The 133,915-nt window shown below is 35.6% G+C and overlaps 7 protein-coding genes across 11 annotated transcripts; 4 read left to right on the top strand and 3 right to left on the bottom strand.

Moving 5' to 3' along the window:
- Window positions 1–3,331: 3,331 nt before the first annotated feature.
- On the top strand, window positions 3,332–6,858 carry LOC119070970 (kinesin-like protein costa). Its single transcript, XM_037175544.1, has 2 exons — window positions 3,332–3,450; window positions 3,508–6,858. The coding sequence occupies exon 2, from the start codon at window positions 3,526–3,528 to the stop codon at window positions 6,697–6,699; it is 3,174 nt and encodes a 1,057-aa protein (XP_037031439.1). The 5' UTR covers window positions 3,332–3,450; window positions 3,508–3,525; the 3' UTR covers window positions 6,700–6,858.
- A 6,186-nt stretch (window positions 6,859–13,044) lies between these two features.
- Window positions 13,045–26,304, top strand: LOC119070983 (putative serine protease K12H4.7). The gene is made up of 10 exons (XM_037175567.1): window positions 13,045–13,393; window positions 13,483–13,603; window positions 13,666–13,848; window positions 13,909–14,190; window positions 14,254–14,308; window positions 14,369–14,634; window positions 14,689–14,814; window positions 14,895–15,071; window positions 19,865–19,872; window positions 26,290–26,304. The coding sequence occupies exons 1-8, from the start codon at window positions 13,129–13,131 to the stop codon at window positions 15,049–15,051; spliced, it is 1,455 nt and encodes a 484-aa protein (XP_037031462.1). The 5' UTR covers window positions 13,045–13,128; the 3' UTR covers window positions 15,052–15,071; window positions 19,865–19,872; window positions 26,290–26,304.
- An 8,308-nt stretch (window positions 26,305–34,612) lies between these two features.
- LOC119070964 (Ig-like and fibronectin type-III domain-containing protein 2) lies at window positions 34,613–105,845 on the top strand. 5 transcript variants are annotated; one of them, XM_037175529.1, is made up of 24 exons: window positions 68,532–68,559; window positions 78,057–78,137; window positions 79,407–79,581; window positions 87,283–87,422; window positions 87,566–87,861; window positions 89,201–89,672; window positions 93,832–93,886; window positions 94,691–94,885; window positions 94,962–95,301; window positions 96,873–97,020; window positions 97,250–97,411; window positions 100,927–101,117; window positions 101,190–101,331; window positions 101,398–101,536; window positions 103,075–103,267; window positions 103,384–103,453; window positions 103,539–103,587; window positions 103,653–103,780; window positions 103,861–104,039; window positions 104,177–104,468; window positions 104,526–104,939; window positions 105,012–105,250; window positions 105,315–105,491; window positions 105,659–105,845. In XM_037175529.1, the coding sequence occupies exons 1-23, from the start codon at window positions 68,547–68,549 to the stop codon at window positions 105,489–105,491; spliced, it is 4,290 nt and encodes a 1,429-aa protein (XP_037031424.1). In that variant the 5' UTR covers window positions 68,532–68,546; the 3' UTR covers window positions 105,659–105,845. The 5 variants fall into 5 exon arrangements, with proteins under 5 accessions (XP_037031427.1, XP_037031428.1, XP_037031424.1 ...); XM_037175528.1 differs by having other exon boundaries at window positions 105,616–105,845; XM_037175532.1 differs by lacking the exon at window positions 68,532–68,559 and adding an exon at window positions 34,613–35,004 and having other exon boundaries at window positions 105,315–105,845.
- Window positions 105,846–110,629: 4,784 nt separating this feature from the next.
- Window positions 110,630–111,903, top strand: LOC119070963. Its single transcript, XM_037175527.1, has 2 exons — window positions 110,630–110,863; window positions 110,929–111,903. Exon 2 carries the CDS (start codon window positions 110,989–110,991, stop codon window positions 111,796–111,798), a length of 810 nt encoding a protein of 269 aa, XP_037031422.1. The 5' UTR covers window positions 110,630–110,863; window positions 110,929–110,988; the 3' UTR covers window positions 111,799–111,903.
- A 1,526-nt stretch (window positions 111,904–113,429) lies between these two features.
- LOC119070962 (proteasome inhibitor PI31 subunit-like) lies at window positions 113,430–115,089 on the bottom strand. Its single transcript, XM_037175526.1, has 5 exons — window positions 114,726–115,089; window positions 114,491–114,646; window positions 114,293–114,430; window positions 114,087–114,235; window positions 113,430–114,025 (listed from the first exon to the last, which is right to left on the bottom strand). Exons 1-5 carry the CDS (start codon window positions 114,852–114,854, stop codon window positions 113,623–113,625), a joined length of 975 nt encoding a protein of 324 aa, XP_037031421.1. The 5' UTR covers window positions 114,855–115,089; the 3' UTR covers window positions 113,430–113,622.
- An 11,557-nt stretch (window positions 115,090–126,646) lies between these two features.
- LOC119070960 (probable ATP-dependent RNA helicase DDX46) lies at window positions 126,647–130,554 on the bottom strand. The gene is made up of 10 exons (XM_037175525.1): window positions 130,363–130,554; window positions 130,075–130,305; window positions 128,998–130,008; window positions 128,777–128,931; window positions 128,531–128,706; window positions 128,252–128,476; window positions 127,922–128,187; window positions 127,654–127,865; window positions 127,227–127,591; window positions 126,647–127,161 (listed from the first exon to the last, which is right to left on the bottom strand). Exons 1-10 carry the CDS (start codon window positions 130,368–130,370, stop codon window positions 126,748–126,750), a joined length of 3,063 nt encoding a protein of 1,020 aa, XP_037031420.1. The 5' UTR covers window positions 130,371–130,554; the 3' UTR covers window positions 126,647–126,747.
- A 1,388-nt stretch (window positions 130,555–131,942) lies between these two features.
- On the bottom strand, window positions 131,943–133,272 carry LOC119070709. The gene has a single exon (XM_037175162.1). The coding sequence runs from the start codon at window positions 133,270–133,272 to the stop codon at window positions 131,992–131,994; it is 1,281 nt and encodes a 426-aa protein (XP_037031057.1). The 3' UTR covers window positions 131,943–131,991.
- Between the last annotated feature and the right edge of the window lie 643 nt (window positions 133,273–133,915).

The following is a 133,915-nucleotide window of genomic DNA, read 5'->3' as shown; positions in this document are numbered from 1 at the left end:
TTCATTCAATATAACAGCTGTCAGAGTCTGTGGGACTAGAAATATCAGATCCTACATAAAACAAAAATGTGATATTAACTAATTTTTGATAGCTGTATTTAAATGTCTTATGTAGACTTTCACTGAATAAATAAAAACAAGCTCGGCACACCTCTGTTAAATATTTTGGAACTGCTTTCCTTAGCGCTGTAACTTTATAAAATAAAATAAAAGTTTCGTCATATTCTCGATCTAGCTTCGCTTCAAGCTTAATCCATTTCCACGTTTCCTGACCGGGTTTTTGTAACGAGCCTTCATTCACAAAAATCTGAACACTTTTAGTTGAAATTTTAGGATATTTTTGACATATTTTTGCAAATAAAATGGTCTAATAGTTCAACTCAAGATTTTACAGACTTTCAAGGGGGTGGTAAATGGTCACACCAACATTGGTCAACACCTCGGATCGTGAGGAATAACCGAAAATGACACATTCTGGCGTGACTATGAAAGATCACCTCTAAAACTGACGAATGACCAGAAATTGTGCCATAGAAAGTACTAGAATTACTTCCTAGAAACTTACCGAGCCCTTTAGAACGAGCTATCGCATGTTAATTTTAGGATTTTAGGAAATAGGAAATTTTTCTTCTCAACTTCCTGCACCTAACTTCATTTCATCATATCTCCGGAACGAGTGGTCCAAATGGCAACAGATTTCATCCTATTTCCTTGTAATACTATGAAATATGATAAAATTTGACATAGGTAATGCTGCTTGCTCAAATTTCCTTCAAACTATCCATTTTCCTCAGAAATTGTCTGGAAAATTTAACCATTTTATTTGCGCTCCATAAACCTCTACAAAAAATTTTAAATTTGAAAAATCCTCAAAATGTATATAAATATGGTCCAATTTCAACAAATTTCGTACATTTTCATTTACACATTCTACATGAACTTTTCAGGTCGTTCGCTATGTCCCTAGTTCCTTTTGAGAAATGGTGTGGTTGTCAGCCTGGACAGCCGTTATTGTATAGAAATCGCGCCTAGCCCACACGACGAGAATTGTCTAACATTTATAATTCGTGGATAAATATTCAAGAGGTCTTAGTCGTTCAGTCACTGACTGTACTTCAGTGTAATACGGAAACCCTTCTGAACGTTCGAGAGCAATAAATTCTTCAAAGCTATTTATGTTTTAGATAACCCATGAATGATCGAAAGCATCGAAAAATAGCATAGTTCCAGAATAAGAAGACAACGAGAATCAGGGGCGGTTATGTTCTAGCAAAGCAACATTCTTATTTCTTGTACTTAAACATTAAAGTAAATTATCCGAAAAATCTACGGTTTCTATGAACCCATACATCTAAATACTTCGTCAAGAGTAGGTTCCAATTCAGTTGTTACAGGTTACAGGTTACAGCCAGGTAACCAAAATTGGGTATTCGGTCAAAATAACCCCACCAAAATAACGAATTGTAGTAATAACTAATGTCAAAAAAATTATTGGAAAAATGACGACATGACCAGTATATCGACAGAATTCGAGGATATCGACTATATTTGAGTCTATCGATAGTATTCGAGTCTATCGACTATATTCGAGGATATCGACTATATTCGAGGATATCGACTATATTCGAGGATATCGACTATATTTGAGTCTATCGATAGTATTCGAGTCTATCGACTATATTCGAGGATATCGACTATATTCGAGGATATGACTATATTCTAGTGTATCGACAGAATTCGAGGATAACGACTATATTCGAGAATATCGACTATATTCGAGGATATCGACTATATTCGAGAATATCGACTATATTCGAGGATATCGACTATATTCGAGGATATGACTATATTCTAGTGTATCGACAGAATTCGAGGATAACGACTATATTCGAGAATATCGACTATATTCGAGGATATCGACTATATTCGAGGATATCGACTATATTCGAGGATATCGACTATATTCGAGGATATCGACTATATTCGAGGATATCGACTATATTCGAGGATATCGACTATATTCGAGGATATCGACTATATTCGAGGATATCGACTATATTCGAGGATATCGACTATATTCGAGGATATCGACTATATTAGAGGATATCGACTGTATTCGAGGATATCGACTATATTCGAGGATATCGACTATATTCGAGGATATCGACTATATTAGAGGATATCGACTATATTCGAGGATATCGACTATATTCGAGGATATCGACTATATTTGAGGATATCGACTATATTCGAGGATATCGACTATATTCGAGGATATCGACTATATTCGAGGATATCGACTATATTCGAAGATATCGACTATATTCGAGGATATCGACTATATTCGAGAATATCGACTATATTCGAGGATATCGACTATATTCGAGGATATCGACTATATTCGAGGATATCGACTATATTCGAGGATATCGACTATATTCGAGGAAACGAGTTCGAGTAATTGGAAGATATAAAAATTGTGGCTAGAACTTGCCCAGAATTCAATAAATACAACATCGCAAATGCAAATACAATTATTATTTTTAGGGAAGTTAGCGCCGCAGGCCGTGGAGAATAAAAAAAAAAAAAAGCAGGGTCGAGGGGCGGCAGCCCCCGCATAGGGGGTCAAGGGGGAATATCCCCCTTGCGGGGTTTGGGGCAGAGCCCCATTAACGTCTGCAAAGTATGAAAAAGCTCGCCGCTTTTAAATTATAAGAAAACGAGTTCGAGACTGACCCTAAATATTATGGGTAATTATCAGTGTTTTGTCCTCTCTTTTTTCACCGGGGTTATTTTGGTAGTAGTTATTTTGTCTCGTCGATATTTTATTGGGGTTATTTTAACCTAGAGCCCCAAAATTGCGAGAAAAGACTATCAGAACTATAGAGCTAGTATATACCTTCTTGAAACGATTGTCCTGATTATGTGACGACTCTTCAACGCTTCAAAGCCTTTTACGAAACGACGATTTTCAGAGCAGTGAGTCCTGAATAAATGGCGACTATACATCGTCGCTTCAGGAGCCTCGTCAGGAGATAGCTGAAACTTATGTCGTCGAATATTCAGGGCAATCTAGAAACGTTTGAAGATAGAATCGTCATTCAAGTAAGTAATTGCTTGTATTTTCATTGTTCGGGAGAAAATGTACCCCGTCGAATCCCTTAAAAAACGAACCATTTTGATCACAATTGATTCGTTGCTTCGCTTAAAATCCCGCTACGTTTGAAATCGCTACAGCGCCATCATTATGTCAGTAACATTTTTGTTTGTAGCCGTCGCTGCCGTGTCTATTGTTCAACTGTCAAAAAATGCAACACATCGCGCGCACGCCGCAAATTATTGACATAAGAAAAATGGGAAGAAACGAAAACAAAATTTTTGGTCTGAAGAAAAAATTTGGTTAAAAACGAGTAGTCTGCTGCGACATAAAATCAATTCGATCGGCAAGAGGTAATTTAGACATAAAGCAACTGTCATTACATCATCTCTGTAATGAAAAACTTGTAGTCCATTCAACAGATCGAAATGGAGATACCAGTACAAGTTGCGTATCGCTTCGGACCTAGCTGTTGCCCAAACAAACAAAACTTTGAGCTAACGATACCAGGGCTCCAACTACCCAGAGACTGTACACAGGATTACGTTTATTATCACACGGTGTATCCGCTGCTTGCCATTTATCTGGAAGGTTTTGATGTTTCGTTTGTTACGTACGGTCAAAAAGGTACGGGCAAATCATACACAATGATTGGCCCAGGCTTGGATTGTGTATTCAGTGAACGTGACCAGGGAATTATCCAACGTTGTGTGCGAGATATTTTCGTGAAAATGGGACAGCAGCGTGAACGGGATTTTGTCATACGCATCGAATGGTGTGAGATTGTTGGTGATGAAATTCACAATTTGCTCGACGTCGGAACGGTGCAATGTTCTAACATTGGCGATGTCTTTGCATGGCTCAAAATTGGAATGGACAGACGAACGGCCGAAAACCATTTCGGGCACAGTTTGTTCACGATAACACTGGAACAGAAATGGATCAGTGCCGAAGGACTCATTCAGCATCGTCTGTCGACGGCAAGCTTTTGTGATTTGTGTGCCACGGAACGAATGCTGGTAATGGACAGCATGGAGCAACATATTAGTGTGCCCAGAGACTTAGGCTTGCAGGCATTGGAGCGAATTGTACACGATCTGAATGACCCCAATTGCCTCACGGTCGATTACAATCAAACCATTTTGACGAGTTTCCTGAAAGATTCCTTCGGAGGACGGGCTCAGACGTTGCTTATTCTGTGCGTATCCCCTTGCGAGGAGCATTTCACGGAAACACAACACAATCTACAGTTTGCGTATAAAGTGCAGTGCATCCGGAATTTCGTAGTACTAGGTACCTTTGCTGATAACAACACTGTGGCACATGTGCCGGTGGTACCGAATGAAATTGCCGAGCAACCAGACAACTTTGGCTTACAGTTTGCAGCGTCACAATGGCTGAAGTTAGTCTCCAACGCCGAGGGATTATTCACAAAGCTGGTAACATCGGAATCGTTGAACGAACAGGATCGTGAACGAATTGCTGAGTGGATATTCCTGAAGCAGGAGTGTGAAGAGTGTTTAAGTTCGGGTGAAATTAACATGGAAAATCAACGTCACTTGGGACCAATTCAAGAAGAAGTCGACGAACAAGAAGAAACAAGCGATCAAGAAACATCGTGTGCAGCCAACACAGACCTCGACAGCGACTCGGAATCTCAACATCCGGACTTGAATGAAAAGATTGTTGGACTCATGGAGGAATTCCAGTACAAAACCGATGAACTTGTCCGGAACAACCACAACGAATTTATTCGATCCCATCCGAAGGCCATGTTGGACAGTAGCGACAGTTTCCGAAAAATGCAAGAATCACATGTCGCCAACGATAATAATCGGTCACCATCACCAATTTATGAGCGACGACAGTCGGCGCCACGGTGTGAACGACGAAAATCATATCAACCGGATGGGCTCAGTGTGAGTAGCATGGAACTGGCTATGTTGAATCGGGTAGCGAGTGAAGTGGCTAGCCGGAAAGAAAATGTCGGCGATGAATTCTTATCACCGACAACCGATGCAGAACCAACTACAAAACACAGTCAATTGCATGCAATTCAAAGCAAACTTCGTACGGTCAATGCTGATCTGGAAGCATATCAACGACAGATTAAGGAGCTGAAAAATACAATTGCGTTGAGGAAAACTCTGATTGCCGATTACAGCAAAACGACTGAGGCAAGAGCAACAGTCCGGCAACGTTTGAAGAAGGAGCGCGCCAAGCGACAGGCTGAATACAATAAATGCAACAAGAATATTCAAGAAGCCGATATTGACACCAATATTGACGGCTTGGAGCTGAAAAAGAAGCAGCTGAAATTGCGGATGAAAAATCTGAACGAAACAATCGGTCTGACCGATGAGAATATTGAGCAGCACAAGAAATCGCTGAAAATGTCACAAAAGCAACTGGATGAACTGAATGATTCGGTGAAAAGGAACAAGAAGTTGAAGGATTCGCTGGAAAATAAACTGAAAATGGAAAAGTCGAAAGTCAACAAAGAGCGACATGTACCCTCAACGGAGAAGCACAATGTGAAGAATGTTGATTCCCGAATCACGCACATGAATCATGTGATCAAAAAGAAATCGAATGATTTGCAGCTGTTCGACGATCGTAAGGATGGTGAAGCGTTACGCCAGGAAATTCGAAATCTACGAGGAATTCGGGATCACGTACTGAAGGAGAAGAAGTCGCTGGTGCAGAAATTGAAGAAAGATAAAACATTGACGCTAGTTGAGGAGCGCAAATTGCTCGAATACGAAGAATCCGTTGAAGCAATTGACCATATCGTTGAGTACAAGAACGAGCTCATTTGCGGACGAAAAAGTGCCGAAACTGACGACAGTTTGCACCTAGAACGAGGTCAACAAATGTTGGTGGACAAATGGAACACTCTGCCGGCTGAAGAGATGCGAACGCTGCTGTACAAATACTTCCAAAAAGCCGTCGATCTTCGAGACTCTACCAGTAAGTTGGAGCAACAATTGATGGCGCTTGAAAGGGAGCGTGATGCCTGGGAATGTCGTGAACGTGCATTGAATAACGCCATTCGACAAGCTCGGTTAGAGGGTGAGAGTCATGCCGTTTTACTTCAGCAGCAACAGGAAGCAAAGGTGGCGTTAATGTTACGTCATATGGCTGATGAGACTAGTACAAACTCCAGCCTAGCTGACCGTTATGGTGGTCATCATCAGTCCAACCACCATGGAATACCTGATGATTCAGCAAACGGTTGTCTCGGTCTCGACATATACAAGCCATCAATGCATCACAAGCAAATGATCAAATCGAAAGCACCGAACATGGACATGGAATTGTATCCCATTTCCGATGGGCATCATCGTTACAAGTATCGACCGTTGGATAAGATGAACGAGAAAAATCGAGAGGGCAAGAAGCACTTCTTCACCAAGATCTTTGCGCATTACGGCAGCGGTTTTGGAGTGGATCGACGTAAGGTTCAAGATTTGTCGATGTCGATACCGGAACAGAATTTGAAGCAATTGCAAGCGAGCCAAGAGCCCATGACCAAGGTAACGAGAGAGAAGAACAAAATCATTATCCAACAGGATGGTAAGCATAGTGGACACCGTCATTAAGACGATTTTATTGTTGTTCAGTGATTCTCAGTGCGTATTTGTGTGATATTTTTGAATGTTGGACTAATTTCGATAGAATGACCTTGTCATTGTTATAAGTTTCATGGAATATGTGGTTACGGTTTCAGAGTTTCGACTTAGACGATCTATTATGAGACACGACCACGTTTACCGATTTGTGATAGTATGACAGATCAATTGGTGTAGACATTTATGAGTCGAATGGAACTCATTTAATTTTTCGTTTCACATAAAAACAATTCGACTGAAACTCACAGCTCGTCATAATACGTGCGATTCCGAACTGATTCGATATTACTGATATCAATGCATCAGTTACACTCGTGTAACAAGATTCGCAAAATTTGTGAGAGGAAAATCCTTAGAATGTTTCACAACTCCGTTACTACAGGGCTATCCGTTACTTAATAATCTCAATCCCATGTCCAATTGCATTTAAATCTCACTGCAAAAACAGCTGAACAATTCCAGCTTTCCTCTGTGAATAGAGTAGTTCAGCTGTGCAAATTGTTATTTCTTCTCGGTATCAAAATCCAGCAAAATGGTAAGGAAAATCTTAAAGAGGATTTCCTTCTTGAAATTGCTTTATCATTTCTTTGAATCCCGAGGTGGGTAAAAAAATCTAAAGAGTGATTTACCCCTCGTCTTCTATTCATCGAAAAGAAAAACAATAGCGCAGTGTGTTCACCGAGGACTGGCATTGAATTGTAGAGTTGTTCGAATTTCAACCGCTACATTATGATCGTTTCTATCAGATTTGTCCACAATAACAACATCTGATTGAATTAGTTCATTGCTTTTCGGCTGTAATATTATCAACGAGCGACATCTCTAGTTCTCCCATTGTACTAAGTGTAAAATGTCTTGTACTGATAGCCCTGAGTAAGCCCGAGTCTTGATGCTAGGAAACTATAGCATCTGCAACCAAGCGGTTCAGTGCTATGGAGAAACTTCAACAAACTCAGGAAATTAATTCTTCGAAGTAAAAGAAGAGGAAAAGTAGCGCCTAGTGTTTCATATTAGAATTTTTACCTTAAATTTGATATATTGTTCCCCATCATCGGTTTCATTTTGGCGTCGCTCTTAAAGGTTTTTTTTTGATAAATTTTACACTCTGTCTCAGGTGCGTGACACACTTCTGAGATTTCATAGATTTCTTGCAATAAATCCAATGTATTTGTTCCATTTATTCTAAGAAATCCCACAAGTGCGTCACCACCGGATCTGTGTACTTTTTTACTACCTACCAGCAAAAATCACTACAAAATGATCGGAACTACGATGTACCTTCACAATTTTAAATTCAATTCAATTCATGTCTAATAAAGGCACGTACTTACCGTACTTACTCGAAAATGTGTGTGGCTGAAAAAATTATCTTTCTCGACGATATTTCATCAATGGAACTTTGAATCTAAATTCTTCAAAATGGAGTGTTTTTCTGAATGAAACCGTTTACCTGACCACATAACAGTATAACGACCGTTATTGATATGAGTAAAGTTAAAAATAACTAAGAACTTAGATAATGAATGAACCCACAAAATTTATAACGAAATCGATCTCATCACAAACACATGACATGAATTGAACAGGAAACTTGAACAAAATTTGAACAAAATTTGAACAAAAAATCATGTGAACTGAAAATTTTTATTTTTGTGAGATTAAATAACTATACTTAAGATAAAAGACAAAACAAAAAGATCTGAATAAATAAAATCTTTCAATTCTCAATCATATAAAGTCACTGATGCAATAGCGTTTTTAATAAATATTACATAGAAACGTGTGTGTGATTAGACGAGATATTAATTTATAAATGCGGCCAAATTATTTTTTAAATGACAATTTTCGATAAGAAGATTTCTTTTGTATAGAAATTATTATATGTCTCTGTATACAGTGTATAAGTTACAAATAAAAATTCAAATAATAAAAAAAAACTCAAAACAAAAACATGACTCGTTTCTGTATCGCGTCTGATTCATAATGACAAACAGATCTGCAATCACAAAACGATGGACTGAAATATGATTTGCGATTCATTATCCCAATACTTTGGAATCGTCATTGGTTTTGTGAGGGATTCTTTTGAAAAACAGTCTACCGAAATTGGACCGATTTTTTTCTGTGGAATCATTTTTATGTGCCTAGACAGGAATTGAAGCTTAGGATCCATAGCCAGTTTCAAAAAAAAATACGGCTGCTGGGTCGTCAGTGAGAGGTGACCGAAAACTGAAAAGTGCAGTTTGCTTACCTGTTTTCCTCCCAAAGGTGACGAGGGTTGTTGATCTACAGTGACAAACATCGCTTCGAAAAAATGAAGATGTTAACACTTTGCCGGTTACTGTGACTTGTCGACTTTAGGCACCCTGGAAATCAGTAAAGGGGTCGAGGAATACCTCCAAATAAATTTTTAAAAATCAAAAATTAAATTTTAGATTTTTTAAATTTTATTTGGAGGTAGCCCTCGACTCCGTTACTACTTTCCATAGTGTCTAAAGTTCCAGCGTGCGCATTATTCTGCAATGTGACTAAAACGAGTGAACTTTGGAGGCGGCTGAAACTCTGGGATTCTTTGATGTGCCTTTTGGTATCTAGCTCGGTGCTTGATTGATTGCCGAAGTGGCCGGGTGGGGATAAATTGACGTTTTTGGTAGTTTAGTTTGAATTTTTGTATTGTGTGTTAAACCATAGCACTACTTCTAGCATTAACGTCGAAAATATTTGGAAGATGATGGTATCAGAATAGGCTTTGCATACATACGAGTGTTAATGCTAGAAACAGTGCTATGGTTAAACACTCAGTGTTTTGATTAGAAATTTATGGTTTTTGATTAGAAAATAGAAAAATCTTTATTTTAATTGATAAGCTATATGTATTATATAATAGACCTAAAACTAGCCATCTCAGTCTCCAATACTTCTTTTTGATCAAAATATTTTCAAACGATTGACACAAAATCTTTCACTTCATTAGTTTTCACATTTAACAATCAACGCACTTCAAGCATGAGTGTACTCTAAATAGAGTACTCTGAAACTGGACATTGTGTCACAAAACTGTAAATTACCGTAAAAAAGCAATTTCATACCAAATAGTACTATATTTGGCAACTATCGATCGACTATTATAACTTTTGCTTGACGTGCGTTGATCAGATTCAAATGGAGATATTTGGCAACCCTTTCACAGAGTTATAAGAACTTCATTGCTGTTATACACTCACCTCAATATACTTAGCAATATCCATGCAAATTTTTAGTATGATTCCGTTTATACTCGAATTTACTGCTTACACGCGCTCATTGACGTGAGAAGTGGAACCTGTCATATTTAAGAAAAACAACCAAAGCCATATGAATTTCTTGCTAACTATTTTGAGGTGAGTGTATTATATGTAAAGTGCTCATTTTTGTCTATCACTTTCGATAACGGCTGACACATCCGCCGTCTGCAAAATGATAATAGTCGAAACATATTTAACCTCTAAGGTTCATTCATTCCAAGGCATGGAAATTTTCCGAAAATGTCATCTCTAAATGTCATTCACCGGCAACCGAAAGATGTCTCTTCGTCAAGTGAGAAATGCATAAAGACCAAGGTATCACCTCATTAGTTTTTCCGTTTTTCATCGCATTCTCTTTATTTACGGAACTACTTTGCACTGGATTCACGTTTCTTTCCCTGTTGAATTCAATTACGGATTCACGTTTCATTAAAGGAGCGTTTGTTTGCACATGCAAAGCGATAATTATTTCTCCAACTTAATGTTCGTATTGTATACGTATACACTTGGCAAATAATCTGAATGAAAAAGAAATCGATATAAAATGTTTGTATTAAAGCACGAAATTCAACTGTGGAGTGTTGCTGCTTATGATACGAACGCCAATTAAACGTAAAGGAAAATGTAGAATGAGTAGTATACACACATATACCATGCTGTCTAGTTAGAATATGGTAATAAAGTTCATTAAAACATTTTCTTAATTTATTCGGTTGAGTGTTTTCTTCGCGAAACTAGGAAAAATTGAGTTAATGCGAATAAATTAAAATATGTTTCCTTATATTCTCTATCCGTTCAACTGTTCAGGTAATAAAATGTTAGCGATGTTTCACACAGAGTGCTTCACAAAACCAGCCAACGAATGACAATCCGTTTTTGCAATCATTTGTCTATCTAAAACACAGCGATTTACCTGCCTCCTGCCTTTGACACGGTTACCTCGCACCAAATCTTGTAGAGAGCAGCTTTATTAGAGCTGGAGGAGATATGTTGTGCTTTTTCTTTCAAACTAAGCCCAACCGTATATAAACAACTGTGGGTAATATAAATCTACATAAAAGTGGGTCTCGGATATAGGATGAATTTACGACTTTCCATTTTGTAGCACAAATCGATTTATCCTTCGGTGATGAAATTACCTTCCAAATTTCATATCATATTCACCACAACTCATTAATTCTACTGTATGTGCTGTGCTATACTGAATAGAATATTGCGCTTTTCTCAAATTTAACCAAAACTAGGGTCTCCTAGTTTATATCGTCGGCAACATAACTAAAGGGCGTATCTCCGATATCTCAGAAACTACTGAACCGATTTTGATAAACATTTTTTGTTGAAAAACAGTGAAAAGTTATGAATTTTGAGCCCTAGGTAAAGTCAACCGACCATATGGTTCAGAAGATATTTTAGAAAAACTGTAAAAACCAGCTTTTTTTAAACAAAATTTGTGAGACATTTGAGCCGATTTTGAATTTTTTTAGTTTTCTCTGAAAGGTAGTCAAAAGTAGTGCATTTTAAGCTCGACATGAATCCAATCGGCCATACGGTTCGGAAGTTGTTGTGGAAAAACTGAAAAGCCTTTAGAGAATACGACGAAAAATGCTGATTTCACTGAATTTTTTTTCAAGCTCAAATTCATAACATGTTACTACCTTTCAGGGAAAAAAAAGTTTTTCAAAATCGGTTCAGTAGTTCCTGAGACATCGGAGATATGCCCTTTAGTCATGTTGCCGACGATGTGATTCATTGAAGGTTTCTATTAGCTTCGGTCGAGGTTTCGGTTGTTCATATTCATTGGAATTGAAAACGGTTTGGCGTCAGATCAAGGTGTCTTTTAACATGTACATTGTGTATTACTAGATTTAAATAATTGTACCTTCAAAAGCCATAACATACATCAGTTCCTTGGTTAATCAACCTTCACTCAGGGGCGGCGACTTCTAAGGCCATGCGAGGCTCGAGCCGCACTATTGGCATTTCGGGCTCTACTATTTAAAACTAAAATTTGTTCAGTGAGTCCCATATAAAAAATATTGGTCAGCGCTCCTGCTTTCACTATCTGCCCCATGCGAAAGTCTATTGTAATTTTCCCCCTTCGAAAATGATCCATTACATGAGGAATATTTTCGCTTCATATTTCCTGAATACCTGATACTAAACTTTCACATGGGGGCGGGCAGTAAACCATTTATTGTGGATGCTGCTATATACTTCATCACTTCGGTACCAACTTTGTGATACTTGCAAACTTACTAGTCTTTTTCAGAAACTTGCTTCGCACACTTTGTTTTCGGCAAGTGTAGAGTTTGCAAATCCGAGCCGACGGCGAGTTGTGAGTTTGCTTATATCACAAAAATTGTTACCGCATGTAATGAATTAATTTCGCAGCATCCAATGTTATACTTAGTATTCATAGTTGGTAAACATATAACAAGCATAGTTGCTGAATCTACTACTTCTTTCAATTTTAGTATTTACTGAGGTAAAAACCTTTAACTTCATTAGTTTCAACTAGTATTTCCCTATGTAAAACCACAAAACACTGAGCTCACCACTTGTCATTGCTTTCGGTAACAGCTGTAGATTGTCATTTTCGTATCCGTGTTTCTTTCTTCCATTTTTATATTATTTGTGATACACTGTTCCGTATAATGAACTCAAACCACTGATGCAATTATAACGCACCTTGAGATAATTATTTGGCTCGTAAAATCGGGAACTTATCATCAAAATAATTATTAGCTCGATTATGCCAATAATAACACATGACATTACACCTGATTGAATCATAAAGCGAGATATAATTAATTTCAATCATCCAACTGATGAGTAATTTGTACCAAAACACTTCAAGCATGTGAGACTAGCACGAGACTATGGTGCCGAAAACATAATCATTTTTGTGGACGAATAGATTCGAATGGGAGCACACAATTGGCGTTATCTTAATTGGATGTGTTACGCTGTAGAGATTACAACTTTCAATAATCGTGAACTGAGCATATAAATACGGTGGATGAATTGAACAAAATCAATTAACGAGTCACCATCCGCTGTGAATTGATATATAATAGAATTTTAAAGTTTTGATAATTTGGTAAATCTTGTTAAAATGGTCAAGTTTGCTGTGTTAGGCCTGATACTGGCTTTTGCGTTGTTGGCAGAGGGATCGTTTTTCCCGATTCGACACTTATTCCGAGGTGATCCTTTCCCAGAGCCAAAGTCCTACGAACCCGTTCCGAGTAATGTTCAGCTGAACAATATTACGCAACGACTCGATAATTTCGATCCGTCGAATGAGGCCACATGGGAACAACGATTCTATTCGAACAATGAGTTCTATCAACCGGGAGGACCTATTTTCGTATTTTTAGCTGGTGAGTGGATGATGAAATGAACCATTTCCTCTTCCTTTATGGAAACGTGGGAGAGGGTTGGAATTTAAAATCATTGAATTGTCTTACAGGCGAATGGGAGATTACCCCCTACCGTTTAACCAACAGTTTAATGGCTGATATTGCCAGTGAATTGAATGGCAACATCTTCTATTTGGAACACCGTTACTATGGTCAAAGTCGTCCGACACCGTAAATGCTTTAATTTTCCCATTTCGTTTTCCGTTTCAATTAATCGAACGTTATTGTAACAGTGACACAAGCAATCAGAATCTGGGTTTCTTAAATGTTGAACAAGCACTGGCTGATGTTGCTCATTTTGTTGCTCACGTAACTTCCGAAGAAGTGTCACCTGGGGGAGCTAACTCTTCTGTTATCGTTGTTGGTGGTCACTATTCGGCTTCACTCGCCGTGTGGTTCAGACAAAAGTATCCACAGTAAGTCGTGCGGCAGGTCCATGCGTTGGAACATTCATTTTCTAAATAAATTTCATTCAGCTTGAGCACTGGAGCCTGGGCCAGTAGTGCACCGCTTCTTGCACGCGTCAACCATTTTGAATACAAAGAACTTTCCGGTGCTGCGTTTCGATCTGCGGGACAGGACTGCTACGACACAATTGAACAAGGCTTTGCTCAAATCGAACGATTTTTTGCTGATGGGAGACACGCAGATGTTGATGAATTGTTTAACACATGCGATCCAATTACAAGTCCGGCCGATGTAGCACTGTTCTTCAGTGAAATTTCTGAAATTTTCTCGATAATTCCACAATTCGATCAGTGAGTTTAGTTGGAACGTTTCGGTATTTCTGTTGTACTAATGATCCGATTTTCTTTCGACAGCATCTATTCGATTCGTGGAGTGTGTGATTTGATTACATCTACAGACGAACCAGAGGTACATTCTGCAGATTATCTTTTTATTATTTTCAATTGTCTGATTGTTTGAACAATTTAGATTAATCGTCTGGCCTATTTTATCAACAATGCTATCGAAGGCTTGCCAATTGATTGTTTGCCTAACGGTTACGATGGTTTGATTGAAATGGATAGAGAGACCGGCTGGGATCATCCAGTAAACTCTTATGGCATTCGTCCCTATTCATATCAGCTATGTTCTCAGTTGGGATGGTTCCATTCGTCGGAATCCAGATGGCAACCATATGGAAATAGTTTCGGTAGTGAATGGATGTACACCACCTGCCACGATGTTTTCGGCGCAGAGTGAGTGATTTTACAAAAGTCAAAGATGAAAAAACTAACAAAATTTCCCATCAGTTTTAACCAAACAACCATGGACGGAAACGTAAACCGATTTAACACAGTGTATGGTGGTTTAAATCCGGAAGTTAGCAACACAATTTTCGTTCATGGTGAACTCGATCCATGGAGAACAATCGGAAGGTAACTAGAGTAACATTTTGTCTCTTAAAAGTTGCTGGGTTCACTGAGAAAAAAAAACTCATTTCTTTCAACCACTCAAGATTGACCGAATTGAATCCATCTTCACCGGCCATTGTGATTCGTGGATCATCGCAAGGAAATGATTTAGGACCAATTACCGATGAAGATAGCGCTCAATTGTTAGCGGCAAAACGTGAAATAACTGAGATTATCACCGGATGGGTGCAAGGAGCATAAATTGTAAATCAGTAATCAAACTAAAGCTCTAGCAAGCGTCGTCTCATATAGTGAAATAAATGTTAAAACAAATGAAGTAAAAGATTTTGTATCGATCCATCTGAAAATATTTCGGTAAAATCAGGTAACAGATTCGATAACTATTCGGCCATCTGTGAAAGATTTTACGATTTGAATAGAATTTTCTCATTGTTGAAATACTCTTCCAACGTCCGATTTCATCAATCACTGGATTCAAACAAATTGATTGGTAAGTTTAAAAGACAATTTGCGAACACTTCGAAAAATTTGTATGAAACACGAAAACAGGTGATTTTGGAAATGCTGGTAGTAAATGGAACTGTTGGATAGTCCTCAGTTCAAATTTCAATACTTGGTCTACTCTGAGCCGATAATATGTTGGTGGTTGGTTTCAAAATTATGAAAAAAATCCTCTGAGGTCAAAAAGGTCCAACGATTCCATTAGTACCAATAATTGTTCGAACTCTTCGCAAATTAACTCTTCAAATTCACACAGCCCAGGTTGCTTTTTATATTTTTAGCGTCGGTCGGGTACTCCTAATGTTTTCCGATGCTCTTCATTCGTCTAGCAGATAGCTTTGGACCTAATTCAACTGAAAGAACAGTCCAGCTCTTGCATTAAATGCCTACATTGATATTTACTTTGCAAGTTCATTGATTCATGAGTCCATGACAATCTATAAAGATAGACAGTAATGACTGTCCTCGGTCCCCCTTCAGTTTCAGTCGTTGACGAATATCATCACCAAAATTAGACTGACCAACCATACACCCCCACAAGCAAATTCGATTCACAATAATCCTTTAACTATTCACCCCCGTGCGCGAATAGAATCTGCAAGCATTTTAATAAGATTAGTCATACTCCATGAACAAGAGCAAAAATAAATTTATTAATAACAAGAAAAATGGAATACTCAACTAATTTAAGTTTTTCTTTTCTTTTCTTTCTTTGTTACCAGTGCAATCGAAGCAAAGTGCTTTTTTCTATGTACCAGTGTATCTTCCTGCTGTATATATACTTTAAGACAAGCTTTTAATTGTACTCTTGCACCATAATGCAAAATATTTGTTCAAATTATACATTTATATTGGCTGGAAGACATGGCAGAATTTAATACCCACCAGTTGTCTGTATGTATATGTATATGTATGCTCTATATTTCTGCAGAGGCGTACATATGTATAATTACACAAAATATATAACAGTTTAAAGTTCAGTATTAAATTTCAAAGAGCGTAATTTCATCAGTCGCTTTCGAGGTCTTCCTTTTTTTTAATAATAAAACGCGAAAAATTTATTTGAACAAGAAAAAATCTCCACTTTAAGAAAGCTTAACGACATGTCAAGAATGAGAACAATAAATAAAATAATTTCATTCTCGTCTTACTTTCGTTATATATATAAACGACATGGAAAATAAGGGTAATGTAAGCCCAGAGTCGTTAAATGTTATCCGCGTATATGTGTAGCTCTACTAGAGACTGCATAACTATACACTGTACTATATGCGAAGACTTTTCTTTTTTCAAAAGTGGATTATTTTCCATCTCAGACTTGCAGCTATGCGATGTACATAAATTTTAAATAAAATATACCTTTAGCAGTTTGTAAAGGATACATTTATTGCGTGTTTAATTTATTTTATCAAATTAAATACAATTAAATAGAAAGCATTTCACATTTTGAAATTATAAAATTGCTTTTAATCATTAATAGAGCACTAGCGTAAGTACACACTACACTTTGTGCTGCTAGTAAACGGAGCCATGATTTATTTTTGTACGAATATTCCACTTATAATAGTATATTTTGTCACGAGTGTTGCACAATTCCCCTTTCATCCCGAGTCTCAAACGACGGTTTTTGCACTTGAACTGAAATGAGACGAAACCACAACTCCACTTTCATTCCGAGTCTCAAACGACGGTTTTTGCGCTTGAACTGAAATGAGACGAAACCACAACAACAGAAACATAAATCACAATTACGACCACGAATGTGGTAGCTTTCAACAGAAAATACATTTGGTTGTAGAAGTTTGACCGGCTCTGAGAAACGTGAGCAGTTTATGAAAATTTCAAGAAGAAAGAAAGATTTCAATAGAAAGATATTGTCAAAAGTATGAGGCACACAAATGTAGGCTACAATTTTAGAACCGCGCCTCTTAATCGCGTCTGCAAAATTTGAAGTAACGAAATCCTTTAATAAAGTTGACACAGCTGGGCACCAAAAGTGACATCACAGCACTTCGGAGAACGAAAAGTGAAAGAAAACGTGAGAGAAAAATTTGTTCTTTTGACTCTCTATCTGGTGAGAGAATGTGAATTTTTTGGGCGGCCTGAATGAAAATCCATTTTCGGCCGCTCTCTCTGAGAAATCCAAAAAAAGAATCAATTTTTCGATCGTAGTTTGCGTGTCGAAATCTGTCGAATTTCAGTCTTCAAGCGTTAAATAGTACATTGAATGACAAGGAGCGAAAGTAAAAAAATTCAACCGTGTGCGAGAGTTGGAGCCCGCGCCGAAGGCAAGGGCTCTAATCGCACAGGTTGAATTTTTTTACTTTTGGCCCGAGTCGTTCATACTATTTTTTTTGATACCAACATTGAAAATTGATACGTATCGCAAACATCGCAACAAAATGTTGAAATAAAAAGGCATTTAGCCAGAAAATGCGGGGTCCAGGGGGCGGCAGCCCCCTGGTATATGAAAAATTTAATAATTTAGCCATCACAACAATAACACACACAAAAATTAAGATATAACTAACAAATCATTCAGTAACAAAAAGTATCAACTTTGTATGCTAATTTCAATAAGAACACTGGCGCACAGTGTTTTACAATTTTGATCAATAGTACATTGAATGACAAGGGGCGAAAGTAAAAAAATTCAACCGTGTGCGAGAGTTGATGCCCGCGCCGAAGGCAAGGGACTCAATCGCACAGGTATATCAAAAATTTAATTATTTAGCCATCACAACAACAACACACACAAAAATTAACAAATTACTAACAAATCATTCAGCAACAAAAAGTATCAACTTCGTATGTTAATTTCAATAAGAGCACTGGCGCACGCTTTATTTCAATTTTGATCGCAGTACACTTATTGACAAGAGTCGACTATTACATTATGTAGTCGACTTTCGCATTATGTATATTGACTTTCGCTTTATGTATTCTTTCTTTCTCCCCGCTAAAACACATAACTTGCATTTTTTTACTTTCGCCCCGGATTTCGAGGGCGAAAGTATCAACTTTCGATGTTGGTATCAAAAAAAGTATTCTGCATAATATGAGCGGATTTTGTTGACAACTCGACTCATTTCTCTCATTTTCTGTGACGTCAGTCACTTTCGCTGTTCGTTCAGTTGCGTTTGCTCTTCGTTAAGTACTTTCTCCCCGTGGGATGCATTTTTTTACTTCATTTTTCAATGTTGGTATCAAAAAATAGTACATTGAATGACAAGGGGCGAAAGTAAAAAAATTCAACCGTGTGCGAGAGTTGGAGCCCGCGCCGAAGGCAAGGGCTCTAATCGCACAGGTTGAATTTTTTTACTTTTGGCCCGAGTCGTTCATACTATTTTTTTTGATACCAACATTGAAAATTGATACGTATCGCAAACATCGCAACAAAATGTTGAAATAAAAAGGCATTTAGCCAGAAAATGCGGGGGTCCAGGGGGCGGCAGCCCCCTGGTATATGAAAAATTTAATAATTTAGCCATCACAACAATAACACACACACAAAAATTAAGATATAACTAACAAATCATTCAGTAACAAAAAGTATCAACTTTGTATGCTAATTTCAATAAGAACACTGGCGCACAGTGTTTTACAATTTTGATCAAAGTATTCTGCATAATATGAGCGGATTTTGTTAACAACTCGACTCATTTCTCTCATTTTCTGTGACGTCAGTCACTTTCGCTGTTCGTTCAGTTGCGTTCGCTCTTCGTTAAGTACTTTCTCCCCGTGGGATGCATTTTTTTACTTTCGCCCCTCATATGCGGGGCGAAAGTATCATTTTTCAATGTTGGTATCAAAAAATAGTCATTTGTGTACCTGTTTTGGACGATTGATTTAAGGCAATTTCGCGGATTGTAGGCCGAACGAAGTGAGGTCTACAAGCGAAAGTGCCTTAAATCAACCGTCCCAAACAGGTGCACATGTGAGTTTTCATGCAGAGGGCCGGAAACCCGAGAAAATTCGAAAAACTGCCCTCATTTTCGGCCCCGAAGCATGAAAATATTCTTAACTCCAGTCAATGACGAAAAGTAAAAATGTTGAACCACGTTTGAACCTCTGCACCGAAAACCGTTCATTTTATCAATGAAGCATTTTTTCGGTGCCCTCCGCATATAAAATGTTGTACGTGAGTCGGACGAAAAATGAAAAGTCACGTTTTCGCATGGTTGTTGACCTCGACTACGCTGCGGATCAAAAAACTTTCGTGTGGATTTTGTTGATCCGAGGTCAATAATTACACGAAAACTAGACTTTTAATTTGTATCCGGAGTCATGTAATGGATTTTACGTGCTGAGAGCGTCGAAAGTAATGCGTAAAACATGGAAAGTACGGGTTTCAACGCATGCAGCATGGTACTTAATTAGCTATTATGCAATAGATGTTTTTTTCGGTTTTCGACCTCTAGTGACATCTTGTGCATAGAAAAACACTCGTTTACACAAATAACTATTGTTGCTTTGATAAAGAATTTTATGGTTGAGAGCTGGCTGTGTTCTATGCTACTAGTGCTTTTGATTATATCTCGGGGATATACACAAACGTATGTACCAATGCAAAACAGATTATTATTTGACAGACAATGAAACGTTGTGACATTCAATTCGGTTAGGAAAAGTAGCGTTTCTTCGGTGCATTCATATGAAGTCCTGGATCTTCTTTTAAATACTGGTAGATACTCTACACCGGCTCTTCACAAAAAAAATGTACCAGCCACAGTTTGAAACTTTTTACCTCTTTAGAAATTACAAAGCGTATTGTTTGATCCAAAATCTATTACTTCGATAAAGAAACAAACTTTTCAGAACTAGCGATGACTAGCGCTTTCTAAAAATTATTTTAAGAAAAACACCAATGAAAAGTGTCCATCAAAAGTATACAAACCGCTATTATCGAGTCGCGATGCATTTTCAGCTCAATCAGCTTTTGTGAATGGAATGCAATTCACGTTTTTCCAACCTCGAACATTGTTCAATTTCAATGACAATCACCTTTCGCTTATAATGCTAATTTTGCATTATCACCAGTGACATACATTTCCGTGCGATGACCATAACATATTGTTACTATCAGTTGCATACTTACAAGTATTAAGTAATGTCCATTTAAAGAAAATTGACCTAATTCTGCCAACTTTTCACATTTCATGTGACATATGTATGAAAATCTGGGTAAACTAACAATGACTGGTCCACAAAAAGAAAAGAAAACGAGTTCCCAAGTCAGTTCTTTCAATTATTTCTTATTTACTTCAGAATTTCTTTGTGTCAAAAATCGAATGGACATGGAATGAATAAATTTGAGTATGAGAAATTGTTCGTGCAGCTATCAAAAGTCTTTCTTTCCCGTCGAAGTGTCGATTGTAACGAGAAAATGAGAGCTGAAAATGTGTACTGTTACTTGAACCATCGATTTGGTAAGAAAAATAAATTTTAACATCAAAGGTGTTCGCAGTCTTTATAAATAAATAATTTTTGGTTGAACAAAAGTTTGAGTTTAAAACTTTTAAATGTGCCTGTCTGTTATAATAAGCGAATTTTCTTATTTTTGGGCGAACGGAAATCCGACACTTGAAGAGGGAAATCAGAATTAGAAAGCCGTCAAGCTGGGTATCCAATCCATATACGGTATGGAAAAACGACGAACGAAAGGAAAATGTTTATCGTTCCTTTTTGCCATAAAATTGAAATTTGTTTGGTGCTTTTACCGAAATTTTGTATTTTATGTGTGTTTAAGGGGTAAAACCGAAATTTACGTCATGTGGTGCTACATAACACATGAAGCACATAAACATATAATTGATGCCACGTTTGGAACACGCTACTTGAGTGTACGCTTCGAATTTGTTCGTTTCGACATCGCTTTTCATGGTTCTTTGATACACTTCTTTCCTCGCTTTTTTGTCGAAATTATCTATCAATTCGTTGCGTACGAAAGGAAATTAAACAGGTAAACAGAATCAATGTAGATAAAAGATCGGATGGGAAGAATTTAATGCTTTGTACAAACAGAGGGTTTTTTCAGATGCCACGGAGGAAAGATTTACGGCATCCTATTTTAAAGATTCTACATACCTACAGCTTTCAATTTTTAATTTGAATGTGAAATATATGATTGCCCTGTGCTCCACTGTTTCAGTATGGTTCGATTTTTTTGCGAAGTGACCATCTGTTTCCAGGTACAAATAGTTCCAAATACACTATGAAACACCGTTTGCACCCATACATCCTTGCAACAGTTTTTTTTTCTTTGTACCAGCTGGTCTAAGAATTGGTTGTTTCGTCAGAAGCAACGTGAATCATCCTTGTACAAAAAAACATTACAAATGGGTGTTTCGACAATTGAGTTACAATCAATTTTTTTTTTTTTTTTTTTTTTTATCGATGGAGAACCTAATTATAAGACACTTTGTCTCGTATCATATGTCAAAAAAAGTTAAAACTTTTTTTATAAATCATTTTGAAAATCACTAAAAACACGAAAATTCGAATAGAAATACAGTATGTCATCAAAAATTTTTGTATTTCGATTTTAATTTTCGTGTTTTCAGTGACTTTCAAAATGATTTATAAAAAAAGTTGTAACTTTTTTTTGGCATATGATACGAGACAAAGTGTCTTATAATTAGGTTCTCCATCGATAAAAAATAAAAAAACAAGAGGAGATTGACGCGGCAGGCGCGTTAGCAATAGACTCGCATGTTCCTAAACTACATTTTTCGCAATATTTCCACTCATTTCGTAGTTGAGTGTAATTGCTATTACAATTGCCGCAATCGCAGTACTCCTTATTACATAAATTCAATTACGAAATTTATGGTAAAATTGTGAAATCACATAATAGTCAACTGTCAAATGTCGAACAATGTAGGGTTAGCGGATCATACATTTTAATCAGTCAAGTCGTGACGCTCGTCTAGTTAACATCTCCGCTAAAACATTCTCTCTCAACTATCAACTATTGATAGTTGACTATCAATTTGAGGGAGAATGTTTTAGCGGAGATGTTAACTGGACGAGCGTCATGAATTGACTGATTAAAATGTATGATCCGCTAGCTACTAGATTGTTCACATTTGATGGTCAACTATTGAAAGTTAACTATCACACCAATTTCGCAATATTTCGCATGATTTCGCAATATTTCCACACATTGCGTAATTGAATTTACAGCGATTTACGCAGCCCTCGTCTGGTGAACATCTTCGTTGAAGCATACTGCTGGCCACTTTCAGATACTAATATTTGAGTTCTCATCGAAAAGGCTCACCCTCTATCACATATCAGACATACGTGAGAATGGTAGTTGGGCAGAGTGAATTCGATTGGGACTAAAAATCTTAATGGAGTGATGTGTGTCGTTGCGCGAGACGCTGTGACCTATAAATTTTTGAGGTCTGATCGAAAAGGCTCACCCTTCATCAATATACCAGACTCAAGTGATAATTGTAGATGGGCAGAGGCAAAAAGATCGGGATCAAAAGTTTGGATAGTTTGAGCGTGTCGCTTCAACCGTCCTTTCATATTTTTCTAAAGTTACGACACACGGACAGACAGACGGACGGACGGACGGTCGGACGGACGGACGGACGGACGGACGGACGGACAGACGGACGGACGGACGGACGGACGGACGGACATGGCTCAATCGTCTTATAATATCAGACTGATAATAATTGCCCACTACGATATAGGCCGTTTTCGATTATTTCACTTACTTACACGATGGTGGGCAAAACATAAAGACTCTCACGATTTACTTCGTATCGTGCGAGTCTAATAAATTGTTTGTAACTCAATTGGGTGCAAATAGTGTATTTTAGACTATTTGTAATCGGGGAGGGATACGACTATTTGCACCCGGCTGCAAATAGTTTACTACGATTTTTTTAGAGCCAAGAGTTAGATTACTCTTTCACTAGATTGATACAATTGCAAAGTACAGGAAATAAATAATTTGTAAATTTGGTTACGAAGTGACTATTAGCACTCGAGTGCCAATAGTGTCAATTAGACTAATCTCACTAGAGTACAAATCGTGTCAATTATAGTTTCAATTAGATTATTTACACACGAGTGCCAATAGTGTCAGTTAGACTAACGGTACTCGACTGCCAATAGTGTCAAAAAGACTATTTGAACACGAGTGCCAATAGTGACAAGTAGACTATTCTCACTCGAGTACCAATAGTGTCAATTAGTCTATAGGCACACAAGTGCCAAAAGTGTCAAATAGCCTAGTGGCACTCGAGTGCCAAAAGCATCTCACATTTTGCTTTTCAGACCTTTCTATGCGATTGATTTTTTAGAGATTCGTTTGACAACGATTTTTCCGAAATCGGGCTGACTAACCCAGATACGATTTGTATATAATATAGATTGGTTGTCGTATTTTTCAAAATATTTCATACTCAATAATTTCATAATAATTGCTCAATTATAATCTTATCTGAGTGGATCTTATATCAATTTTAGTTATATCAGCGAAATATAACAGTGATGTTGGCTTCGAGTTTCAGTAGTTTTATTTTTACTAAGAAAAAAACTTCTTCAGTTGAATTGGCGTTATTCAAACGTTTTGCAGATAGACTCCTCACATAGATGAGAAAGCGGCACAAACAGGCAATTGACTCACGCTAACGAGGCATTTTATAGCCAAATAATACACCGTGATCAAAAGGAGTAACAGATTCGGTAAAACACTAGTTATGTCATGGTGAAGGAACAGGTTAAGAATCCTCTGAGTAGAAAATGCTCCACTGAGCTATTCAATTTTTGACGCCAGGCGTCGTCATGAGTGTCTTAACGTGTTCTTTCAGAGATGTACGATGTACGGTTAAGATTAATAAGCCGTTTGTCGCACATGGAATTCGAAGCAGACGGTAAGGGCAAATTGTTTGTCTGTGCCTGATGAATCTTCAAAAAAATGAGCCATCAGAACAGTCGGAGCGTTTGCTGCGACTGAGCCCCGTACAAACCCGTATATCTATTGCGTACGTGACCCTAGTGCGTCTGTCACCCTACTTTGACCGTAAGCCTATTGCGCCGGTTAATGTAGTTAAAGTAAAATTATTATGTACTGTGTGCATCTTACAAATTGCGCATAGCGCAATTACGAAGCCCCGTACGACGTTCCTTTCAAATGAAACAAAAATTTCAAATCGCCCTAAAATTTTATTTTTTTGAAGGGCTTAGTATCGGCCTCAGTCCGAGGACCCAAATTTAAAATTTTTTTCAACCACATTCTATTCGGCCTTTGATTACCTTCCAAATGAAACAAAAATTACGAAAAACGGATGAAATTTGCTCGAGTTATATGTAAAATACACATAGGGCCCTAGTAGTGGCCTTAGTCCAAGGACCCAAATTTAATTTTTTTTCAACAACATTCTATTCGGCCTTTGATTACCTCCCAAATGAAACAAAAATTACGAAAAACGGATGAAATTTGCTCGAGTTATATGTAAAATACACATAGGGCCCTAGTAGTAGCCTTAGGCCAAGGACCCAAATTTAATTTTTTTTCAACAACATACTATTCGGCATTCGATTACCTTCCAAATCAAACAAAAATTACCAAAAACGGATGAAATTTACTCGAGTTATATGTGAAATACACATAGGGCCCTAGTAGTGGCCTTAGTCCAAGGACCCAAATTTAATTTTTTTTCAACAACATTCTATTCGGCCTTTGATTACCTTCCAAGTGAAACAAAAATTACGAAAAACGGATGAAATTTACTCGAGTTATATGTGAAATACACATAGGGCCCTAGTAGCATTTCACTTCTAAGGCCCTAACTCACGGTCCACTCACCCGATTTTAAAAAACTTTTTTTTACTGGATTGGTATTGACAATACCTATCATTTGCCGTGTCATTTACATTTCCATCGTTTATTTTGCCATAAATATCACCAAAAGACCTTAAATCACTTAGGTGGCCCTAACTCACGAAGGACCGACCCGAATATGCCCATCTTCGAACTTATCCTCACTATTTCGACTATCTTTCAGGGAAAATTTTTTTTTTTTGAAATCGGATTTGATTTACTCAAGATATCGACGTGACAGACGGACAGACGGACTGACGGACAGACGGACAGACGGACAGACAAAATTTTTATTGCAGATTCGTCATCTATGAACATAGGCAAACACTTTGCCCTTACCGCCTGCTTCGAATTCCATCAATTACACACGGCACCGTAATCCTATAAGCCCCTTCGTACTTCGTACGGGGCTAAAAATGTGCCTGTCCGTCCGTTACATAAACAACTGGAGTCAATCAGATCCGATTTCAATCATTTTTTTTCTTTGTGAGGCTAAGTTCGAAGAGTCGGCCCTTCCTGTTATATCTTCGGGAAAGTAAACGTTATAAAAAACGTAAATGAAAGATATTGCCGACACCAATCCTGGAAAAAACGTTTCAAAAATCGGCTAAGTGGATAATACTCTAGCAACCTAACTACATTTATTTAGGGTGTAAAAGTGCAACGTAGCCATTGAATTTTACATGTGAAATTAGAAATTAGGCAACAGTGCATGATTCTACAAACGAAAGAATATGGTGGTATTTTGACAGCGTCAAAACGCAGTTTGTTTGCTAGAGAGGGTATTGGTTAGGGCCGAGTAAATCAAGTAAATTTCACAAAATTTGAAAGGTAATTGAAAGTCGAATGTTGATGAGAGATTTTAAATTTGCGTTCTTGGTCTGAGGCCGTCACTTTAGCGCACTAAGTGTTGTTATTATAAGTGGATTTTTTGGAGAAGACTTTGTACAGGCTTCGTATTTGCGCCAGGCACTAGGGTTTCGGACGGCGTTTGGCTACGGACGCACTAGGGTAACGTACGCAATAGATATATGGACTGCTATCGTCGCAGCGTCTGCTACGGACTCTTTTCGTTTTTTTATATGATATCAATTACAGTAACAGTTGCTTTGGCCACCAAAGTTTGCCCAGAGATTTTAAAATAAACACTATGAAGGCGTTTCTGACGCTGTATGCAGTGCTTATGTCACTCGGGTACCTTTCTGGAAATAATGTAAATCCATTTGCTATTTGAACACTCGACTTAATGGTTCTTGAGTATTTTCTTCTTTTTCTTTAAGATCACCATGTCAGTCATAATTCAAAGATGTACCGGCTACTGCAATCCACAATATTGTAAGATTAAGACAGTATGCCGGCCCTTGAATCGAACATCAAAATTTGTTTCCATGGACGTTTATTATCATCCGGGAGTCAAATTGGAAGCTCCAATTAAGGTAAAGTTCTGATCGAAATATTTCTGCATCGAATCTGAATCTTAATACTTGACTCATACACGTAACAGTACGAAATAGTTACACAAAAGAAATTCTCGACTGTTTGGCGTCCACACCTGATAATGCTGAAAGGCGAACTTTGTAAAGAACTGTTACTAAGGAGCCATCCCATGTTTAAATTATTAGGTGATAATTTCTCTGCGAATTTTTGGGATTCATGTCCATTGACCGTATGTGCATGTCATTTCGATATACGACATAAAACTTTGATACAGTATCGAACCTGATATAATTTAGGGACACCGGTACACAAAGCCAAGAATAACGAACCTCAGTGATTATGCAACACCTCATCTTCCATTTGTACCAGCTGGAGAATGGAGAATGGATGTAAGTTTCTCGCAGAAAATAAATGGCTCAGAAGTGGTGATACTATCTTGGTCGGACTATTATGAAATTAAATCAATACAAGCGGAACAATTTTAATAGCACTTAGGGCTTCCAAAAGTATATGAATTACAATACTGAAGAGTCGAGTTTTTTTCCCTAGTACTTCCGTCTCTTACTTTAAAATTAAATCCTCATTTACCTGTACGTAAATAACACATTATGCGACATGTAGTAGACTGTTCTCGTTTATGTGGTCTCCGAATATGTGTCAAAATGTGCTTCAACTTACCAGACCATCGGCTCATACAATCATATTACTTTCTAATACAGTTTTACCAATCGCGTGAGTGTCTGACTATGAATGCCGCATAAGAGGTATAGATCATCTTCAAGTACGTCAACAAAAAATCTCATTTAATCTCATACAAATAAAGGAATGAACGAAACTAAAGTGAGGTGACGCTCGAAAGTACAGTATCTTGAAGATGATCTCTAGGCTGAATAATGAAAAACGCAGCTAAATATTGTCGATCCCATCAACTCGAAATTGCTCGTGTCTTTTCGGCCTTAAACGGAAACAGGACATCCAATTTTTGCTTGGTGCATATAACATCAATTATATCCGATGTGAGTCTGGATCAATCTGATGTTAATCGACTTTTAATTTTCAAATAATTGCTCAATTTTCATGTAATTGCTACATTTTCATAAAAATTGCTCAATTATAATCCAATTGCTTTCAGAGTCATTTACGTTCAGCATGAAATCGATTACAATAAATTCACTTCCCCTTCCTCTCCAGTCATATACAATTCCGATCACTTCCGCTCCCTCTCTTATATGTTTTACCAGTTGCTATATTACCACAACTTCCCCACAATAAAATCTCTAACTTTCATCCTCATTAAAATCTCTAAAGTCTTATTCCCTTGACTGAAAGTCAGGGTCTTACACCAGAAAATACCGTAAAATGTGGGTAACAAAAAGGTTCACTATGATTGAAAATGTATGAAATGCTATGAAAAACTTTAAATGTGGGTAACAAAAAATCGTTGAGGGCACGATAACTTGAGTAATTCTCAACCAATTTGGATGATTCTTTTTTTTAAATGTGTGGAATTAAAATCCCGAGGCTAAGTTCGAAGATGGGCTATGTAGGACTAAGGATCTGGAAGCTATACGAGAAAAACGGGATTTTATACTGTTGATCATAGTCTCAATTAAAAAAGATTACTTTGATGAAATTTGATTTGGTTTGGTAGTGTGGGTAAATCATATAAGTTTGTTTTCGACGTGCATGAAACTGGTAGGAAGAATCATTTCATCATTCGATGCCCATCTTCTAACGTGTAAACATCTCTTGCTAACAACTTGATAGTTGACTATCAAATTTGATAGTTGACTAACAACTTGATAGTTGACGATCGAATTTGATAGTTGACTATCAAATTTGATAGTTGATTATCAAATTTGATAGTTGACTAACAACTTGATAGTTGACTATCAAATTTGATAGTTGATTATCAAATTTGATAGTTGACTAACAACTTGATAGTTGACTATCAAATTTGATAGTTGACTAACAACTTGATAGTTGACTATCGATAGTTGACTATCAAATTTCATAGTTGACTATCAAATTTGATAGTTAACTATCAAGTTGTTTGTCATCTATCAAGTAGGTTGTTTTTTGCTCCCTTTACAACCACATCTTACGCCAGCAAAATGCCTGTTATCAAATTAGCACACTTTGATTAAAAAGTGTAAGAAATTTTAATAAAAAAGTTAAATTTTTGCATGCAATATAAGATGAATTATCTCAACTAATTTCTGAAGATTTTTTTTTAAATTCATGGAATTAAATGAATCAAAGAGAATATTGTAAAAATTTTACGAGTGTGAAGTTTGCGGCCAGAGCGAAGCGAGGGCCGTAATTCACACGAGTCGTGACAATTTAATTCACGATTGAAGGTTTTGTGAATGGGACATCGAGGGATTATTTTTTCTCGGTCTACCAATAAATTTCTCCTTTTACAAATATTTTTAATCCCTTTACCATTATAGAGTGGTACCAATTTACCGAAAATATTGGTAAACTGAGTTATTTTTAACGATGAACCAAAAACTAATTAAGTTCATTTATTACCATGTCACCATGTGAAGGTATATTAAGTACCGCGGAACTTCCTTTTTTTACGCAAAAGTGTAAGAGAAGAACATCTATCATACGAGTGAGAAGTTTACGGCCAGAGCGAAGCGAGGGTCGTAATCTACATGAGTCATATTTTATTTATGATTTGAGGTTGATTGAAAATCTTGAAAATTTGTAATTTACTGTCATTTGTCATTTACTGTCATTTGCGTGGAGTCATTAATATAGTAAATATATTATGCATTAAATGTGACAAGTTTTCATGAGTACGTCAAAAATCCATTTAGAAAAGTGTCAGTCAAGGGACCTGACCCGCCCAAAAGGTGGGACCTAGTGTACGGGTCAACACCCGGGAATATTAACAGGATTGAAGTTAGCCCAACTCCAAAACTTGGTCTAATTGCAATTTATTCTTACGAGTGATACCGGAACAAGGAGTCACGGATATTGGTGAGTTATAGCTCATTCGATTCGTTTAACTTGTTTTTCACCTAAAATCACCCGGTCATATGTATAGTCAAATTTTGCATCTCTTCCCCACCTACAGACTTAGCTAAAGATGTTTTTTATCGATCCTGTTTTATCGAGTTATTACAAAAAAAAACATTTTGACCCCTTTGTGGCAGCCTCTTCGGAAACAAAGTCAATTTCAGTAAATCTGCGTTTTACTCACAACGGTTCGACGAATGAAAAAACTATAACTCAATAATATCCTTGGCCCCTTGTCCTAAACTTGCTCGAAGATTTCGCGATATCACTCTTAAGGGAAAGCTTTCTTTCAGTTATTTGAGTCCCACCCAGGGTGAAAGTGAATAACGAAAGTGGGATACAATCGCATCGGCAATTGCTATGCAAAATCAAATGTTATTTCACATTAAAAATACATAAGAAAACTGTGCCACAAAAATTGCGAATCTACAAAATTTTTCTTGCAAGCCTTGTGGAATTGTATACCAACCGAAATACACAAAGTTGCACGAATTGATCATTCGCATCAAAAAGTTTTTTATTTTTAAATGATCAAAGACACTATGTTCATTCAAAATTTAAGTTTAAAAAAAATCTACGCGTTCAAATTAGTTTTATAAAAATAAAATTAAAATTAATTCATTTTTGCACTGACTGCGAAATCGCACCTTGTCAGCACCTTGTCAGTTTGCTGTCTACTGAAATGTATGGAATTTATGAAATTTTTATTTTTTTTGGTTGGTACCATTTGCTATGCAGTAAGTGAATATTAGCGCGAATACTTTGAATATGTAGTTTCAATTTGATTTATAAAAAAATTAAAACAATATTTACCCATGCCGTAGAAGTACTTTTGTCTTATAAAATCATAATTTATCGAAATAAAATAAAAAGTCCTGAATGCGAATGATTAATTAAATTACAGCAGCAAAAAAAAATCGTTATTGGTTTAGAAAAGCTGGGTTAAATAGCGTATGTTTGCATATATTTGCGTGTAGCCTATTTTCGATATTACGGCAGAATTAGAATACAGTATGTACAGATTCATACCCAATAAGCTTGTAGCAGATACATAGGTTTTTCCGATTGCATAACTTTTTTCTTTCATTTTTTTTTTGTTTTAATTCCGGTCACGTTTTATATGCCGGTTTCCATTTTATTATTGAAATGAAAACCTTTTTTTTGAACTATGAAACAATGTGCTTTAAAAATATAAAATACATAAATCGAAAAACGAAAAATATATTTCGTATGGAAATTGAATATATTCGAAAGTGATCAAAATGTATGAAGACTTTGTTCAATCAGACTTTTGAGCGAAATAAAATTGAAATGTTGAAATGTTGTGGATGCGAATGAAAAATGATGAAAAGTCGGTGATATGTTTGCACGTATTGTTGTTGGTTTTTCTTTTGTAAGTGCTTGTACCGCAATTTGTTTGTTTTCACATCAACCGGGCGTAACGGATTTTACAAACAAATGGAAAAATAATTCTTCGAGCATTTTTACGCCAACAAAAATTTAGAAAATGCAGCTATTTGGTTCGGAATACCCAATATAATGTGATTATAGAGAAGTCGGAACTATTGAAACGGAGAAACCTTTATTTGCGCTCCACGAAAAAGTGAAATCCAATTTCGTTTTCATGCTTCGGGGCCGAAAATGAGGGCAATTTTTTGAATTTTCTCGGGTTTCCGGCCCTCTGCATGAAAACTTACATGTGCACCTGTTTGGGACGGTTGATTTAAGGCACTTTCGCTTGTAAGCCTCACTTCGTTCGGCCTACAATCCGCGAAATTGCCTAAAATCAATCGTCCAAACCAGGTACACAAATAACCATTTCGAAGTTATTACTTTTCCATTAATCGGAAATCTTCAGAACTCGTAATTATCATTAACATTATCATTATCATTGGAAAAAAGGTTTTCAGTCTGGGTTTGGGTTTGCGAAAACAAAATGATAGATGGTCGATGGTCGGGATGGCTCTGATTGAATGTATTGATTAGTGAAACGTTGAAACGTATTGTTTCAGATGTTTGTTCAGCTTACATGAACAAAACTGCGTATGTGTGCTTACAAGGTCTTAGTGAACAAGTATATATGCACTTTCGTTTGTGTGTGTGGACCAGCTGAAACCAGTTCATGTATAAGTTTAACTGACGTCCACTGTACTATAAAATATTTGTCGTGTAATTTCTTGCATTGCTCTCTTGCAACTTGTTTAAGTAATCATAGATGACACGTAGTTGACACTGGAAATTTTGAAAATACTGGCACCAACCGGAACATCGTCTATGAAAATTATAGAGAGAAAGTTTCCATGAAAATCAAATTATTTGCTCTTTTTTTACAATAAGCCAGTACCAGACTGGCTACCAAAAGGTCCTTCGGGGAAACCGGAAAAAGGGCCTGGATCATTCAAAAAATGCCCCTTTTCTTATAAAAATGCAAACTTTCAGGAGTAGTCTCAATTCCACGCCTAAATTCCAGGTTTGGCAGGTGCGGCACTGGTGAGATCGTCCATAAGGGACGTCCGTGATTTTGAGAATTGCTGTTCGCTAAATGGGTTTAATGCTAAAATGCTTCAAATAATAGATCGTAAAATTGCATGAAGTCATAACTCTTCCTTTTGGTTATTCGCAGCATCCAAGGCAACCCAAGCCAGTTTTTAAAACCCATATGCTTTAACCCCTTTACCATATTCTGTCGACTAATTTTGTTACATATCAAATTCCATATTGTTAACTTGCATAGATCACACCACGACCACATACAGGCATGCATAACACTCATGGAAAAATGGTTCTGAAACATTCTATTTTATTTTAATGGAAATTGCGTTGGCTACAGTTTGTTGCTTTTATTTTAATTTCCCATCTACCGCAAAATACCCATCAAAGTCAACTATTCCCGATAAAATTTTAGCCAATAAGTGCGACACTAATAAACACTCCAAAAATTAATTTCATCCACTTTAACATTCCATGCAAAATTCCAGTAAAATTTGTTATTATTATAATAAGCTGTGTGATTAGAGGTGTGCACCGCCGATTTTACGCCGGCGCGCCGCCGATTTTTGGCCAAATTTTCGGCGCGCCGCCGCCGAAAAATATTGGCTCACGCCGCCGCCGCCGCCGGTTTCATTTTCGTCGCGCCGAAATTTTATACTTTTATTGCTTTCAGCCATTTTAATGGGCGGCAATATAAACTTAAACTGAAATATATATACAACAGTGTGTGCGTGATTACAAGGTTTTAGCAAATGTTTCTATCTCTTAATTTTTTAAGTCAGGTTGCTATATGCTGCTCAGCAAATACACTTATTACTAATTACTTATACATTTATGTTTATCAAAATCTCTTATTTGCGCAAACCATAGAGTTACACTCGAGAGTTGGCGTGATCAATGAAAGTAAATAGATAGGTATGGCCAAACGTTCAAATTTGTTCTAGCCGGAGCACATACGGATTTGCATGGTGCCACCTCAAACAAACTCATTTCTAGTGCAAATTTCCACTAGAAATGAGTTCGTTTGAGGTGGTGCTATGCAAATCCGTATGTGCTCCGACTTGTATGGACTGGCCATACCTACTTATCTACTTTCATTGGGCGTGATGGCGTTTTGTCGTTTTATCATCTATCTATGTGGCCACTATATGGACAACCCTATCTTTGTAGTTACTTATCAACCCTGAGTCATATGTTGTTCTGTCAAAACGGAAATTATGATGACTCATATCAAAACAAACCATTGCACTTTTTTGCTTCTGAAGATTCATAAAATCTGATTGTTCAATTGCTCGAATATGCAATTGGATACGCCTGTACCGACAATTTGATACGATTTCGCAACCAATTTAGTAGTATTCTTTAATGAAATTTGTGATATTTTTACTCTGAAACCGTTGACTTTAATTTGATAAATTTTCACTATTTCGTTTAGTTAAATTTGTTCCTAAAATTTATTAATTCAATTACTGTAACGAAATTCACACATTTAAACCGACTCTAAGAACAAACAAACATAACACAAATTCAATGACATATTGTTGAAAAGTCAACTTGAAAACAATTATTTTTTGTAAGTTGAAATCGTCATATAAAATATTCCAAACCTAGTTGGCGCTACAGAGGAAAATTTTGGTTCCACCGCTCTCGTGATCAACTCGAAAGTGTCTTAACCTGTTCTTTCAAAACCTTGTTAATCGAAAGGACAATCGTGAGTTTGCGAAAATGACATATAAATTATAAGTTGTAAATTTTAAGTAACCTTCTAGAACATCTAGTATGAAGATGAAGATGTGACTGAAAATTTCCAACTTATAAGTTGACTTATATGTCATTTAGGCAAACTCACTAATCATTCTTGGATTCATTGAATCAGATGTTTTTAAAATGAAGGTCAGGGATTGTACATTCGAAAGATAAAAATGAGATTGTACTTGGATTCGTGGTTGATACTTCAGTTCTTTAGTTTGCAAGATAGTAAGAATTCAGTGTTCGTAAAAAGGATTGCGCACGCTTTTTCAAATGTCTGCATTATTTTAGAAAGTTTAGATTTTTTTTTAAATTTATCGGCGCGCCGATCGGCGCACCGCCGCCGACATTAAATTTCTTTCAGCGCGCCGCCGCCGATCCATCACCAGTCGGCGCACCGCCGCCGACTATTTTGAAATCGGCGCACACCTCTATGTGTGATCGCTATGTATTTATAGGATTTTGTATTTATATAGGTATACATATCGTGCACGTGAATTCACGAAAGAGCTCGTCGTTTGCCAACATTAGCATCGTCTTTTTTGTTTTGTTTTGATACAACCATTCATAACAAAACGTAACAATATACCGACAAAAAGCATAAGAGCCGACAATTCGTACCGCTTTTCCTATCCGAAGCTTTCGCTCGTTCAGAGAGGAACCAAAAGATTTGTCTCTCTCTCACTGAACAAGAAACAGAAATTTTCAAAATATAAAATTGCTTTGTAGAAGACGTAAAGCTTCAGTTCGTGTTGAACTACCGATCTATGAGAGTTGTTGCGTATAGTAATCGTGTGCTATTCAAATCGAATAAATTTTGGTTTATAGAAGTAAAGTAATCTGATAGCCAGTTAAACGGCAATTTGTTGTGGGTTTTTGCTTTAAGTTTTCTCGACCAAAATTAATTAAGTTTAATTATTCGTTTGGCTATTGTTCCAACGATTTTTTTTTTGTTACGGTGGTGTTTTCACTTTAATTTTATTTTTTATAATCTGGAATACAACTAGGTAGATCATTTTATATTATCGAGAATTGACGGTAGCCGAATGGTGTGCTAAATTTGTTAGACGAAAGAAGTGACTGTATAGTATTCATTTCCGATTGGATTATCCTTTCTTCGATATCAACGGGCAGTAATATACGTACGTATTATAATAGTTGACATGATTTATTTCGAATAGAAGTTAATTTGCATGCACTGTCGTAAGACATAAATTAAAATTAAATTTTTTTTATTATTTTTTTGCCACTTAAATGGACGTTTAGATCTGATAAAGAAAATATTTTTATTTAAAATTGTGAGTGTGACCAATAAAAATTCGAGTCTCTTTTACGAGTATCATAATGAAATGGTAAATTAGGAAACTTTTGTCTTAAAATTGTTTACAGTTTCAAGATGTTTTTATTAAATAATCTCAACTCAATGCTAACAAACAATTATTTTGTTTTAACAAACATACCAAGTCAGGAATGATGGAGTAGCAATGTAGAATGAGAGTCGATAGAAGTGATGACTTTGCTAAGTGGTTAGGATACCAAGTGTGGTTACTGTTTAAAATGAAACAAGTTAAAGAAAACACCGTACATGGTTGTTTTAGATAAGGAACATTCCATGATTTCATCAATCTCTTATGGAATTCGTAATGATTTTGACACTATTAGTGTCGGTTACTGCTGTCCATGACTTGAGTGTACATGATACTATTTGAGAGCATTTATCAATGTGTCTACTTCGACTGAATGAAACCGACAACGGCATGATTTTTGATGTATCAAATTACGTGAAAATGACTTTGGTATCAGACTTGGTTTGTTTGTCGGCGATAGTACAACGTAGAAAACGCATTATCAAATCTGTTGTTGGAATATTACAGAGTTTGTCGTCTGGAAAAAATTTCCCTAATTATCTCCATTAAAAGGAAACTTTTCACAAACAGTTTCACCTACGTAAATGGAGTAAAAGCGAAAAAAAAAATTGTTTTCAAAAACTTCGAGTGGTCGCTTCAATTATGTGTCCTCCTCGTAATTTTATATATCTCATGTACGTTTGTAAGTGGTTCTGATGACTACTACAAAGTACAACGGAAATACAATATTTGAAGAATGTGAGACGTAAAACGTGCAGAGAATTTTTGTCACATTTTACATTTTAAAATTAATGCCGTGACAAGGTATTCGCAACCACTTAAGAGTTTCACGAATTATGTCCCACGGTTAGTAGAAACAAGAAATATCAATTTAGGTTTCTTTCCACATTTTGTGAGCGGAAAAAAATCCACAAAAAATGGTTTCCTCTTTAAACGTTTCCATTTCTTAACATTTTTCCGGTAAAACTGGAAACAAAATCGATGTGGAAGTGGCTATAGTCTCCCGATATCATATTGTTTCAAACGAGCTAGCGTTCTAATTTCTTTCTTTCTATTCTTACAATGCTAATGAATATGAGATCAAAATTCCGATAAGAAAAACTTATTTTTGTGTTAATTATCTCATTTTTCATTTAGGTAATAAACAGTAACTAATGATGCTTCAGCACTCGTTAAAAACAAACTATTTTTTTGTCGAACAAATTTGTTCGTTTGATTTCACATATATATACACTCACGTCAACCAACAAATCTGGATAATTTGTGGACAGATTGAGTGTTGAATTTGAAAATATTTTCGTTCCACCGAATTCAGCAAAAATTCATTTCAATAAAAATCGAAAATGGCAAATTGTTCGGTTTTTAATCATGAATCAAACGCTGATTTGCAATTTGTACGAATAGTTTAGGTTAATACACGCAACGCGTGCATTTCAATGAAATGAACTCTTTTCATCTGTTTGAGATGGTGTGGGAAACGTCCGGAATTTTTAAAGCTTCAACCGCTGCAAAAAATCTGATGAGCCGTTCGTCTATCACAACAAAAACATTAAAAGAATGTCGAGAATCATAATTTCACATCATTCGTTCACTTGATGAATTTCTCGTCGCAACCGAATAAACTATTGAGAAAATAATCTTTCATAAACGGCAATTAAAATCATTAAATCTGTTACTTCTATTGTTTACAATATCACATAGTCTTTAACCACAATCTTTTACTTCATTAGTTAAACCGTACATTTTGCTATATAACCGAACACTGAACTGATCTCATCGTTTATTTTTGTCATCGATGTCGGTAACAGATGACTAACTGTTTCATAAGAATTCAAGAATACATACTTACCGTAGTCGTCCGAGCGTCAGATCAATAACTATATGTGGATTGATAACTAAAAAAATCATTCTTATTGAAGTTTTACAACTTACTGGGAATCCTAACACTCAGTGCCGGACTGGCCCTGTGGGCGTTCGGGCGATTCCCGAAGGGCCTTTTGATTTTTGTATGTATGTGCCAGTCCGGCACTGCTAACACTCAAGAATTATGAGAACGCTTTCGGAAAAAATTATTGGAGAAAACATTTGTCGTCTGTGCCCTATTCTACCGTCGTTTCGCGATTTCAGTAAAGACGTCGTTGCAGTTTAATGTCAACTCAAAAATAATTAAAATTTTATTCGACGGATTTTAGTCAAATGAAGGGTCAGCGTATAGTGCATGATCTCAGTACTGTAAAACAGTAATTAGTATTTCAATCGGTGCGTAACAAATCGATAAGAGTTTGGATAACCGTTTGTTTCGTTTCCTTTTTCCAAACTATGATGCAGAGCTAATTGAAATACTAATTACTGTTCCGGAGTTCTGAGATCATGCGCTATACGATCACATTATATTTTATAAAAATCCGTCGACTAAAAATGTAATTATTTTCCTGTTGACACCGAATTATTGCGACGACATTTTGCTTGAAATAGTGAGGCGACGGTAGAATAGAAAAAGAGCAGAGTTGTAGAAAACTCATGCCGTAATACCGCTCTAGATTTACATCACTAGTTACTAACCATATTATGAAACACTTTGTGTATGGAGATTATGAAGCAAGCCGCACTTATTTATTAGGAGTTATTGTAAGTCATCGGAAATTTTGTGATATGGAAATTCTTGTGGAAAAATTTCTGGGTTAATGCAATTAACTGTACCATTCTAACATACTCAGATATCCACAAATTTTTGGCTGTTATTTGCTGTTGAAGTTAGCGTTGAAGTTGATGTTTAGAATTTTGTTGTTGTTTCCCGCAACGCCGTGCATAAAAATATAGACATTTTAATGTCGACATTTTTCGGTCGGAATATTTACAATTTCCAATAAACGAATTCACTCAACATCCAGATAGAATAGCCTATGCCTAATTCGTTTCAATAATTTCAAATGAATTTTCAAAATCCCTTGACCTGATATGTTCACAAAGCATAAAATATATTTAAACAAACCACAAAAACCCCATTACTAAAATCCGACAAAAAAAACTCCTCTCACAATGTGTATATATACACATAGATACAGTATCCAGAAATGCAAACAAGTGCGATGAAATCGGCATGAAAAATCTCATCTGATTCAACAAGAGATTTTTCAAAAATCTTTGACAAAACGATCCGTTAAAATATTCAGCCAACCCTAAAATATTTTATTTGTATTTCCGTATAGAGAAGCGCAAAAAAATATATATTCAAAAATCATTGAAACGAGAAAAGAGGAAAGACAATACACGGTTTCCTTCTCCAAATCATTATTGATGGATTATCTCTATTCTAATATCCAGAGATGTGAACGAAGTCACACGAAACAAAGAAGAAAAAAATAAAAAAAATAAAAATCAAGACTTTCCGAAGCGCAATAACGCGCATAATGAATGCTATGTTATACGCTCGTATAAAATAAGTAACTTTTCCATTGCCATATCGAAATACAGCACCGTCATCTTGAAAAACATATGACAGTAAAAGTAGAAGTTTAAGTAATACTTGGTGCCACTTTATCGAAAGAACAACTAGTAGAACAAGAGTTTCGCACTGGAAACTTTTCTGTGTTCTTCAGTCGTATAATACTGTGTTCTACTACTTGTTCTAAATAATAAACTCCTCACATGTGTAGCCATACAAATGAGGAAAACTTTTTTTTTATCCGACTTGTACCATAATAAAATACAAAAATCATTCACTATATTTTCCAAAGATGTTTATAAGTGCAGACCTGATGCTACACCAAGAAAACTACTTAAATATTCATTCTATACCTCTAAGTAACTAACGTCGGATTAAACTATAGCATATACATTTTGCCCAAAAGAAAAACTTTTGTGCTGTCAGTCTGACACCGTACAGCTTTGCATAAATAAAATATAAAATATAAACTTAAAGTAAATAAATGAAAGACGACAAGTGGATGCGAAAGTTTTGTTTAAGTTGAGCCAATTAAAGGGAAAAGTTGGCAATTGAAATTCGAGGAAATAGAATCCAATTTTTCTTAAGTTCAGTTTAAACATAATTTTCCAATTTTTGGTTAACATTCATTCGCCTGTCGTAAGTCTTTAAATTTTCGTTTAAAATTTTTTTTTAGTAATTATTATTGAGCGTATCCTAACCAAATTATCAGCACATACAATAGTCTCTCGTTTACGTTCCTGGGTCGAAAGTGCCATAATACTGATAAATGGAGTGTACGTGTAGAGTTTTAGTGAAATGTTCGAGAAAGGGGAGAATTGTGTCAGAAAATTTAATGAAAATATTTTTTTAGAACGGTTGACGGCAATCTATCCGTTTCGGTCATTACCCTTTTACAAGTATACGTTGAACGGTTAAATCTGTTACGTTTTTTGTCTAAACGTTTACTGTAAGTATTCCATACAAAATCTATTACTTCAATGTTTTGATCATACATTTCGCTATATTTAAGAGGACAATAGATTCATTGCTTATTCTTATCGTAGTCGTTGTCCGTATCAGATGACAAGCTGAAATTCGATTTATTTGCAATGTTCTTTTGATGATAAAAAAAGTCATTAGGAATTACCAGGCAGTGCCTTCTTTACCTTTTTATCGCCGAGGGCACTTCTTAAATGGAAGGTAAATGTAAACGCTGGGCGTCCAATGTAAATATTCTCTAGGCACCAAGAACAATTGCACTTTGTCCACATGGAAATTATAGAACTTTTTTTGGGGGAAACCGAGGAGGAAACCACTCTTTTTTATTGATGTGATTAACATGATTAACATGATTAACAAGTGATTAACATGATGACGAATTGTTGATTTACCAGCATTTGACCGGGGGAATCGTTGCAAAACTACAAATAAGCGTGAAATATAGCGATTAATCAATGTTAATCACCGATTAACCATTTGGATTCCCCCTCGGGGGAAACATTTTCCAATTTTTTTTTGTACATTTTCCTACATTTTCCTTAATTTTCACCAAAAATATTATAAGTGTAGGAAAATTCGGAAAAATGTGCGACACTTTATGAAGATATAGGAAAATATTTTCTCAAAAATATTACCCCACCATACATAGGACATGGTTATAACGACAAATTTTTACAACCAATGGGTTATAATTCAAAGAAATCACTCGGCTTATTCTCGTCGATTGAATTCGGATAATTTTCTGTTCGAATGCAACATCAACGTAAAAAAAATGAATCATATCGCTCACAGAACTGTGAAGAGCCTTTAACTAAATTTCCAGCGAATTTCATTAAGAAAAGGTAATCCGAATTTTATTTATGAAATAACGCCTCAATCAGATGCATATTCTATGAAATCGCAACTCAATTTGCATACACATATCTTTCGTACACATATATGTATCAGTAATTGTGTACGCTGGACAGCACAGTCAGTGCATCATCGCTACAAAATAATTTTCTTCACATCTTGTGTCATTGTTATATTCTTGATTCAATATGCCTTCTGCACAAATAAAACGTGACAAACAACTCCAGTTCGTACATCTACACAAATTGAATGATCATTCAGTTTAAATTGACCGTACTTAATTGAATTTCCTACAACCGACGAGAACTGTGTTATACACGAAAAGATTATTTTATTTGAATATATCACCATTTCTGTTTGGTCAAAGAAAACACATTTTATATGGTGGTACCTCACTTGAAGCTTCTTTGAGCATCAAAAACTTTACGAAAATTTATTTGTTTAGGTGAAATCTAAATACAAAATAATTCGCAAAAATTTTTGGGTTACACTTGGTTGATGGAATAAACTTTGCAAATTTTAATCACAATATGTGGCAGGGCAAAGCAATATGATAGAACTTTTATGTTCATGATAATAATAATTTGTGTACAGAGAACATATATATGCATGGGTTGCGGTAGAAATGAGCTGACTAGGGCCTAGGGATATCTTTGTACAAAAGTGCCAGAACAATCGTTTTTCGTCTTTTGGGTAGTGTTCAAATATGGCATAGGTCCCTAACCTGATGAGGGATTGATATACACGTGTGTTCTCAGTCGATTATTATTTTTTGCATGGCTATCATTTTCGTAAAAGTGATTGTGTTGGTTCTTCCACAATGAAAAGGTTAGTACATGTTCTATCTATTGAGTGTATGAATATGAATGTGAACTTTTAAATTCAAATTAGAACGATTATAACAACCATTTTAATGTTGCACGTATATACAAATCCCTTTCGCAATTTCATGTTATTTTTGGAGCCTGTTGAAGGTTTTTCCCAAATTGATATCCAATTCCCAGCAAAATTTTATTTTTTCTAAGGGCATTTTGTAAAGTTTAATGAAATAATCTCTGATCGAAACAGAATTTTTTGTGTGCAATCAGCATTGAATCTGTTACTTCTTTTAATTGACAGATTGAAACTAAATCTATTACTTCATGAGTTTTAACGAAATAGTTATTTTGGCGAGGCTGAGGTCGACAAGGCATCGTATGCGATAAAATACCAGCCGAAGGTAAAATTTAGATTCAGGTGAGATTTGCGTTGAATTACTAAAGGTCCATGTCAATTTCATGGAGTATTCGGTTCGGACAGGGCTTATTTTAAGGGAATCCATTTTTTAGTCATTTTTTTAACTTATTTACTTGTAAGGCCACATATTGAACAACTTGTGTATTTTTGAGCTGTTTTCGACCATATGTAAGTCAGTCAAACAGTTTTGAATGATTCTTTGTGAATTTTCGGGAATTATATACTTCCGTATCGTACATGACGTGTAGTTTCAAACATATTCCATCGAAAAATCTTTTTCGAATAATCGCTCACATTAATTAAAAAAATAGTTCTGCCCGCAAAAGTTCATATTTCATTCACAACTGAACGATGAATCCACATTACATTATCGGTATAATAACAGAGATCCTTCCATACGCTAAATATTCCCCTTTTACGACACAGAAAACGAATATTGTGTAGCAAAATTAATAGAGATTCATGGATTTGTTTTGCATGGCATATCTCTATCTCTCTGATACCAATGGTAATCTACTTTATTGACTTGTTTATTTCGATTTGATCCTACAATGTTAGACGATATTACCACGGAACATGTTCTGTTCAAACCATATATACCGAAATTCAACACAGAAATACCTCTACTGTAGTTGTATAACATCTATGACGAGATACAGAAACACATTGGAAATATAGACATAACTTCGTCCCAAAGTCCTAATAACACAATACACACAGTTAGACGGAAATTATTGAATTGTGATTTATTTAAGATAACATTATTATATGACTTTTAGCTGTTTTGATCCTGTACGGTTGATAGCTGAATCAATAAAAGCGAGGGATGTAACGACATATTAACGGATGATTACAATCTTTTGTACGAATAAATTTAATTAAACGGAAAAAACAAACTTTTTTACTTAAAGATTAACATTAACGACAACTCTTCCGTTCTGTTGGAATGCGACTCACTAATTTAGGGTGACAATTTGAGTAGAAAACAAAATCCTAATCCTAAAATGCCTTCTTGTTACATTTATAGTACAATAATTACCACGCTAAGAGCCGTGCTTTAAATTATAAAAAGTTAAAGAAGCGCAAAACATTCTGAAAATTAACGCAAAAAAAGAGGAAAGGTTACCATATACTGCCTGGGTGTTTCATTTCATATTATGTGTTTGAATGGAAAACAATGGCTGTTTTGTAACACATTGAAACAAAACTAAAAGGAGGAGAAAAAAAAAATAATCAAAAGGAAATGTAAAATTACAAAATGGATTCTTTTATGTTTTTCGTTCACAGCCAGCTACTGTGTATAGGCTTTCTAAATAAATACTGTATACACACCACACCATCCAACCCTTTCCAGTTCGAATGCAGTAAGTTCCCTGTATAATAGTGCTGTGCTATTCAAATTTTCGGTTATATTGATATTAGGTTTTAGAATAGGCTGCAGCGGAATTTTACGCGCAGTCAACAATTTACAAAGAAAATTAATAATGAAAATTCTTTGAAGTTAGAGAGATGAATGGATTATTAGAGCGGTTCAATGTTATTCATTGTATTGGTCCACCGGTAGCTCCGCATAGTTCACGGTGAGCCTGGACCGATTTTAATTGATAATTCTAATAATTATAATTATAATGTAAAATTTGAAAATTTGCTAATTTGAGACTTTTCGAAATATTTTCACCAAATTAAATCCGATTTCAGTAAACTTTTTTTTCTTGAAAGCTGTTGACCAGACGTGCTTGTTTAAGCCACATATGTGGCCGTGCTTGTTTATGCTTGTTTTTAGCAAATTTTTGAAAATTCTAGGTTACTTCACGAAACCTGAACCGATTTTACTAAACCTTTTTTTTTGCTGAAAGCTATTGACAAGACGCGTAGTTTGACACCAATATGAGGTCATTGGTATAACGTCTCGGGGAGATATGTATTTGACTTTCCAAGATATTCTCAATAAATCTCAAATGATTTCTGTAAACTTGTTTACCTGTAGAAACGAACGCTACAATTCCACAATTGCACGAAATGACACGAAATTAACTTTTTAGACGACTTTTGGTTCATTCTGCTTCGAAGTAAGGTGAAATCACCTCGACAGAAACGTTGCCAAAATTACATTTTTACACATAAAAACTGAAGATCGGTGTCATTCGAAAGCTACAGCATATGACTTCACGATAAAAATAACTTTGAGTCAATCAGATTAGTTGGGCGAGTAGAGTAGGTGAAAACAGCTTCCCGGTGGTGATAAAAGTCATCCTCCAATTTTGACTCGTCGAGGTTATCTCGAAAAATTTTGTAACCATTTTTCTAAACGGTTTTGAGCCGAAGCAACATTTGTGGAAAATATTTCGAAAAGTCACAAACGTGTAACGCAACTAACCACCGACTTCTTCGATCACACAAGGCTAAAAATTCCGTTGGCATGAAAGCACAGGGTCTCCTGAGCATTAGAAAATTTATAGACTGATTTGTTACCGCAAAACATAGCCAACACACCTCTCTTTATGCCTCAGAAATGACGAAATTTGTAACGCAACTAACCCTGGAGTTACCCATATATTGAAGCGACAGATTTTGTGTTCAACACAATGAGTAGTTTACTCAAATGAAGTAACAGATTTACCGCATTTGTTGCCGTTTCTCAAAGTTTAGCCCTCAGGCAGAAAAAATAAGAAGCCACAAACTACAATCCAATTCTCCTTAATCATTCCAATGTAATGTTTTAATCCAATGTTACGTATGAAGATCTATTATAACATGAATAGTGAAAGTGATTGGAATGATTAACATCAATTGGATTGCAATCTTTGAAAATGGGACTTTCTGTATAAAAATCTTGTACTTCTTTTGTTGTAAAATTCGTTTTGTTATTATATAAGACACTGGCTGAAGATCGTTGCGTACGTTTCTCGTTGTTTGTTTGTTTAGAGCAGAGACCTCTATAACTGTTTTTTACGGCCAATAACCACGACAGAGTAAAGTTAACCAGGCAGGAGCGCTGATTTGAAAAGTGACCTGATTGATCTAGTAGCCCTATATTTTTTGCGAACAAAATTTTCCAATTTATGTCAGTGTTCATTTGAGTTCATTTTCATCCAGTGTATTAGGTCCCTTATTTGACGTTTCGAAAATGAACCGCTCCTGCCTGGTTTATTTTACTCTGCCGTGCCAATAACACGTGTAGTCTGGACCACCTCGAAACCACTCCGCGGAAAGGTAGTTAGAACAGGTAAAAAATCTGTAGATGGCGAATTTAATTTAATTTAATTTGGTTTATTTATTATAACAACAAGGTAGGTCCTTATACAAATGTTCATAGACTTTTCATAACAGTAGATTAACAAATTTTGTAAGTTTCTAGCACAGTGATGGTCGTCACATTTTACAATAAATTAAACAAGTTTTTTCTTCAACAATTTAAGGTTTCGAGGCTCTAGACTAGAGACACTTAGTCAAGTTCGAAATTCCTTTCTTACCATTAATGTGGTTGAATTTTGGCTGAACCATAAGGTTTTAACTTTTGTGTCTCATGCGATGTACTTTTTCGTGTGCAACTTGAAATATTGTTCCCTGAGAAATGTTATTTTTGAACTGTATATTAATGCAAAACGTATTTGATTTTCTCTCAGATTGAAACAGTGATCAAACGTCCTACTGTATGGCTGAACCATTATAATTATCTAAGCTCGTTTTTTTGTCTCTAAGTTTCGTTAACAGCTTTTTCGAATGACTATCGGCATCGAAATCATAGTACTTCGTTATCTGTAAATGTTTTGAACATATATGATGGCTCTTGCTTCCACTTAAACATTACATTACTTTAGAATATCCACACTTCAACACTCGGATGTGATGTTAAGCTGTGTCAAGTGGATCGGATAAAAGACGAAAAAAGTAAATATTATTATTGTAATTCACTCTGAACAAAAACTTAAGATAAAAGAAACTTTAAATACTGGAATTTTTGCGAGATGTCTTATGCCATTCATTATCTTGAAAATACTTTGCAGTTAGCTTAGCTCTACTTTCCGACAGTTAGGATCAATTTTCCCTGGAAAAACATTCAAAGATAAATTTATTTTATCCCGAAACTTTTCGACACTAATATTGCTGACTTCATTAAAAACAAATTCGACTTTGCTTAATCGGACATTCCGGAAACACCAATGGATAACATTAATTTAACGTTTACAAAATCAAAAACGGAGCACATTGAACAAATTATTGAACTGAAATTATTTCTCGACTCACTTTGATTTCGCTTACGGGCGAAAATAGTTTTCCCTATTTTGTGTGCACCTAATTAATGAGAGTGTATTTTACTTTCGGACTGAAATGTCTTCAAGGAAAATGTTTGAAAGTTTGTTTCCACTCAATTGCTCTTCTATCGATTTCGAACACAGGAACATTAAAAATTTCTGCAATTTTTTTGCTTTTGGTTTTCGTTTTCCATCGTCGGTGAAAATAATTGATTTCAACCTTTTACTAAAGTTTATTTCTGCGGCAGTTCTTTTTATGGGATTTTGTTCCGGTAGCATTCATTTTTTTTTTGCTCTCTGCATATACTATATAATGATGTGCTAGAGCACACAGTCTTTTCTTGCTTACAAAAGAAAGGATTGGTTCAATTCGAAGAAAATTCCACCAAATGAAACCTATTAGTGACTTCTTGACAAAATATTTCATTTTAATTGTCCACCATTTTATGTTCCTGTGGTCTTGTCTGGTATATATTTGAGTTAACAAACTTTTCGAGCATTAATGCCACATTAGCCACAAATTGCTCACATCCATGGATTGTATGAAATTTGTTGTCAAAACTAATCGCTGCAGCTCTGAAAATACCACTAAATGACTGCATGAATTTCAGAGAATTATATCGAAGACTAGGTAAATGCTAGGTAAATTTTGCATCATGGGAGGAGGAACAAAGATAGGAATAATTTAAATTTCCATCGATGTCTATGTTGTGATGTGTCTTGTGTCAATGGGTATTTTTTGTATTGTATGTACACAGCTTTGATCAACAATCAATCAATCAACGGCATTAAGAGTGCTTTTGATTCAAATACTTGAATGTATTTTACATGTCAATGGAGGAAGGCATTTAATTCTATTGTAACTTGTTAATTACAAGAACAACAAGAGTAAGCAATGAGCTCATTTTAGTGTTATCTCATAGCGAATTGTATGTTAAGACAAATGAAGTAAAAGATTTAATGTTAAACACAACACATTAAACAATATATATTACACACTTGTCACGAAGAAGTCGAGGCTTTCCGAGACTGATAGTGACAAGTGTGTACAACTCTATTTTATTACATGAGCGAAAACGAGACAACAACATAGACCTGAAGTGAAATTTTTGAATTATTCTTCTAGTTAAGTAATTTTGGCATCCGAACACCGCACGTATGTGATAAAAGACGGAACAGGCCTTAGACGAACTATATAATAATTCATCTAAGGAACAGACTTAATGACAATAATTCGGTACGCTTGCTGTTTGAAGAAAACTGTAACAGTGTTCAGTGTAACACACAAAACAGTACAGGAACGAGCGAAGCGAGAGGTGTAAGCGTGTGTGTAAGTTTCATTTGGGAGTGGAGAATTGTTATGTGAAGGATTAATCGTTGCACCGTGAATCAAAACAGTCAAAGAAGATTCAGAAACTCTGAACTCTAAATGAACTGGAAACAACTACGATCACAAGAAGTAACAGGTTCGCTAACATTTCGCACAGAGAACTTAGTGACTCTATAAAATACACAAACAAACAAACAAGGAGTCGTTTAAAAGCATTCCCTTATCGTTAACAGTAATATCAACGCCATAGTTTACCAATTTTTAACTTTCGAACCATAAAGTTGGACAATGTTTGAGAACACAATCAGCTCAAATTTCCCAAAGTGCACTCAAGATATTTCAGTATATTATATTCTCAAGCAGGTCATTCACACCCCTGGTATATCATCGATTGTCAATTATTTACAGCAATTTTCAACCAACCATACTCGAAAACATTTCCAGTATTTTGACTTTTCACATTTATATGATCCTTTGTTGGCAGTAAACCAAACACACACCGGGAAAGAAGTTACTTTCCCTTGCATTTTATGTGAAAAGGGGACATTTATGTTTCGGCATGCATATAGCCCTTTATGTGAGAACTTGGTGCATTTTAATGAATAGCATTTCTAAAGTTTCGCCATTATACACATAGGTCAAGTAGTACGCTGTAAAGCTGTTCAGTTCACTTCGTTTATTATTATTTCTATTTGAATAATCCGACTGCAACTACAAAACTTATACATTTCTAGTCATGCAAATCAATAATAATTTTGTGTGGCCGGGGGGGTTTCGGTTGTGTATACGTACATACACATCACACAGTTATGTGGGTTTGATGAAATAAGGTTTTGCGCTGCCAAACATAAAATGAACCATGGAATGAAGTGTAAAAAGGCAAGATCTAAAGTATTTTTGGAAAATGTCAATTTGTATTTTGGTATGTACCTTCACGTAATAAATCGAAAAAGTATCTCCAAATATGCCTAAGGAATGAAGAAAGTAAAAAAAGAAAACTTTTGCAAGGTTGTTAAAGGTAGAAAATGTGAATGAGGCAAGCTAATTCTTTATATTGGGATATTGTCCTTCATACCGAGAACGTTCTGTCGCATAATTTCTGTTAAAGGGTTTTCTTCTCGAAACTGTATTCGGTCTGTATTCGTATAGCATGCATAATATAGAGTATATAGACATACCATCCAATCAAGTTTTATTTAAATTTATGAGGGTTATGAATCGATATCGTCAGACCATAGCAACTGGCAACATAATACAACTTATCACTGAAAATAATTTGAATTAAATCAACAAAAAAAACATTTTTTTCCTTATATAACTCGCAAATTTAAATAATTATGTAAAATATTTAGATTCGAAATGCGAAGCGAAAGCATAATCGAGTAATTTTCATTGCGGTACGGATGTTGAATGTAACGGGCTAGAAAAGTTTGAGGAATTTTTAATAAATTATCGCTTTCGGATAACAAAAGGGAATGTTTCAAATCTTATGAAACCAAATTTCTATCTGCTTTGATTTTACGCGAAAATAATGAATTCTAATTAAACTTTTTAAGCTTCGTGCGAAGTACAGTAGGCTATTGGGACACCCTGGTGAAAGTGAAAGTGAAACATTATACACCAACGTTGGTTTTTGCTCTCTGGACTAAGTCATCTGTTAGCCCACAACGACGACAAAAAGAAGCAATGATCTCTACCATGTGTATAACAGAAACCATGTTACAACTATTGAAGTACAAGATTCGATATCAACCATACTTTAAACAAACGATGTACCAGATTTAACTATTCACTTTTAAGACACAGGTACATTGTTGTACATGGAAAATCCGGGAATTTCGATAAAGGCTGTGTAACTTATAATATAGCTGTAGTTTTTATAATATAGCTGCATGACTTATAAAATTATAGTTACTAAACGCATATTCTGTTAATGTTGGTTATTTACGTGCAATATAAGTTACACAACTATATTATGGATTACAGAGCTACATTATGCACCGTGGACACATTTTATAGCTAGGATCTACATATTGTGGCTGTGTACTCTATATCATAGCTGTGTAACGCATATTTGACGTATGAAAAATATAGCTGTGTGCTGCATATCAGAAAATGTATGGGACCATAAATTCAAGTTATGATTCGTACTGACTCTTGGTCGGACTCAATGTTAATATATAAACAAAAACTGTTCTAAAATATCTTGGCTGATTGTAATGAAGCTTGATCATCAGGTTATAGTAATCCGTACAAACACAGACGAATGAAAATATTAGAAATTTTACTGCGTTAGACACGAATTAATTAATTAGCAAAGTCGTAAAAATCAAACTCGTCATTTCACAGAAAATAAAACGAATTAGCGATTCGCGTGGTTACAGTTCACTTTCTTTCAGAACCTAAAACAATCCTTGTAGTGACAACTCACAAAAGTAAAATATAAAAACTACAGACTTGAATAAGGCTGTGTGCCACATTATATAGCTGTAGAATTTATATTGCCGTACCAACGCTTCGAAATAAAACCGTGTTGAAGCACAAGCAAAGTTAGCACATCAGCAGCATAGGTGACGGTCGGATTCTCAGGTTAAGCATCATTCGGCGCGGTTAGTACTTGGATGGGTGACCGCAAAATTCATGAAAGTTTATGAAAAAAAAAAATTATTTCTCGTGATAGATTTGAAATGCATCTCACAGCTATAATATAAATTACACAGCTATTTTAACTATACAGTCTTCGCAATATGCATTTCACAGCTATATGCCAAAAAATGGGGGTGCTAAGTCCACTTATAGCTCTCACACGTATATTGGGATTTTCCATGTATACAGACTCTAGACCTATGAAGGCTTAAAACCGGTCATGTTTTACTCCTAGCCTGACTTGAGCTACCAGAAACCTGTTTTGTACTGAACCTAATGTAATCAATTTAGCCCTGAATTAATCTGAAACCTGAAGATAAATAATTGAAACCTGATAAGATAAGGTTCGACGTGAAATTTTCGTACAATTTTTCGGGTAGAGCTGAAACCAGACCTGTCACTTTTAAATAAAACGGGTTAGGTCAGGAATTTTCAGGTCAAGTTATTTTTTGACCGTGTTCGACCGTATTAGTATTAGTTCGATTATTTATTATAATTTCTGTTTTTGAAAAATTCGTTTTTTTACTGGCTGTGGCTGTGGAATTTCTTTGCTTATCTTAAAATAAATTCTTAATTAGTTCGAATCTTTGTGTACTGTAATTATCACTGTTAAACAAATATTTATTTTGTGATTTTTCTTACAGCAGACAACGCTAGCTTAAAATCATTTATCTGATTCGATGGTTTTATCTGTTTCTTGAATCCACAAACATTATTCACGTAAAGTGTACTGGAGCTCGTTCAGAAACTCTTCGTTAAGTTTCACCTGGTGAGGATTTTGACACTTCTTTCATATAAAATATGTCAAAATCTTCACTTTGGGTAACGAATTTTTAGTTACTGAACGAGTTCCTGGTATAGAAGTAGTAGATTCAGTAAAATGAGATGCGAAATGGGCGTGTTTTCTATGTAAATGCCAAATCAAGTACTTCAATGTCTACAAAACACAAGGAAATGTGGGCTGAGATTTGTAAAATTTGTTGACAAGGATAAACGTTTCTTTCATAATTTTCCTGGGTGTGCAGACTGAACTTTTAGTTAACAAAGTTCCAAGTTAGGTTCACTGATGTAGACACATCAAATTTGCAACTATTTCTCAATGAAAATATGGTGCTGGTTTTTCATATAAAAAAAAACAAATTGTTGAAATGGAAACATCCATCGTCTGTACATTTTAATGTATCACCTCCGGTTACAATGATATTTTTACAAATCAACATGTAACCGAGCAAAATAAAATTTATTTTTAGTTCTTATGATGAGTGTTAGCAAAAAAAAACACATACTGAACACCGAACATGCAGTGTGTACAAGAATATGATTGTTAGATGATGATATTTCAAGGTCTGTACATGCCCAAACTTTGAACTCTAAAGTGAATAAAAAAAATGTTTTTTTTTGTAGAAGCATTGACTGTATTGTATTTTATGAAACCGAAGCAATGACGACAGACGAATTGTTCGGTATGCAAATAAAATTCGATTCAATTTTCGTAATTCTACAGAGTACACCGAGACTAGAGAGACACGAGCGAGGAATGTTTTCAAATTTGAAATATTCATTATACAAACTACAGTGGACGTCAGTGAAATTTAGAATCGCTCGAGTTGGAATTTCCTATTTTCTTTCAGAGGTGCGAGGTGTGATTAACCGTATTTATTCACGAAACAAAAATGTAAATTCGTTTTACTACATTTTTCAAAACAAAAACGAAAGTGACAGTTCAGAGGAGATAGACATTTTCTCCCCCGAACTGTCATTTTATCATGGCCTTTCGAATGGAGAAGATAAGGTTCACCATACCGCAACCGCACATATGAAATAGTTATTTGTTCATGGAAGGAAAATAAGTTGGAAATTTCATTTCGAGGGTGTCGTTTGTTGTCAGATCGTAGCGAGGACCATAGGTCACACAAAAAAATTAAATTTCCTACTTTTATCCCAAGGTCAACACAACGTTTTTCACAACAAAGGCTACCAAAGTTTCAGCTGAGGTGAGAAAATGACTAGTTACACGCCCTCGCGTGTAAAGACGTGTAAGTATATATGTGTCGACCAGCTGACTCCAAAATTCATACATCTTCTGTTCAAGGTTTAATTAATACTCGCCCACAGCAATTGACAGCAGATGGAAATGCAATTTTTCGCGTCTATTGCCAATAAACTTTGTAGACGTATGTCTGCTACAATTTTCATTTTTCAATGACTACCACCACAATATTCTCCAATTTAATTCATAATTTATCTAAAAATTTTCTCTTCGGAGGATTGTGTCGTATATATTACATAAAAATAGCCATCACATTCCATTCCTTTAAAAAAAATCATTTAACACTGCAACACAGCGTCTCTTCAGGCTACACCATGCAATATATTTCGTTCTTTCCTACCACTATCATACCAACGCAAATAATTATTTTGTATTAAATTCAAGTTCGTTAAAAGCAACGTGATGGCAGTGATTAAAAAACAAATTTTATTGACCTACCATCTGTCCGACATCATTATCTCTCGTCTCGTCGTTTGATTTTCAGCTGATTATACCTCCACGATTCAATTCATTCCAATGTGTTCAATAACAGCAATCGAAGAACTAGTATCCATTCGTGTACTTAGCGACCATATGATCAGAATAAATAAATTGACAAGTGGGAACCTTGAAATTCCTAGTTCATTTAAAACGAATTTAAGATTCAATTCCTAAAAGAAGAAATAAAACAATATTCAATAATGAAATATACAATTTAATACTTGTTGAGATAAAGATGGAAGAAGAAAAAAAAAGCAAATCTCAACTGCTCAATTATCTTTTCTAAAATCGAAGGTCAACTTCTTACAGCCAAGCTCTGATAATTATTATTACACTTTTAACATACATGAGCGTACCTCACCGCGTATAAATCTGCATATAATACATACGTATATATGCAAACAAAGTCTATCGGTTGTACGACGCGAAGTGAGGTGTACCTTTTTTCTGTTCAAATTATATGGACTGTGAACGTGAACACCTTAACGACATATTATGTAAATTTAAATTGCAACGACGTGTTATGTAAAGTGCGCACGTTTTATTATCTAATATTACAAAAAGCATGATTTACGACAATTATATGACAAAAATGAGATATTAAAATACTACACACAGGAGATGTGTGTTTCACTTTTTCGGTTATAACATTTGAAATGGGACAGCAGCTCCATGTCATCGAATATATATTATAGGCAACGAATTTAACATTAGCATCGATAGCTGTCTCTACCCAGTAAAAGAAAACAAATCAGAAAAGGTTTCTCGCAACGGAAATATTTAAGAGATCAATAAATTGGGTTAAAATGTGATTCCTTTATGTCTTCTACGGTTGTGTCTGAAAAATGATGTCGCATACATCACCAAGGAGAGTAAAGATTCTATAAATGTTTCATATGCTAAGGGAGAAACGAAGAACAAAACAAATAAGTAGGTGGAAAGCCATCTTTATAGTCTACTTTTACGTCACCAAAGCTGTAAATCAATGAGGGTTAAATTTAGACCGCTGAGGTAATTACGAATTCTATCTATTTTTCGATCAGGCGCAACGCAGAGTTTTATGTTCACTGTGGAAAATTTGAAACGTTTTAGTAACTTTTACGTATCCTACACAATCAAATGACAGAAGAACATAAGACCAATGAAGTTAATTTATCAGAGCTATTTTAGCCTTTTGGAAACGGTAAATATATCGCGATGTAATCATTGAATCTGTTGCCTTTTTTTACACTTGACACAAATAATTTTAGACAAAATCTATTCCTTCATTTGTTTTATCATACAGTCTGCTATAAAAGAAAAGAATTGCCTTATTGCTTATTTTGCCTTCGTATTCGCTGACGATAGCAGATGATTAGTGTTTAGAAATCGGTTAATATTTGTTGAAGCTTTATGAGAAATGGTTCTAAACACAAACAACAGTACCCTACTGGGCACTAAGCTCTTAGCTAGTGATCTCAGGACGCGCAGAATTGCACAAGCCAGAGTTCGAGGAATTCCCGGGGCGAACAAAATAAAGCTTTTACACTTACCAACCTGCACTAGCAAGCTTAATGCTAAAAATCCCCATATAATGCCAGAGCAGTATAGTTTTTTTTGAATTGTAGCTAGGACTCGACTTTAAGATTAAGACAAACGAGGTACGTATTCAAAATATTCGTATAAAGTACATCAAAAAAGCAAATTAATTTTGGTGAATAAAAAGGTCCCTTATCTGATAAACAAAAAGGATTGCACAGTGCAAATAGTCCCTTTAGAATAATTTTGGCTATTTACACGGTGCGAATATAAATGGCATTATAAAGAGACTACTTGCACGGAGTTATAATAAAGAGACTATTTGGATAGTCTGCCAATAGTCAAAAAGTTACAAAGTTACTATACTAATACTTCTGTTTATAATAGCTGTTCGCACACCTTGTAAATAGTCGCTCAATAAAATTTACTGCTACTCGCACCGTATTTTAGGAATCTCTAGTATTTTTAAGAATTTCGATCTCAGTTTACTAAATACTAAATGAATCAGATCACGTATGCTCTACGAAAAAAAACTCATAGAGTGGAATTTAGCTGAGTTTTTTGATCTGAAAATTGATGTTGTAAACATCTAAACGCAAGTAAAATAAACAACGGAAAGTCATTGCGTTTTAGATCACTCGTAACCAAGCAAAACAACACGCGTTGATATACAGGAATTTTTATTGAATGATGAGCATCAGCAATTCTCCAAGTCTATCAGAATTGTAGAATGTAGTATGCATATAGGAGGTAATAGTGTTGCGTATTTAGTCATTGCGTATCATAAAAAAAAATTATTTATTTCCAATGTTTTTCTTAGTGACTTATACCATACCTAATGTTTGTTCATCATTTTATAAAAATAATTGCTAATGTTCAAACAGTCGATTAAAATACGGAAATAATATGCGCAAGAGACTATAATAAAGCGATTGCGACTTGTAATTAAAAGACGTCTTGAAAACTTGAAACAATCATATGTGTTGTGTGGAAACTTTAGACGTTACTTCAGGTCTAATGAATTTCGTCGTCTTTTAAAGGGGAGCGACATGGTGGACGTAAATGGTACTATTTTTTGTTGCCTATTAAATTGTTAAGATTCGTGTTTTGTGTGATCTGAAAGGACGGTTAAATATATATTTTCCCAGAAGTGAAAATTGACCTGCCTCAAAACTAACTGTAAAATTTACTTGAAACCCATTTGATAAATTTTGTCCTGACCTGTTATAACTTGAAATATACAAATTAGGTCGACCTGTCAGCTTCGGTTTCCGGTTGACCTGAATTTTTTTACAATTTGTTATATGGTCTGTTGACCGAGGTCGACCTATTTCGAGTCTTAGTCTGATATATCCAGCGTTTAAAAATTATCTGAATCGACTGTACCAAGATTGGCCATTTCTGACTTCAGAACACGAATCCAGCTACTGACTTTTTGGTCCTCCCTTCGAAATCATTATCTGTTCATCTACGTGAACCACTCCAGGTGAGCAGTGTGATCCCTAGGATCATAGACTAATGCTATCAGTAACTAGACCCCAGTTCGTTAAGTTAAAGTGCATATAATAGATGAGAGGTAAAATGAATTTTATTTACCCGAACTTCTCCAATTCGAAAGTCGTACCTATGAACATACTGGGACTATAACTAACAACATGGAATTAATTACTGGTATCGCTGAACAAAACAGAGAAAAAAGCAAAACAATAAACACATTAAACGAGCACGATTTATGGGCTCCCCTTTTCGATACATTTATAATATTGATTTAAGGGCACACATGATAAAAGTAACATATATCAGTCTCCAGTCAGTTGCCATATTCAAGATAATCGGCTGGGTATACCCATACATGAAGGAACTAGTCCGGCTCAGAAGTCGATAATTTTACTTTACCTAATTAAACTTGTACTATAAATCTTATACACAATGCCACCAATGTACTGGATTTTTGTTATTCTCTACGGTCACCCTTGTAACTTCCGTTTTTTCTATTTCAGATTGTTCACATATTTTCATCTTATCCGAGGGTAACATTCTAAATATATATTGTATTAGGCTATAGAGGTTACACTTGACTAGTTTCAATCAGATAATTTCATATGTAGAGAAGTGAAAAGACATCGGCTAATATCAAGAGTATTATAATCTCGAGTGAAAAGACGGTTGCCGACTATATTTTCCATATTTGCTGCATACAGAATTTGAATTATTTGTTGTTCCTCCGGTGTACCGAGCATATCATTGTCACATTGTAGCCCACTTCTGGGCTTAGTTTATGTAATTCGAATGGAAGGAAGATTTTATGATGCAAAAATTGTATTTGAACGATAGTTTGTTCAACTGCTGAATGGGAGGATGAACTAAAAATTTACCTCTGATCGTATCGGCATAATGTTTATGTAAATGTTGATCCGACGATTTGAATAATTTTGAACCCTGATAGCGAAAACCGTAGCGTTCATTATGGAGCTAATGAAATGGGTTTTGGTGTAGATTATTTTGTTGGATGCGCCTCTCTGTTGTTAAAATTACATAAAATATGTTAAGCGAACCCTTAAACGCCTTTTCATGCCGATGTGTGTTTATATGTTTGCACGGCAATGGGAACATATTCTTCTAAAACACACCTTTTCAGTGTAATCTGTCGTCTCCCATTCCATTTAACAAGGTCTGAATATGGGTTTTGAGGTTTGTTTTTAATTTTAGTAATACCACGACTACCAATTCTGGAAAAGGCTATTACAATACAATGAATGTATGGTCTCATATACGTACGTCTCCCTATGCAAGCCTTTTAATGTTAAGTTCTGCATCAGTCCACGGTTTGAAATCTGCGCCATTTCTTAAACTTGACCGGTGCAAATTTAGATCGGACAAAAAATGTCTTCTTTGCCTATCTTTTGCGTCTAAGTCAATGTGATAGCAAGATCAAGAACATTGGCTGACTTTACGGCTTGTTGTGATTTTTTCTATGAGTCCTGATGTTTCCACTTTAACCAAACAGTCACGTTACAATGAGATGGATAATAATGGTAAATGTGGTTCAGTTACTTACTTACTTATTATTAGACTACATCTTAAGCGAACACAGATTTTGCGAAATTATATAGACGAGACAAATGATACAGGAAAACCAGGCAAACTACAAATCCTTTCGTTGATTTGTACACAGAGAGAAATCCTGGATTAGATTTAAATCTTTTTCGGATTACATATAGGACCAAATTTATTTTTGGATTGAAATCTAATTTTTCGAAAGATTACTTGCATTTAATCTTTCGAAAATAATCTGTCAATGGATTAGATCGAAATCTTCTAAGAGATTACAATTTTTTTTATTTTGAAATTGAAAATTTGTTTTCAACATTTATTTGAATATTGAATCAGATTTACTTGTTTTATTTATTCTGAAATTGGGAATTTTATTTGTTTAGTTGAAATTAAATGTTTTTTTTTTACTTACTTTGATCAGGATTTGAACTCTTTCACCTCGGTACCTCCGTATCTCCAGTCCTGTACTTTACCATTGAGCTATTGGGTTCTTAATCTTAGCAAGATTAATTTCGAACCGTTGTTACGGAGATTTTAATCTTTCAAAGATTAAAAAATAATCTTCTGAACGAAACCTTTGTACCAACTGAGGTAACCATCATAGTAAACGAGTTCAAATCCTAATCGAAGGCAACATTTTTTTTTCTTCATTTTTTTAATTATTCAATAAATGATTATTATATTTCATAAATCTGGATAAAAATAAGGAAGGTGAGCCTGGCAAAAGTATTGAAAAGTAGGAAAATATTATAATAAAACGATATTTTGCGCCCCATATTTAATTGTACAATTGATTAAGAAGCATAACGGACCAATTTGCATGGAAGAATTTATTTAATTTTTCAACGATTCAACTCAAAAATCATTATTCCTAAAGAAAAGCAAAAAAAAAGTCTCAAACATTTCTGTGCTGTGGTTTTTAGTTTTACTTTGAATCGCTAACATATGACAAAAAATTACACCATAACCATAACCATAACAACGTTCTTTGAAAAAAAAAATTTCGTGGCAAAAATTTCTATATTTAACTTCACTTCTCACTGGTACTATCAATTTTAGCCATTTTAATCCAAAACGTAATCTATTGAAAGATTTAATTTTTGTAATCTTTGAAAAAAGATTGAAATGAAATCTTTAGAGAAATTTAAAATGTTCGTAATCTTTCCAAAGATTAAACATTTAATCCGACTTTTTTCTCTGTGTAAGACATGACTTCAGAATGAAATAGTTGGAAGAAAGTAGCAAGAAATGTAATTTTTACTCAAGGTGCTGAATAGGCTAAAACACTCATGAAGGCTGTTTTATTCATATCAGGGCCTATTTTTGTATTTTTTTTTTCAAAAAACTTGCGTTTTAGCTGACTTTCAACTATTTTGTTTGATACATGACACTGTCCGCTTTCAAATGAAGTCGAGCATGATTGATTTGAGAGATGAGAGCGTCAATAATAAAACAAAATCATTGAGAGCCGGCTAAAACACAAGGCTGAGCTCAAGAGTTGCCAAAACCGTTCGAAATGATTTGGAATTGGAGTTTTTGGAATTTTTTGGCCATTTTTTTAGAAAAAATTTCCAAAGATAGACCGTGATTCGAGACACTAGAAAATTTTGAAGTCACTCGTCGTCTAATAGTAACAGAAATTGGAGACGCTTAAAATCTAATAAAAGCATGACGAAATCGACCACGAACATTTCTTCACATCGAAATGAGAAAAGATTCATTCATCATTGACACACCTACCAAAAATACCTCTAGCGAAGGTTGTCTGAATACATAACGAAGTGTCTCCTTTATAAATCAATTCATTTGAATTAAAATCGTTCTAATTAAATCATTCTAATACGCACTCAATCTAGATTGAAAGATTTCCAGCCAACGATTTTGTAAGTTAGTCGTTTAAGCCTTTCACAGACAACAAGTAAAATTATTATCGAATTTGCTACTTGTTATGAACTACGTATTTCATTCATTGACAGACAATCTTGTACTTCACTGGTTTCAATATGCAATTTGCCATACAAAACCACATCAGACAGAGCATAATAAAACAAAAGGTTTTTTAATTTTTTTTTTCTGGTAACTGGAGCACTTTGTATTAATTTCATCCTACCTGACGCATACTAATTGGATTTCGAACATATCCAATAATGAGTTCATTACATTGTAATTATTTTGCTCTCTAATTGATAAATATGTATGATTCACTTTTGAAAAAAACGCATCACATTTACTATACCAACCTTCATTTTGTAACGCATTGGTTTGATAAATTTTTGTTATCTAACCGCAATTAATTACACGTATGTGTGTATGATTCCAAGCGAATGAAATTAAATGAAATTCAATTTCAAATTTTATTGTTTATTATGTTCAGTTATGTGATTGTACAACAAATATGCATACCTCATAGATTTGGAATGAATGGAACAATATTTTTGTGCGGTTCGTTTTCAATAATAAATGGACGCGTCCATAGATATATTATTTACCAGCACTGTAATTGCAAAAACATGTAATTAATAATAGTGGCTGTATATTTGGAAAATACTATAAATTGTAATTAATGTATTCATTCATCAACAATGCAAAAATATTTAATTTTTATTCGTTTACTGCATTCTCGTCATCAAGTCGATGCAAATCAGAGGCGGCAGATATGGCGAAAACGTTTGCATACGACAAACATATGCTGTGCAGTGTCACATGCGAATATCACCATTTAGAATTTTGCATGTTCTGTACCACTACGGGCGGAAAATTATACACGATATCAGTCTGTCCCAATTTAATTTTTTGTCCGTCAGAAACCATTAAACCATTTGCCTATAAACAACATAATGGTCTCTCACCTGTTTATACCACAAATCCATTCTTTCAATGTTAAATTCTGAGTTCTAAATTCATCTTTTCACTAAAATTAATATAAAAGAATTCTCCGCGATCTGTGTAGTACTTTGAAGTCTAATAGTAGGTTACATTGGATGCTGCGAAAGTAACTCATTACATGAGGCAACACTTTTGTGATAAAATCAAATTCACAGGTGTGCTTTTGAGCATCAAGCTTCGGTAACTGTCTTTTCGACAAGTGTAAAAGTTATAATCCGAGGCTTGTCAAAAAACAGTTGCCGAAGCAAGTTTATCAAAAACATGCGAGTTTCTGAAGTTATGAAGTTCGTAGCAACATCCAACGTATAATGTATTCTGGTTTACTACCTGCCCCATGATTTCCACAAAGGAAAATGAAAGAAATGAACCGAAAATAGAACACATGTAATGGATCGTTTTGGCAGAGGGCAAATTGCGATATAATGGTCAACTTTCGCATGGGGTAGGTAGAAAATTAATTTACATTGATTCGACAGACGTCAAATTCAATACAATGCTACATTCAATAAATCTATTACTTCTATTGTCACGGTGGGTTTGAACGAATTTTAAATAAACCTGTAAGTTTCCAACCCGGTTTTTTTCATAAGCGAGTTGGATGAGGGAAGTGCTGTGCAAGTAAACAAGTTTTAGAAAAATCCCTAGAGCTGTTTCTGAGAAACAGCAACAGCGTCAGTCAGGGCTTGTGAAACAGTGAGGGCTGAAGGTTTACATTGGAATTGGTAGAGGGACAAATTCTAAGGTTTACAGTGTAAAAATTATTGCTCTCGATAATTTCTTAATGGAGCAAAAACAGCTGAAAGTCAAGATTTCACCATGTTGAAAGACAGATATCTCATTTACTAAACAACCGAGGAAGCTTGTAAATGGTGATCCCAGACTAGTTTTGCAAACCCTTTCGAATAGCAAACAAAATGTTTTTAAATCGAAGTTTTCTGTTACCTTTTCAGAAATTGCATTTTTAGACTACCCTCGGCGAACTTTGGCCGCTTCCATACCTTACTGGTATGAGTATTTCACATCCATGTGGTAGCTCATGTGATAGTCTGGAGTATCAGCTTTACAATGATTTCAAATATGCCATGTACAAGAAATTCATGTACAACATTTCATGTACAAGAAATTTTGATGAAAGAGCTTTGCATTGAGATCGCTCTACTTGCAAATCTAGAGCTATCTAAATAAAATTATGTATTTTCAAGACTTTTTGTCATTTAAATTCATTTTTTGATTAAAATATTTGTTTTTGTTCATAAGATGACGCTGTTGCTGGTTCTTAGAAACAGCTCTGTGGATTTTTCTAAAACTTGTTTACTTGAACAGCACTTCCCTCCCCCAACTCGCTTATGAAAAAAACCGGGTTGGAAACTTACAGGTTTATTTAAAATTCGTTCAAACCCACCGTGTTATGTCATCTCAATTTTAGTTTGCTTTGGCCGCAAAATCTTTTACTTCATTAGTTTTACCATTCATTTGACTATATTAGGGAAAACAAGCCATCATTACTCATTTTGTCGTGGTTGTCAACAACAGATGACTAGCTACTTACTCAGGTGGGTAGTTTTCCACAAGTTTGTCTAAACGAGGTGTAAGCTGCCAAAAATTTACGGTAGTTACTCTCGAGTATAACTTTGATAAAATGCTTAGGTTTGAAATAACTCGAAAAATCAGCTGAATACAGACAACATTACAGACAATGATTATGTTATTCAATCCTTTTTTATGCTTTTGATGGTCACTAGCAAAAAATTCATTCTATTAATAGTAAATTAATTGGATGTCATGTTTAAATGGACGAAAAAAAACCGATATATTAATAACCGACTTAAATAGACTTCTTCCTGATAATTTTTTGTGCACACAAAAAATCTGTGAAATAATTGCTCGCAGATTGAAACTTTATTCTCTGTTCGCTCACCGTACCAATAATTTGTTTTTTTTATAATATTCATGTTGTGACCATCATCGAAATCGAGAAAATGATAATTTCAAACGAAAATCTAAAGGTCATGGTTGGAACCAGATTTAATCAGCTGATTGATTATAATTACACAGTGTAAACGTTCAGGTAAATGTGTGTCTGTATCACTCTGCTATATTAACACAGCAACACTCAAACAGTACGTTACGCATTCCATCACAACGTAATTGATGTGAATGAGTACACTTTAGAGACTCGGCATTATTATAGCACGATCGATGGAATTGATTTCATGAACAACCGAAATTGTTTATTTTGGTTTGGCTTTTTTATTTACGAGAGAAGAGAAGACCACAAAACAAAAAATCCATCACCAAAACTCATACGTATAGTGATATGTGTTTATGTTATTGAACGAAGATTATTTTTGTAATAAACAAGTGTGATGGTCATGGTCCGGGTCCTATGAGATACGCATAGATTCAAGAATGCCTGCAAATTGAAAACACGTAAAATAAACTTGAATAATAAAAAAAAGTCATCAACGCATTTGTAAATATAAACCTCAATGTCATCTATTAAATAATGGTTTTACGAGAAAATTGATAATAAAATGGTAATGAAATTTGTGTTCGCTCTTATGCGACATCTAAATGATTTATCACAAGCTGGTTATTGTATTACCATGATCATGTGAACACAGTGGCAAAACAAAAGATATGAATGCTGCCATTCATCCGCAGCGAACAAAAGCTGACAGTAAGAACCATTTACATTTTAAATTATTCGGCGCCTCGGTGGAAATGCATGGAAATAGTTTAGTTTGTATACGAATGTCTGAGATGAACATCTTTTATACCAATGTGTCACCTCTCAGGTGGACCTGTTTAATTAGGTTTACCTGTACCTGATCGTTACCTGAATATGATTTAGTATCTTGGAAGTGACCTAATCTGCCTTGAAACTTGAAAATCAAAATTCAGCTTATCTGACCAGATTTTTCAAGAAATCTCATCTGGTTACCTAAACCTGAATTTGGCCCAGTTAGTTTCAGGTTCCCTTAAAACTTGAACCTGACATGGAAAATTTCAGGTTTTTAACTTCAGATTTCTGATCAGGTCAAACCTTACCGAGCATTATTAGAAAAGCAAGAACGAAATTGTGCGATGCAACATATTATATTTACCCTTTAGGTCTGAGATCATTAACGTGTAACGATCTCAGCTATTTTTTCTTTTCTTCCATCTCATTTCCATGGTTAGGTTATTGTTGTAAGCCGTTTCGAACAATGTCATCCGATACATCATCTGCTATTGACAAAAATAAACGACCAGTCAAAAAACCCTTAAGGGGTAAATGTGACGCAAGTCGTTTATCTGTCTCACAAAATAGGTGATATCGTTGAGGGTGACGCATTCTGCGCCTGTACGCAAAAGTTTTATCAACACAAGATGAACCCAAACAATGGGTTGTGATTTCCGCCATTTTAAGAAGAAGAAGAATTGCGATCAAGGTATATGACGCTCGTAAATAATACATGTATTCTGGTTGTTTATGTTTTGACTCGGTAGTAGAGTTTGTATTTTTTAAGTAAAATTACAAAATTATTACCGTTTGAGTAGAAATTACTTGTGAAATTGGAGAAAGAAAATTACAAAGTTGGCGCTGGAGTCGATTTTTGCGGCTAAATCTGTAATTTCCATCACAACCCAGTTAAGAGAGAAAATTTTACAACAAAAATTGCGTCACAAGTGGCAGATGATTCGGTTTTCTTCCATCTTTTAGGACGTATTTTTCCATATTTTAACCATTATCCTAACCGTAGTTTCCTCATCACCTGCCACTTGTGACGCAATTTTTTTTAAAGTTTTCTTTCTAAAATTGTTCATCTGTTATCGATAACGACGACGAAAATAATGACAAGCTCTGGGTAATATGGTCGCTTATATAGTAAAACGCATGTTTAAAAAATTGAAGTACAAGATTTGAAATCAACAGATTAATACTTTGATGGATGTAATAGACCCGATAATAATACTGGTCAGATGCTTATGCTTGCCGTCTACAACAGGTTAATAGTATTTTCTATAGCAACAAAATGTTGAAAGTATTGGCGTTGAAACGTTTGCAGACAATCATGAGAATTGTTGTTGTATGGGATCTATGACTTGACTCGATCAATGAATTTTGATTGAAGTAAAATCTATCACTTCATTTGTTTGAACATAGATTTTCCTATTTAACGAAACGTTAGCTATAGCTACCAATGAAAAGTTTCCTTGTGGATAACAAATGATACAGTAGTTATAATGGAAGAACAAAATACACGTTTCAACTCGCTTTCTGTCGTAACGAGAGAAATGTAGCTCCTATTTTGATTTCTTCAACCTCCAAATATTTTCCATGTTAATGCTAGGAGCAGCGCTATGCTTAACCCCATGATATGATAGCATTTACGCGCCTTGCTTCCTCATTGTATGGTAATTGTTAAGAGGAATTCTAGCTGCATACCGTTTGCTTTGCCAAGGCGAAACAAACATCCGATCGAAAAGAAGTTAAAGAACAGAAAAAGACGAAGAAAAAAAAGGTAAAATCCTTTGGGCAAAACACACAAAGTTTTCATATTTCGGGAAGAGTGAAAGCTAATTTCGTTTTTGTTTATTTCAAATTTCAATCGAAGTAATTAAAATTCCGCAATATTTACGGATCTTATGTACCATCCATCGGGTGTTTAGATTATAATGGGAATACTTGTACTAATAAAAAGTAATTATACCCAAGACGACTTAAGGGCTCTCTGTGAACGTTCTTGTAAACGATGCAAAACCGTTTACGAACTTAATGTAAAAATGTAACAGGTTTAGCATTATCTGTGCAATGGACGTGCCAATGAAGCTTCATCGAACTTATAGTGGTTTCGATGGACATGGTCTTTTTCTATGTACATAATTGATTCACTTACATTGTTGCATTATTTCCACACGACTGCTGTACGTAATGTTGGCAGACTAAACTCGTGTTGCTTCAGTGCTTTCTACAGTATTTTAACGACTAAGAACCATTGTAACAAAAGCTTTAAAAAGGAAAAACTACGTATCGAGATCAGAAAATGTCACTTTTATCACCCCGTTTCTTTGTTGCGAATGCTTTTCTATTCCATAAAAACTAGATATTATCCTTTAATCGGATTCGGCAAATCCCTCTATCTCATTTTGTGACTGATGTTTGCCCAGCACCATTTCATGTCGTATTATCAAACCGCCGAAAAGTTTACAGTTCATTCATCAAAGTGGTTATTATGCCGTCTATGCGAAGCTGGACGTTTAGGTTGATTCGTTCCGATTTGTTTGTTAATCAAAATTGGTGTATATCTACGATGCTTTGCAGAGCACACACCAATTTGATATCAAGACATTTTACTCGTATAGGTATACGTTGTTGGCTAAAAAAAATGGTAATATAAACCGAAGATTTATTTATGTTGTTTTTTTTGCACCTTTTCTTTTATATTAATAATAGTTTGAATGTCAATGTTGTAGAACCAGTCAAACGAGATACGTATTTTAATGATAGGTTAATCAACTCTTGCACATATAAATTGTCTGAATCAAAGTAAATTACCAGTCTGTGCATAGAGCAAAGCATACACATCTTTTTCCTCTGTAACGTAGTATCCAAATAAAACATAACATGAGAGTCATGTTAGATATTAATTAATAGCATGCATCATTTTAACATTCAATTCAATGTCTAAACATAAAACTAAACAATTGCATATATGTGCGTCGTATATATATGTGCTGTGTGTGTGATTAATGCAGCTTATGTAACTCAACGATGACATAAATTTGAATAAGTTTGAATATTAGTTTCGGGATTCTATATCAAATGGAAGAGGAAACGAATTTTTTTGAAATTAAAAGTTTGTTTTTTGTGTGCTGTGGATTTGCATAATTAAATCTGTGAATGAATGTGCCTTGCACTTGATATTAAAAAAAAGTTGTTGAAAAATATAATTTCCTTGCAGTCACATCAATGCGAAGAATACAGTGCTCACTGTAAAGCCATTAGTCAGTCGAGAAGGTCTTTAAAATTAAAGAGTTTTCCTTTAAACAAAATAGAAAAGAAAAACAAACGCTACGACCTTCTTTGCAAGACCGATACAGCAGCTATTTACAGTCAGAAATTAAAAAAAAACGTTTTGCTTTCTATTAGCTCCTTTGCTCCTTTGTACGCTCACAGTTTCCTTGAGAATCCAATTTAACATTAAAATTCGCTTTGACATGCATGTAGAAAATGCGAATGATTTTTATGTTTCGCAAGACATAAGTTTAAAAGAAAAATTCTTTTCGAGTGTGCGTTACGAAAATTCGCTCTTTATTCACACAACCGCGTTAAGAATATTCGTTTTGGTCGACACCGATGCGTTCCTTCAGGAATTAGTCGTTTCGTTAGAAAATAATTGTCGAAGTGAATTGTCTCGCTTTAGTGATACAATTTAGTCTAAAAATTGAAAATCTAGATTCAGCGTTTTAGTATTTAGTTGCAAGTCGAAAAGAAAGTAAAAATCTAGATTTTCATTTGTTTAACGAATTGTATCCTTGAACAACTCCAAACCACAGCTACTCCCAAATCAAAAAAATAAATCGGATTTCACAGTACATACCACGACTGTATGTCATTTTAATTTCCATTTCACTGGTGGCAAGTATGTCACTAAATGAGATCTATCACTTCTTTTGGTCATAGTATTTTCTAAGGCTCGGAGCAGGTCAGGTCAACCTGACCTGAATTATCTGTTAACCTGACCTGACCTGAAATTTAATTACCTGACCTGATCTGACCTGAAGTGATCTTTAACCTGTTTCGACCTGACCTGAAAAAACCTGACCTGACCTGATTTTTTTTTTAAATTTTTTTACATTTCTGATAATTTTATAAATTATGTCAAAATTATATAAAAGTTCTATTCTGCTAAGTATTTATTAATTAAAAACGAAAAAAAAAACATTTTGAAAAACAGTCAAGCAATGAAGGCTATTTTAAACACGAGCCTGATGTTGATTTCGGGTACTTTTAAGAGGCAAAGCACAATTACACAATTACTACAATACATCCCACCTAAATGATTTATTTTTACAGTCAAATGATATGCCTCAATATTTCATTGTTTTGTTGAACTATTGTTTTGTCCTGACAAGCGTTATGTAAATTGTCCTTGAAGATCAACGACATTAATGTTTTGGACTACTGGAATTCCTATTCTGGAACATTTCCCTCTTTGCCGAGTATAGCCCGCGATTTTTTCGCGGTTCAGTCCGGATCGGCCTGTGTTGAACTGTTTGGAGCTGTTGTCTCTCACACACAAAACTAAACACGCGGTTATGTGCGTTAAATCGTTGTACAAACCTTAAGAGCGATCACCCCTTGGCAAATTTCTAGCCTACATTTCGGCGCAAAAATATTCGTTTTTTGATGATTTCTCTGAAGCGAAATCTTTTTTTGAAAAAGTAAAACTATTAAAGCATGCAAAAATGTGTTACCTTTAAAAAAAAAGTTGGTTTCTGGTTAATAACTTATAAGTTATCAACCACAAATCAATTTTTCCTTTAAAAGTAACTGATTCTTGCATGCTTTAATGGTTGTTCTTTTTCAAAAAAAAGATTTTGGTTCAGAGAAATTATCAAAAAACGAATATTTTTGCGCAGAAATGTAGACTAGAAATTTGCCAAGGGGTGAGCACTCTTAAATTTTGTTCCTCTTCCGAAAATACTGAATTATTGTTTTTTATATTTATGATTTCTACCGTTTAAAATGTTCGACTTATTTCTTCAATAAATCACGAAGAAAACAATAACAATATATTGGCTAATCAGATCGTTTGGTATTCTCTTCAAAACAATGCTTCCTGACTCAGATCTAAGCTGAAAACGCCCATAATATTCAAATTTTTCTTTTATCAAATTCAGGTCAGATCAGGTCAGATCAGGTATTTTTCATATTAGGTCAGGTTCAGGTCAGGTCAGGTTTGGAAATTACCTGAACCTGACCTGATTCCCTCAGGTATTTTTTCTCATGACCTGACCTGACCTGAACCTGACCTGTTCCGAGCCTTAGTATTTTCAACAGATTGATGGAAAATCTTTTACTTCATTATGTTTAATATACATTTTGGCAAATTTCAGCGACGATTTGTTTCTCTTCTGTCGGTAATTCGATAACAGATGAGACTGCCTAGAAAAAGTCTCTTATGGTTAAGTAGTCATGGAAAGAGACAAAAGATACATGGACAGTATTATACAAGAAACGGAGCAATATTCTCCTCAGAAAAATGCCACCGTAACGATGTGAATGGTGCTTAATGCAACTAAATCCAATCGTCTTCAATTGCTTTCTGTTATATATCCTCTCTGAATTGCTGAAACAAAAAGTATAATTGCGATTTTTATAACATTTTCAGAGAATTAATCAATCAAAAGCATCAGTTAGCAACCTCTAGTCATTTTTCCCCGAAGGAACAGACTATTTTTTTACAGTAAACCATAGATATCGGGATAAGTCCGTATTAAAAAGGGTGTTTTCTTCACTCTATTATATGCAACGAAAGCTGTTTGTTGTTTGAAAAAAAAAATCTTTAAAAGAAGTCGCGGAAAGCTACCCACATGCATGAAACTGGTAAAAGAGAATTGTTCCATCATTTCATCATTTCATGGCTGAGTTGGTTTTAAAATGATTTATGCAAACTTTGAATCCCATTTTTGTCACGTTTAACATCTACTTATGTTACATTAGAGTACCAGACGCTAATAATATTCTTACATTTCGACTACCTCAACTTTTTTTTCGTACAACCAATTCGCATCTAATTACGGCTGCTATATTTGCCAATAAACGCAAAATAGCTACACAATTTGCAATATTTGATTATGAATATCCGTCGTTTCTCATAAATTAGCAATAAACTTTACAGATGTGTGTGCGTACATTCATTCATATATGAATGATAGAACCATACTCTTATGTTATGTAACAATTTGTCTAGAAAATCTAAACCTAATTGCCAGTGAAAAATATCTGAAAAATATTGATTTGTGTGCACGGTGCACATGTTCAATTATATATGTACTCCGTACCTTCGTTGATGATACATGGTGTCATCATCAATTAACACTTTTTATGGCATCTGAATTATTTATGAAGAAATAAAACAAACTTTTTTTTTGTTTGTTATGTAAACATTAGTAAAATAGTGTCATTGTCATAGCGATTCGGATTTGTGTTGTTTACATTGAAGCCATTTTAATAGGTATGGAAACTATATCGACGGTATTGTGTACACACATACACTATCAGCATACAAGCATAGATTTTGTCTTGAGATTTTTAGTATTCAGGACGTTCTGAAAGTGATCGATTCGATGGATTTTGGTCTTGAACTCCTTTATGTTTAATGTGACGCTTATTTTCTGTAATTAAAGGTTTTTGTCTTAAGTTTTTTTTTTCATATACACCGAGCTATGTCAGACATGTACAAAAAGACGTTAATTGAGAAGATTTAAAAGCAACGTAATCTACTTTTCTTGAATTGGTCATTAATTACGAGAGTTGTGTTGTGGTATACCAGTGTGTGGCTTTATTATTATTCTTACGGATCGGTGTTGTTATACAATTTGTGAATTGCATTGGGAAATTGTTTCGATTTATGATTAACGAACTGTGGGACGATTTTTTATCATTCGAAAATAATTTTCTACTTCAATTATTATTGGCTGTGATGTTTAGTTAGAAAAACTCAACTGCAGGATGATAGACTCTGTTTCGTGTTTTGTTTGAAGATTTGTCCTTTGAGCACGGTAAATTTTCCCGTGGGGAGAAAACATAACCTTTCTCATTTGAACTATCGAAAATGGTATAGTGAATTGATGTTTATACTTCGTGTAGAAAAACGTTTAATCACACCGCCCACACCCACTGAAAAATTTTGTGTTCACTTCTGGTAGAAATTGAAAATTCCAACTCAAGCGAAATTGCGTCCATCGCTTCGCCGTTGCAGTAAACATCTTGTTGGAATTATCCATCTCCCCTCGGTGAACAAATAACTAAGTGACGAAAATGAAAACCTTTAGTGATTGATGAAAAATCTTTTACTTCGTTAGTGTTCCTCTTCTTTTGGTTCCATCTATACAATCACGTCATTTTTCAGCTAGATCTCATCCAATACTTGTCACAACCGTGATGCTTTTAGGTGTTAGAAAACGCATCTTTCAGATCTCAGATGAATGAGGAGATTTGTTCATTGAGATATCGCATCTCTCTATCACTAGTTTCCTAAGGGTAAGTTCAAGAATCTCTTATTTTAGTGTAAAATTCAGGTCGTTTATGACCTGATATTAGTCCTTACTTTAGATGAATTGATTCATCCGCAAGCAAAATACTTGATTTGAGAGCGTCACTTTTGTTCTAAACATTTTGTAAAGATCGTTTGAATAAGACTAGTAACAGATCATGTGTCCATTGATCAGAAACTGAAATGCCAGTCTACCCGATAATAGCCGAGTCTGTACTGAACTGACCTGAATTTACCAGAAATCTAAAACCAAAAGATATTCAGGTAGGTCAGGTCAGTTTTTAGGTATACCTGAAAAAATCCTAGATATACCTGAAATCTGACCTGGTTCACTTGAATTTTTATTGGTCTTCAGATTTCAGGTAAATTCAGGTCAGGTGAAAATTTGCAATTCGATAAATCAGTCTTATAAGACCAAAATTTGAAAAGTGCAACGAGTTTATCTTCCGTTTATTGGCAATCTACATTTCCTGGTACTTTAACTTAATATTTAAGCTTGTTATAGCTTCTCCAATTTGACATTAAATTAACCTGCCGCTGTGCGCTATATCGCTATATGGTTTATTTGCCAAAGGTGCACACGAAAACGACTATCTTCCAAAATCTAAACCTGTCCCAATGATTCAAAAATTTCTTCGTTTTTACTGGTTCGTTGACGTTCATCTGTATTTCTTGCATATCACCTCTTTTTTAATGTTATCGGTCACATTATATGAATATGTAAATGTCGCAAATAATTCCATTCCAGACCAGACAATTTTTTGCTGGTCAACGATATATATATTTGACGATAACAAAAAAATTGTTTTGATTTTTTATCTTTCAAATAAAGAATGTCATCATACGACTGCATTTAGCATAAAATTAAAAATCATTATAGCTGTTTGACGACCGCTTCGGTCAATTAAAATGCTATATCCGTTTTTATCTCCTATTGTTGCAAGAGATTCGTGATAAAATTTTATAAATGTATACCCAGCACGTTTAGTTTAGTAAAACGCAATAACATCAAGGTTCACCGGTTTCATTTGATTATAATTCGGTGAAATGATTATGGTTGAAACATCATCTCACATTACTTGTCTTAACTACGCTCTAATTTTTTTTAAACTGATATTACACGACCGTGGTTGAGCAGCTATTTTTGGTTATACCGTAATGCACACTATATATATAAACGAAAGGAAAATGTGATGAGCTCCGAAAGAAGTATTAATAAAAGCAAAGTACTTTAGGAATGAGGAGGGATTTTTAGTATTAAATATACACGAAATGAGCTGCATCATTTACGAATTATTGAAAGATAATTTTAGAGAAAATGTGGAAAATGAGGATGCGAAACCTACGAAACCCTAATTTAAGTGTCATCGTTAAAAAAGCTTACCGATGGAAATTGTTTATTGGAATCTGTGGAAGGCATTGTCACTCACAGGACCTATTATTGAGAATAAATTACCAAAATTTACTGATGACTTTCCAAATGATAGGCCCTGGCTGGGTATATTATTGAGAATTTATTAGCCAAAAATTTACTAAATTGACCGAAATTTACTGAATTGACCGAAATTTACTAAACTTACCGAAATTATGACGTTCCAAATAATAGGCCCTGGTGTTTTAATAATTTGCCCCATCTGCAAAATTCGAGTATCATTCTCTCGTATTTTAACTCGCGATAGAAAAATTAGCTTCCATTTGAAAATTTCATCTGAATAATTTTTTCCCCGTCATTTTTATCTGCTTGAACTCTTCTCATTCTGCAGAAAAGAAGATCAGGGATTTCATTAATAATCGAAATGACAGATTGAACACTTTAGTCATGACATCGAATTAGCATTTAATTATAACGCTAAATCGATATTCTTTTGAAGAATGCTAAATAATTCATGATTGAGGACGCGAGTATGTTCATGTCACACCATACGAAAACGTTGGATATTATGGTTTGAGGTATAGGTATATTGTGTGGATGTATAGTATCGCGCTGCAGATATGCGTGTATATTGTTAATAAGCAACTTTACATCGAAATTAAAAGCAACGTCAGAAACAAATTGGAAATTTGAAAAATGCTGGAAAACGGAGATAATTATGGTAATTGATGTGATGAAAAATCGTGAATTAAGAATGGAGAATGGAGACACAAAACTCTCACGTTGTCAATCACAAAATTGACTTTTAATTTAAATAAATCTTTTCGTTTGTATACACAGTCTCGCCCGTCTAAATAAGTTATTTATTTCTCGAAAAGTTCTACAAAACATTTTTCACTCGGAAAGTCTCGTAAAATGCATTCCGTTCGTGTACGACATACACCACCGGTCCATTTACATTTTTATACGACCACAAATCACATTTGTTACAAAACCCATTTTTTATCTAGCATTTCGTTATCTCCCTGGACATTAAATTTGGTATACATGAAAAATGAGCTTGATCAACAAACGGGAAGTTTTTCCAGCTCCACAACTTTATTGTATTAGTTGAGTTGATTGTAAATTAATATTTTTTTTGGTGCATTGATGCAACGTAATTTTCGAAATTAATTTACTGATCGAAATCCAATATTGTGCCATTATGCCATGCACGAATGATTTTTGGAGCACCTTGGTGTTTATCGTCAACAATTTCGAATAAATTCAATGAATTCGAAGCTTTATTGAAATTACATAAAGTATTTAATTACGAAGTGTGTAGTTGCCTTTGGGGGTGAACAATGCATTATTGATTTTTTTAGCTATTCGTTGTTTATAATTGATCGTTTCCAATGAGACAATGGCAAAGATACAATTTCAATCTTTGCACAGATTTCTTGGTATTGTTCCACAGCTTTTTTACTGTATTAATCTGCTACCTCTTTTGGTCGTCGTACTTTGATAGATTGAAACAAAAGCTGTTACTTCATTCGTGTTAACATAAATCTTACTATAAAAGACCGAAAAAGCAACAGCTTTTACTGATTTCTGTCGTCGTTCTCGATAACAGATGACATAACCATCAGTATTTCAATTTCAATTACTCAATTACTTTGCTAGGTGTTTCGTTACAATCCTATATTGTGTACTAAGTGGTAAAAAATGTAATTTTTTAGAACCAGCTGGAGATGGAACAGAGTAGTTTTTTGTGTTGTTTTTCTAGGACAACAATGGAACAGAGTAGGACAGGTTTACGACGAGTCCAAAAAATTACTCTTCCATTACGATGTAGAAACGACGTTTTTGCGCCGCGCCGGAGGATCAATCATTATGCATAAAAACAAAGGAATCACTCGTCAAAAATTTCAGTTTTTCTTAGCATCGTGTGTGGTATATACGAGGAGTGATTAATCGTTATTCTCCACGAAACGAAATCATCAATTTGTTGCACAATTTTTCGAAACAAAGGAAAAGATTTCTAGTTTTAAATGTCATTTTGTCAGGAACTTTTCCTTTACCTTTTCACGAGTCCAATACAATGTTTTCACAACAAAGGCTCCCGAAATTATCAGATGACGTAAGAAAATAACAATTTTCTTGCTTGCGTCGTGAAAAATATATTTGAAGTTCCATTGTTTCTACTCATTTGCAGAAGGTTTGTTTACGTTTTGTCTAATGAAAATTCTGGTGAGAAAATTTGTAATGTCCCAACTATGCTGTCTCTTGGGGTGGAATATTTTCTTATGACATGAAGCATTGGATTTATTAGTATTTTACATGGCAAGGGATGAAAAGATGAAATGCAGAGTTTTTGTGTGAATTTTGTTGATCCGAGGCGAAGCCGAAACGAGACTTTTCATTTTTCTAAAGAGTTATGTAATGGATTTTTCATGTTGTTATGGGAACTGAAAGTAAAAATGTCAATTTTGAGGGACATGAAAGAAGCATGAGATACTTGGTAACTATTACATGCTGAGGGCGCCTCAAAAATGAAAAGTACGGGCTTCAACGCATGTAGCATGTAAAATACATTTTCATCCGTGCGGCGTGAATAACCTTATTTTCTCTAGTCGAAATTGGCATTTAGTTGTCATTCTGAGAGTCACCATTTTAGGTGAGATAATTAATATTTTCTTCACTAAAATGACAGATTCAGCTATATTGGGTGAGAAAATCATCATTTTCTCACCTAAAACGGCTGAATACCAAAACACGGTATTCATTTTATTTTCTTCAAAGTGGAGAAATATGCGGATTTTCACAAAACGAAAGCATAAAAAACGTTGTGTTCACCTCGGAGAGAAATTAGGAAAATTTCTCTTTTAGTGGAATTTCCTATTTTCTCCCATTGGGGAGAACAAATAACTATTTCGCTTGAAATAAATATCATTTCAATTCTATTTTGTTAAATTATATGTTCGTTTTCAATAGAAATCCGATTAAATCTGGAAATTTTAATTGAAAATTTGTATCATCCAAACCGATAAATTGATAATTGTTTCCATCAAAATCACTAAACATTATAATAATCAAAATCGATTTTAATTGACATTATAATCCAAATCTATCCTGTTAAAATACACTCACTAATACACTCTCTCAGTACATTGTATAATCATGTGAGTCACGTGTTCCATGGGAAAAATACCTGAATGCAACAGCACATTATGTATGAGATAGACAACGAAATTGATTCGTTAAAATCATTGCCATGGAAAATGTGGCCTTAAACACAAACCACTGCTGGTCGGACTGGCTGAGGTTTATCCGTTTATGTCTTCATTTCAATAATTTAGTACATCAGTCACGATAACCAATTAAGGAACGTTTTATATCGAAAACGAATCATTTACAATCGATACTTTCTGTTTCGTTGCTTCAACGATTCTACGATACGATTCTGTTTATTAATTCAATTGAAGCACGTCGCGGTTAGAAATGTAAGTTGTTTAAATTCGAATTTATTGATTCAAATTGTTGCAACTTTATTCGCATGCATAATTAATGTTTCATAAGACAGGTGAGGCGTTATCGGTTATTGTGTCATACATAGAAAAGGTAAAAAAAAAATCTGTTTTTCACGGTTGAAACAATTGATTTTGAGTTGAAGTTGAAATTATAATTTCGTTACGTTATTTACGTGCCGTATCGTCTTTAACCTTGAAATTATGAATATTTAATAAAATATTTACTTGATGAAAGAACAATTGAAATGGTGGAAGCTAAACGATGTGTTGAACGTTTCGTTTCCATTATTTGTTTATTTGCTGGTTGTTTTGCTTGTTTACAATTAGTATGACTAAACACTTTAGAGTGCGGTGTTAGCGTCTATATAATATTGCATGGAAAGAGAACGTTGTATATCTACTTAAAGCCGCAACAATTTTCAAATAAACTGAAAACATTTATGATTGTTACCTGTAAATAAAATCCCATTTAAAAGATGTTTCCTTCGCACACTCATATATATATCCATCAGTTGCGAAAGTAATTGTTTTCCCTTGCCATTCCACATGACACAAAATACAGATTCTAATGTTCGGTGCGCGCGGTTACGGTGGGTAAACAGAGAGTAGAAGAAAATCAGCATTTCAGAGGGCATGTAAATAACGTCTAATATATTTGTGTATAACCACAAAGCGTTTTATCTACGATGTGCCATATTCATTCAATATATTACCCATGTTTGTTAATATCCCTTTAGTGAAAATTTAATATCTTCGCTGTTATTTAAATAATAAAATGTTTGCAGAGAGCGAGAGAGAGTGGGAAAAAGTGTTTCATTTGCATAGAAAATTAAAGAACATGTTTCAACCTGTAATGAAATTGGTTCTTAAATATACATCTTGTTTCCATAAGACCCACAGAGTGCAAATAGGGTGGTATATTGGTGTACACTGACGATAAAGTGAAATTCGACATATTTTCTGATTTGTAAAAATACATAATCTAGATTTTCATTTGTTAGGGACCGTCCATGAATCCCGCCCTTACAGTTTGCAAATTTTTATACCACCCCTCTATTGTGCCCACTTTTCCTATTTCTTATAAGACACATGTCCCTCTTGAAAGAGGACAGATTTTATGGACAGTCTACCAAACCACAACGACTAAAATGCAGACAATATGTCGGATTTAACTTTCTAACATAATTTTGGATCGATCATGTTTTTCGCTCCTTTACAGAGTTTTAGGTTGATAATTGAAGTAAGATGAAAGGCATGATGAACTTTATTCAGATGTTTATAAGTTATCTACAAAATAAACACGTCACCCGATAAAATCTAATTTTCACTTTTATTCCTGAGTTTTCCACAAAAAAGGTGTCTGACGTTTCACATGGAGTGAGAAAATGGCTGCGTTGTGAAATAGTATTTTATCGCATACGCGGTGTGATTCCCCGAAAAAATTATTCACCTAGGATATATAAACAAACATTATACTTCTATAAATTGTCAAAGTGTCATTCGCATATATTGTTGTCTCGTTTTCGCTTATGCGATAAAAAAGAATATGCACGTATGTCAAGCCGTCTCGGCAAGCCTCGACCGCTTTGTCATACGTGCATAATATTTATTACATAACTAGGGATAAAAAGATGAAAAGTAGAGTTTTCGTGTGAATTTTGTTGATCCGAGGCGAAGCCGAGGTCAATAAACACACGAAAACGAGACTTTTCATTTTTATCCCGAGTTATGTAATGGATTTTATCGCATACGCGGTGTGATTCCCCGAAAAAATTATTCACCTTGGATATATAAACAAACATTATACTTCTATAAATTGTCAAAGTGTCATTCGCATATATTGTTGTCTCGTTTTCGCTTATGCGATAAAAAAGAATATGCACGTATGACAAGCCGTCTCGGCAAGCCTCGACCGCTTTGTCATACGTGCATAATATTTATTACATGCTGAGGGCTTCGAAAGAAGTGCTTGAAACATAAAAAGTACGGTTTTCGACGCTTGCTACATGAAATTATTTCACTTCTCAAAATATCTTATAAATATGTATTACCTTTTAAGTAATTTACACCACTTTGATTTCCCGAATTAGCTTCGATAGAGAAAATTCAAGCCATAAACTAGAAAAAAACTCAAATCTCTTTCAAAGTATGATGAAAACTTATCAGTCTCTTTCTGAAAATCAAGTTTCAAAAGTTTTGCCACACAATTTCCCCTTTTATTTCAAGATCTTCTGGCGTTTTATTAAATAATCTGTTACTTCTGTTGTTCAATATAAATCCTAGTGTTTGATTAAAAAAAAATCTTTTACTTCATTTGCGTTGACATTTATTTTGCTATAATTAGAGAACGCATAGGTTCATTGCTTATTAATTGACGTAGCTGTCGATAACAGATGGTTATTGATTACCCTCTGATGGAAGATACTTTGACACAATTCGACGATATTTTTATAGTCCTCAAAATACTACGAATTTAATTTTCACAGACATTTGGGATGACAATTCACATACATAATTGAAAAATATCCAACATTTCCATTTCCAGCAGTTCAATACAGTAACAGTTGTCTTCTAATAATATTTAAAAGATTCCAAAAAAGATGTCTTAGCCAGTGACATCCTCCCCGGTCACACTCGGTCATTTTCTTTTTTCAAATCTTGTTTTTTGTATCAAATTAATGGACATCTTTTATGGACGACGCCTTTGAATTTTCGTGGCATATCAATTTTATTACTTTCACACCTTGTACGACAGAGTAACTCTTATTGAACGTGTGATTCATATATGTATATGCCAAAGGAATCGTAAAATCCTCTCCAATCGATTGTTTCTATTTTAAGTATCGTTTGTCCTTGTATCATTTTGTGTTATTGATTTACGCATAAAATTTTAATGCGAGTGAATTATACAGTTCTCATAAAAAATTTTATTTCTTATTTCCAGGATACGTTATGCATTTGGTTTTTTTAAATGGATTCATTTTGGCAACGACATTTTTTCAAATTGCTACATCGGATACCGTTGGTAAGTGTTTTACTGCTTGTTCTACCAATCACTCACGTACCAATCGAATAGTTTAAATATAGTCAAACACCAAGGTATCACCGAGTATTACTTTAGCTTTTTCGAAGAAACTTTACCTGCTGTAGGTAGAATCAGAGGTGCCGACTTTGGCATCGGGGAATCTGGTACACAGTGCTAAAATTTTGGTATCGAAAAATCGTGTGCGAGTTCACATTTTACGTAATTGAAAAATGCGTTGTTTTAGCACCGTGTGCCAGATTACCCCACGCCGCTGACTTTATTTATGCTCAATATTATTTTTCTGCAATCGACCTAACGAGAGTCAACGTTATGTTAGAAATCTGTTCTGGTGGCTACTCTTCAATGAAATGTTAAAACTTTCTCATGGGGACAATTGCCCCCTTCGCCTCCGAATACTCGGCGTCACTTGACCAAATTCAAAGAGTTAAAAAACTATATCATTGCATTGTAGTTACATATTTTTATACGTACGCAGCTCTTTATAGTCTTTCATAACTGGCAAGCAACAATCATTGAATCTGTTACTTCTCAAAATCTTTCAGTTCGTTGGTTAAAGCAAACAATTGTGCTATAAAAGACGACACCTTGTGGACAACAGATGACTAGGCGTTTCTAGAGTGATTTGAATGACTAATTATCCTTTCGAATTACGCACGTCTATAAAAGAGAGATTAAACCAGACAAGCAATGGTATCGACAAAAGGTATAGGAAAACCATTGACACATTGAAGGGAAAAGTCTGTCTTTGAGAAAATATTTTCTTGAATTTTCTCGATTTTTTTGTTGCTATTTTTTCGAAATTTTTTTGAACAATTTCCCAAAAAGCATTTTCAAAGAAATTTGAGAAAATAGAGAAGGATCAAAAACTCCTAACGAACAGCCCCAAATAAAATAGATTTTCCGATAAAATTTACGTAAAACACTTTTTACTCGAACTCTCTCCACATCTCCTGGCCTCACACAACTATTGTGTATTGTCGGTCGTGTGTTGAATCTAATTGACATCGATTATCTCGATAATTCGAAGGATTATTTATTTAGGGCATCTGTATTCACTTCCAACGATTTTCCGATTATATTCTTAGCTCGTCAAATTAGCTTAAAGAAAGTTTGGAAATCCGTTGAATAAATAATGGTCATGCGATTGAATTTTTCCCATCCAATGTATAAATAAAGATCTGTGACTATATGGATGGGTTGGGTTGATGGAGTTTAAAAAAAAGTTTATTTTGGATAAATTTCTCTTAGGCACTGGCGGACCGTCAATAGTCACCGAAGGCAAGGATGCTCTCCTGACATGTGTGATTATGGCCCCATTCTCGAATGACACCGTATTATGGCGGAAGGGGCCAAACGGAACAATTCTATCGGCTGGAATGAATCGGGTAACCAACGATAAACGAATCAGCGTTCTGCATGACGAATGTGAGTATCTAATTTTTGTCTATTTTTTTCTTTTTCTTTTTTTTTAAACATTATCCCACCACCACCATTTGTTTATGTGTCATAAGCATAGTCTAGCATTTCGTTTAAAGAAAAATATTTGTGTTTTTCTTTAACAACAAAAAAAAACTTTTTTTCCGTATACAGAGAGCTCTCAATATCAATACGTAAAGGAACTGTTGAATTGAAAAAGTTTTTGCAATTTGTTTTTTCGTTTGTATTTCCCGTTCACGTTTATACATAACAAAGTGTAGTTTCACATTCTATTTCTCTGTTGTTCTTCCCCCGTCCACAAAATGTTGTATAAACGAAAAATTTCTTTTAATTCAACAACTAAAAACTCATTTTCCGACCATCTGGTTTTTTTTTAGTCCTTAATCAGCTGGAAAAAAAATAATGCAGCAATTAATATCCAATTTCAGATAAGAGTGAAATAGCTTTCCAATTCAATTAAAGATATTTCACCGGGAAAATAATTGTTAGAAATTTTCTTTACTTTTTTTTGCACAGAGCTCATTACCTAACCTTCTGGATTTTTGTCAAATTTTCCATCCCATAAACCGTTTACGATTGCATCCAGGCTGAAATTGTAATTAAAGTATGACTAACTGGCCCAATACATTTCTGGCTCGCAAGGGGACTTGAATTTTAGACAATTTAATTTATTATCAATATTCTCTTCTTCTTCACGTCCAATTTCATCGTCTGCAGACATTTTATTTACGATGAAAATCGATTTTTTGTTTCCTTTTTGTAAAGGGGAAGAGAGAATAAAATAAAATTTAGAAGCCTCCCATCAATATTAAATGGGCTTCGTTGAGTTTTGCAAATTGCGTTGACTTTCGCATCATCATCAATTGTTACATAAATTCGCCGATCGTAGAAAGTCTAGAAAAAGGTAACTTGCATTTTAGTCAAGTCATACATTCAGTCAGCTAAGAGATTGGGAGAGAGAGTATCTGTGAAATTTTGTTTAAAAAAAAATTCACAGCTCTCTGTGCTCTCAACGATCCTAAGCTTTTAGCAAAATCATTTAATCCGTTACTTCATTTGAGGAGAGTATCTTGCTGTATATCTTTGATCAACGCTCTTCAAGCATGAGTTGTACTCTAAATAGGGTACTGAAACTGGACAGTGTATCGAAAAAATTTTGGCGCTGTAAAAAAATTCCGACAATTTTTTCATACAAAATAGTCCTCTATTTGGCAGCTGTCATTAATAGCACTTTTGCTTGTAGTGCGTTGCTTTGATACAAAATCTATCTTTTCAATATTTTTATCAAACATTTCACGTCATTGAAATTTAGACAGAAACTTGATTCAGTCTGTCCACTATGCGGATGAAATAGTTACTAGCGCTGCGCTGACGTGGTGGTTTCAAACCAGTATAAAGACGAATGAACAGCTTTTTTTGTTTGAATTTTGAATGGAATAGCTGATGTACTTTTTTGTCCTGTCCAATCTCTGACAACCCCTTATGTCGACAGATTATATGTATAGAAAAGCTTACCCAGAACTTTTCGGCTCGTTTTTGTCGACGATGGTCATAGTCGATAGCAGATGACTAACCGTTTCTATAAGGTTAAGACGCTGGAAGTTTTTAGGCGCTTTCGGCTAAATCGATACAGAAAAATTGAAAGATGACACATTTTGACTCCGATGTAAAAAAATGGACTCCAAGTAAAGTCATTAATTGTGACAATGGTCTATGAATAATGTCATCCTAGCCTGACCTCATATCGATGACCGATACGATCTGATTTGATATCTAAAAACATGGGTACAGGTAACTCCGACTAAAGTGACGCAATTTGCACCTGCTGTTTTTCATCTAGTCCACTCACAACCTCATTGCCTTATACGTTTTTATACGAGTTTAATAGTCATACGTTGGTAAAACCGTAAAAACACGTATAAGACAGGGTGGTTGTATTAGTGGGCCAGCTCAAAATTAACTGATACAAATTGCGTCACAAATTTGGTTGGGGTTAAACTGTATTATTCAAAAACTGACGTTGAATGAGTGCCTTTTCAAAATCATCAACGAACGTTATTTACGGATGCTCTTTCAACACACAACCTACCTGGTAATGATATCGTAGACGAGCCTCAAATTATCGTAACATTATGTCTACTTACTATAGAACATTCCAAATAATTTAGCTGTGACTCTACAATATGCGTATTATACGTTGCCTATAATGAGAGATAATAAATTAGTCGCTTTTAACATTATCATCGTATCCCCTTTTATGCACCACTCCCCACTTATATCTGTTTAAACTCATGCCATGGGTGTACCATAAAAATTGTCGTAAAATACCATCGATTTTAGGCAATTGCCGAAGAAGACAATTAAAAGTTACAATAACAGAAAATCGTGTTGCCGAAAACTATAACATTCAGAAAGTTAAAAAACGAGTCGATGGTTTTAAACGACATTCAACAGGGCTGGTACAAAAATCAAAAATGTTCTAAGCAGCGACAATAAAAATTGTTCTAAGTAAGTTACACCCCTGTTTAAACTCATGCTTAATTAAATTCGATAATGTTGTTGTACCTTTTGCACGACGATATGTATTGTGTGATGATATGCGATCAACGACCAAAACTTTTCGACAAAATTTTCGCCCAGGAACTGCAAGAATTTTCGGAATTAACTTGTTATCGTTGTGTTTAAAACTAAATTTCGGATATGGCCCTTTTTGTAACATCCATTGTAATTAAATGTTATTATATGGGTAACGGAATACATTGTTCAAAAAGTTATATTATTGCGAATACATTGAACCAGAGAAATTTATGCTTTGCTAATTTTCTTGCAACTACAAAGGAAAACAACATTTCGATGATACTATAACTATTTACCTTGCCTTGTTCTTACTCTCGAAAGCGTATCTAACCTCACACTAGGATACAACCGAGTAAATGTCTAATTTTCTGTCTGATGAGAAAAGTTTGTAATTTCACCCAAAATGCAATGGTCCATCCGGTACCGACTATTATATCGAGTTAACAAGTTTTAATGGTACTAGATCTACACATAATGATCCCAGACACTATTTGGTTACATTACGTGGGTTTCTTGTGATTTTTAAGCATCCATAGTTGGACATTGCAATCAAACGTGTAGGAAAGTTACCAGGAAGAATCTATGACTGACATCCTCAACCTTTCAGCAATTTATAGCCCCACCATATTTATCTGTTACTTCCTTTAGAAGTTTCAAGAGACTGATAGAAAATCTTTTATTTCGTTAGCTTCAAGCTTTCACACACGGCACGGATATACAAAATTGTACTATCGGATCCATTACTTCATTCGATCTAAGTATTTTAAAGAGATTGATTTCAAATCTTTTACTTCATTTTTTTTGAACATAGGACCGCTTTAGTCAGGGCATTTCATTTATTTCTGCAGTTGTCATCGATAACAGATACTAGTCGTCCGTAAAGGGCTATTTTTTATTTTTCCGTACCTGACGGCATTTACTCAGTGATCAAGGCTCATGCTTGTCGTTTTGGCGAGTTCACAAGTAGGACACCATTTGAGTCTAAATCACCGTCTTCCGAAAAGAGTGTGGTGCCATTCTTCCTGTAACATTTTGTCGTAAACTGCGACTCCATATTCTACGACAAAATGTTAATTTTTTTGAATTTGAGTTTATTGTAATAAGACTTGGGTAATGCCAACATACGCTCATGACGTACATGTTATAAATGATGCTACATCTAATTTATGAGCTATGAATTTAAGGGCGTATTATAACACGATATCTTGGAGATATAAAGCGCAAAGAATGTCTTACGGGTGAGTCATTTGAGTGCGTTGTCATTCAAGAACTTTCGTTTATTATTATATCAAATGATCAAATTTAAAATTCCACAGTTTGTTCCAATGCACCCTTTGTGCCATAATGATGTCGTAATACATCTACGTGCAACAGCATTATAAAACTCTTGTCTACCATATTAAGCAAGCACCACGCAAGCTGGATAATTTCTGTAAAGCATTTAAAAGACAATAAACGTTTTAATCCACCTGATACAGATCTAAATTGCCTTTCGTTTTCAATAGAAATCTCCTTTTTTCGGGTGATAATTTAATCTCACTTTTTCTCTTTTCCTTTCCAAAAGCTTTTTACATCTGGTGTAGACGCCAATTTGTTGTATACACTTCTTCAACTGTGTACAGCGCACGAAAATGAAAATAAATGACTGAAACAGTAAAAGTTTTACTGATTTTGGCCGCACAATAATTTCAATTTCAGAGTACCAATTAATTAGAGCGAAACAGAACTTTACACAGAAATCATAATACAAAGGACTTTTGGAATTATATTCCATTTTGGTTATATAGTCGGTTATAAACGGAGAAAATACAGATGAAATTTCACCAGTTTTCCACCATCCATGAAATGTTATTTGTCATAATTTCGGTGTTCGGTTTATAGTGATTGCTTAAAATGAGGAAAATTATTTTGTTGCTGTGTCCATATAACGAGCGGTAGAATAAAAAGGTAATTTACACTGGAATTATAGACGTCTCGTACAAAGTCTGAATAATTGCTTAGTAATGAAGCTTATGCTGGGCTCAAGTCTCTGAAAAGTAGCTTCGGTTCAGAATGCCGAAGCACAGGTAAAAAAATCTTCTAGTTAATCCAAATCGCTGAAATATGTTCGTATAATAGAACGCGAAATTTTAACACCACGAACAACTGCTAACAACCTACCATTGTCTATTAAAGAATTGTAATTTTTTTTTTTTTTGGTTTGATGCCAGTGATGCACACATGAGTCTCGAAGGCATTCAATTATACAGTTCAAATACCCGCTCGGAAACTCGCTTAACTCAACAACAAAGCTTCTGTTACAATTCACTTTATGTTACGCGAGATTAATTCAATTCCATCTCGATTCTGTTTCATCTGCTCTGTGCCGTTTTTATTTTTAAATATTATTCGGTTTATGCAGCGTAGTTTCGTATGCATTTTTAAAAGATACACAGGCACAGAGCTCGTTAGGTTTTCGAATAATTTTGGGAGGATTTTTGTTTGTACAGTATTAACAGATAAAAATGCAGTGCAGGTAACATGTTGAAGAAGGGATTACCGAAATAAAATCATTGTATTTTTATGAGGTACCCAAATCCAACCAAAATTGCATGTGTTTCGATGATAATAGCTGGCACTATTGTTGTTATAGTTACATTATGCGGAGGGTTGAATTGTCGGTCTTGATGTTGACAGCTAGCAATATAATTGTTCAACATTGACATCTGTCCACTCTATGTCTTTGCAAGACATATCAATGTGAAATTCTTGCATTTTCAATAGTTTTCGTGTAAATACCGATTTTTGACAGAACCAACTATGACAACAGTATTGTTACAACTCCTGGAGAGTTTTAATTTTTGGAGAATTACAATTCTTGGAAATGTACAATTCTTTTTGAATCACAATTCTTGTAGAATAACAATTCTTGGAGAATTACGATTGTCTATTGAAAAAAAAAACCTAAACGCCAGACCTCCCACTTCTCCTTATTTTCCTTATTCTCCTTATTTTTGATGAACCCTCCTTAATCCTCCTTATTTTTAGTAAATTCTCCTATTTTCCTTTTTTTTCGACAAAAAAACGAATGAACATAGGAAAATTACCTCATTATCGACACAAGCTCATGTACATTTATTGGCTGACACTAGAACGTTAGTGAACACAACCGTTTTAAATGAAAAATTTTCGCTCGCTTCGCTCACATATTACTATATATCCACTCACTTGTACCAAACAGGTACCAATTATTGAATAAGAACAGTTGAATACTTTCAATGTCGTTGTATGAGGTAGAATCATTGTGATATGAATAGTTCTATCAAGGCGAAAGAATTATTAAATGCAAGGAGTTCAACCTCTGGACTTCAATGTGTAACTCTGTGATTCAAATATTTGATCTTATATCTGAAAAAACATTTAGCATGCAACCCCATACAACAGTGTTATACAGAGTAGCATGATTGATTCTTCTAAGTGGGAAGTGATCTTTCAGCTGATAAGTGTTAGTTCTGAGGGAGAAATCACTCTTTTGATTTACACGCGATTTGCAAACGATTTACATGATTTAAGTGATTTACACGAATTGCAAATCACTGGATTTCTCTACATTTATTAAGGATTTTTCGTAATTATCATGTCGATTATGTTCAGACCAACAAGGAGAAAATAAAACACGTTCAAATTGGGAGAAACTACCAGGTAATTGCAGTAAAATCAAGCGATTTACATTAACGTGTAACAACGACTTATCAATCAACGCGTAAATCACGTAAATCATGTAAATCGCGTGTAAATCAAAGAGTGATTTTCCCCTCGGTTAGATCTAACACTATATGTACCCGAGAGAATCGCATATCAATCTAATATTTTACAAAGATTCGCAGATTAAATCAGATTCTGTTTTTTTTTTCACGTTCCGATTTGGCAACGGACTAGGGATACTTACATGAAGCTCGGACGAAGACAACTACGAATAAGTCATTCGATTTTTTCACAATTGAGCCTTAAATATTTTGTGCATTTTTGTGCCCTCTAATGATGGTTTTGGAAACGGGCATAAAATTTTAAGACTCATGCTGAATATGAGTAAACTTTCTAAAAATGTCGTCTAATGAAACAGATTATAAGTCGCTTGTCGCCAAGCTAGAACGTTTGACAAACGAATTAGATTGTTGTTTTAGTTTTTCTTCTTTACGACTTCACAAAAAAAAATTACTTTTAGCATATTAATGCATAACTGTATCGTTTGTCATTCGAAGAGTCTTTATTTGCAAAAGTTTGGTTCATAAATTTTTAAATAATTTTGGTGTTCATTTTTTTGATAACAGTCACGAATCTCCTTATTTTATGACTATGAAAACCTCCTGATTTAAAAAAAATTTCCTCCTTATTCCTAAATTAAGGAGCTCATTTTTGGCGTGGGAGGTCTGTAAACCAAAACTAATACAGATAAGTGACTAAGTAGAAGGAACTTATTAAGGTTCTCCCTTCAAAAAGACACAGCTAAGTGACTACTCATTATGATTTAGAATTTTCTGGAAATGTAAGTACCTGGCTTCAGATATCAAATGAATGAAATACTTATTTTTCTTAGATCCATTTCATAAAAGAGACATGTACAATAACAAGGTCACATTTTCCTGTTATATCCGTTCGTCATTTCATTCAACCTTTAATTAATTTATATAAATCCTCTACTGAACCACTATAAACGGAATAGATATTACCCACTGGGTAAAGGTACAAAACGACTGCAATTTTAATGATTTATTGTGGTAAACTAATTACACATTCTTTTTTATCATTTCGTAAGTCCCCTCCATCCACGGAGATCGTACTGCCATTATTATATCTGTAAATGATTTCTTTATTCACATTATCGAAAAAACATAAATTTTCCTAGAGGAAACAAGTCGCCCGCAAAAGTTTTGTCAGATTAAGATGAATTTGTAAAAAATGATTAATTACAATCCGGAAAATGTTCAAGCTCGAAAATACGGGGAAAATAAGGAAATAAACCTCGAAATAAACAATATGACATTGTGTACGAGATGTACGGAGAAAATATCACTTGACTTTTCCATTGAAATTTTCTAATTTTCTCATACAATTTTTTTTCTTATACTTCAACAGCTCCGAAAGGAAAAATTACCACAGGTGGTGATGTATGGGTGCTATTAATAAAGAATACTAGACCGTCAGATACAGACGTTTACATCTGTGAAGTCAATAGTGATCCAATTGCAAAAAGCTTTCATCCGCTCAAAGGTGACTTGAGATTTTCCATTTTTTGTTTGCTTTTACGTATTTTGCACTTCATTGTTCTCCTTTCAAACAAAACGCCATAATTAATCAAAAAAAATATTCTTGTTTCTCTTCGATCTGCGTACAATGATTGCCATCGACAACAGTGAAAAGTTTAAATTCAACAATTCAACTAGAATCTGGTATGGATAGTTCGACAACCGATGCTCCAGAAGAGTCTACAATGCCATCAATTACGCACGACTTTACTGATTGCTGCCAGGCGCTGAACGTATCCACTCAATGTATCGGATTTTGCACCATACATAATATATTGGATGGTACAACCGGCACTGAGCCAGAGATGTGTGAAAAAGATTTTCCAAATATTGTTAAATGTATGGCTGACGGACGGAATCATTTACCGTGCTGTGAGAAGAAAAAAATACCCGATTTATGTCAGGTAATCACATTTCCGCATATTTAAATTAGGAAATCGTTTATTCCATTTGCGATAGTAGGGGAGTTTTGGTTACAGATTGAGAGACGTTCGTTTTTTTCTTTTATTTATAAAAAATTTATAAATCGATTCACAGAGCTCTTGAGAAAGAAAAGCGATGGAAAACTCCGTCCGAAAGTTTAATCGAAAGTGTTCACAAATGGGTGAATCATTTTAAATAGAAGGCAAATACATTCCGGTTTCGATTTCGTGTTGTTTTTTCTGAATTAAAGATGTAAAGTACATCCATTCATCCTGCGTTAAAAGGACACCTTCCCTGTTGAACTAACTTTTATTTCGAAACATTTCAAGAACATGGAAACTTTCGCCACGTTTCCTCTTTTTTAATTATTGATTTAGTGTTGGCTTTTTACCACTGGTAATTTACCAGTACCACTTCTTTGAGAAAATTTCGAAAATTTTATGGAGTTTGTTGAATTTTCTAAAAAAATTCACGGATTTTCTTGAAAGACGATTTTGGTAAAATTCGTGAAATTTTCTGGAAACTTTTGAAAAATTCGTGAAAATGTTTGTAAAGTTCAAGAACTTCAAGAATTTTTGAGAAATTATTTTCTCAAATGACCAGTATAGTTATCGAATTTGTTACATCTTTGATCTTATTATGATCGCTGATTGTCAAGTAATCGCTGTCAATAACATATAAACACATTTCTAAAAAGTATGGTAATGCATCTCGCTCAATTACTTTATTGAAAAGCAATAGTAGATTCCGTCCTTTTTGGAACTTTTTTTTTCGCCAAGTGTGTTTTTCGCAGCTCGAGCCGAAGGCGAGGGATGCAACCACACTAAGTAATATGCAAAGTTCCAAACAATTTTGTAAGTTATGATGACCCTGGGAAATGAGTTACAACGCTCATTTCAATAAAGTAATGACTCATTTCTCGGTGGGGCAGTGAGTAAAATACTTTCTCGATGCCGAAATTCACTCTACTTTAAAAGTAAGAAACGACCATTCTGCACAGATAAGAACACACTCCTTATTCATTACAATTATTAAATTTTGTAAAAGAAATCTACAACCGAGTACGAATAAATCTCTCTACGTTTCATCAACGTAGTTACCATAAATGAAACATAACGATCCGTACTACGCAAAAACGGTTATACACATCATGCACATACAGAAAAATGTTGGCAAAGGGCATTTTTTATGAGTTTCCCTTTTTTAAATATGTTTTGTGTCGTTTAAATATCTGTCAAATGAAATGGGCGTAAAAAGCAGAAGGGACTATCATCAACCAAAAAAAAAGTGACACATTCAAATGGGATTACATTATTACAGGACATGTGCCAAGGAGAATACACTCCGTTTACCGACTTCATCAGATCGAGAGTATCGTGTATAGCGCACACGTTGCCGGCACTACAATGTATTTTGGAGGGAGTGCAAAAAATACCCAGCGAACCGGAAGCCGTCTACGTGGAAGCATTAAATGAAAAATCGTTACAAGTATCTTGGTCACCGCCGTCTAAACTAGCCGATAAAGTTAAAACCTACTCCATCAATGTAACCACATTGCATACGTTCGACCAAGACGCATTGAGTAATATCACGTCAGAAATTAGTGTTACCGTTTCGAAAGACTTGGACTCGGCTGTGATTAATGATCTCAAACCGTTCACCATGTATGTTATTACCGTAACGGCCAATAATGACTTTGGTTCGAGTTTACCAAGTATGCGAGTACGAGCTTTAACACTGGATAGTGTAGTTGGACAACAAACAAATGTTGCCGTTGTGCCTATATTGCCAGGTATGTATCATTTATCGTTCATTATTCTCTACATACAGCTTGTCAACCATCCACCACTCACATTGTTACCGCCATGTAACTAAATATTTTAGTTGAGCGAAATGGGTTGTGCTTTAATATGAAAATTGTTTTGCGAAAAAAAAACCCGCGTCCTCAAATAAAAACATAATTCAATTACGCCACTTAACTTTATTCATGCAAAATGTTTTAAAGGATGTTCCGGAAAAATGAAAACATTTTCATAAATTGGCCTTCAGCACAATTTAAACACAGACGGTGGTTGTTGTGCTCCGGAATATTTTCATTTTTTTTTCTAGTGTTACATCGGTCCTTTGAATATTTTACACAATCGATCTGGTCGTTCCATTGTGCACATCGGCAAACCTTTTTTTATAACTTTCAGCCCCGTACGAAGTAAACGATGGGATATTAGGTTTTTTATGTTAAGTGTGTATCCCAGAGTTTCGAAGGTTTTCTCAAGTTTAAACTAAAATATAGACCAAGAGCCAGTGGCTACCATATAGCTGGTCACGCGGTTTGAAACCGATGACACTACCCGATCGTTCAATTAGAAAAACATATGTTGCATTAGAACAGTAGCAGGGTCGGATGATCCTATCTAGGGTGTGTCTTGTCTAGAGTCTAGTGTAAATTCCATTCGTAGCATGTTCTAGAAAATTGATGTCAAAGTAAAGTCATCGTGACAAATGAACTTGAACTTGAAACTTGAAACGCCTGTCCAGCCAGGTAAGCTGAGTGTTCGATAATTTCAGTTGACAGACAAGATACATCTTTCAATGAAAACACAGCACTGCTTCTAACATGAACATAGAAAATATTCGGAGGGTCATGAAATCACAGTAGCCACTGCATTTCCTTTGTTAAGATAGATGTCTTGTTTTCGTTGTAAGAGGTAATACGGCTGAGTAAAATAAGCCAGGCAGTAGTGGTTCATTTTCGAAACGTCAAATAAGGGACCTAATACACTGTATGAAAATGAACTCAAATGAACACTGACATAAGTTGACAAATTTTATTCGCAAAAAATATAGGGCTACTAGATTATTCAGGTCCCTAGTCAAATCAGCGCTAATGCCTGGCTAACTTTACTCTGTCGTGGCAATACAAACGATCCTAAGCTCTTATCACTTAAACCTCCAAATTGGACACTTGTCAACTCAGTATTCATGCTAGGAGCTGTTCTTCATTTGGCTAAATTTTGACATCAATTTGAAACAGGGAAATTTTCGACATTTTCCTTTTTTTTTCTTAATTTTCGCAAAAATATTTTTGTGAAAATTCAGAAAATTGAAGGAAAATTTGGAAAAATGTCTTCTCGGAAATAGTCCCTGATTTGAAGATTCACTAGGAATACCCATGTCAGGCGCTCAAGTTCTGACGTTGTTAGTTGATCCTTTATAATAGACTAGCATGAACGCATTGAACAGATTGAGTGGACTAAATAAATAAATGGAAAGAGTTTGACACATCGTTGTTCATAAGTCTGGCTAGTGTTTTATGAGGCACTGACAAGAAAGAGGTAAAAATCTTATCTATAGCAGGTAAATTTGTCTTCAGGTAATAGGCAGTAGTTGCCACAGCTGTTGCGCCTCATACAACAAATACAGCTGTGGCTGATGATGTACTAAAAAGGCGCAGATATAGAAAATGGGCGGCAAAATCCGCTATGGCCAGTGCGGACCTGCATGGAGACAAAGCTACCTGCTATAGGTGAAATTTGCAACTCTTTTTTGTTTGTGGGTTTAAGATTCAGTTACTTAGTATAGCAATCCAGTCATTCAGATGTTACTTCGTGTGGGTATTCGTAACTGCAAAATATGCAATTTCTAGACCGACGACATGACGGTGGGCGATTGCATAAGCTTTCCATATATTTTCCAGCAATACGGCGCATTCTTTTTCAACCATTTCATGAGTGTACAGTGTACACATCTAGATTTACATACCGAGAACGACTTCAAGGGTCCACATATCAATGCCAGTTTGTTTTTCTAGTTTTTCAGAATGTATTTCCATATTTATTTATTTTTACATATTTACGACAAAGTCAGTTTCGATTGTTAAAATTTTCTCCTCATTCAATTTCGTCGATAACAAACTGTTTGCATGTTTAAAAAGATGGTTTTCAAGAAAAGAGAGGTAAGAACACTCATTGGTGCAAGAAAAGAAAATTCCACGAGTTTTTCTTTTCAGAAAATACCTTATGTTATACAACAAATTATCTGTATGCAGCAGGTCGATGTAGACATGGTTTTCCGAGAAAAATTTATTGCAGTCTCTTATAGTTCTATGTTTACTTTGTGGAAATTATTATTATGGCATCATTATGCTTATGCAACCATCTACTTAGATGTAGACCTTTCATTTAATTTTATTCAGCGAAATTTCATCGTATTTTCAATTTATTTTTCTTTTATTTTCTTCATTATTTTGTGAAAGCAAATATTGCCATTATTTGCACAGCTTTCTCCTCGTAATTTGCGAAACGAAACTACCTTTCCCATTCACGTTTATACTTAACAAATCGACTGGTGTCAAGTGATGAAACTTTGGACTGATCTCGGTACGTATTCCACTCACGCACATTCTAATGATGCTCAAGTCCCTTTGATTCAATTTTTTTTTTTCAATTCAATGCTTGAAACCTTTCGCATTCGACAGTGATTGATATGAAATCTATTACTTCATTTATTTGTCTAGCATGCCTGCTAAAAGAGACCTCGTTCACAAGATACCATCGCTTACTTTTGTCGCCAACATAGCAATTCTAAAGTTTGTACGATCGTTCATATCATTTATGGTTTTCAGAACGGGAGGCTCAGGTAGCTTTGCTATTGAGCTTAACTTATTGAGTGTCGCACATCATCGACTCACAAATAAAGTTTTTGGCTCGTTAGCATGTGTAGTCAATTGTTTGCCAAATTTGTTGAACAAATTAAGAGATTCCAACAAGAGCGAAGAGAGTGCCGTAATTCACTCGAGTAGAAATTGTATATTTTTCCCGAGGGAACACAGCGTGTTCATATCGGGGAAAAATAGGGAATTCCAACTCGAGTATGTTCTTTAGTCTCAAGCACCGCATTTGAGTTTAAAAGCCAAGCAATGCAGGTCTGTGGCGTCGGGGCACTCGACGTCCTCGAATCGATAGTAATGAACCAACATTAGTTACCAACAATGAAGAACGGGTATGTTGTGTGTGAAATCTAATAATTTGTAAATTCTGTATACCTGTGCTCAGCATCCAATTGACGCCGTAAGTGCGGTCGAAATTCAAAATGGAAAGTGCGTAATACTTTCTAACGCAGCGTCATTTTAATACAAGAAAGCGTTAAAATGTACTTTTCGGTTCACTTTTTCATCGAATCGTTCACTTGAAATTCAAATTTTAGGCACACTTACAGCGTGAATTAATCCGTAACCAGAATATTCAAATAAAACGGAATACATTTGCCCGAATGTCATTAAATGCGTCTACCTCTTAATGCTGGATATCTACTGGAACTGAACGATGCCCAGCTAAAAACAAAAACAGTTTTCTGGAAAATTACACACTCAACCCGAATGCGGCAAAAATACTTTTTCCCCACTTAATTTCAATTTGTTTAACTTTAGTCCTTTTTCATTTATCAATGACATGTTCCATTACCACGTCTATGTTTGAGGTTGCATGGTGGCTAGCGAACTCTCTATTGTCATTAATCAAAAATTGGTTCTTTAATATATGTTCCCATCCATGGCCCCGAACACATTTCATTACACAATGCCGTATTATATATGCATACGAAATACACATGGTACATTCAAATGTCAATTAACGAACGTTAATGGTTTCTGCCCTAACAAAATAACTACCAGAAACCGCAAAAATTGTACCGTACGTCTGTTCAGTTGGATATGTAATACGAAAAAGGAGGAATTTTGTTTATTTAACATCGGTTCGTTCGGTACTAGCACACATGTTATTATGTGGATCATGTTAAATATTTGTTAAGTTAACGTTTATGAACTCGTGTAAGCGTACCGTTAAATTAATTTACTAAAGCCATTCCATCATTACACGCTACATCATTTACACAAAACAAATACAGACCTGTATATGTGCCATGCCAAACTGTTGTAATAATCATAAAATTTGCAGACGTTCGTGGATGCTGTATGAAACAGGGGATGACACATCGAACGTGCTTGGATAGGTAATGCCTCTACGTTTGTTTCTTTTTTGCCCAGGAATTATAGCTGCGACACGGGGATGGGTTGCGGGAAACGATAGTAATTGCTGAACAAGATCTGGTGGACTTATCGTTATTAAAAATTTGTCCAAATTCTTTATTTCGAACTAAAAATTACGAAATGATGATCCACAACTACTTGATACATCTGTCATGATATATGATTCAAATAACAAATGAAATGAGAAAATTACGAGGCAGTCAATTTTACTGTTGACCATTCGTATCAGTTTATGTTGAATATTTTTATCTACGCAACAAGCGATGAAAATCTTTGCGTCTTGCTTTCGTGTAAGGTCTGAAGAGTCAAGGCCGAAGTCAAACACACTACGAAAACGTGACATTCCTTTCCCAACATGTGCACAACTTTACGCACGAACTACGAAATGAAAAACACTTGACAACCCTAGGGTTGTAAAATATAACTGTAAATCCACAGTATTGTGAAAACTATTTACGTTTCCCGTACCTCCCTCATCAGTAGACAATTTTCAAAATCCTTGACGAAGTCATTATAATTCGAATTTACATTCAAGAGTTAAGAGCTATCACTTCAGCCGTAATTCAGTGTGAATCGATTGCAATAATCACTTGTATTTCCTATGAGTAAAATTTTTATTTTTGGTTCGGAATATGGAAATATTTTCTATTTAAATTAATCGAAGAAAGACGGTGCTACGTTCCGTATTTTGTAAAATTTTGTTAAACTCTAATTGAAAAATCAGAATAAAATTGACAAAATTTCTCAATTCCACCTCTCTCACATAGGATGTGTGACCCGAAAAAAGCTGATTTCACCGAAATTCCCGATCTAATGGTATGCGCTCCATGGGCAAATATAACATTTTCCTGTTTAGCCAACAAAGTCGATCATACGCCGTGCTGCGTCGAACGTGGTATACCTTCATCGTGTTTGGACTTTTGTGCGGGTAACATCACAACAATTACGTTCAGTCTCTTTAAGTAAATAAACGACAGCATGGCCTACGAATACCAATTGACTTTAATGATTTCAATTTCGTTCATTCAACCTTCAAAGGTGCCTTCAATATATGTCCGACTATAGCAGTTGCTTGTTACAAGGATATGGTGTTTTGCCCGGACAACCATCCCGAGTCAAAGCTCCGTTAGTCTCGTCACATTTCGCAATTTTGGAATGGAATCCACCGAAAGTCTTACCGGATACAGTTACGGCCTATCATGTGTCTATAAGGAAATTGGGAAGTGGTGATGATTACGAGGTCATTGAGAAGGATCATCCACCATTGATTATGGAAGGTTTGGATAGTGCAACGTATTACGAAGCGTATGTGGTGGCTGTCAATGCTCATGGAAAGGGAGACCCATCGCCTAGACTAGTTTTCCGAACAAAACATGACGTGAGTTGAATTGAATTCTGAAAAATTTACTGAAGCTTTCATTGCGTCGATAAGCGTATTTTCCTCTCAATTGAATTTCTGTTTGAAAAAATCGTAAGTTTGTTTTCAAATCATCCGTCAGGTGTAATACGCATGAAAGCAATGGTTGAAGTAGTGCATAAACTACTGTCTTAAGACATGATCACATTTCAAACGAAAAAGCTTTGAGCATATTAATTATTAGTAAACTTTCTACGAAAAACGTTTTGATGAAAAGTTTAAAAGTCAGAACAGTGTTTCAAACTATAATGAAAATGTCTTACAATCAGAAACTTCCAGAATTAAACCGAGCATTTGAAAAGGATTTTGAGGAAATTGAAAACCAGAACTTTTTCAGAGTTTCTAAGTTTCTTTTCAACAAACCGGAACCTGACTAGAACCTGGTTTACCCAAAGACTATTGTTGGGAAAATATTTTCCCACATTTCCCAAAATTTCCATATTTTTTCAACATTTTTACAAATTGTTGAAAAACTCATTTTTGGGAAAATTAAGGAAAATATGGGAAAATTTAGGAAAATCTGAGAAAATATGGAGAAATGTTTTCTTAAAAATAGGCACTGCTTAAGAACATGTACTATTTTTCTCAATCTTTCCCAGCTTTTCCTAGGTTTTTCCACAAAAAAAGTTTTACAAAAATCTGGAAAATGTGGGAAATTATATAAAAATATGAAAAAATCCCAAAAGCAGTCTCGGCTTGAACCTGAAGATTTTGTCTTTATGGTAACCTGACCATGGCTTATGGCAAGTTCAACCGATTATTATCTGAGCCTGAACCGACGAATTTCAAGCTTCAGTTCATATTCAGGTTCAATTAGCTAATTCAATTCCATATCAAAATCAAGATACAATTATTAAACGTGAAGCGTGTGCAGAATCAGCAACTAGCAACAGCTGAACATCTCCAGTTGGACAAAGACAATTCCTTTATATCGCAAAAACTTCAAAGGAAGCTACATACAGTGCATACATACGTTAAGGTCATCTATGTGGTATTTTTGGAAAAACGTTTTCCTTTATTTTCCTGAATTTGAATTTGAAAAAATTTGAATCTGAAATATCCTCAAAATTAGTCCCTGTTTGAATCTGAATCTGAATTTGAAGCAAGGCCAACCATACTTGTTCCGAGAATTAGATTTAAGCTTAAATTGCTACAACCCTAAAGCACCGGTAAGTTCTACAGACAAGGACTTTATGCCTGGAAAACGTCAATATCTGAAATCAAAGCAAGAATGGATTTTTGTCCGATAAAAACGAACCGATCCATAAAATAGCACATTTGTTATAACTCTAAAATACATCAATAGCAATTACGCAAAACTTTAAATTGAACACCCGCTCTGATAAAATAGTTTATCCCAAAAGTTTCCCTTGCAATACACTAAATCATTGTCGTTGCGTTAATTAGGAAAACAAGAAAAGTAACAAACCACGAAAACCAACTTTTCCAATTACCCAATTTTATTATTTAATTTTTCATTCACGAAATTGCATACACATAGATGTAACACTATACCTTTGCCTTGTAACCAGATTGACGTAGAACCATCAACTCCATCGTACAACATCACAACGTGCTGTCTAGCTGCTAGTCTATTACCGCAATGCATGCCACTTTGTTCGTACGACATCAAAATGTCAGATCTCCAGTCGTTGGGCCAAGTTTGTTCACCCCAAATGGGTAAGTGAAATGAATTACATCAACCTCCCGAAAAAAAAAAAATCCCTCATTTACACACGCCACTTATGGGTACACAGGTACAAGTACAAGATGGTTTATACATTATTCATCAATATAGTCGATCCACAGATTTGCTTATATTTTACCATGTCAATAATTCTCATACCAAAAGTCATGTTTTCCTCTCTTCATCGGTAATTTAATTAACTTTTGATCTTCATTATTGCAGGAGCGCTGGCTAAATGTGCAAGTGGTGGGCGGGATCATACGTCTTGTTGTAATAGACGTGGTGTACCTGCTAAATGTATATCATTGTGTCGAGGTGTTTTACCCCAACCACCTGTTGACTGCTTATCGTACGGAGGAAACATTATACAATGCTTCGAAGAGGGTGAGCAAAATGTTTTTTTTTCTTCATCGTTGTTAGCTAACGATGTTTGTGTTGTAAGAAGTAAGAGTGTTTCATTATTATATTTACGTTAAGCTGCAATGCCTTTAACAAATTGTTATGTCAGCTTCCGCCCTCATTCTGATTTTGTACCCGCGTTCGATACTAGTCGGTGTCGTTTTTCGTCGCTTATTATTATCGAAAATTATTCACACCCTTTGATGCGGTAGTCGATGTAGAAGTTTTTCTTTGACTGATGGAAAAATATACATTCTTATAACCTGTCTGGCTGATTCATTTTTTTTTTATTCGATCAATCGGAGTGCAGGTGTTGACATTCGTCGTTTGTGAAATGTATTTGCGTTACATCAAAATGCATCGATTTACGAATGGAACTTTCCATAATGTTAGCGTATCTGTGGAAGTTCTCAGTTCGTCTAGAGATGAGCGGGCTACCCGAACCTCTTTAAATTTAATTTTATTGGGCCGTTCGGTCATCAGGTTTAACCAATTTAATTTTGAAGGTGTTCGGGTCGGGTTTTCAATCAAAGTTTCGAAAATATGATTCGGGCTGAGTTCGGATCGAGTCTGGTCGGCTCGGTGTTCGAAAATCCTCGACCCGCTCTTCTATTTCGCGATGTCAATTTTTTACCTTGCACTGAGTGGCAACAGTGTAAAATTTGTGTCATAATTTTGCTCACAGACACTCAGGTTGTTCATTTTTAAGATAGAGCATCGACAGATTATACTGAGCCTTTTGATATAACCAACAACTAGGAAATTATGTGGGAATTTTTAATCAAATTCTGCTGTTTGAAATTGGCTGTAGAAACTTTGCTAAAGAAAGCAAACCGTAAAAGTTTCTAAAGTATGCATTAAGTTCTCGGGCGAGGAAGAGATGAGGAAAACAAATTTGTAAAAAAAAATGTGAAAAGGGAGAAAAAAATGAGCTGGCTACTTGCAGGGAAACATGCCCGCACGATAGTTAAAGCTGGATTGATACATTGCTGTTCTTTAAACGAGTCTCGTACTATTCAACCGTTCAGAACACTTGATTTTTCTGACAACTCTGCCTCATGTAAAATTCGAAATTTTAGAATTGTAACATTACCACCTCTTCAAGTTTTAAGTAATTTATGAACTAGCAAAATAACCATCCTGGCGACAGAGTTTTCATGTAAAAATTGTTGAAGGAAAATTTGTCCCATCGGGATTTTGTTTTTTATGAACACCTGTTTGCGGAAGGTATTGTGAATGCGAATGTTGTCGCTCCAGGAAATGCACGAAGGGTCACACTTAAATGCTAAGTGAAAAAAAAACTTCGAAAAAATTGGGTCGAAGGCCCGACACTTTTCCCTTTGGAATAATTTTAGAAAAAAGTCTAAAAAAAACTCTGAAATTGGGCTGGAATGAATTCGTAATGTTGCAAGCGACATAATAAACCTAATGTACATTGTATGGAGCTAAGCACGATACATCATATAAACAATGTTCGTAATAATGGTGTGTAATTTCGCTATCTATTTTGGAGCTGTGATACAGTGAACATTGAACTTCTGCCATTAAATTGAATTCTGTGTGAAGCTGGTCCTATTACAGCATCAAAGGTTTTTAGCAGGTCCTCTTTTGTCCTAGAATTTAACTGAAAGGACTTCATGATGTATGCTCCCCAAAAGGATTCTAAATCACCTTAATGAAGGCAGCTCTCTCACATACACATTGTTTACAAAATTAGCAGGCCAGAAATTGGACAGTGTACGCTTGCAAATTAATTTTTGTTAGAAGTGTATGAAAACAGTGTAATCAAATATGTAGGCGGTCTTTTAGGACTCCTAATTTTGTAAACAATGTGTATGCGGTTGCGTTGCTAGAGAGCTTTTTTTGTGTTAGTCAATCAACAATGTCAGAAATGGGCTGTGAATGCATTCCACACACCAACTGACCCTGGATCGGTATCATCTTCACTTTGTCTTCATTCAGTAAAGTCAACTGCTCATTCCTAGGTCTACTTATTGACTTTCAAAAAATGAACCGCTCCTGCCGGTTTACTTTACTATGTCGTTACTGTATCTATCGGCAGACCTTTTCCATGTTACGCACGCATATAAACTCAATAAGAGATGATTACAAAGTTGCGAGTATTATAATCCTTGCTTGTGCTGTTATACATTCACGAACATTATATATACATAGTGCTCCGGTAATATTGTAAACAATAAGGCTGATGCATCAATCGTTTGTGTAACAATTTACAGCGGAGAAGGGAGAACGGATATTGTTATACGAAAATGGTGTGATGTGATAATGGCATTTTGTACATGTAAACGAACAATTTCCTAATAGCTAAATATTTTCACGATTCCATTCCTGTGCAATGTAAATGAAAATTGCGCCGACGATATATAGGATATAACCTACATTTTGCCGATCGATAAGTGAATGTAAAATTGAGCTTGAATTTGTTCTCAAAGGAGTTGTAAATTTTTCACTTTTTTTCGGGACTCGTTCAAAGGACAATGTGTCACCAACGATCAATTTGGTATTAAAAAGTTTTAATTTTTTTTTTGAATCAGCGTTGTTTGAATTCAAAGACATTGTGTGACACACTAAGCCGTATATATTATATCGTATATTATGTCGTTCCCCTTCATTTCCGAGTGTAATGTCCTCTAGGATATTTATTCTGAGATTAGCGCAAAAAAAAGGTCCAACCAAAGCGGTTTTAAATATTGTGATGGATGAACCGAAAACACTTCACATTAATCGTCTGTTTTCCTGAGTGTCAACATGGCCGTTGGAAACTTAATTGGCATCGCAAGAAAGATGGTTATATTTATAGATAGTGATTATAAATCCGGCAGTGGAAAATGGTAGTCAGATTGTTTACTGGGGAGTATAATCCGTTTTAATTAAAGTCTATCGATAACCATTAATATTGCACAGGCGGCAATGGAATCTATTACTTGATTTGTTTAAGTATTTCTTTACAAATCTTTCACTTCCTATGTTTTGTCACACATTATTCTATAAAAAACGACGTTAGTTTCACACTCATTATTATAATGTGTCGTTGTTGTCGATAACAGATGAACTAAAATTATTTGTAACCTAATATCTTCTGTGGGGATAAATGTCAATTAGAGAAGTTTAATCTTAGAGATGTTGGTGTTCACGCCGTAAGTGCGATCGAAATTCAAAATGGAAAGTACGGATGTCTCTCTATTGTAGCGTCATTTTCATACAAGGAAGCGTTGAAATGTATTTTTCGGTTCACTTTTTCATCGAATCGTTAACTTAAAATTCAAATTTTAGGCACACACTTACGGCGTGAATTTTCATATCCCCGAGTTTCTGCTCGTGCAAGTGAAGTTGTTCCAAATAGACCATTGAAGACAGATTAAACTTAACATGTCCCCGGTGAAACGTTGAAGCCTATGACACCTCCATCACAGATCTAGTCTTTACTCAAGATATTGATTGTCTTAAAATTAGTTTCTAAAAAAATAATTGTAAACCAGGAACCGAAAACATTCCTGGTCCAGTCGAAGACCTTCACGTAACATCCAAAACCGACACTAGCATCTCACTGGAATGGGTACCGGCCACACCAGAAACCAATTCCTCCGATTTGAAAAATATCGATTATCTGGTGCAGTACGGCAAAGTGGATAACATGACGATGTACGAGACGATAATAAAATTACCAAATGTAAATTAAATGCTTGCAATGTTGCCGTATGGGCGATAAAACGTTGAAATGTAACAATTTTTCCATTCAAAGGAAATCAATACCACCGAGACTGAAATTGAATTAAAGAATCTGGAGCGAAATGCTATCTATCGAATTATGGTTGTTAGTCGCGGAGAGTTTGGTTCTTCATTGCCATCATCGATGCTAGTTATTAACACATCGACGAGCAACGGTTGGTATTTTGTTTAACTGAAAAAATGATTTCCATCTGCATCCGTTACCGATTTTTCCCAATTAGCGAATTATTCCGCATCAGATGTTTACGCTGTACCGTCACCGCCGCATTCGTTGCTGATATCGGACCACAGTGCTACGTGGGTAAGAGTGGCCTGGCAACCACCAGAATTTTCACATCCTCACGAAATAATTTCGTACAAGTAAGTGGACGCTTTTTCCCCCATAAATTTATTCCGATGAAAATATTTTCCTTTTTATGCACAAAAAGAAAACCATTTTAAAGTTCAAATAATCTTTTTCTTTTCCATCTTCAACGAATGATAATTTGAATCGAATAAAAAACGTAAAAATATACGTGCTTGTGCAACAAATTCAGTTCACATTCTTATTATGTGAACCTGCAATGGGGGTGTGTCGTTGGCGCCACTACTTTTAGGTTATGCGTGAGAATATTACATATAGATTTTACATGCTTATGCACGGTAAAGTGCACTTTTCGTCACTGTTTGTGACTGTGAAAATGAACTTAACGTACACAAGCTTGTGTGATTACTTCACTCGGCTTCGACTCGTTCCACAAAGCTCACACCTGCCAAAATAACAAATTGGCAAGCAAGGACGTAATATACTATATTAATGCTCATGGAATCTTCTATAGCACAAAATGTGATTTTGGTATATCAGTTTGTATGGAGACTAGCGTTTGTAAACTGAATTTTACCGAACCGATCAACCGGTTAACATGACAATTTTGTCACTACGTTCGGAAATGTTGTAATATGTTTTGATTATGGCCAAAGTAAGTGCATAAGTCTTTGGTCCTCTATTTCATGGTTACGGAGCCACAGCACTGTTCCTAGCATTAAATTAGAAAATATTTGGATCAAATGAATTTCTTTCGTTGAGACAGGGGTCAAGTTCTCTTAGTGTGAGTGAGATACAATTCTCATTTTAGTGCATTTATCGACCTCGACTACACCTCGGATCAACAAAATTCACACGAACACTCTACTTTTCATATTTGTATTCCTGTAAATGACTATTAATTGTCCATGTATATATCAAAATTGGGAGACATTTGACGTCTGAAATACTAGTGTTATTGTTAATGCTAGAAGTACCCATGGCCAGTGGCAACGCATAAAAAACGACGACTGTCGTCTGTCTAGGAGAGAGCCTTTGAGCTTAGACATCTACTATCATGAGAACAAAACCGTCAAAAAGATACTTCTAATTACTGTGCTGTTGAAATCAGTCCGAAAACCCGCTTTTTTTTTCAAAAAAAAAAAGGAAACCGTTTGTCCCTACACGCGAGACCTCATTCCTTGTATACATTATGAACACAGATGAGTGTTGAAAAATCCTCGTAGTAATGCATGAGCCTCAGTTAAATTTCCAACTCTCTTAAGCACTCCTTCAGAGAATTGTATATGTGGAAGGGAATGGTGTTTCTGAAACAAAACATTTTGTTCTGGGATCAATCTCTAGAACAAAACTAATTTAATCAGGAGCATTGTAATTACATCATAAAGAAAGCTACTGTAACAGCAGAGCGAAAAGTAGAGGGTGCCAATGTCACAGACCTTTAACTGGGTAGCTTTGAAGCATGAGAATCTCGACCAAACATAAATCATTTCGGGTTTATATATATGTAGAATATACGTAGAAGAACCACCCCTTTTCACACGAGACTTTATTACATCGTAAATAATTTATAACTCGCACATTTTCCACACAGAGTATATCATAAGTCTACGTCGGCCGATAAATTCACTATAACAGAGACAAGACTTTTATGGACACGTCTAAGTAATTTGAAACCGAACACCCAGCATGTCATTTATGTGGTTGCAATTGGCTCGAAAGGATTAAGTTTACCATCGGAAACGTTAGTAGCTTGGACCGATCCGGCATTACCCGCATTCGTAGACGTAAGTACAATTTTTTTTTGTGTCAACATTCTCGGGGGTTTTTATGATGATAAAAGACCGCTGATAATTTTTAATGGTTCATGTTGTCATCTATAACTGAAATTTATTTTGTGCAGCCACCAACTATTCATCCGGCTAATATTATAGCTGAGGGAGGAAGTATGACCATTTTGTGTTTGGCTTTGGGTGAGTATATATGTAATAAATGGGGTGGATACATATAAGAGAGTAACTTGTAACAAGCATATACTAAGAAACATTAAACTACTAGGAAATCCTGCTCCCACAATTTCATTATATGTTGGCGGACATCTGGTTAGGTAAAGCGAACATTATTATGTTCTTAACTGTAGATAAATCTATCGTTTTGTTGTGTTATGATTAGACAAGACACTTCTCGACATATGGTTACAACCATTCACAATGTTACCACCGACATGGAGCATGTATCATGTTACGCAGACAATGGTTATGGAATTCCCATGCAAGCATCGAAGAAGATTCAAATTAGTTGTGAGTGAAAGAATCCAATCGAACAAAATTCTCTTCCTTTTCCTAAAGACGAATTTTTCAATGCTGCATTTGCATTCCAGTTGCTCCTCAAATTCAGGCCTCTGGTATTACATTAGCTTTGTTGGGTGATCGGGTCGACCTGAAGTGTACTGTGAAGGCTAAACCTGCGCCGAAGGTTATTTTCTGGAGAGACCATGAAGGTCGGGTACCGGTTATTGTTGGAAAAAATTACGAAATGACAATGGAAGCGAGCAGCACGGTTAGTTGCGATTCAAATTTCGTTACCAGCAACATGCACGTCGCGTTTAGCTTTAATTTCCAAACTATTCATTCCATTTGCATCCATCAAAGTCTCCATTTCGGTAGTTTATTTAACGGGAAACTCTTTCTATCCAGGACATATCCACATCGACGATGACTTTGAGCATTTTAAAACTAACGAACGAATATGTCGGCGACTATTTCTGTCATGCTGAAAATCCATTAGGCGCAGCAACGAGCGCTGTATCGGTGCGAATACGTCCAACACCAACAGCACATAATATTTCTGAGTGTTGTATCACACACAATGTTTCTGCAGCCTGTATGGACGCATGCAGCTTCTACGTCGACATTGATTCGGTTAAGGATCGACCGGAGTGTATTTCCGATTTCGATAAATTGATGCGATGTGCAGCTGATGGATCAGGTAGCTTAGTTTTTGATGGCGGAGAACGGACTTAAAATTAATTGAACCAAACTTCAGATCATCGTCAATGTTGTGCTGCGGCTGAGGTACCAAGACATTGTTTGAATTGGTGTCGCGGCGAGCCCGTTGGAATCAAGGGATCATGTGTTTTGGACCATACAAAAACCATTATCGATTGTTTCCAGACCAATCGAGACCGTTTGCCCAGCTCGCCACTCAATTTGGCCGTACAAGTTTTATCGAACGACGAAGCGTTGATTTCGTGGGAACCCCCCATCAAGAATCCGCATATGGTCGAAGGTTACAGAGTCTATTTGCATGAGGCCGATCCAGTTACGGACGAAATACGTATGAATCACATCAATGGCTTTGGAACGCATCGAATCGACACCAAAGATTTGAACATACGAATTGGGGAATTGAAACAGAACGTTGTTTATGAACTGGTAGTCAAGGCAGGCAATCAGTATGGTAAGGGATTGGTTTTGAAAAACAGCAAAATCAATTACTGATAACCGTTATCCGGTTACTGTTTCATTAAAGGATCAAGTGTGCTAACCGATCCACTTAAATTCACAATGGGAGACCACAAAATAACGTCTGCGTCAAATTCAAGTGGAGTGGCTGGTACAGTGTGCGGTATACTTGCTGGCATCATTGCTATCGCATTGGCAATTGTGGCCATATTTTTCTACCAAAGAAGAAAGTTTCAAAAATCAGCGAATGGAGTTGCTTTTGAAAATCCTAGTTATTTAAGAGAGGTCAATATGGAACATGTTCAAGTGCGTGATCATCCACGGAAGCTAGAGCAAATAAATTTTTTCATTTGGAATTTTTGTTTCACAGATTTCGGCTGTATCAGCCGATAATAGTAACGGAACAGAATGGAGACAGGAGAGACTACAAACTCCCGCTGTCGATCAGAGCTCTGTGGTGCCAATGGCTACCGAAGTAAATCCCTCATTATACGAAGAACTTAAGCTCGGCCACGAGGGTGTCGGATTCAAAAGACTTGTGTCGTAGGTAAGATGTAAATAAAAGTTTATTTAAACACATAAAGACACCAAAACATCACTCTCCTCAAAATGGAAAATTATTTTTTAAAAAAATAAATCACGTCCCACGTCTGCATCATGAAATGGTTCAGTTAATTATACGGTTAGAACGATTTTTTTTCTTCTTTTAAATAGCTCGATAAAAGGACAATAATACAGTCCCTGTATGTAATGATTCCGTTTTTTTTTTACTTTTATTGTTTTTCATAATTTCTTTTTTGTAATTGAAAAAGTGTAGAATCAAATTCTGATGTCACGGGATCTAGCGATAATAATGTAATTTTAATAAAATAAATTAAACGAAAAGAATGTGTACATAAGAAAAAAAAAAGATAATTGTTGTTAAAAATACATATTTTTAATAGAAAAACCAAAAATTCAGTTTTAATTCAACGTCTGACCACAGTGTCGAAATTATTAGTAATTGATCTGGATCTAGACTAAGCAAAAGTTAAAAGTTATGGATTAAACAGAAGTTTTTAATGGGTGTCAATTGCACGAAGGTAAGTATTATTTCCAAGGAAACAACTACTACTACTACTACAACAACTACTACAACGCACAAGTGCGGTTTTAAGCAACAAGCTTTGGAAACTGTTATTTTGACAAGTGACAAGTGACTACACGAGTCAAAATAACCGTTTTGCCATAACGTGTTCGTCGAAGTTGAAAAAATTGAAATTATGGCTATAGACAATGGCCGTCACTTTTATTTTTGTGTTTTTCATTTTATTTTTTTCGAAAGTTTTTGATGAATTTGTAACACTTATGCAATACACAACTTGAAACATCGGAAGTAATATACTATTGCTGATAAGTAATGAAAATCTCCTGGTATGTAAGAATTTTCATATGAATTTTCCTTCACTTGTGACCGCTTTCCGCGGGTGGGAAATGTACATGTAACAACAATATTCCGGGTGGATAGGCAATAATAGTAGATTACATACTTGTGCGGAAAATCATTGTGTTGAAGAGTGTGGAGTTTGTATGTTGAGTCGAAGGCGAAGAATACAACCATACGAGTCAAAACAATGATTTCCGCTCATTTATGTAAGTTATTTTACCTCTTAAGTTCGGCGAAAGTGAATTTTTCTTTTGCGGGCCCCCTGCGAAAAATGAATTTTACTTAGGAGGTAAAATTCTTAAATTTTCAAGAAATATTTCTAAAACTTTACAAAAATTCTCAAATTTTGCAGTTTTAAAGAATTTCAAGAATTTTTAGGAATCAAAAAAAAAATTGAAGAATAAAAAACCAATAACAAAAGCCCTGGCTGCCGATTGACTTGACAGCTGTCACCTTAAATCTAACAGTAACTTTGAAGGTGACAATAAGAATTAAGGCCCTGAAAATTTAAGTTTTTTGACCGAGAGTTGCGATAGTGAAAACCATGATTTGTGCTATGAAATTTTTAAAACCACCAACTACAGGTGTGTTAAAATTAAAGGGTCAAAGGATCAACCTTTAAGGTTGACAACCTTCACTATAAAAGTGATATTTGCTCCTTTCTATAAATAGTTTTCAAGTAATAACGCCTCGAATTTGAAAATATTTCGATTCCACCAACTCTCGGTTAAATACCTTACTTGTTTTAGAAATTAAATTCCAAAAGATTGAGATTCTTAAACATTTTCGAAACAAAATTTGGAAATTCTTAAGAATTTTATGGAATTTTTAAATTTATGGTCGAAAGCAATATAATTTGGATCGAAACAAGTTATTTGTTTAACAAGAGGACAAAATAGGAAAGTCAAACAACAGCGACGTTTGTAACCAGAGCGAGAGCGAAGTGAGCAATCGTGTTGCAATCTTGTAATTTTCCTTGATGTGCATTGAATGTGTGTGATCGTTTCAAACTTGTGAGTTTGTTGGAAATGTTTATGGATATGGTCTGAACTTTACCTTTCTCTCATATTCATACTCATAAAACAGTTGTTTTCTACTTATATTTTGTAGTCGTATGCAATACAAACAAATACTTATCTCGGGTTGTATTCTCCCTTGCATTCTTGTATGAGTAGAAAACATTTTTAATGAGTGTGGTATTATTACTTATTATTACTATAAGTGAGTTCGGTGTCGAATGGTGGTATTTCCATTGGAGGATTATGTGCTCTATCCAACGCTGCTAATAAAAAGCACTTATGTTACCTATAGGTTGACTCTATTCACATCAAAATAGAAAAAAAAATATTTTCATACCTAGGACCGTAGGATATGAAAAATATTATTCGTACCACGAATTAAAAGTCTTTTTTGGCGTATTCGATTCCAGACCTCGCCTTCGGCTCTGTCTGGAAACCCCTCAAACGCTAAAAAAGACTTTTAGTCCTAGGTACGAAATATACTATTTTGATTAATCTGCGACTTTCGAAGCTTTTCAGTCACTCACAGAATTTTTAGAGTTAACAAAAAGCGTCCCAGAACACGTATTTGAACCACCCTTTATTTACCCAAAGATTGACGAAAAATTAACTTAATTACATAGGAAATAGAATCGTATTTTCTTAAAGCTTCCTTTGCTGCTCCGACTGACTGCATTAGAAAAGATATGTTTTCCGAAATAAAATTATTTTCAGATCAAAAATGGTTTTGTGCCATTTACTGACTGCGCCTTTGTGAGCAGTCTTTTTTTTCGCTTGTTTAAATAAATAAATGGAATTGTTAAGCTTAGTGAAAAAAAAAAAAAAAAAAAAAAAAAAAAAAAAAAAAAAAGTTTTGTGCCACATGTAACGCCATATTTCCTGTTCGGTTTTTTTATGCGAGTTTTTGTACTGATAATTTGTTGTTGTGCATACGCTACGCGGAAATAGCTCTTAAAAAGTAATGTTGTATCGGTGCACGGTTATCAGCATAATGACTAGCATACATGGAAATATTGTGAGCTTAAACCGTCTTTTATGTCCGATAATTAGCTCACTTGCACACTGAATTTTATCTTCACCATCATTCCAGCGACATAAAATTCTTTGGCACATTATCTCTCATAGCTAAATTTATCGGAATTTATATTAGGAAACAATTCCACGCCATCATAACACTAAAAAAAATTTATTACGAGAAAAAAAAACTTTTCAAAACAGCCACTGTTCCACAACCACACCGAGATGCTTATACTATAATATTCAAATGGCATGCCAAAGTAAGCCTAAGATATATATTTTCTAAAGCCGCACGTTGTTTCGGTGTATTTTTTTGTCTTCATCGCTCGGTTAAAAGCGCACCTGCGATACTCTAGAATACCGTTACGTTATTAGTCGGTTACAGATTTGCATATTAATGACGATATTCAAGTGGTAGCTGAAGAAAATGTTCGGAGGAGATTTTTTGTGTTGTTGTTGTTTGGTATACGCAGTTAACGATTAAAATAAATTGCGTTGTGGGGATGAAAAGCTTTACGATTTGAAACATTAGTATGGTATTTATCAGTGCTTGTAGCATGCGGTTGAGATGTTAAGATGCGATGTTAGGAGCGGGTGGATTTTTGGTTTGCATTCAAATGCAAATTTTAATTTATTGTTTGGTTGTTCAGAGGCTTTCGTTACCACATAATTTGTATAATCACTGTGCAAGTCTAAATATTTGAGCGGTATTTTCCATAAAGTTACACTGCTTCTCAATCAGAAACATTAAGAGGCACCGGTACTTACCTAAAATTGTAGCCTACATTTGTGTGCCTCATATTTCATTTTTGATGATATCTTTCCATCAGAATCCTTTTTCAAAAATGTACGACCGCAATTTTGACCACGAATGTGTTAGCTTTCAACAGAAAATACTTTTGGTTGTAGTCGTTTGACCAGCTCTGAGAAAAGTGAGTATTTTAACGAAATTTTCATAAACTGCTCATGTTTTTCAGAGCCGGTCAAACTACTACAACCAAATGTATTTTCTCTTGATAGCTACCACATTCGTGGTCGGAATTACGGTCGTACATTTTTCAAAAAGGATTCTGATGGAAAGATATCATCAAACGTAAACTAAAATCTAGTATTTAAAAATCGCCCTTATGTATGCTTTTCAGCAAAGCACCGATGCCTCTTAAGAGTGATTTCGTTAATACTTAAACCAATTTTGGGTAAATTGAAATCGAATGTTCGGTGACTCGGGCAAAAAGTGGTGTTGTTATTATAGAGATTGCTTCACTGTCATTTTACCGATTTTTTGTCTATTTTTGAAATAAACAATTTAGTTGCATTCCAATTCCGTCGGCAGAATATTTTGTGGAATTTAACGACAAATTTCGTTCGTGGGGCTGCTACATTCCTAGTAATTTCCTAGGTGAAGTCATAAACGTAGACTACCTAGAGGAATTATGTCTCGAAATTCATTGAAAAATTATGTCACACACACCACTAAAACGAAAACGTCTCACTGTCTGTACACGAAGCTGTCACACACACATTTAAATATATGATTTTTCATTTTATTTTGTCAGTTTGTTCTGACTTTTTTTTATCGAAAATTATCAAAAAAATATCGATAATCGATAATTATTGATATTTTGATAATTATCAAGATATCGATAATTCGATATATCGATATTTCGGTCCGAAAATCCGATATTTATCGATATATTCCGATATATCGGTATATTATCATGAATTTTCAGATAAATATCAAAATATCGATATTTTGATAATTATCGAATTTCGATATTTTGATAATTATCGATAATTATTAAATTATCGATAACGATATGATTAATCGATTATCGATAATTTCTTTCGATTGATATTATCGATAATTTTGAACGCCTCCCATCCCTAGGGTGAAATAGTTGTCACAAACTTTAGGTTGAGCTAAACTTTTGGGAATACCACGGCATTAAAAAGAAAATTAGCTTAAGCAAAAATCAATTGTATAACGAAAGCTCATTTTTGTTCGGTCATTCTATACATTTTTATGAATATGGGTTTCGCTCAAGCTAAATACTATCTTGAAAATGAGATTCTTACCTACGCTCGATGAATAAATCAATAAACTTTGACAATTTTTGTGAACCTTCGACAATTTGTGAAACGTTAGACGAATATTAGGCCCTGCAAGAAACCAAGCTTAGATACGAAATACGAAACTGGGGGATTTTTTGCGTGTGCCAACAGTATACGAAAGTGATAAGAGAAAACACGTCCACTTACGAAAAGACCCGATAATTCCAAAATCGATTCAATTGAATATATCATATGGCATTTTCGATCTGACTTTATGTTGTCCAGTATTGAGCTAAGAGTTTGGCCTAAAAGTCCATAGAGTGAGGTCGTGACTACATATTTATTTGAAAATTAACAAGAAACGAAACAAAAATCTTCGATTTAAAGAAGTTTTCGATATTTATGGTAAAATATTTCTCAAATTTCCTTTCAACTTGTCTGTGTCAATAACAACTGGTCCGTGTCAACAGGCTCTTCCACAACAATTTTTGACGTGAAATCCAATCAAAGAAAGCGTCAATCATTTAACAATGGTCCAACCACTGAAGCTGGTCGATCTCAATGAAGACGTATTGGAGAAAATATTTTCTTATCTGGACATACAAGATTTGGTCAATGTTGTCAACAGTGACAAAGAGTACCTGAACAGCAGTCGCAGCGCATTTAAAAGGAAGTATAGAGGTACATGCATTCAAATGCCTTTCGTCAGCAACGAGGTTGACCCAACGCAGCAATGTGTTTCGAATGTCGAGCTACTGCGTTACTTCGGCGAAAGTATGTCCATCCTAGAGTTCTGTTTCGATTGCAATCATCCAAACGCTCAACGCATTTTTCATCTGGTTGTTACATATTGTCGCGAAACGTTAACCGAACTCAAAATGTCACATCTGTCGTCGGTCGGATTTCCATTGAACAAATCTTTTACCAAGGTACGGAAGTTGACCTTCTCGAGAGGAAATCCAAATTTACCATCAAGCCAGCTTGCCGAATGGTTTCCATCGTTGGAGATTTTGGTTATCGATTCCATCGAAGATGTTCTTTGGTTATTGAAATCGAGTCAGAAAATCTCCTCGTTGAAATGTTTATCGATTGATATAACTAACGAACATTTCGATCGCGCAAACATTCGCGATTTGAACAAGTTTATTGCAATGAATACCCAGCTCAATGAAACTTGTTTAAGTTTACGGGACTACAATGATCATCATTTCAATGAACCACAGTTGCCAAATTTACATGACGACCTGCCTGACGATTATATTCTTCGATATTATTATCGATCTCCAAATTTGGTCAATTATTCAACAGTTTTCCCAAATGAAACAGCGTTCACGTTATGAAAGAATTCAAGCATAAAAGGCGCATATGGCGCGTGCTTACTAAACAATTTTGTCGAAGTAATCAGCAATAATTAATAAAGAGTTCAAAATGAAGTGTTCCATCGATCTGAGTTGTTATTAATTCTAGTGGGCTGGGACAGTAACCTAAATAGTTTCTGTTGACAACACTATGACCGTTGAGATGAATAAGCTACTTTATAACGGAAGCATGAGATTTTCATATTGCTGGAAAACTTAAAGGGACTAGACCCAGGTTTAGCAGTAAGTCTTTTGCTTCAGTTAATCTCAGCTCAGCATCTATTTTCGAGTCGAGTGATGGTTGTTTAATGCTGGTATATAAAGAGTCAAATGCTGAAACGAGTCATGTCACATTAACGAATTATAAGTAAATGATCTTTCATTCGTCTAGCTCCGTCTCTAATAGATTTACGGAGCTAAATCAATGAAACTACATTTTTCGTATTATTCGCTAATGTGAATATGTTCCATATAATAATTCATCAACGCAGAGCCACCTAGAGCCAATTATCACGACCAAAAAAATCTGATCTGTAGGGTAAAAAGGGGAGTCCAAATGGTCAGTCTGGCATGTACAAGGTCAAGACGAGAATCAAGATTCATTTCAATTTTTTGTCCGAGACCTGAAATGAATTCATAGAAATCTGATTCCTGTCTCTTATCACTTCAAAATGTTTCAACTTTACTGTTTACTGCCTTTTACGTAACGACAACGAATTTTTGCTTGGTGTTAATCAATTTCAGATTGGAATCAATAATTTCTTTCTCCATAGACCCAACATTATTTTCGCAATACCGACCAGCTTGTGTATTTAACTGAAGCAACCATCGGCAATCCATTGCCGGACGCTGTAAAAAAAGACAAAGAGGAACAATCTCGTTTCGACACAAAAATCTGGACTACATGCAATAAATTCCCGTTTAAAACTTATAATTCTTCCTGTTGGACGCCTTCTTATTTGCTTGTTTTGTTATAATAACACCATCATCACTCATTTACTGAACTATCCAGCACACCATTGAATGGTGATGAGTTCAAAAGTTTGGTCATTAATTCACCAACTTTGCGATTGTTGCAGACATATGCTGTGCAACATTTTGGAGAAACTAATGGACTGATGTTACTGGTGTGTACCATAGTAACTCAACATACAGTATAAAACATGCCTAATTTTATAATCGACGTTTTAAATGAATTCAACATGAGTCTCAAATTTACTCTTAGTCATCTCTTCTCTTCTAAATTAATGTATGGGGCAGCCAATTGGGTTTAATATCTTTGTTGAATAAATGTAAGAGAAAAGGTGTAACGTTCAAGTTCACTTTGTATTTTACGAGCATTTTTTTCGGCTTTTCGTTAAAACAGATTTTATATTAAGAGGGATACGAGGGTGGGTTATAGGAATAGAGGATAAAATTTTACCGTTACAAATGGAATGCTGCGCCGGTTGTTTACATTTTAGTGGTTAACACGGGATCTCTTACATCCGTTAGTTTAAACAGATGTCAGTACTAGCTGATAGTTTTCGCGTATATTTGGTCGTCTCTGTTGCAGACATTTCCAAAAATCGTAAATCTCTCCTCGAATTTCTGATAGTTTTCTAGACATAGAATTCGCATTCAGAATTAAAACTTTATTAATCGTTTGATTGAATTAATTTTTCGTTAATTGATTGATGTTGAACTTAGTCTATTTACACGAACGTATGAACATTAAATCACCCAGAAGTAGGTTAAAATCTTAAATTTAGCTGATTGAAAAGATCGAATCGGTCACTTGGTAAAATACCGTCGGAATATAGAAGTCTATGGAAGTCTTCTTCGCCCGTGTCCACCAACGTCTGGTGGAATAAATGCAGGAATTGGTGCAGCCTGTGGTTGTGGTACATCTTCTGGAGGCGGTGCAACTCTATTTAGCCGATGTCCAAAGACTGGAATAAAAGTATGAACTGAGGCAGCTGGCTGTACATCAGGTGAAACAAGCTGATGGACTGAGACAGCTGGTGGAACAACTGGATGATTTGCTATAAATCCTGACGGTCCTGGCTGATTAAGCCAATTCATTTCCAGACCTGGTGGAGGATTATAGTTCCATGGTACAGCTGGTGACAATTCTTGTGGATTAAGTGGACTGAGTGGCAGAGTTGGTGTTGGTAATCCAAATGGAGATAAAAGCGGTGTACGCCCCCAATCATGATACAAACGATATCTGTAGACAGGGTGCATTATAGTCGGATTCCTAAAGAATTACCTTTATGGTTTTTGCTCACGATTCATTACTAAAAACTTCGTTCGACGGTCTTGGTGGTAAATAGGGAGACCATGGCGGCATTGGATACCACAAGTTGTTTGACGGTATATCCGGTTGTATTAATTGGGAGGTTTGAGTCTCTGGCATTTTCTTGGTCGTAGAGAGTACCTATCAAGCAAAATGTGTCAATAGCACAGAGCTACGTGCACAATGAAATTTATTTACCGGTTCGATAAGATCGTTCTGTAAACGAGTGGTGACGTTGGCAAAGTTTGGTATTAAGACGTTGAGCTTTCCTGTCAGCGAGACAACAGTTCGATCCAAAACGAATTCTGTGTTCGACACTTCCAATGACTTTCCATTCTGAAATTAGCCGAGATTAACATTTGATATAGGTTAGGTATATGGCCGCGGATCTCATACCAAAAGATTTAGCACCATGCAGCCATCATCAACCACCGTTCCGATCAGAACGAACACATCTTTGTCATACTTATATCGTAGAGAATATGCGACTTTGTTCATGTTCCATCCATCAGGCAATTCTTCCGACTCTTCGTCTAAATCTGACAATGTTTTCTGGAGGAGCAACATAAAGCAGAAAATTGCAATTAATCGCTTTGTTACAGAAAATCGTTGGATTTATCGAATGGGTTACATCATCGCCGATTCCAAGGCATTTAAATCCGGCATGTAATAGCTGCCAGTGTACGAATGCTATAAAAACATCGGATTTTTCCTCGATCTCTCTCTTGACCGATTTGAACAGCAATGACCAGCCGTCCATTTTCTGTTCTTCTTGACTTGTATTGTTCTCGTGTGATTTCTAATTAACTACGAAAATCGGGTAATCGTCAGTTTGAGGCTTTCAATTTCTAATTATTCACGAATTTTTTGAGGATTTATTAAAACTTATTTAAACTACAATCAGTTAATGTCGAGTGAATCGCCAACACATTTACGCAATTTCGATTTTTTCATGAATCTCTTGAGTGTATTTCGCTTAATAATCTGATCTGAAAGTGACGTTTTCAGGTATGCATAATGAAGTTAGTTAGGCATGCATGCATGTAAGTCTACAGGGTGGCATCACTTGCAAGATTTTTATGGCTTTCAACAGTAGATTACTTCAAGGCCGTATACTTTGGGGAGGTCACGCAGATACAGATACGCGAGTTACACACCACAGTTGATGATAAAATGGCCGATTTCATACAAAAATTCACCTCTTGTGAGATTCTCCTCGCCTTGATGATGTGGTGAATCATCAGAAGGGGTGTGTTCTCGCGTATCTAATAAAATGACGATCTGTGTGATCTCCCAAAAGTATACAGCCTTGGATTACTATACTATGGATGTAATGGGGTAATGATGGCGTCATTCCTCCCTAGGAAAATCTCTTTTCCTAGCTCGTAAAGTAAAATAGCATCACGATGAGTAAAAGATGATAGGCGATAGGGACGATATTCAATAGGGTGGGTCGTATTTTCATTTTGTTTTTATTTTAAAAGGCCTGGCCCCAGGCTGTACTCAGAATTGACCAAGGAATCCGAAACAGCAAAAAAAAAAATTTAAAAATTCATTTTTCCCTTTCCTCTAGGCTGATTTTTGATTTTTGGGGTAGTAGCATGAAATTGCACACAATGTTGACAGATATCTCGGGCAGTTGGGAACAGAAGACATTGCTGCTAACTGTAGTGAATAGCTGAGGAGTCCAGCTATGAAATACCATAAGAACATTGCTGTTCTTCGCCTTCACTCGGGCAGGGTAACTCTGTCAGTGTTCCCAACTAAGACTTTTCAACCAAAAATTTCAACTGTATTTGCAAACAAAATCGGCAAATGACGACATAATGCATCGTGTGAGGTATGTCTGAACAGGTAATCTCATAGAGAATCCATTGCAGAGAAGTTTTATGATTACAAGTTGAAAAAACTCATAGGAGCTTTGTTTTTGAAGCCAAAAGTTGGCAATTTTTTGTTAGAATGAAAAAGTTAAATGAACAAAAATCGACGAATTTACGTTTATTTGCTCAGAAAATTGTTATTTAGGGTGAATAGGTATAAAACTATCAATTTCACCAGATTAGAACCTTTTTTGTTCATTTAACTTTTTCATTCTAACAAAAAATTGCCAACTTTGGGCTTCAAAAACAAAGCTCCTGTGAGTTTTTTCAACTTGTTTTCAAAAAAACGTCTCTGCAATGGATTCTCTATGAGATTACCTGTTCAGACATACCTCACACGACGTGTTATGTCATGATTTGTCGATTTTATTTGTAAATAAAGTTGAAATTTTTTGTCGAAAAGTTTTAGTCTTGAACACTGACAGAGTTACCCTGCCCGAGTGAAGGCGAAGAACAACAACGTTCATAAGAACTATTTCATAGCTGGACTCCTCGGCTATTCACTACAGTTAGCAGCAATGTCTTCTGTTCCCAACTGCCCGAGATATCTGTCAACATTGTGTGCAATTTCATGCTACTACCCCAAAAATCACAAATCAGCCTAGAGGCAACAGAAAAATGAATTAAAAAAAAAATCCTGTTTCGGATTCCTTGGTCAATTCTGAGTACAGCCTGGGGCCAGGCCTTTTAAAATAAAAACAAAATGAAAATACGACCCACCCTAATATTCAAGCCATCCACGATTCTAATGGTTAGTTGCTCAATTCTCCGTCTTAACACCTTGAAAAAATTTGTGTATTTTAATAGACTACCATTTTCACTTATAATTACTAATTAGAATTATCGAAATGGCTCGTAATTTGGTAGTGATAATTTCACATACCGTCTTGGCAATGCTAAGAAATGATAAAATGAGGAATGTGTTTTATCTGTCTAGAACGATAATCTCGAGCTTATCCCTCTAGGGAGTTTTTGTTTATCTCGATATATCTGTTCTCGACATATAAAATATGATATGCACCTATTGCCAGACTGTTATTTTCACGTGTAGGTATTATGACCCACGCCTTCGGCTAGGGCAATAATGTCCTACACGTCAAAATACCAATCTTGGCAACAGGTGCATAATATATATTATAATGTATCGAATCAATAGGGCATGGAATAGTAGTTTTTGTCAAAATCGGTCAAAATGTAATACATACTTCCTGGTTATATTATCTATATCGTGTGTAATTTGCAAAAAATACCATTTCTTCAAATGAATATACGTAAACGACGCCCTCTAGTATATCATTTTGTAAACTAAATCCATGCCCTATTGCACAACCCATTATCACTCAATTAGAGTCATTCATGGTAAGAACAATGTTGATTCAAGAAGTTGCCATGGTATATTATCAAACAACAAGTATAATTCTATTGCGCAATGAAAGCCCTGAATAAGGACAACACCTCAAGAGTTGGAAAGTCAATTCAATCTTCAATTTAGCCTTTTCAAGGTGCGCGAAGGTGGATGTAAATCAATCAATTTCTTTGATCTAAATGACAAGGTTGTTTGTCGGTATCAGTGGTTTGGCTTTTCGTTTCATATGTCTCTTCTTCTCCTACCATTTCCTGTCGCAATTTGTTTTTGCAACGTTCGTCGAACATTTTATCTTGCATGAGAATCGTTTTTGGGATAATCACTTCAGTTAGATGTCATCTAAATCAATACTGAAGACTTGAAGAGGATAACGTTGGTAAATAGTATGGACATCGGAGTCCTTACAGGAAAATCTCATTTAATTTCAGAAAATCGGATTTTCTGTCTCTGTCTGTAGATCAACAGCTATTTGAATAAGCTTTGCTAAATTACAGTGGTTATGATATCAAGTGGTGTTATTACGAAAGGCTATTGATATATACATGTTTATAGTGCATGCATAGTGTACGATTTCAATCGAATGCACTATATGTACATTATCGAACACTTCTTGCATTCAACGAAATTCTGTTGCAATTCCACACATTGTGTGGTTAATAACAGACTTACATAACTTTATGCAATTATGCATGTTCTGCCATACCAAACCACAAGATCCTTTCTCTTCTATGTCCTCATAATATTAATAACAATTTACAGAGCCCGCAAAACCGAATTTCGTTACAATATAACGCTGACTTATTCGCAACTTTCGACTTCACTAGCACATAATTCACGATATTATATTCGAAAATTTCTGGCAAACACACATTCTATTTCTCAAACTTAATTAAATGCTTAAGTGAGACACATCAACCTCTATTATCTAACACGATATATCTCGCACATATCCAAGATTCTATTAAAATGTTGGGATGTTGGTTGGTAATATCTTTCCACATGTGAAGGTTATATTTAGGATATAATATGGGTACCAAAAATCCACCGTCTATGCATAATGTGTACGTATAACTGATATGTTAATCTGAAGATGTTTGGGGAGGATACATAATGAAATTGAAGAATTTATAGTTTGGTTTGAGAGACGATAAGAACGTTTTTATAACGAAAAGATGATGATTTTGCTTGCGCGCTTGCTGACTTCCATCATACGATGACGTTTTATAATCATGTACATCAACAACGGATATGGGTTAAGTTTCTTCGAAGTTATTTTAATTTCAAGTTTCAAGCAACTGGATGCACCGTTTTTCATCAAGAACGTCAGTCATATGCATCAGTCGACGAAGTTAATATACGTATATTCTGGAAACACAAGCATTCAAACAATTTTATTAAACAATTGAAAAACTTCTTGCCAAACTGGCTTTTCATTTTTCAGTCGAAAAGTGGTTGCTATTTACTGCTAGTCAAAATACAAAATTTAATATGATATGCTTGTGATGTGAACAAAAAACGAAAAAAAAATGAATCTTCAAAACCAGGACGAACCAGGACGTGAAGGAATGACATAATAATAGTTCACTGTGTATCGTATTACACAAAGTCTATAGCACTAGCCCTAAATTAGGACGTGGACACTAGTATACAGCGCAAATGTCATTAATTTCGACATAAGGGCTTAAAAGTATGCAATACGGCGACTGTTGATGGATGTCCCATACGATCACTCGAGTTCCAATAGTCTAATTTACACTCGGGTGCCAATAGTCTAATTGATACTCGGGTGCCAATAGTTTAAGTGACACTATTGTATATCGAGTGCTAATATTCCTATTGACACTCGAGTGCTAATAGTCTTATTGACACTATTGGCACTCGAGTACCAACATAATTGACGATCGGGTGTCAATAGTCTAATTGACACTCTAGAATGCTCCTATTAGTCTAATTGACACTATTGACACTCGAGTGCCAATAGTCGCTTCGTTTTCGAGTTCGTTTTACTTTTCTAGTGGAAAGATTGAACTTTTCGAGATTTTTCGGTGCATTTCAATATGTTGTCTATTTTCTTAAGAACTCTACCAGTGAAAACGTTTGTCTGAAAGCATGACATTATTTCGGTACAAGTGTGAAAAAGTACGTCAAATAAGAGGTGTTGTCCCAGATTTTGAAAATAGTGAAAATTGTTTTAAGAAAATTCACTTATCGACAATGATACCAATCCGTATGATGTTGCAGCTTGTACCTTTTTTTTCAACTCAGTGACGCAATCGTATTCAATGCAATACAGTCAGATGATAGAACCGCAGTTCTGAAAGGACAAGTTGAAACACTCACGAAGGCGACTGGCAAGGCATCACCAATTTGAACGGTTCAATGATTTCTTTCATATACAATTTTTAGTACACAAAACGTCGTCTCCTACGTTCAACGCAGTGAGTGGTAAAGAATGCCTCATATGAATTAAGTATCAAAAGTTGGTAAATTCATTTCAACTTTATCAATACTAGTGCATTGGTGGCGCACACTTCTGTTATAGACAATGCACGTATAGTTTAAGTTAACCAATTATAATTTGCAACTATCAAACAGACTATTAAATCTTGAAGCAGAAAGTGAGTGCCACTCACACATGCATGCACAAATGGTTATGTTAATTAATCAAAAAATTCAGAAAGTTTATATCAAAAGTAGAGAAAAACAATGGAAAAGCACATAATCTATTTACTGTATGTGCACTTTAATCACTCTAATTAAATTACAAAATCGCTAAACTTTTGCTGTTCTAGTTTTGCCAAAGTGAATTTACTTTGATCGTATCAAATGCAAATGTAATTACTTTGAATACGGATAAAGTGATATCTAAGAGATGAGTGGAAATTCATGTTAGGAACTATTGTTTGTTCAACCTGCAGCTGAAACTAAAATTTGGAGAATTATTTATTACAAGTTAATATCGGGTTGGACGTATGTTGTCCGATAACCATGAGAATAACATTGGAAATTGTTTCATTGAGAAAGTAGCTCATGTTATTTCCAGGTCAGCCTCCAGCACTAGAAAGTGGATTTAATCTTAGAAATTGATATGTTAAATAGAGATTACTGTCGAGTCCCGGCTATATCTTTGATGAGCGGTTATGTAATTTGCTTTCGACAGCTAAGACGCACATTCGAGTTTTAGCGTGAAAATAAGGGGAAATCTACGAATAATTTCGTCTTACATAAAACAATTAATGTTACAACAAACGAAGTAAAAGATTTTTGTATTTGAACAACGATACTTTGAATATATTTAATGATTATGCTGTCATATCCTTTCCGTTTCTACCAAAAGAACCAACCAGAGTATTTATTTGCATTCCATCGGATGAAGAGTCATTACACACGCAGAAAATTACGAATTCCATACATAGTGTAGTTGGTAAGGAGAATTTTTGAGAGAACGTTTACAACCAATCCTTTAGGTAGCCAAACGATTTGATTGCTGTAAATGTTCTGATAAAAGTGGTCCTTATCAACTACACCCCTTCCCTCCTGAATACGCAAAAATTTATGATTTTTTTTAGGTCTTTCGACCACTTGGCCGGCGGCTTCATGTAAACACACGAAAAGCCTATGAACCGTCGGTTAAGATAGACATGCATATTATAATTACTTCATCAGTTAGAACATTAATTTTACTGTAATTGTGTTAACTTATTGAAGGAGCTCATTGAGTATATTTTCGTCATTGTCGCAAAAAAAATCACTAAAAAAATTTCAATGTTATCATGTACGACCCCTTTGGGTATCTAGGAACCCAGAGTCCTAATAAATATTTTCTTTTATCGTATCTCCCATGATGCAAACATTTTTCAAACCTGAATCCAAGTTTAGTCCGGGTAATTCAATAAAAGCCTGCACTAAGGCCGGTTTATTTAATTACAAAGTTTATCCTTTAGCACCTTCGAAAGTTTACTTAGCGCATTGATATTATTGATCACTATAAATTACAGCTCCCAATTCCAAACCCAAATTGGGTTCATTTCTATGTAAATAAAGATCCGCCTGCTTCTACTCTGTGTTTAATGGAACTAGAGACTATACTTCTAACGAGTTTTTTTTTACTTCAAAATGAAAATATTTTTGTAGCTCCTACATCTGGACATCCACCTTCTCAATATACAGGCTACTGTCCTTAATATTTATCAATTCCGGTTGTTTTATTCCCATATTTTATCGACTAAACGATAAACAGAGAAATACAAACATGATCGTTCATTTTAGTCGTTAAATATTCTTCCCTAAAAAAAACATAAATAATTTTTAAAGCTCAGCTTACATGCTTTAATGTGAATATAAAGCCCGCCGACAATTTCGGTGTAAACTACAATGTAAAACGCTTTCTTATTTGACACTCTTAGCAAAATGAAAAATTAGGGCTAATGATTTATGGAAAAGGACTATTCATGCGTGTCTAAGCAGTGCCGTTCAAAGTTCTACACATAGCTGAATACTCTGCTGCTCGTGGAAAATAAAAGTCTGCTTGTACATTGTCATAATTACAGAGGTGAATCAGGAGTCTCTTTTAGTGCAGAAGGTATTTTTCTCTCAACTCATTCTGTTACAGTGATGTAACTGGGGGCATTTGAAAATCCGATATAAAAACTTGGCTTGACTTGATGGTAAAAATGGATGTTATTGTTGTAAAACAGACTGATTCGATTCTGTGTATTGCTGTGTACATAATTCTACCGTAGAACCACTTTCCAACAACGTCCCCTTTCTTTAAATGTTCACTTCATGTGCTGCTGCAAGAGGTGTGTGGTATCACACAACAACGAAACACCAGCCGTTTAAAACATAAAAAAATGGATTTGTGGATTTGTAACAAGAAAAATATGCAAATAATGTTACATGGCATCAGGATTTATAAGTATCGCAGATAATTCACCCGGCGTTGATGATACAGTCGTTCCGACCTATGGGGGAATAGAGAAAAATCGAAACTGTACAATTTCCAGAGCATTTTTCTCTTTGTCTATGGGACGACAAAAAGTACACTGATAAGTATTGTATCAGTATTGTTTTGGATTATAAGCGACACATATCAGCTTCAGTAAGATTCCTCTGGAGAGGAATTACGGCATCAGTTCAGTAATCAGAACAGTAATCAGTTAAAATCAACCCAATAGAAGCTTGGTGTTCGTTTCAAACGATTTCCACCTAATTCTAACTATTATTGACTGAGACTAGCGGTCTAGCCACATCCATCCCAAAGCTAGAACTCAAGAATAATCAGCATTTCCATCAGTTTATTTTAGTTTCCTTTGGATTTGAGGAAAGTTTGAGATGTCTAGAGGACAGTTCCCAAAATTTCATCACTTCGAAAGGTCCATCTTCTTACCAGTGTTAGCACTCTAGGATGAGAAGGACTTCTTTCAGTTTTTTTTTAACTTTCTACTGGACTTAGTGGAAGATTGAGTTGTCTAGAGGTCAGCTCCTAGGCTTCCATCACTACAAAAGCTAGAACTCAAGGATAACAAATATTTACATCAGTTTATTCCTCTGGATTTTCACAGCAAAGGCTCCCAAAATTTTGGCTGTAATATATATTATGCACCTGTTGCCAAGATTGGTATTTTGACGTGTAGGACATTATTGCCCTAGCCGAAGGCGTGGGCCATAATGCCTACACGTCAAAATAACAGTCTGGCAATAGGTGCATATCATATTTTATCTGTCGAGAACAGATATATCGAGATAAACAAAAACTCCCTAGAGGGATAAGCTCGAGATTATCGTTCTAGACAGATAAAATCTATTACTTCATTTGAATTTTGCTTGTGTTTTGCAAAGACGTTGATCTTACCTAAAGCCGTGCATACATAAAATTATACACGCACACATCTATAAAAAATGTAAGGCTTTTTGACGTCTTTTGAGCGTTGATGTTAGAAGCAGCACGGCAGAGTAAAATAAACCAGGCAGGAGCGGTACATTTTCAAAACATCAAATAACGGACCTTACTGTAAAATTAACTCAAATGAACACTGACACCGAAAAATTTTATTCGCAAAAAATATAGGGTTACTAGATTATTCAGGTTCCTAGTCAAATCAGCGCTCCTGCTGGGCTAACTTTACTCTGTCGTGGAAGCAGTGATGTGCAAAAGCTCGCTACTTATTTTCTTTGTCATTGTCAAAAGCATAATAATGTAGCTTTGTCACGACAATTGCCTAAATGGGTTGACTGTATTTATTACACTCAAAAATTAATTATTAATTAATGCCAACAAGAGCCGGTGGCGCTTGCACGTTTTACGTTTGACATTACTACGATTAGTAGACTCTTGGTAGTTAATGCTTGGAAAATAAACGGTAGCGCTATGGTCTACTCGGTCTACTCTAGTATATACAGTTTCTAGATGAGACCACTAAGGATAAAATAGTGAAAAACGGGATTCAAAAATAACTTGAAAGTTGTGTTATGCCACATAGTTCCCGATACGTAGATATTCTAGTACAGTGAATAATGAATCTGGCAATCGTGCTTTTACAGCATAAAGCGAAGAGTCTAAGACATTTTCCACCTGCCACATGAATAAAAATCGAAATCCATTGATCTTATAGAATCAGCGCGTGTATGCATGCCACTCAACCGGCGATATTTTCGAAAAATGATAGGAAACGGAAAACATATTAAGAAAATTGTAAGATTTTATTTTTTGCGGAAAGCAAACATTGTTTTATGATGGAAATATTAGACATCAATACATTAGTCGTGTATAAATCTAGATAGATATGAGTGTGTGGCTGTGGCATTCAATATTGAATGTTGGAGACATTGATTTTATGTTGAAACGTTACATATTTGTATACACATTGAACCCTTAACATTGAAAATATTGTCGGGCTTATCTTCCTGTAAACACATTACAAATATATGTATGTGCCCCTCGATTGAGATGAGGGATGAAACATAAATTTATTATTAATAAAATAACGCACAAGTATTAAAGAAGGAAGTAGCGATGGAGAAAAAAAAAACTCTTATGCAAGTTATACTCAAACATGGAAAGTCCCATGATTTATGTGGTTGTCGCCGGCAGCCATAGCAAATGTATATCGGTATACATCCAGTATACGTAAATGCACGCTATGTCTGGTAAATGCTGATATATTAGAAGAGGAGATGAGGAATTTGTAAAAGGTAGAAATTGAACGATTAATCATTCCATCAAAACGGGAATATTAGCTCAGTGTGATACTTTCATTCGGTCGTATTTATCATCCTTAAATGCCGGTTTCATAGAAAATTAGACGAACAAGTGAGACGGTTTTTTTTATCTGCTCTTCGCAATGGACCTGGCACTGATGCGGTGATATCGTAAGGAATTCTTTAAACAAAATAAGGAATAATGGTCGTACTTACTTTCAATTATTGTCTTTAGAAACACTTGACAAAGTTTGGCGTATTCTTTGGATACTTAGAATGTGAATGCATGGATTGGATACGTTAGTGGAGGAGTATTTGTGCTAGTAATATTTTTTCACGCAATTTTTTGAGAAAAACTAGTCATCACCTTTGACACATCATGGCATCATTCTCTTCTAGAAACATTTAAATTTCTTGCGCTAATTTGCCCACAGATTTAGTAAGGAATGAGTTTGTCGGGACCACAAATTTTACGTAATAATTTCTAGTGCTAGAACCCTGGTAAGACTTCGATTACATGTAGCTTATGAGCGATTGAATTTTTAAATTTTATAAGTACAAACATAGCACTGCTCCTAGCATTAACACATTAACAATATTTGGAGACTGATCAGAACAGGCGTTGTATTTCTTTCGTACATACAGTAGTCATGCTTTCTTTGTGTGAGTTAAAATGCAAGTTTACATGTCGTCAGCAACATAACTAAAGAACTTGTATCTCCAATATCTCAGAAACTACAGAACCGATTTTGATACTTTTTTTCCTTGAAAGGCAGTGAAGGGTTATGGAATTTGAGCCCAACTTAAAGTCAATCAACCATATGGTTCGGAAGTTATTGTGGAAAAACTGAAAAGCCTCACGACGAAAAATGTTGATTTGTCTGAATTTTTTGATGCTGCAAATTCATAACTTGTTACTCCCTTTTAGTAGTTTCTGAGAAATCTGAGATACCCCCTATAGTCATGTTGCCGACGATGTATAAAAATTTGGAGGCTTTTTAACATCTGGCATGCGAGTGTTAAGGCTAGGAGCAGTGCTATGCGAGTTTTTGAACTGACCTTTCACAAATGGTTGATCTGTTTCTTGGACCTCGATAAATGGATCGTCAATGCCGCACATAAAAAACCGCAAAAATAAGCGATGATCACCAGTTAACATGATCTTATATTAATAATGTGAAATGTACATAATATGTTTAAACGAAGTAGTAGATTTTGTGTCAAATGCTAGGCTATACATTGAACCAAGTGCGTTGATTGAATAGAAGAAGTAATCATTTAAAAGGCGATTCGTGTGCCAATTCTTAAAGGTTAGTGATGGTAGAAGGTCTATTGGATGTACAAAGGTCAAGTGGAACTGCTGGAATTTAAGAAAAACAACCAAAGACATGAATTTATTGCTGACTATTTTAGGGTGAGTGTATCAAAAATGAAGGTATGTCACTTAAGAAATAATATAATGAAGTCTCGATAAAATTACTTCTCCGGTTCCTTGCATGAAACTAATGGTTATGTTGGGTCATTCGCATAAAAAAGCCCACATTTTTTTTCTGTTTCATCGGCGGATCTCCGGGAGAAGAGCTTAAATGGGAGAATTTGTTTTTGCTGTTTCATGCGACCAACCTCTCAGTATATTGGGATTTCATGTTCAAACGAATGAAGCAGTAGATTTAGCTCCGAATTCTAGACTTTACATTAGCGTAACGAAGTAACAATTTAATCGTTTTAAAATCGTCTCTTAAATACCGCTTTAATAAATCTAACGCTGCTAAAAGGTTAATCGATAACAGGGGAGGTCGATGATGTTAGTAGGTAATGCATAGTTTTCGATCGACGCCAATTTTGTGTAGCCACAAAAAAATTGTACAATGCGCAGATGAACTCAAGAGTCACTGGAATAAGTATGCTAACGCTACAACTGGATCAAACTTACTTTTGAACTTCGACGTGACCATGGAACTTCTTTAAACTACCTATGCATCTCTCCTTTTGTTACTTATCACATTTTGTTGAACGTTTTATAAGCTATAAGCTATCAACAACTTCGAAGTTCTTGCTGCGCAGATAAACCGCCAAAATTCAATGGAGCAGTAAAAAATTCAAAACTGTCATTTCAAATACCATTTTACTCAAAATACAAATATGTAAGACACAGGGCGATATTCTTGCCGCAATTCGTATTCAAAAACAAAACTTCATCAGCCGAACTACAACACTTTGTATCGGCCTTTGTTGAACACATGATGGGCCGTACTCAGCTTTAACAGTTCCTCTTTGATTAATCTCGTAATTTCTCGTTTTGCCTTCTGCACGGACAACTCACTGCAACTTTCAATGGCCAGGTAGAGTTTACGTTCACCTTCCGGCGCATTCTTGCCGGTTGGCACATAGGTACCGCGTACTGTAAGTCCAGCTTCGGAATATTCGGAAATTTGTGCCAGTGCTTCCTTAGACGTGACCTTCCATCGGGCTTGTTGCGGGAAATCGTTAATTTCCAATTCCTCTTCGTATTTCCGGAAGATTGATTCGGCACCGGGAGGCAGTACTTCGTCTTCTTCTTTCGGCTGATAATTCAGTTTGTTGTTCAACTTAGCTGCTAGTTGTTCAGCCACTGTCTTTGCCTGAAAAGGTCACAAAAAAGTTTTCATGAGTTTGTTAAGCCAGCCTGGAATTCAGAAAAACTTACGGTGATCAGCGATTGTGTTGGACCGCCCTTTAGGATTGCTTCAGCCGCCTGCTGTGTAGCACCTTTCGCTTCGAAACCTAAGTTCTTGGCAATGTTTATTCTCGATGCCAGACGTTTTGCCAGTTCTAATTTGTCGGTTTGTGATGCAACCGGAAGATTAGGATTAACGATAGTCGGCACGACTGGTACTACTGGTGCCTCAATTTCTTTAATATTTCGCTTGGCCGCAAACATATTTTCGATTTGCTGATCAATGTCATTTTCCAAATCATCGTCATCATCCGAATCCTGGAGTCCCAGTGCTGCCTTTTGGAGTTTTTTGTTCTCTTTAACGGCAGCCGCTTCTTGTTCGTCAAATTTGAATCCTGTCAAGTAAGCAAGTCAATAATCAGCAACGACGTTCTAGTTGCAACATTATTGAAATTACCTTTGCCGCTGAAACCTCCACCAGAATGTACTTTTTTACCCTCCGCTTCCTGAGCCCCTTTATAGGTCTCCCATAATTTTTGCAAGTCTTCGGGAACCTTAGAGCCAGATTGCTCTAAGGCTCTGATGATATCACCGGCATATCGACCCTGTTCAGGAGTAAGAAACGTCCATGCGCAACCGTCTTTCCCAGCTCTGCCGGTTCTACCACATCTGTAACGACGAAAATAATCAGCAAATTGCAATCAATTGACTTCGGAAGTCGGTACCTGTGCACATAATCTTCATAGTGATTGGGGCAGTCATAATTCACCACTAAAATCAATTGCTTCACATCTAATCCTCGTGCTGCCACCGAGGTTGCAATCAACAGTTTCACTCTTCCAGATTTGAAGTCCAAAATGGTCGAATCACGATCGAACTGATCGATTCCGCCGTGTAAACTCATGCAAGAGTAGGAAGCTTTCATCAAATCTTTGAGCAAAATGTCCGCATTCTCTTGTTTGTCAACGAATACAATGATGCTACCGTGTTCCTGTGACAGAAAATTCAATCTTTAGAACTGACGCTGTCAAACACAAGGATTTTGCGGTATTTACCTGATAATGGCCTAGCAGCTCTAGCAGTTTAAAGAATTTCGCTTCTTCGTCTAACACGGCCACATTTTGATCGACCTCTTTACAAACGACCGATCGTCCGCCCACCTGCACTTCGATCGGTTTCTTTAAAATTCTTCGAGCCAGTGCCTCCATTTGCCGGTTGAACGTCGCACTAAACATAACGGTTTGGCGATCTGGACGAATGTTGTCGATGATTCGCATGACCTATATCGATGGGTTATCAGTCAATGAGAACAGAATATTGACTGAAAGACGTACCTGCGGTTCAAAGCCCATGTCAAACATTCTGTCAGCCTCATCCAATACTATGTAGGTCACTCGACGCAAATTGGTTACCCGACCGGAATTCGCAGCCAGCATGTCTATCATACGGCCTGGAGTGCAGACGATCACCTCGGCGCCACGTTTTAGTTCAGCGATTTGTTCCGAAATTCCTGCGTAAAGTGAAAAAGAATTGATTTAAGGCCACCTGTCACTATGTCACATTCTCGTGGGAAAACTCACCCGTTCCGCCATAGACACACACAGCACGTAAATTAAGAGATTTCGAAAATTTCTTGATATCCTTGCCAATCTGCATGCAGAGTTCTCTGGTAGGGCTCATGATAATCGCACTGGGTCCGTCACCTTCTTCCAAATGTGGCTGATCCAAGATGTGACTGTGAAAGACGGCAATGAATTTGAAATTGATCACCAAATTTAGGAGCAAGAAATTGTTTACTCACCGAAACATAGGCAGTATAAAGGCCAAAGTCTTTCCGCTGCCCGTTTTGGCAATTCCAATCAAATCTCGGCCGGACATAATAGCCGGTATTGCTTGACATTGAATGGGTGTGGGTTTCTCGAATCCGAGCTTCTTCAGCACGTCCATTTCTTTCTTCGACACACCACAATGTGCCCACGTTTTTATGGGCTTGGGACAGCCTTTGCCTTTCACTTGAATGTCTTCCAGTTCTTTCTTGTATGCATCCACTTCCTCCTGGGTCATTTTTGACAATTCGGGCACCTCAACGTAGAAATCTTTTCTGAATGGCATGTACTCCACACCGGAATGATCGATTTTGGCTAATTCTTTTTTATGCTTGTTGGCCAAGTTGGCGGCGGTGTCTTTGATGTCTTCCATTTCTTCCTCCGACGAATACTCTAACCCATCTTGATTCTGTTCCATCATTTCGCCTTTCTTCGTGTCAACTGTTTTCTTTGCTACGCCGGATACGACCACAACTCCACCAGCAGCAGCGGCACCGACCAAAGGATTTGCAATTTTGTTTACCTTCCGGACCTCTTTGTTTACTTCCTGCATGAACGCATCCAATGGATCGATCTCTTCTTCTGGTTCCTCCTCAATTCGTCGGTTCTTTTCGATCTCTTTATCCTTTTCCCTCTGCACATCCTCTTCATCGTCAGATTCGTTCTCCAAACTCCATTTCTTTGCAGCGGACGCAATCGGAGCTTTGTCACCTGCTTTCTTGTTTTCCAACTCTTTACGTTTCCGTTCAGCGCGCCACCGTTCGATACGTTCACGTCTTTTCGTCATTTCCAACTCCAAGCGTCGCTGTTCTTCTTCCTTGTCGACGCGAGTGGTAAGATCGAACGTTTCCACTTCGTTTACCACTTCCTCTTTCGGTTTTTCTTTGACAACTTCTTTTGGTCTCTCTTTCGATCGATCACGTCGGGCAATTCGATCGCGTGATCTGGACCTTTCACGACCTCTGGTAGTTTTACTGGAAGTTGCACTAAAATTTTTGAAATCGTTTGCAATGAGTGCCAGTGATAGTTTACATTGAAATGGTCAAACTTACTACTTGTTTCTATCCCGGCTGCGACTTCTCTCTCTTCGTTCGGTTCTTTCTCGAGGTACATCTCTGCCACGACTCGATTCACGCACTCTAGGCGCATCTCGACGCGGCGACCGTCGGTCTTTCGTTTCTCTACCGCGACTTGTAGACCTCCGGGATCGTTTCCTCTCTGATGGAGAAATAGATCTTGAACGATTTCTGGAACGACGACGCTCTGTTCGGTCTCTGTCTCTCCTGAAATTAAGTCCAAATCAATGAGTTTCATCCCGTTTTGGACACGCATAACCTTACATTTTCATTTGTCGTTTATCCAATTCAATGCGCAAAATTTATTCAATTCCACTGGCTCGGGTCATAGTCGAGACGGTATCACAAATTAATAAACAATAGTTGGACGTTGGGATTGCGTAAAGCCGATTAATAATCCGTGAAACTGTTGTTATGATAAATAAATATATCTCGAATCAGAAATCACAAACAACTGACAGTTTATAGTAGGGTTGTCCACTGACAGATGACAAATGCGCGTAACATACACGCAACGGACGCAACGTAATGGGAATGTTATGGTACTTACATTTTCCGAAAGATGGCGCAATAACAATTGCTTGTGTGTTGATATTTTGAATTTCGGAAGTACTTAACTTATCATTTTCAGTGTACGTATAGTTGTGCGATTCATCTATGACGAAACGATTTCGGAGGAAGAGGATTGCTGGCCATTTTCAGTTTGTATACAACTTACTATTAAACTTTATTCAAGCATGCCAGTGTTTTGGTGAATATCTCAGGAGATCGGATGAAAAACAAAGTGTTGATGGAGAATCTCTCTGGAGATCTAGACATGTTCCGATTTCTTTTTTGAATGTGTAGTTAGAAACTGAATAACGTAGTTAGTCGGACTTTACGCCAATTGAGGGTCTTTGTGTGATTGTCCTTTACCACTTACCTGGTTGGGGAGGCATAGCAATTGAAATACATTGCTCGCTGGGTATAGTGAAGTCGGAGTTATAGTTGTGTGATTCGGTGCGCATTGGGGTTCACCCAAAAAGTGTACCGGAAAATTCATCAACTTTAAAGCCTGCTTTACCCTATCGTTCAAGCTTTGAAGTCATTTTAAGCCCATTATTAGATCAAGGATTATGGAAAGTTCCACATTTGGGATGTTATTGACGATTTCCCTATGTTAATTGCAATTTAGGCTTTTTCAAGTTTTCTGTAACTTTACAATAAGAAAAGTCTATGTACTTCAGGCTTTTTCGTGTAACAAACTATTTTATTGGTTCTGATCCTCTATGAAATTTTTTTGTGACTGCTTATGAAGTAACTCATTCAACATAATGTGGAAGTAGACGTTCCTACTACTTCTTTGTCCCAGACACTAGACATTTCTTACGTTACATTTGCACTTTTAACAAATTTGAAGTCACTAGAGATTAAGAGGTGATTAAGGAAAGTACATGCAGTAGATATAGGTTGCATTAAGTTTATATGGTTTACCGTAGCAGAAGCACCCTTCGGAAAGCTACGAATAGGACTGGGTGTGAGTTTCAGGTCGGAAGACATCAACTGTCTTCTTAAAAACTTGAGAGCGAATCATCATTCGATGCAGCAAGTCCTGTGTCCTGTGCACAGATTCAAATGTAATCCATTTTCAAATTTTTTGCAGGCAGAAACATTTTACAGGCCGGTTTAGAGATTGTAAGTGGTTTTGAAGCGTAAATTTCATCTGTTGACGGCAGTGATGACAAGAATAAATAGTGAACTCTGCCTCATGCCTTCATTATAATGGCGAAATCTATGTTATAGCTAATGAAGTACTAGATTTGTTACCAATCTCTTTAAAATACTTAGATCAAAATAGAAGTAAGAGATTCGAAAATTTTAAACGAAAGTGTGACTAATGCAGTAAAATTTACGTTAACATGAAAATTTTTGGTTATCTTCATCATTTCGGGTATCGTCGCCAACCACATGCCTTAAGTTTTTCTTGAACCACAGCAATGTTTGTGGGCTTATGTTTTCTTTCGCGCAATACTGCGACAGTTTTTTAAATTTCTGGTAATTGTTGATGGTTGGATTATCCATGGGAAAAATCTGATGAATTCCGTCAACATAATTGACCGACACATCCAGTCCGTTAGCACTTAAAATGTGATTCGTTATCAAAATGTGTAAAACGCTGCCAATGGTTGGCGAATCAAAATCGTTGCCATAAATGTTCAATATTGCCACACGATTGCATTTGGTCAGATTGGTTAGTATCAGCTCCATTGTTTGAGACGATATTTGATTGTAACTGATGTCAAGATGTTTTAGTTTTGTAGAGCTCAGATGCTTGGCAATCACATCTCCCCCCGCATCTCCAATTTTATTGAACGGCATTAGAAGTGCTTCAATATTACTGTTGCTTAGAGCCAGAAATAATGCTTCTGTTCCATCAGGTCCAATGCAATTTGCACCAATGTCCAGAATTCGTAAGAAACCAACCGAAATATTTTCACAAATTATGCCCAATCCGGAGCAACCGAGACCAATTTTACGGTAGTGCACTTCTATCAAACGGCTTCTCCATATTAAAATGGACAAAATGACTGAAATTTTCGGTATGTCAACAATATGTTGTGGATGGTGCGGAACAATGTTGCTCAATTCAACCGATCGCAGATTTTTGCAATTCAATATTCCATCAGCGATAATTGCTAACGTTATGTGATTGAGGCCACAGCTGCTCACATCGATGTGGGCAAGCTTCTCCGTTTGCGACAAATACATTCGAAGATGTTCGGATCGCTTCTCATCAATTTCACTTCCACACAGCTTTAGTGTCTTCAACGATAGATGTTTTGCATTCTCTGCCAAATATCGATACATTTCCCAGGGTACATCGGAATGTGTAAAGTTCACGCTTACCAAATCATCGAGACACTTCAGAAAGAGTAGCGTATATGCTGCAGGTACAGCGCAATGCAGAAATTCAAAATGTTTAATGGCTCGCAATTCCAAAAATTGTAAGATCATCAGAAAATCGTCGTCCGTCATTTTACGAAAAAATTTGCGTTCGAATACGTTTCCATGAAATATAACATGAGCATATGGCCGTCTATCGTACTCTCTCTGCCAGCAATCTAATATGATGTCGCTGAGCTTTCTAGACGATCTTTTCTTCAATGCAATGTCTGCGCAGATATCACATTCCATGTTGCTTGTTATGCAGTTTAAATTTTGACTTAACTAAGCCTGCTTTAGTACTAGACATAGTTATTACAACGAGGGAAGAAAAGTTGTATTTCTAGGGTGTTGTTTGTGGCCAGAGCGTAGCGAAAAATAGTTGTTTGAAAACGTTGGAAATTTCATTTCGAGGGTGTGTTGTTGACAGAGCGCAGCGAGGGCCACGAGTCATCAGAGAAAATGAAATTTCCAACTTTTTTACCCTAGACGTTTTTCACAACGTCTCACACATACATGAATGTGTAGCATGATCTCGTTGGCCGAGGCATAAATTTGTATGTGTGAGACGATCGAATGCTTGATGATCTATAGAATTGCGCAATACAATAATTGGACTTGTATAACGACTTGAAATGTAATGTTGAGAACTTGGTACTGTTACATCGAGTGACAATCAACAAGGTAAAAAAAAACATGGCCAGTGAGGAAGCCCTTAAATCATTATTGGAATCGTCTGGAAGTGAATTCTTCGAAAAAATGGAAGAATATTTACGAAGCAAGATTCCACCACTCATAAAAAATGTGTTACTGTTGATGGATATTGATCTTGCGCTCCTTTTGTCTACATTTGATGGTGAATCAATCCGACACATTGAAGACTACATGAAACGGG

The sequence above is a fragment of the Bradysia coprophila genome, assembly GCF_014529535.1.
Source record: "Bradysia coprophila strain Holo2 chromosome IV unlocalized genomic scaffold, BU_Bcop_v1 contig_106, whole genome shotgun sequence".
In the NCBI taxonomy this organism is placed as follows: domain Eukaryota; kingdom Metazoa; phylum Arthropoda; class Insecta; order Diptera; family Sciaridae; genus Bradysia; species Bradysia coprophila.
The sequence above is the reverse complement of the archived record's forward strand: the minus strand, read 5'-3'. Positions and strand labels throughout refer to the sequence as shown.

Excerpts from the sequence above, each read along its gene's own strand:
- LOC119070962 (XM_037175526.1), bottom strand. The coding sequence starts at position 114,854 with ATGGACGGCTGGTCATTGCTGTTCAAATCGGTCAAGAGAGAGATCGAG. Across the intron at positions 114,236-114,292 it reads AGAACGATCTTATCGAACCG|GTACTCTCTACGACCAAGAA; the intron begins GTAAATAAATTT and ends TTTGCTTGATAG. Across the intron at positions 114,026-114,086 it reads GAAGTTTTTAGTAATGAATC|ATATCGTTTGTATCATGATT; the intron begins GTGAGCAAAAAC and ends CCCTGTCTACAG.
- LOC119070709 (XM_037175162.1), bottom strand. The coding sequence starts at position 133,272 with ATGGAATGTGATATCTGCGCAGACATTGCATTGAAGAAAAGATCGTCT.
- LOC119070960 (XM_037175525.1), bottom strand. Across the intron at positions 128,707-128,776 it reads GTGTGTCTATGGCGGAACGG|GAATTTCGGAACAAATCGCT; the intron begins GTGAGTTTTCCC and ends CACTTTACGCAG. Across the intron at positions 127,866-127,921 it reads TATGAAGATTATGTGCACAG|ATGTGGTAGAACCGGCAGAG; the intron begins GTACCGACTTCC and ends TCGTCGTTACAG.
- LOC119070963 (XM_037175527.1), top strand. The coding sequence starts at position 110,989 with ATGGTCCAACCACTGAAGCTGGTCGATCTCAATGAAGACGTATTGGAG.
- LOC119070983 (XM_037175567.1), top strand. The coding sequence starts at position 13,129 with ATGGTCAAGTTTGCTGTGTTAGGCCTGATACTGGCTTTTGCGTTGTTG. Across the intron at positions 13,604-13,665 it reads GGTCAAAGTCGTCCGACACC|TGACACAAGCAATCAGAATC; the intron begins GTAAATGCTTTA and ends TTATTGTAACAG. Across the intron at positions 14,815-14,894 it reads CCATGGAGAACAATCGGAAG|ATTGACCGAATTGAATCCAT; the intron begins GTAACTAGAGTA and ends CAACCACTCAAG.
- LOC119070964 (XM_037175529.1), top strand. Across the intron at positions 79,582-87,282 it reads ATCAGCGTTCTGCATGACGA|AACAGCTCCGAAAGGAAAAA; the intron begins ATGTGAGTATCT and ends TTCTTATACTTC. Across the intron at positions 104,940-105,011 it reads CAAGGCAGGCAATCAGTATG|GATCAAGTGTGCTAACCGAT; the intron begins GTAAGGGATTGG and ends GTTTCATTAAAG.
- LOC119070970 (XM_037175544.1), top strand. The coding sequence starts at position 3,526 with ATGGAGATACCAGTACAAGTTGCGTATCGCTTCGGACCTAGCTGTTGC.